Raw genomic sequence first — 142707 nt, forward strand, 5'->3', positions numbered from 1 at the left:
AGGAGACCTCACTCAGACCAAGCCCTCTCGCGGATCTCTCCCTTGGACTCTCGGCAGCAGCACTGGGGATGGCTGGGTGACTTGGGAGAAAATTTGTGTTCCCAATAAACTCACAGCTTGTGATTTATCAGACACATTTCCGTAGCATACATTTTATTTCTCCTTTCCTCTGGCTTCCAGACTTCCTGTCTTCTCCCCAAGCCTCATTCTCTCAGTCTCCCTGTTAAGCCCTCTCTTTCTCTCTGGATATCTGTCTCTCTCTATCTCTCTGTTTCTTATCTCTCTCAATAACCCCTGATGAAACAGATCTTCCTGTCTCCAACTTGTTCTTATGCCTAGGGCTGGAAAAGGAACTTGACCAGGTGACTGTGTCACACTCACAGTCCCCAGTGTCCTAAGGTTTCCAACTCCCTAGAACCTAGTGTATTCCAATCCCTCCTGACACTATGCGTCAGTGCCCCCTTAGCACTCCTAAGCCCTCCCAAGATCCCTCATAGGTTTCTTTCCAGGTCCTCAAGAGGCCTTTTTCAATCCACTTACTCTCACCTATTCCTTGGATTCTGTTTCCATTGGTCCTGCTGGGTGCCCTTGGCAAAAATGTTCTTGGAAGAGTCCAGCTGAGCTGCCGGCGATGCCCAGGGATTCCTCAAGAGGGCACTGCCAACCTTTTTGGTGGCAGCCTGCTGACTGCATTGGGTGCCTGGGGAAACAATGCAGGATTGTGTGAAACCAGTAAACAGTTTGCTTCATGCAGTTCTGATGGTATCTCAGAGAATCTGGGCCCCCTTCAGCATAGCTTGGTTTTGGCTGTGAAATTTCCTGCAAATAACTCTAAAACATGTGGATATTACCTCCACATTCTTCTCTGTGATCCCACAGTACCACATTTCTGAAGCCACCGAGCAAGTGGGTTCTCTGTATTCCATTGTGTGGACTAAATGCTTAAACTCAACAAAGTCCAGTGGCTTTCTCTCAGGAAACTAGATAAGGGATCAAGTGCCCAATCCAGTGGTCTACTTTTCAATGTCTATGTAGATGATGGTAAAGGAGAACAGCGAAAACATGGCGCCAGTGACAACCTGGTGTCACCTGCTAGTGTTTGGGCTTCTAGAACTGAGTTTTCAATTTTCCTCCCCAAGATAATGTCCTCCCTAACCAGTTTGGGAAGGCAAGTGGCTACTTCTTAGAGCTTTTCTAGCCCTGGCATAGAAGGCTGGCTTGGTAGCAGACAGATAATATATTATGTCCTATGGATTTGTAGCTACAACTCTACACACACAACTTCATGCTGATTGGCTTGTCTATTCCTTTCTGATCGAAAGAGTTGAGAGAAAAAGTCCAAAGATGTCACTTACTTTGAACTGACATTGGGTTGGCAGGGCAAGGAATGAAGGGTGATTTTCTGCCTCTCCTGAAAATACATGGAGTAGTTCAAGGATGGATATTGGCAAGTGGTGAGTTGGATGTGTATCTTGTAAGGGGGAGGTGCCCATGGCTCGTGGATAGAGCAAAGAGTATCCTGGAAGCCAAAATAAGTCAATGAATAAACTCATGAATAGAGTGTCTGAGTAGCACCAAATAGCTGCTATCAGTGCGAAGAATGTAGCTGCCCACATAACCTACAGCCACCCCCACGCACACTTGTCCAGCTTTGGCAGGGCAGCCCCGCAGAGAGGCTGCATCTTTGGTATGATCTCCAAGCACGGCAGAAAGACAACCACTATCCTTGGCTCTCAAATATCTAATTGGAGGGGACCAATGTTATTCATTCCATTGGATTGTGGGGTTAACAGAAGCAGTTCTCCCAATGTCGCCTAGCACCCAAAGGATGAAGCCACCTCTACAGAATGCCTTTTTCCAGACTCTTGATGCTTGGAAAAATGCTTGGAAGATTTTCTGCTCCAAAAGAATGTTTGAATAGAGGGCCTCTGCCCTGAGCCAGAAGGGAGGATGGACAGGTCTCAGGCTGTTGTGTCCTGAGTTTCCAACCCTCTGTAATTTTCAGGCAAAATAGGAGGCCCGTGTTTGAAAACCAGGCAGAGGCAAGTTTCATGTGGTTTGTAGGCTCAGTGGGATTCTAAACCAATCAGTGGAAATTAGATAATATTAAGGATGATTTTTTAATCGTGCTAATTACATGGTGATTATGTCTTTTTAAAATTTGTATTTATTTTATTTGTAAGTCAGAGTTACAGACATTAAGAGAGGGAGAGACAGAGAGATCTTCCATCTGCTGGTTCACTTCCCAAATGGCCACAATGGCCAGGGCTGAGCTGATCCAAAGCCAGAAACCAAGAGCCTTATCCGGGTTTCCCACATGGGTTCAGGGGCCCAAGCACTTGGGCCATCTTGCACTGCTTTTCCAGGTGTGTTATCAGGGAGCAAGATTGGAAGTAGAGCAGCCAGGACTCAAACCAGCATCCAATGGGATGTTGGCGCTACAGACGGTAGCTTAACCTGCTGCGCCACAGCGCTGGCCCCTGGTGATTATGTTTTAAATGGTCTTTATCAGTTAGATATGCAAAGAGAAACAGTTATAGGTGAAATGCCATGATACCCAAGATTTCCCCCTCCAGAAAAGTTCAGTAGCAAGGTTAGATCAAATAACATTGACCAAATATTGATAATCATTGTTGCTGAGTGACAGATACATGGGGGCTTATTACAGTTTTCTGCATTTTGTAAATGGGGAGTGTGAGGTCAGAAAAGTGGAGCCATTAAAGTTAAGATTAAGAATAACCCAGGAGGGATAAAAGAAGAAATCTAAGATATTTCTGGGAGGATGCATGCAGCCTGGTGAGAGTGGCTGCTTCTGGAGCTGGGAGTTTGCAGTGGGAGGGACACTTTCCTCTCCATGCCCTTTATGTGGCTGATATTCGAACTTCCATGCATTTCTTACTTAACTCTATTGAAAATCTCACTTGAGAAGTCTTTCAGGCTGGGTTGAGAGCCAGCACTGCACCTGTGGGCGGCTGGTGAGAGTAAAGGCCTTGCAGCGGCAGGTTGGCCAGGCCTCCGATCCCCGCACACACCACCCACGCTGCCCACGCCCTTCTGCCTGTGTCTTTCCCTGGTCTGTGCGGAAACATAGGCTGCCCCTCACTCCAGGAGAGGACTCTCAGGGACAGCTCCTGAGGCCCCCTGGAATGGAGATAAGGAATTGTTGCTCTTGCCCTGCCCTCTGTGGGAGAACACAAGAGCCCCGGGGAGCCAGCAAAGTCCTCAGCCCAAGCCGCAGCTTTCCAGGGCAACAAGGCCCCTCCTCGTCGCTTTCCTGGCCACGCAAACCCTGGGGACCGCATTGGACCCTGAAGGACTGGCTCCCGCGGCTACCCACCCCTCCTCCTTTCAAAGCCACTGCCCAGGGCAGCATTTTCAGAAATGCAATTCCATCCCCTCCTAAGTAACAATAATAAAATTTGCTGTCACTTTCACAGAAGCAAGGTCCCGCCTTTAGCACTGCCTGCTTGGCTGGTTGAAAACAATGTCACTCTGAGCTCTGGGGGACACCTCAACGGAGAGCTGGGCTCCCGTGCAGCACCCTGAGGCTGAGCTGCCTTCCTTGGAAACTGCCAGCAGCCAGGATGGACAGGAAGGGGAGCCTCAGATCTCCCTGCTGAGAGCTGCACAGCCCAGGCCAGCCAGAGCTCGGAGCAAATACTGTGCACAGGGAGAAAAACCGCCACACCCCTTAGCTGAGCCTTGCTCCCCAGTCTCCCTCCTCCCCCACCATGGCCAAGCCCAGGAGCAAGTGTAAGCAGCTGTTCTTGTCATCATAGGCCCACGTGAGAGCCCATGTCCTGGCACACGGAGGGAATAGAATTGCCGCTTCCTCCTGCCCCCAAGGAGGATGGGTGGCCTCTAGGCGGTGCGGAACCTCCACCCTCCAATTCTTCCTGCCCGAGGAACTCTGTTGCTCTGGGATTTTCTCTGTGATGATAGCAGGAGGTGATGAGGGGGGTCGGGACCTGGAGCTGAAGCTGTGTGCCTGCCCCTTCCTAGGCCATGGGCACCCAGGCCTTGGAGCAGAATGGTTTCTTTCTTTAAGCACAATTAGTCCAGAACCATGAAGTCTAAGAAGCAATTTCCCCCGGAGGACCCTCGAAAAAGCGTTTTATATGCTCCTTGGTTTATCTTTGAAAATCTTTCAAAATCTCTAAAGCACTGCAATTATTTCCACAGGCTGCATCCAGCAGTTCTTGGAAGGCATTCAAAGGGTAGTGGCAGCAGCAGCAGCTCCCTGTAGTCTCTCTCTCTCTCTCTCTCTCTCTCTCTCTCTCTCTCTCTTCCTCCCCAGCAGGAGCCTTCAGAAAGAAAAGCAAAGCTTCACCGAGACGTCTGTGCTGCCCTGCCTCCACCACTGCTGCCCAGCCAGAGGGTCTATTGGGTTCTTTACCCAGGAGCCCCCTCCAAGAAGCTGGCCTTGGGGAGAGCTATTGAACCTAAGCTGCACACCTAATGAGCCAATCGGCCTCTTCATGCTGGGACAGGAATTGGTCAGCTCTCTTCGAAATTCCCTTAGAAGAAGTGACGTGGCTGTGGGCAGTGATGTTGCGTTGGTGCTGGATTTACAGAGAGTTGGTGTCCCTGGGTTTCCAGGGAGGAAACATCTTTTCTCCACTAATAACTAGGGAAGAGGGGGCTTATCAGAATTGCGGCATGAAGAATTTTTAGCTAGACACCAATGGGGTCTTCTAGATGGTCAGGGCTCTCGGTAAGCAGTGGAATAGACTCTGTGGCATAGCAGGTTAAGCTGCCACCTGTGATGCCTGCATCCCATATAAGCATCAGTTCAAATCCCGGCTGCACCACTTCTGATCCAGCTTCCTGCTAATGGCCTGGAAATGTAGTGGAAGATGGCCCAAGTGCTTGGTTCCCTGCCACCCACATGGGAGACCCCGAAGAAGCTCCTGGCTCTTGGCTTCGGCTTAGGTTAGGCCATCTGGGGAGTGAACCAGCAGATGGAATATATAAATACATCTCTCTCTCTCTCTCTCTCTCTCTCTCTCTCTCTCTCTCTCTCTCTTTTTCTCTCTGTAACTACATCTTTTCTTTTTTTAAGATTTATTTATTTATTTGAAAGACAGAGAGAGGGAGAGAGAGAGAGAGAGTTACAGAGAGAGAGGTCTTCTGGGACTGAACCAGTGGGTGGGAGCTCTCTATCTCACTCTCTCTCTCAAATATTTAAATAAAATAAAAGCAAAAGGCCAGGCCATTTTTTTTAAAGTCCATAGACTCTGAATTCAGACACCTGGACTTGGATATCAGTTCTATCAAATACCAGCTTTGTGACTTTGGACAATGATTTAACCTCTCTGAGCCTCCTTTTTTTTAAATCTCTAAAAATATATAATAATGGTGGTGACTTCACAAGGTTGTTGTATAGTCCACTCTCTGCAATATTGTGCCCAGACGAGTAGGGTTGCCACATAAAGTGCATGATGTCTAAACATCAGCTAAACAATGAATAATTTGCTTAGAATAAGTATGTTCCAAATAGTGGATGGAGCACACTTATACTACAAAAGTGTTTGTCTTCAAGCCAAATTTAACTGGGTGCCTTGTACTTTTGTTAATCTGGCAACCCTACAGATGGGGGCAGTGGGCCGTGGCAAGCCAAGCTGGCTTTTGGGGAGGTAGCCAAGAGAGTTGCTAGGAAAGCCTCAAACAAACAAACACATTCCCTAGAGCCACGCCTTCTCCTCTGCCTTTCAGCCCCCAATTCCTTCATCCTATGGGCCTTCCCTGGGCTCCCCAGGCGTGTTTTACCCTAAGCAAGATTGACTGGGGCAACATGAGAGAAGATAGGCCCCGCAACAGGCTACATAATGTAAAATGGTCAGCAATTCAGGCTTTGCCGCCAGCAAAATTGAGTTCATATTCTGCCTTAGCACAATAATTGTTAGTAACTAGGACCTGAACTTTCTCCTGTTTCCCCTTTAAAAAAAAAGATTTCTTTATTTTAAAGGCAGAGGAACAGAGGCACAGAGGCAGAGAGAGAGAGAGACTCTTCCTGTCTTCCTGCCGGTGGGTCACTCCCCAAATGGCCGCAACGGCCGGAGATGTGCTGATCTGAAGCCAGGAGCCAGGAGCTTCTTCTGCATCTCCCATGCGGGTGCAGAGGCCCAAGCACTGGGCCACCTTCTACTGCTTTCCCAGACCATAGCAGGGAGCTGGATCGGAAGTGGAGCAGCCAGAACTGGAACCAGCGTCCAAATGGGATGCCAACACTGCAGGTGATGGCTTTACCTGCTATGCCACAGTACTTCTTTCTCTATGCTTGTTAGCATTTTGCCAGATAGTAAAGGGAATGAATACAGAGAAGTGGGATGGTGTGTGGACACAGCCCTTGCCCTGGGAGAACCTATAGCCACATCTGCAAAGCAGTTAGAAACAATAACCAAATGGAGATGCAGGCACAACAGATCCTGAGCACCTAGTCAAAGTGCACAGGTAAGCCACTTGTCAGCACAGGGACAGTCTGTTCTTTCAAATCAAGTCAAAGCGACTCAAGCCCCGTCACCCTCCTTATCAGCAAAACCTATTGCTTTCCTCAGGTTTGATGAGAATCATGAGGAGGCTCAGAATCCCATGTGGTTCTGAACGTGAGCTCCTAATGAACTTCTGGTTTCACAGTTCAACTTCCATGGTCACTCCCTTCTTTCCAGTTTTTATTTTGTATTTTTTTTTGGTCATATCATATTGGGAACACTACTCTTCTTCCCTAATTTCTATGAAAAACAAAATAAAACTCGCATGAAGGATTTGTGCAAATAACCGAGTTTATTGAGGTTTGGGTGGCTGGAGGGGACATACATTGCAGTAACATAAACAATTAAAAACTGATTGCTAGGCACCCCAGTGTTTAAAAGTTCTTGACTATATTGTCACTCGGGATTTCTCTGTAAACTCCCACACCCTGCCATGGAGCCACTCTTGCTCCTTTGTCCCCTCTCCCATTTCTTCTTTTCTTCTCTGTCCCACGCGAAATTCATTTTCGTGCCTTAGGAAGAGCAGCTCTGCTACCTGCGTGTTAGAGTCCAGTCCTTTCCTTCAGAGCTCTGCCTTCTTTCCCCCAGTTGGCTTATCAGAGTATTTTCCTTTAGAAATGCTATTCCTTTCTGTTTTCTTTTCTTTAAAGATGTATTTACTTATTTATTTGAGAGAGAGAGAAAGAAAGGAGAAAGAGAAATAGAAAGATATCTTTCATCTGCTGACTCACTCCTCCAAATGGCCACAGTGACCAGGGCTGGGCCAGGTTGAAGCCGGGAGCCAGGAACTTCATCTGGGTCTCCCACGTGGATGGCAGGGTCCAAGCACTTGGGCCATCTTCTGCTGCTTTCTCACGTCCATCAGCAGGAAGCTGGATCGGAAGTGGAGCAGCCAGGACTCAAACTGGCACACATATGAGATGCTGGCAGTGCCAGCTGGGGCCTTAACCTGCTGCACCACAGCACCGGTCCCTGTTCCTTTCTTAAGAGAAATTTTGATGTCAACTAGCGAAATCATCATTTTATCACCCTATTCCTCTATACAACCATAACCACTATTATTAGTCTCACAACACATGTGGTTGGTTGGCTATAACCATTTCACACGTGAGTACACTGGGGCTTCAGGAGGACCTAGAGAGCTGCAACTTAAACCCTGTTCTTCGAAGTCCAGTTCTAGTGTTCTTCCTGCTACCCAAGGATGTTGTTGCAGAGAAACACATCAGAAACTGCTAAATCGTGTATTATAGACAAGTAGACAACAAAAACACCAGGAAAGAGAGCTGGAGAAATTGTTCTCAAGTGAAACCTTCCCTGGCCACGGAAAGGACCTAACTACTGCAATTATAGAACTGTGTCAGGCCGGCCCCACAGCCAACTGAGCAGAACTATCTGTGCAGCAAAATCACACACACACACACACACACACACACAGATTTGCTACATCACTGGATTTCTGCTAGCCCTCTAACACATGCTCCTGTGGTCTTTCTGTTTGGCTAATGTCTTTATGTTTGTTTATAATAAGAAAAACCTAGGGGCCAGCACTGTGGTGCAGCGGGTTAACACCCTGCCCTGAAGCGCTGGCATCCCGTATGGGCGCTGGTTCAAGTCCTGGCTGCTCCTCTTCTGATCCAGCTCTCAACTATGGCCTGGGAAAGCAGTAGAAGATGGCCCAAGTCCTTGAGCCGCTGCACCCATGTGGGAGACCCGGAAGAAGCTCCTGGCTCCTGGCTTCAGATCGGCACAGCTCTGGTTGTTGCGACCATTTGGAGAGTAAACCATCAGATGGAAGACCTCTCTCTCTCTCTCTCTCTCTTTCTCTCCCCACCCCCCCAACCCCCCGCCCGGTTCTCTGTAACTCTGCCTTTCAAATAAATAAATAATCATTCAAAAAAAGAACCATGTTTTCCAGCCTAAGCATCTGCTTCGTTCATGTTTCTCACCTCCTTACTAACTTGTACACTTATCCTCTGGCATGATTTCACCAGGGACAATTGAAAATCGCAGTGGTCACCTTGGGCAGGTTTCGACATCAACTAAAGAGGTACTTTGAAATAAAACTTAAAAGAAATTTCACGAGGAGACTCTTATTTGTCTAAGAGAAATCATTCTGTTTAATCTCAAAGATATAATCTCCTTAGTTTCCATATCTGGGGGATTAATAAATGCTGACTAGCTATTTAATCATGCAACTTGATAAAATTGACAAGGACCCATGTTATGTCAAAACCAGTCCCTTTTGCATGTATATATGTCAAAATCTCTATTCCTACACATTAACATACTTTCCTCTTACAAAGGAAGCATAACATGCCCCTTTTACAGTGATAATTGCGTATTTGACTCTAGTTGGCTCCGTTAAATTTTTTGTGTTTTTTTCCTTCTGTTCCACTTCCTTTCTTTTTTCCTGTCTTGTGAAATTTTAAAAATCTACATATGAAAAATTCATTTAGTTGTCATGCATATACTCTAGGAATATAGTCCAGATGAAGCCAAATTTATCTAAAACAAAAATTTTTAAGTTATTCATATTGAGTGCCTACTATATCCAAGGCATTATTGTAGCCAAAGAAATGAAGCTGGCAGGCCCTTGGCAAAGTGGTTAAGATGCTCCCTGGGATGCCCAGATCCCTCATCAGAATGCCTGGATTTGAGTCCAGCCTCTGTACCAATTCCAACTTCTTGCTAATGCAGACCCTGAGAGGCAACGAGTGAGGGCTCATGTATTTATTTGGGTCCCTGCCACCTGGATTGAATTTCCAGCCCCTGACTTCAGCTTAGCTTAGCCCTGGCTCTTGTGGGAATTTGAGAAGTGAACCAGTGGATGATCCCTTTCTGTCTCTGCCTCTGTGTCTCTGGGTATGTGTGTGTGTGTGTGTGTGTGTGCCTTTCAAATAAAGAAAATCAACACATAAAAATTAGAAACATAAAATTAAAAGTATATGTATAAAATTATATTCAACTTAATGGAATGGTAATAACACAGGTCTTTCAAAGGGTATAATGTCATGAAATACACTGCTAAAAATCATAAGAACTCAGTGACAACTCCTTTGAAATTTCCAAATTCTCAGATAATTTTAGGACCTTAGTGCTGAGTTAATTGCAAATAATCTTTGGGTGCTTCTACAATTCCAAAAGAGAAAAGAAAACAAATACATTGATTTATAATCATTTTCAAATGCCAGTAAGCAAAAAAAGCATGCAAAAGCTTTTGGAAAATATTATATACAGATATATAGATATAAAATGTACATACTTCATAAATACTTGTTTTATCTCATATGTATACACATTTTCAATAGTTTTAGGAAGATATGTATGTTAAAATGATGTTATATAACTGTTCATGGAAAAAAGATAGCTAAATAATTATCTCTTACTTCTTAGTTATTTCCCATGTCTGAAGAAAGCAAAGCTAGTTATTTTGGTTAAAAATAAGAATTAATGAAGTTGGTTAGTTACACTAGGTATAATAATCACAAATAAATTGTATTATTATATTATAATACATATATTATAAAAATATATATGTTATGTATGTAAGATAATAGGTATTATTTTTAATTTCATTATTAAGTTGTCATAGTTCATTTGTAAGATTAATATGACATACATTGCTTATTTAATATACTGATAAGTTAATTGTATTTATAGTTAAAAACTTGATATTATAACCTATTTTTATATTTATATCTATATCTGTGTATGAATACATATAAAGGTATATTAATAAATCCTTTCCTACAAATTATCACAGGAATAATGCATCAAAAGAATAAAATTCTAATTTGAGTCCTTTTATGTAGAATAAGTTATATGATACACTGATTAATAGATGTTCTTTCTGTCACCAAATTATTGTTAACTCTTGGAGTATTTTTATATATTCTGAGATCATCTTTTAAAAGAGTCCTTACTTTTAAACAAAAAACTAATTTCCTTATAGCCATTGCTTATTGCTGAGTGATTTTGCAGTGTTAACTATAAATGTTTCTTTCTTCAAATAATTATGACTTACACCTTGTCCCTTGTAGCAGTTATTCTTAATTTTGCCTTCCCTAAATGTAGCATACTAAAACGACCAAGATGTCTTTTATGCCTAAATTATCTTTGCATTTCCTAAAACGGCCATCAGGTAACAAAAACATTTGCTTTTTCACCCTATAAAGGAAAGGGCAATTGAATATATATTTATCTAAATTTCTCCAACATTTTTTTAAGATTTGTTTTATTTATTTGAAGGACAGAATTACAGACAGAGAGAGAGGGAGACGGGGAGGAGGAGAGAAAGAGAGGGAGAATCTTCCATCTGCTGGTTCACTCCCTGAATGGCCAGAACAAGGCAGGGCTTTGCCAGGCAGAATCCAGGATCCAGGAGCTTCCTCCATGTCTCCCATGTGAATGCAGGGGCCCAAGGACTTGGGCCATCTTCTACTGCTTTCCAAGGCACATTAGCAGGGAGCACAGTTGGGAAATGGAGCAGCTGGGACTCCTACTGGCGCCCATATGGGATGGTGGCACTGCAGGTGGCGGCTTAACCCATTACACCACTGCCCTCTAAATTTCTCCAACTTTTAATTAACTCAAACTGTTATGAGAAATTTGTCTACCAAGCAGTATTAAAACAACCTAATAAGTTAAAAACAGAATGTTTTCTGTATATAAACAAAATATAAAAATATGTATTTCAATGATTGTATATTTTTCAAGTTTTCTTTTAAGAAACACACTCATATTCAAACACAAAGATTGATACAATACTTGCCTATCAAAGCATTTTTCCTGGCTTTTAGATTTGCAATTATTTTAAATTAAGCTTTTTTAAAAGGATCTATTTGAAAATCAGAATACAGAGAGAGAAGGAGAGACATAGACAGGGAGAGAGACTTTCCATCCTCTAAATGGAAGTTATTCAGATGTTATCAGCTCCCCCAGATGGCCGTAACAACCAGCACTAGGCCAGGGCAAAGCCAGGAACCAGGAGTTTCATCCGGGTCTACCACGTGGGTTACAGAAGCCCAAGCACTTGGGCCATCTTCTGCTGCTTTCCCACACAATTAGCAGGGAGCTGCATTGGAGTGGAGAAGCCGGAACTCAAACCAGCACCGATATGGGATGCCGGTGTCACTTTTGGCAGCCTTACCTGCTGTGCCATAGCACTGGCCCCACAATATTTTTTTTCTATTTTTCTTCATAAAGTTTCAGGATAGGCTCGAAGGATACTAACTAAATTTCATGAGAATAGTTAGAGATATATTGTTTATTTCAAGCTTTGAATTAGATTGGGTAGCTAATGAATACCTATTTTATATAAGAGCTATAACAGCAATAACATGTAAAATCTTCAATTAGCTTAGTTCTAGATCTCCACTAACCTTAATGACTCCACATGCTGTAAAGACTCTTTTATTGACAAAACTTGCTCACCACTTTTCAGTTAGTTGCTTTACTTCCTAGGACATATTATTGCTTCCCTCTTCACAGCATCTGTTGCTTGCCCCTCTAAACCCAGTCCTGCTTCCTCACTTCTTCACAGAAGGGAAACCTGCAATTGCTTCCTTCTTTTAGGGACTTCTTCATACCCTGCCCAAACCTTCAGAGACACTTCAGCCCATTTTGCAGGACTGTTTACTAAAAGTAATAAAAAAAAATTGTTAATTCCCAAGGGCTCACTTCTTTTGTCATAAATGTCACTTTTGTAACACTCTGACCTCAGAATCAGCCCTTAAGACATTTGGATGTGGCTGAAAAGCCTATAAGAGCATTTCAGGCATGGAAAGCCAAGACACTGCGGCAAAAATTATCTTACATGAAGAATCTCTATGAATGAGATCCCAGCGGAAAGAAGGGGCCATCACAGAAGGATGTACTTTTCTCTAAAGGGAGGAGAGAACTTCCACTTTGCTTATGGCCTTGTATAAATACTGACGGAGTTTGTGGACACAAAAGGCTTCCATAGCCTTGGCAGCTTATGACAAGAGTTTTGGGTGGTCACTGATGTCATAAATAAGAGTGTTAATTGTTAAATTAACAACAGAATTCACTGTGCACTTACTCCCCATGTAAGACCTCTGTCCTTAATGAGTTGTACTATGAGAATTAACTGCAACACTTGTTCTCAAACAGTATTTTATACGTGCTGTGTGTGTGTGTGTGTGTGTGCAAACTGTTGAACTCTTTACTTAGTGTAGAGTTGGTCTTCTGTATATAAAGTTAATTAAAAATGAATCTTAATGAAAAATGGGATGAGAGAGAGAGTAGGAGGTGGGATGGAAGTGGGGATGGGAGGGCGGGTATGGGGAGAAGAATCACTATATTCCTAAAGTCGTACCTATGAAATTTGCATTCATTAAATAAAAGCTTTAAAAATTAAAAAAAAAAAAATAGATGTCACTTTTGCTCCCAATGCAGTTTGTGTCCTACTGGTGTACTACTTCATATGCGAACATCAAACATCAGCACCACAAAGGAATTTATCCTGTGTGTTAAGGATAGGTTTTTTTAGAGAACTTTCAAGTACTCAAAGTCACCACTCCTCCAGAGGATCAGGTTTCTCTAAAATTAATTTTTAAAGTTATCCCCGAATTACGCAATTACCCCCAAAATGGGATACAGACAGGCTACTTTGGAGAACTCCCAAAAGAGATACCTGAATGCCTCTCCATGCCTGTTGTGTGAGCTTTGATTCCCATGTGAGGACTACTAAGCTAGCAAAAATGGTCCAAAACTTGCATCTGACTCTAAAAAAATCAGAAATAATATAACCTTTGCTTTGAAAGTCCAAGAAATAATTTTAGATATAGTATCTATGGTTGCTACGAACAATCACATTCTCCTTGATTCCCTCTAGCCAAGGGGAATTCTATACTGTAGCAAACATGCTTCTTATGCCTATGTACTACAAGGTAGGCAAAATAGCTGGGGAAAATCCATTTGTTTCCTAAAGTAATAATTCCATTTTTGATCAGTGTTTTACATTTCACCATTGTGTCCTTTCAGAGTGCCAAATGCTCCTACAAGCCATTGTTGTTAGAGGAGTCAACCACTCATCCTGCGACATAAGTGGGTCAGACTCACCCTAGTCCTATCATAGACTACATTCTCTCCCTCCAAAATTCTGGCAATGGTGAAAATCTCGATATCATTGATTAATGTTCTGCTGCCTGATTTTGTCTGCCTTGTCTTTCCAGGAGGTGCTAAGAAAGAAATTAGCCTCTGACAGCTAGGGCCTGACCTGGTAGTGCAAGTTGGACCTTGCTATGCTACTACTAAACAGTATCAGAAGACATCAACAACAGACAAGGCCACTCTGTGACCATGATGGAGTGAGACAAAATAAGACCACCGTGTGATCAGATCTGAACACAGACAAAACCCAAGCAGTGTCTAAAGCATAGACATGGCCAAATGTCCCCCTACTGTGGCTGCTGTGACTGACTGCTGTTCGTTAATTACTTCTCCATCTTTGCTTTCAGATTCCCTCCTGACGGGCAAGATTATTTGAGATACTCAATTATAGAATTCCTCTGCTTCCTGATAGCATCCAATCCAAAGCAAAGCCTCATTTCCTTAGGCGCTCCTGAAAGTCACTTAAGACAGGTGCAAATCTTGTAATAAGTCCTGCCTGGCACCATCTTACTGAGGCCCCCCCGTGATTTCTCATGGTGTGCGTCCTCTGTTATTGCATACATTTCCTCACTTTTACCTCAGACCATAGAAATGGTTACCATCCCCATTTTACAGACAATAAAAGTGAGACCCAGAATTCAAATAGAGTCCCCAAGACTCTGCAGCTAGTAAGCCCAGAAGCCTGCGCAAGTGCCTAGGATATGTGCTTCACAGCGTACCGCACTGCCTTTAAAGGGAGATTCCATTAGGTTCCTGGCAATTCCTTTCAAGGAAACGCCACCTTCCAGTGGGCTGCATCTCATTCCCAGCTGCCGTATAGGCATATCATCTGCCCCGTGATTATTCTCGACTGCTTTGAGTGCTTCATTAACCTTGCACGCAGTAGTTTCTTGTTAAATTGTGTGTCTGTGTGTGTTGTAGGTGGATGGGTTGTCATGTGTCTTAAGGTGTCATGTGACTGGGAACTATGCCTGGTTACAAGAATCACCCCCAATCATAGGCACACAGAACAAAAATCAAGGCAACCTCTTTCTTCAGGCCTCTTTCAGGCTGGCCCTAACAGAGCTGAGAAGTCCACAAGGCATAGTGAGACTGCTGCAAGCTCAGCGCTGGAGTTTCCAGAAAGCAGGAAGGGAGGGCCCGGAGCTGCCAGTGCGGAGCCTCGGACTGTTTAGTGCTGACAGAAGAGAACCGGCCGTCAGTCACCCAGCAAGGATGGGATGAGTTCTTTCTGCTCTCAGCCTCCTGCCAACTTTGCGCCAGGCACAAGGGCTAGCGCAGGGGCCTCAGAAGAGGTATAAGCTATGGCTTCTGCTCTGGGTTGCTTACTTCCTACTCCCCTAGTGGGACTGCCTCCTGCCTTCTCTCCCCCACATCTGGGACCAAGTGGTGGGATGCTAAAGGCTACACGCTTGTGGAGAGGGCGGCAGATATAGTGCCTGATATTGGCATAAAACCCATCAATTGAGAGGTCCCTTGGTTGAAGTATGAACATTTATTCGCCTATTCCAGGATAATTACCAAGTAAGAAAGTCCCTAGAGGGGCTGGAATTGGGGCACAGTGGGTTAAGCCACCATGTGCAATGCTAGCATCCTACAACAGAGTGCCAGTTCAAGTCCTGGCTGTTCCACTTCCCATCCAGCTCTCTACTAATGTGCCTGGGAAAGCATCTGCGTGTGGTCCAAATTTCTTGGGCCCCTGCTCCCAAGTGGAAAACTCGGAAAAAGCTCCTGGCTTCTGGCTTCAGCAGCAGATGGAAGATCTCTCTCTTTCTCCTCTCTGTATAACTCTGCCTTTCAAATAAATAAGTAAATCTTGAAAGAGGAAAGAAAAGGAAAGGAAGGAAGGGAGGAGGGAGGGAGGGAGGAAGGAAAGAAGGAAGTCTCCAGGGTTAAGGAGGAAGAAGAGAGGGGGAAAACAAACAAAATTCTTAGGGAAAGAATGTGTGTTAGGGGAACAGAGGAGTTAACCTTGACATTGTTTTTGTTAAGATTCCTTTTGGGTTCAGGGTTGTGGAACAGTGGTTTAAGCTACTATCATCCCATATCAGGGCGCTGTTCCAAGTCCCAGCAGCTCTTCTTCTGATCCAGCTCCCTGCTAGTGTACCTGGGAAAGCAGCAGAAGATGCCTTGCCACCCACGTGGGAGACCCAGATAGAGTCCCAGGCCCAGTCCTGGCTGTTGTAGCCATTTGGGGGATGAACCAGCAGATAGAGGATCTCTCTCTCTCTCTCTCTCTCTCTCTCAGATAAATACATAAATCTTTTTTAAGGTTGCTTTTGATTATACTTTCATTTGGGATGTCTTGGCGAGCCAGTGACAGCTCACAGTAATAGGAGTGGAACTAAAGCTGCTTCCAATGGCCCCTACTTTCAGATGGCATGACAGGGGCTCCTTCCCTGGGCCAGGCAGGCAGTAGAGGAAGCCAGAGAGAAGAAAGCAAGGAGAAGGGTCTGGAGTCTGGAGAAGGGGTCAACGACGGGTGCCACAGCATCTCAGCTACAGCTGCTCCTTCCTGAGAATCAGCTGTGCCGGTGGCTGCTATGGCCTGCCCAACATTCAATTCAGGATCTTCCCACAAGAGCACCGTGGCTGGGAGGAGCACAAGTGGGCTAGACAGAGCCCACGTGTAGGAGCCTGTATGGCCCAGGCACCTAATATGGTGCTTTCTTCCTGCCCTTTATTAAATAATCCGAGAACATCTTCCCACCTTCCCTCATAGACATGGAGCATGGGCTCATTGCAATGACCTGTGGTACTCTGGAGATTTGATTCTCCAAACTTCATTCTAGAAGGTTATAATGGAGGACTGACTTGAGGATTGCCTTGGGCCCTCTAGACTTCCATCCTGTGCTTTATCCGCCAGTTACCCTAGCCACACGCCCAGTTTCTGCATCTCCTCCTGGAAAGCCCAACCCCAACAAAGGCACACTGTCTCTGTCCTTCCCCCCCAACCCCGCCCAAGGCTTCGCTGATACAGTCTGTATTTTTCAAAAGAACCTCCCTCCACCACCCCTCCCCTGCAAATAGAAGATAATGAATAGAAAGAAAGTGTCGACGAACATCCAAACATCAGAAATATTTCCAAAGTGCTGACTGAGTTTATTGCAGTCCTTGACGGCAAGGAGAACGGAGCTTCCCAAAGTATGTTTCAGATAATGCCAGGTCCACTAGAAGTTGAAAGATGTGACACACACAAAAAAATACTGTTATGCAAAGATGTTTGGGAACATCTTTGGGAAAGTTTGGCTTAACCAATGTGTTTTTTTTTTTTTAAGATTTATTTATTTATTTGAAAGACAGAGTTACAGAGAGAGGCAGAGACAGAGAGAGAGAGAGGTCTTCCATCTGCTGGTTCACTCCCCAGATGGCCACAAAGGCCGGAGCTGTGCCGATCCGAAGCCAGGAGCCAGGAGCTTCCTCCAGGTCTTCCCATGTGGGTGCAGGGGCCCAAGGACTTGGGTCATCTCCTGCTGCTATCCCAGGCCATAGCAGAGAGCTGGATCGGAAGTGGAGCAGCCTGGACTTGAAACAGTACCCATATGGGATGCCTGCACTGCAGGCGGCAGCTTTACCCACTATGCCACAGCACTGGCCCCGGGCCAATGTGTTTTTAAAAGTCTCTCTCCTTTGAGACTTCTAGGAACCTCTACTATGCTAATGATGCAGACGACCCAGTAAAGGGCTTCAAGAATGTAAAACATAGACAAGCTACACCATGAAATGAACTTGGGCCTCTGAGTGATTATGCAAACACAGCCCACTCCACCCCCACTCTTTCCAAGGAGCACTTGGCTGTGACATGGATAAGAGATAATTACTGGGGCCAGCATTGTGGTAAAGCTGCTGCCCACAAAAGCAGCGACCCATATGGGTGCCAGCTTGAGTCCTGGCTGCTCCACTTCTGATCCAGCTAATGGCCTGGGAAAGCAGTAGAAGATGGCCCAAGTCCTTGGGCCCCTGCACCCGAGTGGGAGACCTGGATGAAGCTCCTGGGTCCTGGCTTCAGCCTAACTCAGCCCTTGCCATTGCAGCCACTTGGGGAGTGAACCAGTGGATAAAAGATCTCTGTGTCTCTCCCTCTAACTTTGACTTTGAAATAAAGAAAAAAGAATTTTTTTTTAAAGAAAGGCTACGGATTGCCTTAAACCCCCGAGATTTGGGCATTACTTGTTACAGACTTTATTCTGTGCTATCACTACTAACACAGGACACTTTTTTTTCCCTGGGGCATCTCTTGTGGCCAAGATTTGGAGGGGTTTTTCGTTGACACTGAGGAATGACTGCATAGTATGGTGAGCATCAGCTTCCAAGCTAGTCAGAACTAGATTCAGATCCCAGGTCTGCACCAGCTGTGTAACTTCAGTAACAAGTCCCTGCACTTGTCTGCATTTCTGTTGCTTACTTTAATAGTGGTGATATTAATGCCACACTCACAGAGTAATCGTTCTGAAGATTAAGTGGGCTCATGGGCAGAAAGTACCTGACACACAGTAGGTGTTCAAAAACAAGTAGCTAATATCATTAAAGGGAAGCCTTGGCATCTACCTGGCCTGTAATAATAAGGACCTATCATAGTAACTCCCTTGCGTGAATTCCTTCCCCCATTCTAATTCCGGCAGGCTGGCTTGGTTTGGCAGGCAGGCACCTTGCCCGGACTACTACTCGTCCAGCTCCCTCCTGGCCAGTGTCTTCTTGGCAGCGCCTTCTTTTAACTCACTCTTAAGTACTGGTTCATGCTTCATCCTCACCTACCCCAGACAAATGCCAAAGCCCCAAGGGAAGCCACTCTCCTGAGGACCTTTTCCTCAAGAAGGTCTTATGGAGTGAACACTGTCCCTTCTCTGTAGATGGTTGTATTCCCATGATTAGCACAGCATTATTCACAATAGCTAAGACAGACAATTTTCCTAGGTTTACGTTGACACATGAATGCATGAATATTATACACAATGGAATACTATTCCATTGTAAAAAGAATAAAATCCCAGGGCTGGTGTTGTGGCGCAGCAGGTTAAGCCTAAGCGGCCACCTGTGATACCATCACATATGAGCATTGCTTTGAGACTAGACTGTTCTACTTCCGATCCAGCTCCCTGCTAATGAGCCTGGAAAAGCAGCAGAGGATGGCCCAAATCTTTGGGCCCCTGATACCCACTTGGGAGATGCTGATGGAGTTCCAGGCTCCTGGCTTTGGCCAGTCCTGGTCACTGCCACCATTTGAGGAGTGAATCACTAGATGGAAGATCTCCCTATGGCCAGCATCGTGGCATAGCACCTAAAGCCACACCTGTGACACCGGCATCCCATGTGAGTGCTGGGACATGTTTCAGCTGCTCCACTTCCCATCCAGCTCCCTGCTAATGGCCTAGGGAAAGCAGCTGAAGATGGACCAACTACTTGGGCCCCTGCCACTCACATGGGAGACCTGGAAGAAGCTCCTGGATCCTGGCTTCTGCCTGGCACAGCCCCAGCCATATGGTCATCTGGGGAGTGAACCAATGGATGGAAGATCTCTCCGTCTCTCTGTCTCTCCCTCTCTCCCTGTAACTCTTTCAAATAAATAAATCTTTTTTAAAACAAAATCTCTCTCTTGCTCTTGCTCTGTGTGTATGTCCCTCTTTGCCTGTAACTCTGCCTTTCAAATTAATAAAATAAACCTTAAAAAATAAAAGAAATTCTGTCATTTTCAGCAACATGGCTGGAACTGGAGAACATTATGTTAAATGAAATAAACCAGGCTCAGAAAGACAAACGTCACATGTTCTGTCTCATATGTGAAAGCCAAAAAAGTTGATTTCATAGAGACAGAAAGTACAATGGTAGTTACCAGAGCCTGGAAAGGGGGAGGGATAGAGAAGTGCTGCTTGATGGGTACAAAAGTACAGTTATATAGGAGGATCAGTTTCTAGTGTTTCACAGCACAATAGTGTAACTGTAGCAAACAGTAATTTATTGTATATTTCAAAATAGCTAGAAGAAAGAATTTTGAATGTTCCCAGCACAAAAGAAATTGACAAATGTCTGAGGTGACGGATATGCTAATTACTCTGACCTGATCATTACGTAATGGGTTCATGCACTGATATGTCACATTGTACCTGATAAATAGAGACAATGATTATGTATCAATTAAAAATGATGTCCTTCTTCTATAGGTGGTCTCTCAGCTCCAGTCCCCCTCTGGGGTCCTCTCAGCTGACTCCTCTGACCAGGATGGGCCAGGGCTCTACTGTTCTCTCCATTCCCAGTGTCCAGTCGAATGCTACCTTCACTGCCTGGGGGCCAAATGTGAATTCTTCAAGTGTCAGCCAGCATAGCACCACTGAAGCCTGCAAAAAGTTATACCCAGGCCCTGCAAAGACCAGAAATTGCAACAACAGGAGGCAGAGATCGGTAGAGTGGAGGGTGTTCCTGCTGCATAGAAAATTCTCCTTGGGGCCAGCACTGTGGTATAGTGGGTAAAGCTGCCACCTGCAGTGCCAGCATCCCATATGGGCGCCGGTTCATGTCCCAGCTGCTCCTCTTCCAATCCAGCTCTCTGCTGTGGCCCGGGAGGGCAGTAGAACATGGCCCAAGTCCTTGGGCCCCTGCACCTACGTAGGAAGACCCGGAGGAAGCTCCTGGCTCCTGGCTTCGGATCGGCATAGCTCCAGCCGTTGCGGCCATTTGGGGAATGAACCAGAGGATGGAAGACCTTTCTTTCTCTGCCTCTCCTTCTATGTGTGACTCTGACTTTCAAATAAATAAATAAATCTTTTTTTGAAAAATAAGAAAGAAAATTCTCGTGACAAGGGAATCCTTGATCTCTGGCAATGAGGGACCACTCTGGGCAGTGATATAAAAAACATAATTCACACACATCACTTCTTCCTGGAGCAAGCAAAACAAATGTTGCTTGTGTCCTACCCGGCTCTAGCCCTCCTCAATCTTTACCACCTCCATCCCAAAAGAAAAAAAAAAATCTGATGCGAAGCTCAGTTAATTTTAATTCTCTGCTTCTCCAAATTTGGCCTGGATATCTCCAGTGTGGTTCCTCTTCCCTCTAGACTGGAGTTTTCATTGATTTGAGTCTCTCTGATTCCCCAAGGCCTCAGGCTGATGAACCTCCTGAGGGAACCTCTTAGTTGGGGTGCATTGCTGGGTGTTGGTGGGGAGCGTGCTCTTACTATTCTTGACTATGAGGTCGGGGACACCTATCACCCCCTCCCAAATCTACAGCATTCAGTTCTCAGTGTGGAGAAGACCACTGGGGCTTAAGCCTTCAAGAAATCACAGCCTCAGAGGCTGAGCCAATGATCCATGGAGAGAAAACTTCAGAAGGCTCCATGGTCTCTTTAAAAAATATATTTGTTTACTTATTTGAAGGGCAGAGTTATAGAGAGGCAGAGAGAGAGAGAGAGAGAGAGAGAGAGAGAGAGAGGTCTTCCATCTGCTGGTTCACTCCCCAAATGGCCACAATGGCCAGAGCTGGGCCAAACTGAAGCCAGGAGCCAGGATCCAGGAGCTTCTTCTGGATCTCCCATGCGGGTGCAGGGGCCCAAGCACTTGGGCCATGCTTTCCCAGGCCATAGCAGAGAGCTGGATTGGAAGAGGAGCAGCCGAGACTTGAACCAGCGCCCATATGGGATGCCGGCACTTCAGGCAGCGGCTTTACCTGCTATGTCACAGTGCCAGCCCCTCCATGGCCTCTTCTCAGGAAAGGCATCTAATAGAGATCCCCAGAAGCTTGGGAGTTGAGAACAACTTCTCCTGAGTCCAACACCTAGAAGCCACACTAAAACCAGTTATGGCTAATAGTTATTGCATGCCTGCTATGTGTCCAGCTCTGCTTTAATCACTTCGCGGATAATCATGTTTCAAATCGGTAGAATATCCCATTTTATAGGCAAAGCAACTGAGGCATACAGATGACACACTGCTGTTAAGATATGGTACATAGTTGTGAGCCTGGATAATCTGCCTCCAGACTATACTCACATGCCTATGCGCAGGTGATCCCCTATTCTGCCCTCCACCTCTTGATGTAGTCCTTCTTCACTTAGGGCCTGACTCCCAATCGCTGGAGGCTTCATCTATCTGCCTCACAGAAAATCCTAGTGTTTTGCCTTGCTAGGATCCTGGGAGAGTGTGCCTCAGGGCACAGAGCAGGAAGCCCCTTCCAGGAATCTGAAGAGGGCCAGGACAGGAACGGAGCAAGGGTAGAAAAGGCAGATATCTGGAGGCAAACATAGCTAGAAGGGTAACTGGGAAGTGGGAAAGAACTCCCCCTCCAGGCAATAAAACCCACCACCCCAACATCCCCTACACATATGCGCATGTGCGCACTCACTTCTGTGCTTGATGATTCCAGCAGAAGTGCAGGGCTGCCAGAGAAGAGATTGCTTGTTAGTGAAAGAGCTTGGCAAAGGTGCCCTGCAGCTTTGCTTTTGAAAGAAGCCAGAACACTGGGGGCTGGGCGAGCTTCAAAACCCCTGGGGCTCAGAGAGTTCCTCCAGCGAGGACAGATGCTGGGAAGACACTCAGCTGCTCGGCAGGGCTGACTCGTTCAGGACACTGGGAGCAAAGCTTTGTGGACAGTCTCCTGGACTCCTGATCAAGTCCTGGTGCTTCATTCTGCAACCTTCCTAAGTCAGCTTCAACAGGACTACTTGGAACAAATTCCATTCTCTTCAGCGTCCTTATCCTGCAGAAAGCCTCCATCTTCTCAGAGCTGGTCTGCATCAGCTCCTCAGGCTTCCACTCTATACATACAAATCGTCCTGTGACTCCCCAGTTCCCAAGAATAAGCTGAACATAAGAACAATGCCGGCCCATGATGCCTCTCTCCCAGTGGCTCACCATCCTGTGTAGTTAGAACCTGTCCACTGCATGCCACCAGACTCTCTGCTGTTGTCACCCCCTCTCTTCTGACTCTTCTCTTGCTTTCACAGTCATATGGTCTCACATGTACTTATGTGACTCAGTTTACCCATCTGCAAATGAAGATGGCACTGCCCTGCCTATCTCCTGGAAGTTTTGACAATCTGCAGAGATCAAGTTCTGAATGCCCTTTTCAAGGGCACAAGACACTGTGTGTGCTGGGAACACATCCCTCTCACTCCTTCTCTTTGGCCTGACAGTTTCCTTCCTAGCGTCCAGTGCAGTACTTTGCAGATGGTCGTTTCCCAATACAGTGGTGCTTCATGAATTCAAGATGTTACTGGGAGTGTAGCACTTTAGGACCGCGGAAGACTATCAAGCCTCCATTACCATGAGCAGCTTCACAGCCCCAACCTTGGAGCAGGCCTTGCCCATGGTTCCCAGAGCAGCAATAGATGACACCAAGTAAAGCCAATGTCACTCATTGTGCTTTGCAAGGGAGAAATTGGAGTAGGGCTGTGTGCTGACTTATACAGACTGTGAGTCAAAGCACATTCTCTCCCCCATTATGCCAGGAGGGTGGGAGTGAGGGCGATACCCGGGACCAACACTGTGAGGGTAGAAGGTAATAGGGGGCTAGACAAAGACACAGAGACTCTTGGCCTCTGGCTTCTTGTTCATTCCACAACACTTAAGACTCGGGCAATGTGAGCACAGTGAAGGAAGAAGGCTGAGCAGGACCGGTTCACTCCAGCAGCAGGCACGTGGCCTTGGACACTAGACATGGCAAATGATCGGAGACCCACAGAGCTGGAGGGCCCCCTTGGAGGCCACCTTCTCCATTGCACAGTTGAGGTCAAGAAACTTGAATTAATGCATCCAAGGTCACAGAGGCAGGGAAGGATATAGCTACGACTGGAACCCAGGCAGCCCAACTCACAGAGCAGTTAGTCCCTACCCTACAACCAGGGATAGGGGCTCCATATTGTTCCATTTCTCCCAACCAATTTAATCTTCACAGAAATCCCAGAAGTAGGGCAGGACAGGGTCCATCATCCCCACGGTATGCCAGAGGAAACTGAGACCCAGGGAGATTTTTGCATTAATAGCTATACATATTGGTGACACGGCCAGGAGCAAAACCTATTGATCCTGCCAGAGAAGCTCAGCGGTTAAGGACATTTCAGCTGAGGTCCAAAAAACTGAAGTTTGAGTCTCAGTGCCACAGATTACTGTGTGTGAGACTTTTGGAGGAAGTTACCGAACTTTGTGGGGCTCAGCTCTCTCAACTATAAGCTGGGGAACGGTAGTAGTACTGACCTCAAGAGGCTGCTCTGAGCATTAAGTGAAGCAAAACAAGGCATGGTTAGAGGCACGCAGTTTGTGCTCCATCACTCAGTAATACTTTCTTTCTCTCTGCACCCTCCCCAACTTCAGTGCCTCCCACTTCAGAAGGAATCCGGTGGGAGGAGAAGGAAGGGAAGTGGATAAAAGCTGAGAAGTCAACTTTGAAACACATAACCAGCAGTGTTCCCCTATCACCTGGCCCTCGCCCCGCCTCCCTCCCGCCCTCATCCAGCCAAGGACATCGGACAAAAGAGTATCTAGAGCAGACCAGCACTCCCCAGGCCAGTTGTATTCCTGGGCAGGCAGCCTGCAAATTCTTAAAATACAGATACAAATAAATACATCAGCAAATCCCAACTGCCTGACCTTGCAGGCAAAGAGACAGACAGATAGACAGCAGATGTAGAGGAATGAGCAAGAAATGAGAGACCCACAATTTTTTGGGGGGTAGGGGAGTGGAGGCAAAGACAAAATAAAAGCAAGGAGATAAGTGGGCATAAACACAGGTGCTCTTTCCCCCTCTCCCTAACAGTCAAGTTGAATTGTGGCCCAGTAGGACCAGGCCTCCATCTGTTTTATTTTTTTATTTTTTATTTTTTAATTTTTATTTATTTATTTTTTTTGACAGGCAGTGTGGACAGTGAGAGAGAGAGACAGAGAGAAAGGTCTTCCTTTGCCGTTGGTTCACCCTCCAATGGCTGCCGCGGCCGACGCCCCACGCTGATCCGATGGCAGGAGCCAGGTACTTATCCTGGTCTCCCATGGAGTGCAGGGCCCAAGCACTTGGGCCATCCTCCACTGCACTCCCTGGCCACAGCAGAGAGCTGGCCTGGAAGAGGGGCAACCGGGACAGAATCCGGCGCCCCAACCGGGACTAGAACCTGGTGTGCGGTGCCACAAGGTGGAGGATTAGCCTAGTGAGCCGCGGCGCCGGCCCCTCCATTTGTTTTAGTACCAGTAAAACCAGTACCAATGCCAAGTCCTGATACCGACCCAGAGAGAATCCTAGCCAGCAGGAGCTTGCCTTAGAAGAAAGGAAAAGGAAATGACAAGCAGTTGCTCTTTCCAGAAGCCCTTCTTCTGTATGCCCACCATGTATACTTGTCTGTTCCTTTCCCATCCATAGCATTTTCCTAGTTTTTAGACTACTAGCCTGGTGCTTTCCTAAGACCATGACTACATGGGATATTATTCCCTAGCTATAAAATAGGTCAGAGCCAGAGTAGAGACTTGCATCCCTGTCTGACTGCCTTCATTGTCATGACTCAGATTCTACGGATTGGTCTTCCTTAAACCATGCACTTGGGAGGAAGGCTTTTCCCATTGCTTCTCTTCTCTTGATTGGCAGCATGTCACTGAGGGCTACTTTCTCCAGAATGTGCCCTATTCAGGCTGAGCCAGGGCTAAACTGATCAGCCTCCACAGAAAATAAGGTTGAAGCTGGGGGAAAGCTGGCTTTCTAAGCACTTCCCTGTTAGGGACCCTTCAGGTTAGAGTTTGGGTTATCTTCACTGAAATAGTATTGCTGCCTTTGTATGCATTTACTGTGTCCCTACACAAAGAGGACTGTCACCTTAAGCCAGCTGTCAGGTGACTTGACCCTTGGGTTCCTGAGCTATGGAGCTCAGAGTAGCTGGGAGAATCTTCAGGGAGATATAATGCTGATTTTGTCAGAATAGGTCAACCTTCGCACTAATCTTGAGTGAATGGGGAGACCGGTTTCACTGGATGTAGGATGACCAGGCTGACAATCCTTGGGGCAAGTTCTCAGCACAGCGATGGTGGGATTAGGAACATGAGTGTAAAAGGATCTCACATCCTAGTGAGAAACATCCCGTCTCTAACCAGGTGCCTTTGTGTCACTTGCAGCCAGCCTGGAGGAGGGGGCACCTCCTCCAGGTAAGCCAATTGACATCAGGGACGGATGCAAATGCCCAGGTGCTATTGTTTCAATACGCACCCCCAAATTCATGTGTTGGAAGACAAGCCCCTTTGGGAGGTGTATAGGTCAAGAGAGCGCCCCTCCCGTGAGTGTTGCAGCTATAAAAAGGGCTTGTGGGAGTGGGTTTCCTCTCTCTTGATCTTCTGCCTTCGCCACAGGACAACACAGTATCCATCTCTCCAGAGGAGGCAGAAACAGGGCACCGCCTTGGAAACAGGCTAAACCTGCTGGCACCTTATTCTTAGACTTCCAACCTTCAGAGCTGCGAGAATAAATGTATGTTCTTTGTAAATAACCCTTTTTGGCATTCTGTTATAATGGCACAAAATGGACTAAAACACCAGGTGTTTGGTTTCTGGGCTGTTGATACTCCCTGCTTGCTACTACTTGCTTCTCGAATAAGAAAAAGAATAAAACAAGAAAAAAGGAAATTTAGATTTGCTAAGCAAATATTGGTTGCCAGACACTGGCGTGGGAAATTTCCTATACCTTATCCATTTCTGTCTATTTTTTTCCGTTTTTTAAATATATATGTGTGTGTGTATATATATATATATACACACACACAGAGTAGGCGTGCACCTCTGCTGCAAAGAACTGCATCAACTGGCATTCTGCTAGTCACAGTATCATCATGAGTTCATTCGCAACTCCCTTCACTTCGTTTTATTTCTATTTTTCATTCATTTTACTTCACTTCTTTCCCTCCTTGACAATCTTCTCATCTTCTTTCTTGATAGACACCACTCTTGTGCCCATGATTTATATAAATAACATTCTGTATGTCGTTTTCTGTTTCTCTGTTCCTTGTAATACCACAACTACTGAGAGCTAATTCTGTTGCTATCTAGGTGTCCAATGGATTCATTGTAACAGTTCCATGGTATTCTACTATCTGCGTACCTTGCATCTTAGTTATCCATTCCCCTGGTGCTAAATCATTCTAGTTGCTTTCTATTGCAATATTGAAACAAGCATTTTCATGCAAGGCACTTTATCTGTGAGAGTAGTTCTTGGGGGATATATATCCAAGAGAAAAATTGCTTTGCCATGAGGGATATACAAATTCAAATTCTTTCTTTATCTCCAAATTCTTCGCCAAAATGACTGAATCCACTTACATAATCCTTAGCCATATGTGAAGATCCCCGTCTTCTTCTATTGCTACTAACTCTTTTTTTTTTTTGACTCTTGATATCAGCATGTATTTTTTTTCAATATTTTGCCAGTTGGATGTGTACAAAATAATATCTTGCTACTGTTTTGACTTATCCTATTCTAATCAGCTTGAACACTTCTTCGGATTATTATTGTGTGCTTATTTGAGCTTCTCCTTCTGTAAATTGCCTATTTGTCCACTTGCTGTTTTCTTCATCATGGTTCCTGTCTCCTCCTTGTCCTATATATTCTGGATAGTCATCTTTTGTCCTCATATACATCACAAATATTTTCATCCAAACTGGCCCTTCTCTCTTCAAGGTTCCATTGTGTCCTCTGTATAACAGAAATCTTTACTTTGAATGAACTGGAATCAAGTCAATGCAGTTTTGTCCTTCTGTGGTTTGTGTTCTCCACTTCTTGCTTAAGAAAACCTTCCTGTGCCAAGGCTATATTATCCTGCATGCTCTACTAATAGTTGTATAGATTTAGCATTCATATGTAAGTCTTCAGTACCTCTAGAGTTGATTCTGTATATGGCATGCGATAAGCACTTAATCTGATTTTTGTGTAATAAGTCATTTCCCCCAATAGCTCTATATTATACCTGTTATGCACAGCATGAACCTTTCCTGGGGCTCTCAGGTTGTGAGCAGTAAGTTAAGCCACACCACTGAGCTCCTATTGTTTTCAGAGCTCTGAAATGGAACTCTAGTGGAGTTCTTGATAATGAACTTGCCTTCAAGAACCACTATCTAGCTGGGAAAATAAAACATGGATAGTGGGAAAGGATTAGACAGTGTACACAAAGCAACACATAGGCAAGGATAAATAGAGACCTTGGAAGCCGACAAGCTAGAAGGTTCACAGGGCACAGGATGCTTATTTCCAGGCTGCGATGAATAAAGGGATTGTTCTAGGGATACAGGGATACCATTTGATATCTTCAGCCTCATTAGTGGTTTGAGACCCTGGAGGGAAGAAAGAGAGGCAGAGGGGTGAGGGGACACAGAAAAAGAGGGGTGGGGGAAGAAAAGCAACCAGAAATCATCAAAATCAACAAACAAAAAAAGCTTATGCTCAGGGCTCCTTACTCCTCACCATGGCAAACAGTAAGGCCCCCAGGCTCCTCTGTTCTCAAATCAATTGCTAGTGAAGATGGGCAGCTGGCTGTGATTTCAATACTGGGCAAGTTGAAGGGGTCATGACCGTGACTGGGAGAGTAACAAAACACTGAGGGGAGGACTGTCACATTGCCCCGGGCAGTATCACTCAGGCACTCTGATGAGGGGTAAAGGCCAAACCCGCCCATTCTCCGTCTCCCTCAAGCAAGGTGCAGCAGTGTGAGGGAAGCTTCAGTGTGTGAGGCACCAGGCAGCTCTTGGCAACCAAAGTGATCCAATCCCTCTTTTCCCAAAAGCAGGAAGAGGAGTCAAAAGGAACAAGCTAATGGGCTACCCACTTCAACCTCACCCAGAAGGTAGCGGGTCACTGATGAATATGCAACTCTTCAAAAACACAGGAGGCACACTCCTCAGAAAATAGTCCTGGCTGGGGCAAGAGTTGTAGCACACTGGCTTAGGCCACCCTGTGGGATGCCCCCATCCCATATCAGTGCCTACTGTCGAGTTCTGCCTCCACTTCCAATCCAGCTTCCTGCTAAAGCACCTGACACGCAGCAGATGATGGCTCAAGTACTTGGGTTCCTACCACCCACGTCGGAGACCAGGATGGAGTTCCAGGCTCCTGGCCTCAGCCTGGCCCAGCCCCAGCTGTTGCAGACATTGTGGGAGTGAACCAGCAGATGGAAATCTCTCCCCCCCACCCCCCTAACTGTGCGTGTGTGTGTGTATGTGTGTGTGTCACTGCCTCTGTCAATCTCTGTCTCTCATTCTGCCTTTCAGATAAAAATATATAAATGAATAAACCTTTAAGAAAGGAAAACATTCCTGGCAACTCATCTTCTCTGACCTCAAACTCTGCCTCAGCAAGCCTCCCAAAGTCCCCATTCCCAAAGCTCTCATTTGCTTCTGTCTAACCACTGTAGGGCACTGAGCAACATGGATGGACCACCACCTGCCAAGGTGTACAGTCCCTCCCTCAAAGCCATGTCAGAGGCTTGTAAACTCCCACGGCTGCTGCTTTGGCAATCCCTTCCCTAAGAAACTGAGGCCGGAGCTGGAGATGGAACTGTATCCAGACTCCCTGGCCCACACAATAACCCGGGCCTTATGAAACTTCCCAGACAGTTCCCATTGGACCCACATCACAGAATCCGGGGTGAATTCTTAGGTCCTTTCCGAAATGTGTGCTTTGACAAGAAAAATGGGAGGCAGGAAATTGAGGAAGAAGGTTTCTGGGAAGACCCCTGAAAGTTTTACGCCTGTCCACAGCTAGTGAAGGGTGACTTGCTCATTTTGTTTTCTCAGTGGGCTTGGTTTCCCCTACTGCTAATGGAAATGGACACACCTCCCTCCTTAAAAACACTACCTGCCTTCCTCTGTCTGTCCTCTTGGGCCTGATATCATCTGCGCACCCTTCTCCATTCCTTTACTAAGTAGCTGGGTCCCAGAGGCTACCTTCCGTCTCCACCTTCAAAGTCTTACTAACATAAAGATATTAATTGGCCGGCGCTGCGGCTCACTAGGCTAATCCTCCGCCTTGCGGCTCCAGCACACCGGGTTCTAGTCCCAGTCGGGGCGCCAGATTCTGTCCCGGTTGCCCCTCTTCCAGGCCAGCTCTCTGCTGTGGCCAGGGAGTGCAGTGGAGGATGGCCCAGGTCCTTGGGCCCTGCACCCCATGGGAGACCAGGAGAAGTACCTGGCTCCTGTCATCGGATCAGCGCAGTGCGTCGGCCGCGGCGGCCATTGGAGGGTGAACCAAAGGCAAAGGAAGACCTTTCTCTCTGTCTCTGTCTCTCTCACTGTCCACTCTGCCTGTCAAAAAAAAAAAGATATTAATTGCATAGCCAAAGTGGAGTCTTGTTTCCATTCACTCATTTGCCAGACTTACTGAAAGTCATTAGACCAAACTCCAGGAGGCAGGTGATGTCACACCATTGTCACCAGTGCTTCATGGCAAAGTGTAGGTATTCAATGAAGCCTAGTGTGTGCATCATCTCAGACTTTGGTGATTACTTAAAATAACAGTAGCATCTAAGGCTATTATTGAACAACTGCTATGTGCCAGAGTCTATGTGAAGTATTTCATATACACACTCTTATTTAAAACTAATGACTGGGGCCACGCGCTGTGGTGCAGCAGGTAAAGCTGCTGCCTACAGTGCCAGCATCCCATATGGGCGCCAGTTCAAGTCCTGGCTGCTCCACTTCCCATCCAGCTCTCTGCTATGGCCTGGGAAAGCAGTAAAAGATGGCCCAAGTCCTTGGGCCCCTGCACCCATGTAGGAGACTCGGAAGAAACTCCTGGATCTTGGCTTTGGATCGGCACAGCTTCGGCCATTGCGGCCAATTGGGGAGTGAACCAGTGGACGGAAGACATTCTCTCTCTCTCTCTCTCTCTCTCTCTCTGCCTCTCCTTCTCTCTTTGTATAACTCTGACTTTCAAAAAACAAATAAATCCTTAAAAAAATAAAACTAGTTACAAGGACCAATGCTGTGGCGTAGCAGGTAAAGCTACCTGCAAAGCCAGCATCCCGTACAGGCACTGATTCAAGTCCCAGCTGCTCCACTTCCAATCCAGCTCCCTGCTAATGCACCTGGGAAAACAGTGGAAAATGGCTCAAGTGCTTGGGCCCCTGCACCCATGTGGGAGACCTGAAAGAAGCTCCTGGCTTCGTCTGGCTGTTGCAGCCATTTGGGAAGTGAATCAGCTGATAGAAGATATCTCCCCACCTCCTCAGTGACTTTCAAATAAATAAAAATAAATCTTTAAAAAAAGGAAAAGATTCCCCCCCTCACCTATTCCCTATAAAAATAAAAATTAACCTCAAGGTTGTCATTATTAGTCCCATTCCACAGATGAGAATAATGGAGCTCAAGAATGTCAATTAATTGTCCCAGACTTAACATGGTTAAGAACTAGCAGAGGGGCCGGCGCTGTGGTGCAGCAGGTTAATGCCCCAGCCTGCAGCGCCAGCATCCCATATGGGTGCCAGTTCGAGTCTTGGCTCCTCCTCTTCCTATCCAACTCTCTGCTATAACCTGGGAAATCAATAGAAAATGGCACAAGTCTTGGGCTCCTGCACCCATGTGGGAGACCCGGAAGAAGCTCCTGGCTCCTGGCTCCAGATTGGCTCAGCTCTGGCCATTGCGGTCATTTGGGAAGTGAATCAGTGGAATGGAAGACCTCTCTCTCTTGGCTCTACCTCTCTCTGTAACTCTGTCTTTCAAATAAATAAAATAAATCTTACCCAGATCCCTTGGACTCCAAAGCCTGCCTCCCCTACACCTCTGATGATAGGGAAGTGCTATGGAGACTCGGCTCACTGTGTGGCTCCCCGCAAAGCCAGTTGTCCTTGCCCAGACAGTCCCTTGGCCACATGTTTAGTTTCCAACCCTAGCAAATCAATTGGTCCAAAGGGACCCTGGCGAGAGCCAATGAGTTGCTGAGTATACCTTTCTACTTGTAAATATCCCTTACACAAGTACAAAATGTTACAGTTGGCAAACCACTTTTTTTTTTTTTTTAAATCCGCAATACGCTTCACAGCAACCATATGTGAGGGAATTCTGTTCCTGTTCCTCACCTTACAGATCAGGACACTGGGGCTCAGGGAGGCTATACAAATTGCCTAAGGTCACACAGCCAAGAAGTAGTAGAGCTAGGACTCAAATTCACTCGTTTTTGGTTCGGGAACACCACAACATAAGCCACTGGGTGCTCGTGGCATGGAACACACACTGGCCATCGTGCTTTGCGCTCCGAGCCAAGTCCCGGGAAAGGACTGCTGCTTCCTATACAAACAATGGGGAGCCGGGGCCCTAGCGCTGTGTCCGCGCTGCCGCTGCCGAGACCGCAGAAGCACTGCACCGCACTGGCTCCGTCAGAAATAGAAAAGGCACTGCAGCTGGCAGGAAACACGTTGTAAGTCGGCTCCCCAAAGGTGCTAAGAATTCGGCTCCACACTCTGCCGCCTGGAGACAGGGGAGGGGCGTGTGCTCCGATGCAGCACAAGCTGGCACAAGTTGCTGCTGCGGGTTTGTTTCCCCCCCGCCCCACCCCAGCACTTCCGGGAGGACTTAGAAGGCAAGCAACTCGCTCCCCCTGCCCCCAGTCTGTCCTCTCTCCCTCCGAGCACTCTTAATCATCTTAAAGTCCGATGAGGAAAGAAAACAGGCCGGCCGGTGCTGCGGCTCACTAGGCTAATCCTCCGCATGCGGCGCCGGTACCCAGGTTCTAGTCCCGGTCGGGGCGCCCGATTCTGTCTTGGTTGCTCCAGCTCTCTGCTGTGGCCCGGGAGTGCAGTGGAGGATGGCCCAAGTGTTTGGGCCCTGCACCCCATGGGAGACCAGGAAGAAGCACCTGGCTCCTGGCTTCAGACCACTGCAGCACGCTGGCTGTAGTGGCCATTTGGGGGGTGAACCAACGGAAGGAAGACCTTTCTCTCTGTCTCTCTCTCACTGTCTAACTCTGCCTATCCAAAAAAAAAAAAAAGAAAAGAAAAGAAAAAAGAAAACAGACCATCACCTCCAGAGATGACAGCAAGGCTCTTTGGAGGGAGGCGCGGGTCATAAAGAGATCACTGCTTCCCAGGGCCTAGGGGACCAGCTTGCTGGGGATTTCCCACCAGCCTAAGTAGCCTTAAGTCCTGAGGGGCAAAGAGGCTTTATGAAGGATCACTTGGAATCCTGCTAGTGATCGCTGTGTGGTTTTTCTCCTCTACTGCTGCTGTCCCGGACACCCTCCCTTCCGCATTCCTCCCATCATAAGATGCATTGGTTCTCTGCCACTCCCAGCGCTGCCAGGGACCCTTCTCTGAAATGATAACGTTTCCTGGGCTTCCTCGGCTGCATTATTCATCTTTGCCGCCTGGGCAGGACACAAGTCCTCATTTAAAGCCCTGGTGGAGCGGCCTACTCAGCCCAGCTTCCCACTCAGGCCCGAGAGAAAGCCACAGGGAGGAGGAGAAGCAGAGCAAGGGGTGCGACTGCGGCAGAGGGGCTAGGAGAGGGCGTCCCTGGGACCCAGGCCCGGAGGGTGAAGGGGACACCGGCAGCCCAAGGCCCCAGGGGGAGCTCAAGGCCGGTGTGGCTGGCATCCTGCAATGCTTCCTTGCAACCCAGAAGGCCTGTTCCCACCGCGGTTCCCAGGCTCACGGTCTCTGAAGGCCGAGCAGTGACAGCCACGGAGGAAAGAGACCTCGGCGTGTCCGCGCCTCAGCTGTCTCCTTGGCTGGGGGAAACAGGGCAGGATGCCGGCGCTGTACCGCCTGGGATGGCCCCAGCAGGAGGACAGCCTGAGACCAGGAGGAGACCTACCCGGGAGCTGCGGTGCTGGCATTCATGGTATGTGCAGACCCCCGGCCCCAGCCCCCTTCTTGCGCCCTGAGGCTCCCCTTGCATGCCGGAGGCAGCACACTTGGCGCCGCCATGGAGAGCGTGGGCTCCAGAGCCAGGCTGCGGGCTGCACACCCAGGTCTGCTCGCCCCAGGTGTTGCACAGGGAAAGCCACGTAACCTGACCAAGCCTCAGTCTTCTCTTCTGGAAAATGGGGGCAACAACAGTGTCTGCCCCAGGAGGCTGCTGCAAGCGCCCGCAGAGCTGTCAGCACATGGCCTTCAGACCCCTCGACAACACCGGCTGCCTGCGTCTCATCACAGATCGCCATCTCCCAGGGAGAAGCCGCTCACTGGCCTGATTCCAGAGGGAGCCGTGAGAGCACATGGTTGCCGGGGCCACTCCTTCAGGGCACGTGTGCAGACATCTGTGGCACACAGGCAACCCCCCCCCGTAGATGCCAGTCGCGTCACAGGTGACGTCACACAACCACGCGTGTGCCCCCTGGGTTTCTCGGCCCCCGGGAAAGCACTGCGGGGAAGACTGAGCCTGATGGGGCTCCAGGTCACCTGCCTGGGACTCTGCCCCAGCAACACTAAGGCAAAGCCTGGGGGACCCCTGGGGTTGGCAGGAAGGCTGGGAGGCCACAGGCCAGGTGAGCCAGGGTCAGGGCCAGAGGGCAGCTAGGACCAGGGCCTCCCCTTACCCTAGGGCGCTTACCGTACGGCTCTCCCCCAAGCCCTGGCAGCCCAAGTGTGGAGTGACTGGGGTTCTGCCTGGGCACCAGAAGCCCTAAGGAAGGCGCCCAGGCACTCGTCTGGTCCCCTTTCCAGCCGTCCATGAGGCCACCAGAGCCCTTGCCCCAGAGCTGCCACTGGCCCCTCACAGCCACTGCCACTCAGTACCATTGTCCAAGCTGCCCCGGCCGCTCTCCTGTCTACTTGCTCCTGGGCTCATCCACTCCTCTTTAGTGTCCCGTGCTGGCCTGGCCCCGGCTTAGATGCTCGGGGGTCCACAGCAGCGGGCAAAGCCGGCCCAGGCCTCAGTGTCGTGGAGCTACGGTCTAGTGAGTCGGGAAGGACCCCACACGTGCACGTGGGCTTCCACTCTGTGGGAGACGCAGCAAAATGCGCTCAGGCAGGATGCTGCCAACACCTGTGAGGTGGAGTAGGGCCAGGGAACAACTCAGCAGGTGATGCTGAAGCCTGCACCCCCTGAAAGAAAAGTCTCCAGCCGGGCGAGAGGGGGCACTGCCGGGGGCACTACTGCGGGCGGGGGGGCCGGTGTGGTCCCGCCCCTGGCCAGGGCATTTCCAAACCCGTTACTCTTGTGGAGTCACGCTCTGCTGGCTGCATGCTGTGGCTTTCACCTGTCTCACAATGTGTCCGATTGCTGCGGCTTGGGCTTTTTCTTTTCTGTTTGGATTTTATTTTATTTATTTGAAAGGCGGAGTTAGTGACAGATTGAGAGAGAGAGAGAGAGAGAGACTCTTCCATCTGCTGGTTGACTTCCCAAATGGCCAAAATGGCCAGGGCTGGGCCAGGCTGAAGTCAGGAACCTAGAATTCCATCCAGGTCTCCCACGTGGGTGCAAGGGCCAAAGCACTTGGGCCATCTTCCACTGCTTTCCCAGGCGCATTAGCAGAGAGCTGGATTGGAAGCGGAGCATCTGGGACTCGAACAGGTGTTCATTTGGAATGCTGGCACTGCAGCTGGCAGTTTCGCCAGCCCACAGCTTTGGGTGTTTCCATTGCCTGGTCCTCATACTACATCGGAGTGGCAGAAAACAACAACAACAACAACAACAACAACACTTGTTAGTGTGGATTCCTGGGCTGCACCTTCCCCAGTAACTATGATTAAGCAGGTCAGGGTGGGGCCACGAATTTACATTCTAACAAGACCCCAAGTGATTCTAATGCTGCTGAAACCCAGAGGATCTGTTTTCATACTATAGAGAGCGTGAGGACAATAGGTTGGTAGCTGGTAAATCTTTGCCATGTTTCGGAGCCTGCGTTAAGTAGTGACCATCTCTTAAGAGACCGTTCCATTCTCTGCATGCCATTTATCACACTCTGGCTCCTTTCATTGTGAGATCTAAGTGGGTGTTTCCTAAGGGAGATCAACCATCGCAATTTGCCCAGTACTCTCCTAGTTTTTAGCTTTGGAAGTTCTGTACCAGAGAACTGCTCAAGTCCTAGGCAAAACAGAATAATTGGTCATCCTAGTTTCCAAGAGATGCGCCCACCTGGGTTCACCTGGAAAACGGAGGACTTACTAAGTTTGCCCCATCTCCCTAGGGCCAAGGTAATCCCTTCCTGCTACACTTGCTTTCTCATCCATCTGGAAAGAGCTGCCCAGGAGGCTTCTCCTTCCAGCTTTCCAGCATAGAACTCTCTCTCTCCTTTCTGGACAGCTATCATATCACAAAGGAGCCATGCCAGCAAGCCAGTATCACACAGCATAACCAGAGGGCTGGAATTGGAAACACCAAAGCTTCAGGGGGACTAAGTCCTGGTCTTTGAAGGGAAAGCAGAAACTATCAGCTGACAGATTCAGAGTAATAGAAATGGAGACACATAGTGTTGTCATGGCAACCAGCCTCCAAAGCCACCCCCCCCCGCACCTGCTCCTTTTTCACACAAGATTTCCCCAAACAAGGATAGTTCTTACTTCCTTGTTTTTCTTTCCAATAAAAATGTTAATTATATTTCCCCTCATTTGTGCTTAATGTTCCAGTGGCAATTTAGCTTCTGCTCAGCTCTCCTAGCCCCTCGCTCTCTCTCTTTCCAACCTTGTCTTCCCCTGCCTCCCCATTCTCCCTTTCCCTTCTGTTTGTCCTACCTGTGCCTACAAGTTCCTGTCCAGCCCCTTCCCCTGAACAGTATTTCCAACAATCTCTCTTCTTCCAGAGCTACGCCTTCATCCAGGACGTTTCAGCTACAGCCCTAACGGCCTGGTAAGTGTCCAGCTTTGCTCTGGGTGAGCTCTAGATGGTCCCCCCTCTGAAGCCCACACCCTCGTTTCCAGGGTCCTCCACCTCCGAGCTGGGGGTGCACATGAAGTAGAGCCACTTCAGCCCACAGCGCCAATGATGGAAGAAGAGGAAAGCCTCTAGGATTCGGAATAATAGTTATTGATTATGGAGCGCCAACTCTGAGCCTGAGCTTCCTCTAGAGCTTGGTGTCTACTGCCACATTGAATCTTCTTGACAACCCTGATGATGTCCTACTTAACAAAGGAGGACACCAGGGCATAGGCTGAGGGAGACGCTTGTGAAAGGTCATATAGCTAGTAAGGAACAGAGCAAGCATTTACATCCAGGTACTCTTTCACCAAAGCCTGCCCCTTTCACAGCTACTTTCTTTTTTTTTTAAGATTTTTTTTAAATTTGAAAGTCAGAGTTAGAGAGACAGAGATCTTCCATCTGCTGGTTCACTCTGCAGATGGCCTCCAATAGCCAGGACCAAGACAGGCTAAAGCCAGGAGCCTGGAACTCCATCCAGGTCTCCCACATAGGTGGCAGGGGTCCAAGATTTGGACCATCCTCTGCTGCCTTCCCAGGCATGTTAGCAGAGAGCTGGATCAGAAGTGGAGCAGCTGGAAGGCTGGCCTCACAGGTGGCTTAACCCACTGCAGCACAGCGCCAGCCCCTCACAGCTACTTTCACAAGAGGTTTCAGGATGAAGATCCTGACCTAGGTCATTGAACAGGAATGGAGATTTGGGAAGCCCTTTTATCAGCATTATTTGAAGGTGTCTGGTCAGTAAGAAGGTTCTGGACAATCAATCTGCCTTTCTGCTTAGGAGCAGAAGGGGGAAAGGCAGGCATGGAGGAGCCCTCGTGTGAGCCTTTCTTTCTTCAGACAGTGAGATCATTCATTCACTCATCTGACACACACGTAGCCAGTATGCCCAATTAATCAGACTCTGCTCAGCCTATCCCGAGGCAGCTGTCGTGGGGGAAAGACAGTCACGTGGTACAAGCCCTGTCTGTGAGGCCTGCCTCTCCACCTGCCCTCTCTGAGCTGCTTTCTGGGGATACCAGCACTTCTGAATTGACAAGAAGTGTGGCTGTGGAAGTAGCTAACATGGTGTCTAATGCAGAAGGGTCAGCTTCACAGAGGCAGCCTCACTTCTACGTAGGAACATTACTGATAAAACAATGGGAGTGCGGGGCGGGCGCCATGGCACAGGGGTTAATCCTCCGCCTGCAGCACCGCCATCCCATATGGGCGCCGGTTCTAGTCCCAGCTGCCCCTCTTCCAGTCCAGCTCTCTGCTGTGGCCTGGGAGAGCAATAGAAGATAGCCCAGGCCGGTGCCGTGGCTCACTGGGCTAATCCTCCGCCTTGCGGCGCCGGCACACTGGGTTCTAGTCCCGGTCAGGGCACCGGATTCTGTCCCGGTGGCCCCTCTTCCAGGCCAGCTCTCTGCTGTGGCCAGGGAGTGCAGTGGAGGATGGCCCAAGTACTTGGCCCTGCACCCCATGGGAGACCAGGAGAAGCACCTGGCTCCTGCCATCGGATCAGCGTGGTGCGCCGGCTGCGGCAGCCATTGGAGGGTGAACCAACGGCAAAGGAAGACCTTTCTCTGTCTCTCTCACTGTCCACTCTGCCTGTCAAAAAACAAAAACAAAAACAGAAGATGCTGCTCCCGCGTGGGAGACCCGGAAGAAGCACCTGACTCCTGGCTTTGGATCAGTGCAGCTCTGTCTGTTTCGGCCAATTGGGGAGTGAATCAGCCAGTGGAAGACCTTTCTCTCTCTATCTCTCTCTGCCTCTCTTTCTCTCTCTGTGTAACTCTTTCAAATAAATAAATAAATCTTTAAAAAAATTATATGGGGACAAGGTAGAGCCAGGTTTTCCAGGGAAGGTGGTCTCATAGAACAGAGATTAAAGAAAGGGCTTGTGTGAGGAAGCCATTTCTGTTTCACACTCTTGCTCTCTGCCCCCTTATTCTCTTGTCTTTTTGTCTCTCCTCAGCTCTGATTTTTAGAAGGATAAATTACTGAGTAAACAGTGAGGGAAGCAGCTGTGTGTGCATAATTCAGCTGACTTGTGGCTTAATAAGAAAGGAGTTCTCTTGGCCCGTACTGCTACATCTTTACTGCAAAGTAGGAACTCGGGAAGGCCAAATTTCCTGGGTCTATCCGTGTTCTGCCCAGAAGAGTTCCTGACTACAAAATGCAGGTGTGCGCATGTGTGTCTTGTGCAGCGGGGCATAGGGAAATGTCACAGAGCACAAAACAAAGGACCACTTTGGGCTTTGGATGGAAGGCAGCGATGTGAGGGGGAGCAGCTGAGTTGCAGCCAAAGTTCCCGAAACCTAATCCAAGTTCTGCAGCAAATCGCTAGACCATCTTGAGCCTGTTAGGGTCTCTTCTAGTCCTTTCCAAAGCCTTCAAAAAGAGTCATTTTGATTTCATCTCTAATTTCCAGCCACTTCAAACTTGGCAGGTTTGTCTGAAATTTTCCCGGGGCAGGGGGAATTCTAGCCCTTCTTTCTTTGCCCCACGCAAGGCCATGCTCTTGAATTTCAGTCTTATCGCCCATTGGTCATCAGATCAATATGTTTTGGGCATCAAATGTAAATCCCAAGGAATTTCTGAATCATGTAAGAGAACAGTCAAAGCTGCTGCCACCTCTGCTCATGGCAGAGGTCAGCCAAGCTACAGAGCAGGAGTGAAATGGGTTGGCAACAGAGGCAGGAGGCCGTGGAGCAAGGAAGAAGCAAGCCGTTTAGAAAACAAATATCCACCGTGAGCAGTTCATCCATTCAGTCTGGTGGCTGAGAGGATGAAGTTTGATTTGGAAGGAGGTATTGATGATGTCTATTCACTGTCCCTTAACATTTTAACGATCCAGTTTCTTTTCCACTGACTAGAGCAGCCACTTGGGGGATAAGCCCCAGCTGGCTTTGTCTCCTGACTTGATAGCCAACTTATCTGACCTTTGTTTAAAAAAAAAAAAAAAGGCCTATTCTGTGACCATGCTCTGCGGAATGCAGGCTGGAGAAAGAGTAGTTTCTTATTGCAAAATGTCTCCAGGGTGCTTTGAATTCCTAGGAAAGCGGAATGCTTGTTCTTTCCACACTCTCTGCTCACCTGCTGAAACCAGGAAGAACTGTATGGCAGAATCAAGTTCCATAATGAATCAATCAGCCTGGACTTCCTGTTGTCCCACTGGACAGTATTCATTGTGAAGGAAGATGGCAACCTTTACCCTTGCTGGGTCTCAGGGGGCCTCAGGTCATCTTTGGAAGATGACACTCTGAATGTGCTGGTGAGTAGAGGTCTAAGTAAGTGCAAAGTGAGTGTGGAATTGCACAAGACACAGACACCTAAATATTTCCTGGGCATTAACTGAAAAATGGAGCCTGGTATCATTTTTTATTTAGCCTATCTTATTGGTTGGCTTGATTCTTACCAACATGTAAACATGATATAATTATATGTGAGCAAGTAGAGGTGTGATGAGAACGGAGGTACAAAATGTGGGGTGCAGGAGATAGAAAAGCATAGTGTTGTGGGTCTTCATGTTCCCATCTATAAAATGAATCTAATAAGGAACAAATAAAAGCAAATCAGATTAACATGAATGGTTAAAGATACTGAAATGTGTCTAATAATTGTTATGTATCCCACAACTTGGAACAAAGAATCTTCCCCACCTCCAACAATTTGGACTCACCTGAATGCCAGAAACTGTTCATTAGCAGTAAGTAGATCTGGGCTGGTGCTGTGGCGTAGTGGGTAAAAGCTGCTTCTTGTGGCATCGTCATCCCATATGGGCGCCAGTTCAAAACCCAGTTGCTCCTCTTCTGATCCAGCTCTCTGCTGTGGCCTGGGAAAGCCATAGAAGATGGTCCAAGACCTTGGGCCTCTGCACCCATGTGGGAGACTCAGAAAAAGCTCTTGGCTCCTGGCTTAGGATCAGCCCAGCTCCAACCATCATGGCAATTTGGGGATTGAACCAGTGGATGGAAGATTCTCTCTGTGTGTCTCCCTCTCTCACTGACTCTGCCTTTCAAATAAATAAATAAATCTTTATAAAAAATAGTAACTGAATCTTGAGAATTCTCTTAATGTAAAGGGATGAGAGAGTGGGTTTGGGGGTCATCATAGTCTGTGATGGACTCGGTTCTACACCAGATTCGGTTAACACAATTAACACGAGCTACAACTCCCCAGGCACTTGCCTTCTTAGCACTGAATATCAGCTTATCCAGGATTTGGTCTCTGGTCTGAGGTTTATCTCTAATAATATTCCCTGGAAATCTTCTGACTCTTGCCGGTTGCTACTTGATATTGAATCTCAACAAACTTTCTACCAGAATCCGAGCCATCAAAAAAAAAAAAAAAAAAGGAGCCACTTCAAATCCTCCCCCGCCAGCAGCTCAGGATGAGCTGCACTCCCCTGTCCTCACTTCCAGTTTCTTCCTGGGCACTTGTCTGAGGTGCTAAAACGCTCATCCCCACTCAGTGAGCCTTGTAAGTGGTCCTCTTCTACTCTGTTCTACTGTTATAGACCAGGTTGTCTACATGAAGAATGATTTGACATCCTGCGTGCTTTTCCTTAAGGTGCTGCAACTGAGCAGACTTCCTGGCTGCTACTACTGCTTGCCTGAAAATGTCAAGACCTCAGCATCCTATTTGTCTCCCTTGAAACCGGACCATAATTGAGGCTAGTTGCACCGGGTCTGCAGTTGTGAAGCGGCACGTGCCTTTGACTCAGCAGTGGGCACACGGCTGTGGAAAGTGAGGGGATTAGAGAACACGTGGGATGTAACGCATGGAAGAAAGGCAGTGTGAAGGTTACAGAAAGAAGCTGGGAATGGGCAGAAAAGAGAAGTCAGAATCCTCAAAGCGCCAGCCGGCGTCTGACGACACTGCTGCTGACAGTGCAGGAGCGGGTGGCAGAAAAAGCTGGTGTGTCTGACATGCTGAGGTCTGGAGTGGCCTGTTGTCTGATTAGCGTCTCTGCTGGCTCTTTCGGAGTGCCTGTCATTATTAGAATCTGTCGCTTTGGGCTATATGCAGCATAATTTAGCAAAAACGAATAACTCTCCTTCTCCCCCTGCCCATGCCCCGGTCCAAAAAGAAGCAGTTCAATTTGGTACCTGAGCTAGGGATTCCAATTATTCTGACTAAGTGACTGTGGCTAGAGGGGCTTCATTAGTACAGTAAAGGTAGAAGCCACAGCCACAAGTCAAAGAACAAGGTCCACTTGCAATCAGAAAGAAAAGGATTACTCATCATACCCTAACTTTTTGGCCACAGTCACACTCTTGGATAATAATTGCTAGCCGCAGGGACACCGCCTTCAGATTATCAAACAGAACTCTGTGTGTTTGCATGCACACACGTGCATAGGCAATGAACCATACAAGTATCCAAGGTTAAGCTAGTGCATCGGGGTTGGAGCTGTGACACAACATGTTAAGCCTCCGCCTACAGTGCTGGCATCCCATACGGGTGCTGGTCCGAGTCCTGGCTGCTCCACTTCTTTTTCAGCTTTTTGCTAATGTGCCTGAGAAAGCAGTGGAAGATGATCCAAGTCTCTGGGCCCCTGCCACTTACGTGGGAGACCCAGAGGAAGCTCTTGGCTCCTGGCTTCGGCCTGGCCCAGCTCCAATCGTTGTGGTCATTTGGGGAGTGAACAAGCAGATGGAAGATCTCTCTCTCTCTCTCTCTCTCTCTCTCTCTCTTTCTGTCTCCTTCTCTCACTGTAACTGATTTTCAAATAAATAAATAAATCTTTTAAAAAGCTAATGCATCATTTATAATGGTAAATAATGGTATGTAGAATGTGCTAACTTAACTATATGTATATGATTGATTTTATTAATACAAATTCAGCTTGCTGTGCTGTTATTTTCCTTAATAATTTTATTTATTTGAGATGACAAGAAACAGAGACAGAGAGAGATTGTTCCTATGCAGTGATTCTTTCCTGGAATGGTTATAATGGCCAGAGCTTAGCCAGGCCAAAGGCAGGAACCAGGAACTCAGTGCAGATACTGTATGGGTGGCAGGAACCCAAGTACTTGAGCCATTACCATTGCTTCACAGGGGCACATTAGCAGGAAGCTGGAATCAGAAGCCAGAACCAGGACTCAAACCCAGCCACTCTGGTGTGGAACACAGGCATCTTAACCAGCATCTTAGCTGCTAAGACAAACACTCACTCCTCTGCATAATTCTACATAGTCACCAACCAAACTTTTCCTTAGGTAAGTGTCCCGTGTCCTAGTGCAGCTGACTTTAATCTACTCATGGCAAAATCAAAAAGAAGAAGACAAGACAGGAGAACAGACAAAAATACAGACTGGAAAAAAAGAGACTGGTGTCTGGTACAGTGGGTTAAGCCACTGCTGTGATGCCAGCATCCCATATGAGTGCCAGTGGAAGTCTCGACTGTTCCACTTCTGATCAACATCCCTGCTAATGCACCTAGGAAAGCAGCAGAAGATGGCCTGAGTGCTTGGGTCCTGCAATCCAGGTGGAAGACCCTGGTGGAGTTCCTGGCTTCTGGCTGCAGCCTGGCCCTGCCCCAGCAATTGTGTCCATTTGGGGAGTGAACCAGCAGATGAAAGATTTTTCTCTCTTTCTCACTCACTCACTCACTCTCTCGCTCTATCTATCTATCTATCTATCATCTATCTATGTGTGTCTGTATGTTTCAAATAAGTTTTTTCAAAAAAAGAAAGGGAAGGAAAAAAATACAAAAGGGAGGGAGGGAAGGAGAATGAGAGAGAGAGAGAGAGAGAGAGAGAGAGAGAGAGAGGAAAAAAATCCCAAATAATTGGAAACCATCACAGCTAGGAGTGCCGTTAATGCCACCTAACTCTCCTAGTGAGGAATGCACATATTAACACTGCTGACAAAGGACTAATAGGACTCTGACTCATGGATAATGTAGGGTTGGATTATTGGAAGAAAACCGTTGTGGGAGGGTGTGATGACCTCTGAGTGGTGACTAGCAGCCAGATTCTGGGAAGGATGGAAATGACGCCTATTACCACCTGCTGAAAAGTGGTCTGTTTGTTAGGCTCTGTAATAAATGCCCTGCTCAAATGCTGTGAGAGGCTCTTGGGCCCTGGGGTGCTGTTGATGACCCATGCAGAAGCCTTCTTTGGGAAGGAATTCTATTACTAACTGAGGAGAGTGTAAGCTACCTGAGGGCCTGGACTTTATCTGCTTTATTCACAAAATGTATCTGCAGCACCTAGAACATTTGGTGTATAATTTTCACTCAATAAACATTTGTTGAATGCATGCGTGAATTGGTGGGAATGACATCCATTCCACACAGCAAATATTTATTCATTTTTCTGAATCCTTTTGCTTTTACGTTATGCAAGAATTTCACGCCTTACACAGCATGGATTATCGCAATCCCCAAATGAGTGAAATAAAATATTCATGAGCATGATCACAAGCAAAAACCAATTTACCTTTGAGAAGAGGCGTGACATGGTGCTGTCATCTCCGAACAGGAATATTGCAGTTATGAGAGCCAAGAGACAAGTCCATGCAAACGTTGTGGAAACCTTAATGAAACTCTTCTGCATGACTAGTGAATTGCTGTGAAGTGGTTGATGAGATGGGTAATAATTCTAAGGGTCCAGTCAATGCACATGCCCTAGCCAGAGCCCCACGCTCCCATTTGCTCCTGGACATAGAACAGACAGCCCAGTCACAGAGGCAAGGCCCATGGTTCACAGGTGCTAACATACTGCTGACACTTGGTTTGCCTTGAGGGACTAGGAGAAGCTCAGGTAACATCTTGTGCCTCTTCCAAGTTCAGATGCCTCAGGATTTGTTGGCAAAATTCAGGCCTGAAACATTCTATAAAGAAGAAGGAAGCCTGGTACTTGAACCAGGAAAGTGAGGAAAACACAGAACGTGCCTCACACATCTGCCTTTTTGTCCTTCTTCCTTACTCCGGCTGAGTGTAGGGCTGAGCAACTCCCACACCTTTACTGGCCCCATCACACAGCCGCCTCATCTCCTTAACCTTGGAGACTGAAAAACCTTTCTGCCTCTGTCACCCATGCTCCTGAACACCAGAAGGGGAGCCCCTGCTTGCAAGTAAACGACCACATCCTTGAAAGCTGAAAATGACCCTGAAAAGAAAAATCCACATGCAGCAAAAAGATGCAGCTTTGCTCCTTAGAGATCCAACTGAAACACCCGGGTCATCGTCAGCAGATTTTTTAAAAAGGCATCTGTCCTTTATTTCAAATCCCTTCCAACTTCTCATCACAACGTCTCTAAAAAGGAGCTAAAGCTCTGAGAGCTTCCTCAGATTGGAGACACAGCCTACCTTTCAAACCCGTCAGCAATAGGTGAGATTGGCTGGAAGGGAGCCATGCTGCCAGGCCATTGGAACTGGGTCCAGGAAGGTGTGCCAAATGCTTCTCCAACTTTGCCTCCCGCCCCAGTGCAGCCCTAGGGCTCTAGACATCAGGGCATTTACCAAACGATGCCTATCCCAGCACACACAAGCTGCTCCTCGGACAGGGTTTAGGAAGACTGCTTGTCAGCAGGGTGCAGTTGCCATTTTCCCTGCATAGGGCTGAAATGTGACAGACTCTTCCCTGGAATGAAACATTTATGAAAATAGGCTTAATCCATTTTTAGCAACTCAGTAGTGTTTTTTTTTTTTTTCATGATGCAATAAAATCTTGGATCCTGAAAACCATGTTGCCTGTTGTAGTTCTGACACCACCTCCAACACTGCAATCAAGCCAGTTCTGGGGGCCAGTGTGGCAGCCAATTGCGAAGCAGGAAGTAGAACACGGAGATTTTGGAACAAGGAGATTCCCAGAGGCTGTAGTTTGGTAATGAGACAAGAAAAAGTTACGGTGGCAAAGACTGGGCCAATTCTGTACCCTTCCCACAGCAGAAAATGCTGAGGTCATCTTTTTTTATTATTATTATTTGAAAGACAGAGTTACAGAGAGGCAGAGCCAGAGAGAGAGAGAGAGAGAGAGAGAGGTCTTCATCCGCTGGTTCACTTCCCAAATGACTGCGACTGCCGGAGCTGAGCCGATCTGAAGCCAGGAGCCAGGAGCTTCTTCCAGGTCTCCCACATGGGTGCAGGGGCCCAAGCACTTGGACCATCTTCTACTGCTTTCCCAGGCCATAGCAGAGAGCTGGATTGGAAGTGGAGCAGCCAGGACTCGAACCAGCACCCATATGGGATGCCGGTTCTGCAAACCGGGGCTTTAACCCACTACGCCACAGCACAGGCCACTGATGCCGAGGTCATCTTTAGAGACTGTAGCTTCCTTTCGGTACAGGGAAACCTAGAGAACTCGCTGGGGGGAACTCTGAATAGGGACATCCCCTGCTGCTTGTCAACTCGCTCTTGGTCTCCCTTGTGCTTCCAGTACCTGAGAAAAGCTGCTTCTCTTGTTCATGGCAGCCAGACATTTGTTCATTGCTGCAGCCTCTCACAAGAAGGGACTCTTTCCTGCCAGAAAGCTGTCCCTGCTATGCTGTCAGCACTTAGGGATCCCATGGGGGCACTCAGGAGGTGAGACCCGAGACAATGAAGCAGTGCTCAGGGGCCTATACCTTCCATTAGCCAAGAATTCCGGATGACTGAGTGTGAGGCCACAAGCCTAAGGGGCAAAGCAATGAAAACTGCTTCCTTCCTTCGTTCTCCTCATTACCAATCCCTCATGCTGGCTTTCTCTGTGTGTGTGTGTGTGTGTGTGTGTGTGTGTGTGAGAGAGAGAGAGAGAGAGAGAGAGAGAGAGAGAGAGAGAGAGACTCACCATTCAGCTTTGACAGAGAAACACGCAGAGGCACTCAACTCAAGGAAGTATCCCTGGGTGCCCAGGACGCATCTTTGACCAGACGCTCCCTAACTTCTTGATTCCATGCTGGGGCTTTGCTGGGAGACTGTGCCTGTGCTCTGGGGAGCTCATGTTATAGTAGGGGTGAGAGGCAAGAAGCAGGCGACCATGGTAGACGGAGCACACTGTGCGGAGGATGGTGAGGGTCTCTAATTCACACCTCCCGACGGTAGCTCAGCTCAAGAAGCCTTCCTCGAGCACATGACAACAGAACTCATTCCAGAAAGGTAAGAGTGGAGGCAAGCGTGCTCTGAGCAAAGCAAATACATGCAAATGTGAAAATACCGGGAAATGGCAAGGCAGGACAAGAACGTCTGGGTGCATCAGGGGGGTGCGAAGAGTGGCCAGATCACACAGGGTCTTGGACTGCAGCCTGAGAGCGATGGGGAACTGTTGAGGCTGTGGGATGATGTGATCATGTTTGTCAGAGGTAAAGGCAAGTGTTGTGGCACCTGCATCCCATATCGGAGTGCTGGTTTGAGTCTCCGCTCCTCCATTTCCCCAACCAACTTCTTGCTAACTTATGTGGGAAGGCAGTGGGTGATGGCCCAGGTCCTCGGGTCCGTGCCACCCACAGTGGACACCCGGATGGAGCTCCTATCTCCTATCATCAGCCTGGCCCAGCCCTGGCTGTGGAGGCCATTTGGAAAGTGAACCAGGGTATGGAAGATCTCTTTCTCTCTGCATCTCACTCTCTGCGTGTCACTCTGCCTTTCAAATAAATAGCAGATAAAACCACAGCCTACAGTGCCTGCATCCCATATGGGCACCAGTTTGTGTCCTGGCTGCTTTTCTTCCAATCCAGCTCTCTGCTATGGCCCTGAAAAGTACTGGAGGATGGCCCAAGTGCCTGGGCCCCTGCACCCACATGGGAGATCCGGAAGAAGCTCCAGGCTCCTGGCTTCAGATCAGTCCAGCTCCAGCCATTAGGGGAGTGAGCCGGCAGATGGAAGACCTCTCTCTCTCTCTCCCTCTCTCTCTCTGATTTATTTGAAAGGCAGATTTACAGAGAGGCAGAAGCAGAGAGAGGGAGGGAGGGAGGGAGGGAGAGAGAGAGAACTACACAAAGGAGGAGAATGTTCCCTCCAGCTCCGGGGCCTGGGCAGTCCCTGCCCACAGAGTGGGGATGGGTATGCTTAAGGGAGACAAAGCAGAAAGGGGAGCAGGTGAAAGGGCAGCTGCAGATGTGTTTGGGATAATCCGCACTTTGCATTTACAGGCCATCTAGGCCTCATTTGAGGCTTGTAATGGTCTCAGTTCCCATTCCAAAAGCTCTGCTTACTCATCAATATCTTAGTGTGTATTGTTCAAAATCCTGTTCTTTCCCTTCCATTTGTGGTTTGAAGATTTCTCCTCCTTAACAACACAGTCAAAAAGGAGATGCTACACAAGATGCATCCACGGCTGCCTTGTTATTAAGTCCTCTGTGTTACCAATGGATCCTCAAAGAAGAGCTTCCAATCCCCTCAAACCACTCACTGGCAAGGCTGGGGAGGCTGCAGTCAGCTCTGACATTGGCCCCGTAAGGTGGCACAGAACCCTGGCCCAAGACGCATTCACACTCAGCAGAGCTGGTCAGAGAGATTTTCACTGAAAAAGAAATGAAACCTCCCTGCTGTCACTTAGGAGGAGAGAGTGACTGTGAAGGGAGAGGGGAGAGATTGAGAGAGAAAACGTGAATGGCGAGAAAATGAGGGAGAAGAGAAGAGGGTGACAGACCCAGAAGAGGGTAAGATTCCTAGAAGACACCTCGAGGGAGATTGAGATGGAGAGGGGATAGGTGAGGGAAAACTTCAGGGAGAGAGGCAGGAGCAGAGGAATGGAGTGGGGGGGGTGGGAGGAAGAGGCACTCCTGGGAACTCTGGGAATGGGCTAGGCAGAAGAAAACGAGGCTGTGGGAGCACCTGGACGCTGGAAGCTGATGGCAAAGGCAGGGGAGGAGGGCAACCCTCCGCTTGGCTTCTCTCCTCCTTCTAGGGCTGAGGGCTGCTACTCACTATCCCTGGCCCCCTTGCCATTCCCCTGACACGTGCCAAGCCTGCTGTGTCCCAGCCCACCCCCTGCCTGTGACAGTTCTGCCTCCCCACAAGCAGGGCTGAGGAAGGGGTGTCAGAGAGGGATTCTGAGAGCTAGACAGGGTCCCAAGCTCTGCAGGCACGACCTGAGGGAGGGAGGGAGGGAGGGATCAAGGAGGGAGCAAGAGATCGAGGCGGGCAGGGGAAAGAACGCACAAGCACCCAGCTGAAGGGGCTGGGGGCAGGCACATAGGGCCACATCTGAGGAGGGCTCCAGAGTCCCTCATAGTCTGTGCCTCCACCTACATAGAGGATGGGGGGAAAGCCACCCCCGCCCTCAGCCTCCTTCTTGCCTCCTCTGGGACCTGAAGCTGTGAGCTTGAGAACACCCAGTGGCTCCACCTAAACCCTCTCAGATCCTTCCCACCCCTCTTAAAACATCAGCCCCGGCTTGACTCCAGGCTGAAAGAAAAGCTGTTGGGGGAGTGGGGGTGGTGGTGGGGAGCAGGCTGCCTGCTTGCACTCTTCCAGCTGGAGAGTTAGAGGCTGGCCAGGGCACCTCTGCCTCTCCGGGGGATCAGCGGCGGCGGCAGCCCAGGCTCCTCCCCGGCACACGGCACACGGCCATTGCTCTGAACCCCCCTCCAGCTGCTGGCGACTGTGCCTTTAAATTGCTGCTTTAGGAGGGTGCATGCAGGGGGGAGGTGGGAGGGAGGGAAACATCTTCTACCGGTCTCCCTCCTCCCTCCCCTCCAAGACTCTCCAGGCAGGGTTTGGAGAGTGATTGCTGCCCAAAGAGAACCTTTGCTGGCACGCTGGCCGGCAGGCTGAGGCCCCTTCCAGAGCCCAGGGTGAGCCCAGGCAGGAGCCAGTAGGGTTGTCTGTGTCAAGATCATTTTCAGGGGACTAGTTCTGGCCTGTGACCGATAAAGACAGGGCAGAGGAAAGAGGCCGAAGAGGAAAAAGAGCACAACTCCTAGCCCAGCCCCACGGGCTCCTTGCAAGCAGCCCAAGTTGGAGGAAGGCGCCGTTCTCTGGGCATTCCCACAGGGATATCCCCTCTCACCTTGGCAGCCAGGCTGAGAAAGGGCGCCAAGGTGCCCCCACGGAAATGACAACTCTTGTTCCTGCAAACCTCTCCTTCCTTCTCCTCTGGATCCTGCCAGGGCAGATCCTCCTCAGGTGAGCTGAGTGCGGGGGAGAAGGAGGTGCATGCAAACTCTGCTGGGGGCAGCCAGGGCAGCTGGCAGTTTCCTCTAACTTTGCCAAAAGTCCACAGTCCGGAGGGTTCCAGGGGAGGACACATCCAGCCCCAGTCAGGATGCAGCAGCTTTTCTGAGACGTCAAGGCCCCGGTGCTGGTGGGAAGGCTTCTGCATGAGGGGCGTTTCCTGGTCCTGGGCAGAGATTAGGTCGCTGAGCCCCAGGATGGAGACCAGCTGTCCTGTCATCCAAGCCTGACTCCTGACATGGTGGACCACGCACGGCCCAGATCCCTAAAAATGACAGCAACTTCTGTCAGCTGCCTGTTCAAGGGGCTTCAAGTAGCAGGGTCTCGCCCAAAGACCACAGCAGGGTGAGGCTGGGCTCCTCATGCCCTGGCCCTCTGCAGTTACCCTGCCCCCTGTGCACATGGCTGCTCACTGTCATTCCAGCAGCACCGAATAGCACTAATTTCCTGGGCTTGCAGGCAAGATATGTTTGGGAGTCCTTAGAAATGTCCTCTTCCCCGGCGACTGCCCTGTTTTCAGTAAACCAGAAGCCAGTCTAGGTTGGCAGAGTGCGCTGAGCAGGAAAGATAGTTGTGGTTTGTGCTGAACTGGTCATAAGAGGCGTGCCTCTCGAGGTGCAGGGGGTGAGTGCCCACTGCAGCATCCTCTTCTTCCTCTTCCTCCAAGGAGCACCCCAGAACTGCTTCCTCTGTGGAACCTCCTGCCCCACTGATAGCAGACACATTGGCCAGCAGGTAGACAAGGATGTGGGGCAGAGCAGTAAACGTCTTAAGAGGGCAAAGCAGCTCAGAATGCAAAGGCAGCTTAGCTGGAGTTGACAGGAGGGCTCTAGCAGAAAACAGTACCCTGCTGGCCCTTGCAGGCTCTCCTGGAGGGGAGGCTGCCCCACGGCTCCAGCTCCAGTGGCCGTGTCCCCACTTGTGCTTGGAGTCCATGAGCAATTAGAGCAAGATGGGCCCTCAGAGTCTTGGGTCCAAGTCCTTTGCTTTATTCATGGAAACTAATGCCTAGGGAAGGGGGGGGTGACTTGTCCAAGGTCACATAGGTGCCCATCGGCTGAATCAGCGTTCCCCCCACCCCACCCAGGCCATTACCTGAGAAGGACAGTCAGCAGTGTGTCCTCCTGGGTCTTGCCAGTGTATGGGACTTTCCAGGAATGAAAGGGAGGAAGGAGTGGCTGCACACAGTGACTCTGCTTTCAGAAGAGGGGGCTGCAACAGGGGTTGAGGCCGTAGACAGCTGGGCCTGAAGTCTGACCCAGGGTCCTAGGACTGGGGCTAGTGGAGGGGTGACCTGAAAGTGGGGCTAAGGATGGTGGGGAGGGTCCAGTTGCTCCATGTGCCGGGCCATGTGGCCTCCCAGCAGGCTGATGGCAGATGGCCAGCAGCAGCGGTGGTCTCAGCAGCACCTGGCCAGCGTGGACATCCTGGGGTAAAGCCACAGACTTTTGCTCGCTCCAGCACCACTCTAGCCTCTTTGGATTTGCAGAGCCTGCTTAGGCCACCTGCTTTGACTGGCCCTGCTGAAGGCAGGGGGCGACGGGGATGGGGGGTGGGGAGGGCAGAGTGGCCTCTGTCTCCAGGGTAAAGACTTCCTCCTGCTTGGGACATTCAAGAAGGCAGGACTCTGGGCAGTCAGAGCGGGGCTGCCACTGACCTTCCTGCATCCTGGTATTGTGGTCCACAGATTTAGTTTTGAAGTCAATAGCTCTGGTTCAAATCTTGGCTTTACCATTCACTCCACCTTACTGATCAGCCATCAGCCCTCTGGATCTGTGGGTTCCACATCCCAAGATTCTGCCAACCACAGAAGGGAAATATTTGAAAAAAACAATTTGCATCTGTACTGAAGCTGCCTAGAGTTGTTTTCCTTGTCATTATTCCCTAAGCAGTACAGTATAGTGTATTTGGAACGATTGGCAATCTAGAACTGATTTAAAGTGTACAAGAGGATGCGTTTAGGTTCTATGCAAATATTCAACCATTTTATATAAGGGACTTGAATACCCATGGATCTTAGTATCCTTAGGGGTCCTGGAACCAACCCCCTGTGGATGCTGAAGCATGACTGCAATGAGGATGGTCACAAAAGACTGATGTGAGAAATTATCTAGATGAGGTGTGTAACATCTTCCACAGGGCGCCTTAGCTATTTTTACTATGTTATCCGTCACTGGCTGGTACACGGATTTACTGAGAAAAAGGAGCTCACTGGCTCCAAGCAGACTAGCACCCAAAAGGACAGCAGTGAGCTTGCTGCCAATCGCACAGCACAGCAGCAGCCGTGGAGGAACTGGCTGTAGTGCCTGGCACCCTGATGACAGCATGATGGAGCAGGAAGCACCAGGCCCTGAGCTGTGTCCCTGCACCCAAGCCTCTGCTGAGATCCTGATCTCTAGTCTCTCTGTTGGCAGATAAGCTCATAAGCAGGCAAGTACAAGGTGCTTTGCTGCTGTTAGGGGAGTGGCTTGTAGAGGAGAAGAGGGCTGGCATTCAGGCTAGGCCAAAGCACCTTGATCCCTTCCTCAAAACCAAGCTGTTAGAGGGGACAATGGAATTTGACCTTCTCAACATTACCCTACCAGGAAACACGCCCACACTACTAGAATCCAGATTCCCACCACGGTTCTCAAAGCAAGTTCACCTGCTTGCAGCAGCCACCTCCCTGAACTAAAACATAGCTCCAACCATCACTTCCTGAAACCAAGCCCTCCCCCACAGAAATCTTCCTGGATTCTGAGCAGCCCGGCATGAAGCCCAAGCATCAGAAACCAAGTCGTCTCCTTGGGACCTTCCCGTCCCTGGCCAGGCCAGATGGGCAAAACTTTGTAGTGGCCACATGATCTCCAGGGAGACACTGTTCTTTGAGCACTTTCAAAAACCCTTCAGGAAGAGAACACTGGCTGAGGTAGACCAGGGTTTGAACTGTGACCTTGTCACTCACTAACACTAAGACTTTGGAAAAGTCACTCCTTTTGAAGCCTCACTTTTCTTAGCTGTAAAGCGGAAATAATAGTCCTCACTTCTTCCCCCTCCCCTCATATCACTGAGAGTGGTGAAAGGAAAAGTATATAATCTATGAAAGCTGCTTTCTAGGACTAGCTGGTGAGCTGCCATGTGGGCTTATGGCTGTTTTTGGTCTCTTCATTTGGCAAGAGGGCACCCGAGTCTCACCTCACCTATCCTGCCTGATGGAGAGAGCAGCCAGAGGCAGGGGTGGGGGAGGGAGGACAAGAATGGCTAGAGTCTGTGATAACTGAAGAATACAACTGGTCTCAGACTTCTTTATCTCTCCTCTCCAGGGTGGCCTTGGCAAAAGACGATGTCAAATCTGGGAGCAAGGGGCCCCAGCCCATGTCACCTTCTGATTTCTTGGACAAGCTTATGGGGCGCACATCTGGTTACGATGCCAGGATTCGGCCCAATTTTAAAGGTAGGAAACATAGATCCTATAAAACTCCCTCCCTCCCCATCACTTCTGATGGCACACTACCCAGCCAGTCCGTGTGCCCTGCCCCAAGGAAAGGAGGTTAAGAGCCCATGCTAGTTCTGCCAGCTGAGAAGGAGCATCCCCACACTGCTGCCCAGGGGCCTGTGTAGCTTGCACTGCCTCCTGCCAGGAGCGCCCTGGTACAAAGCTCCAGGAGGGAGTCCTGGACCCTGCTCCAAGTCTGGAATGCCCTGCCAATGGGCTGTGCTTTGCTACCCTCAGGCCCACCCGTGAACGTGACCTGCAACATCTTCATCAACAGTTTCGGCTCCGTCACTGAGACCACTATGGTAAGGGGGTCTCCCTGTTCCCTGCTCCCAATCTAGTGTGAATGGGAGAAGCCCACCCGAGAGCAGACATTTCCTGCCTCCTCCATCCTTTCTCTGTTATATGATCGTGCCTAAAGCCATGGGATATCCAAGGTTGGTCATTGGGAGGACAGTTTTCCCTATTGCTGCACTTCCATGACTAAAGACAGCCTCGCCTAAGCAGCAGGTGTTCAGTAGTTTGGTGCAGAGCACACACCTTGGAACCAGACAAACCTAGATTCCAATCCTGACTCTACCATCTAATAGCTGTACTAACTTAGGCAGATTACTAAAAATCTCTCTTCGTCTTGGTTTCTCATCTATAAAGTGGAGATCGTGACAGCACCCTCCTCACAAGGTTGGTGTGATATTTAGGTGACAGGATGCATACAGATAAAGCACTTACCAAAAAGCCTGGCACACAGTAAGTGTTTAAATAAATGCCTTTTCCCCACCTGGCTTTGCCATTATCAGCCTAAGGCAGGTTCCTTCTCCAGTGGAAACTGACCACTGGCCCTGAGATGTGGCCCCAGCGCTTCCTCCTGCGCTTCCTCCTGCTCTTCCTCCCACGTAGGCTTGTTGGGCCCCTGTGACTCACATGGCCTCTGATGGGCCCATCTCTGCACCCTTCCAGGACTACAGGGTGAATGTCTTCTTGCGGCAGCAGTGGAATGACCCACGTCTGGCCTACAGAGAATATCCTGATGACTCTCTGGACCTTGATCCTTCCATGCTGGACTCTATCTGGAAGCCAGATCTGTTCTTCGCCAATGAGAAAGGGGCCAACTTCCATGAGGTGACCACAGACAACAAGTTACTGCGCATCTTCAAGAATGGGAATGTACTCTACAGCATCAGGTGCACCTGATGGATGGCTGGGAGAATGTGTGTCAAGGGAAAGAAGCTAAATGGATAAGGGGCAGGAGGGGGATTCCCCTGTGCTGTGTTAGTGCCCAGGAAGCCGAAATCATGTCTTTCTTCCTGTCTCTAACAGGTTGACCCTCATTTTGTCCTGCCCAATGGACCTCAAGAACTTCCCGATGGACATCCAGACCTGCACGATGCAGCTGGAGAGCTGTAAGTGTTTCTAAGACAGTCACAGTTCAATGCCTGAAATAGCAGCCAGTTCACCCCATTCCACAATATTCCAGACTAGGCAGGGACTTATCCAAGCCCATGCAGTCCATTCTTGGCCCAGATGAAACAGAAGCCAGGGAGCCCTAACAGTCCAATGTGCTTTTCATCCCAGCACTATTTGCTGCTCTGGCTGTTCCACAGGGCCAGGGAGTGGGAAGGCCCCAGCATTATGTACAAAAGTGCCTCTGCTGGTTGCTGGGGAGATTTGAGGGGCACTTCCTTTGCCCAAAAGTATGCTCCTTCTCACAGGGCCTGAAGCAGTTCTACCTTGATGCCCATCCCAAGACCTTGAAGATGCCTATAAAAATTGCATTGTAGGCAGAGTGGGAGAGTACTCTCTGGACCATGCTTCTCCATCTCCATAGAGGGCCTTTGTGAGAGGTAGGGAAGAACAGTTCCAGGAAAAGACAGTGCTCATCCTTGGCAGGGACACCAGCCTGCACAGCTGCTCAAAGAAGCATGGCAAGGGTGACACATCACTCATTTCCGCTCCTTCCCCATCTCATAGATGAGGTGAGACTGTGGGATCAGGAGACACCCACCTGGTCCTCAGAGAAGAAGGCGCATAAGCCACTTTCACATCCAGGTTCTCATTACCCCTTCACAACAACTCTGAAAAATGGGTAGAGCAACTACAGCTATCCCCATTTAAAGGAAAACGAAGTTTCCCAAAGTCACACAGTTACTCTGGGTCAGAGTCCTACACTGGGTATCTCTCAGCTCAGTGCTCTGCTCCCATTTCTACCAGACCTGTGTGAATATGGCCTTATATGTGGCATGAACCTTCATTAACTGCTAGCTAACCGTGAACAACTTGGCATGCTCAGCTATTAGCTCTCTATTTGCCCCAATTTAAGGCTCTGGCTAGGAGTCTGTGGTATGTACATTGTCCCATGCATGACTGGCAGAATATAAATAGCTCTCTCCTCCCTGAGGTGAAGTGGCGGAAGTCCTGGCTCTGAGGCTGGCTCAGCTCAAGACATGTGTTCAGTACACATGCTTAATCCCCTGGGCATGAGATAAGGCAGGAGGTTCCCAGCTGGGGTCCTTGACATCTTTCCAATCCTATTGACCTGCATTCTAGATCTGCCAGAATCATTTTTCTTTGGACCTTTCTCAAGCTCGAGAATGGGTAGTAAAGGCGCCTGAAATTTTGCTGATTTTCCCAGTTAGGATGGGTGCGTAGGATAACTGCCCAAGTACCAGCTTCAGAAAAGCTTCCCTTTCAAATATGAGCACGAAGTTCCTAAACGCAGGCCTTACTCCTCATCTGTTCTCTCCTGCTAGTTCTAGCCCTACCTCTGCCTTCACCCATCATTCACACTCTGAGGCCCTCTGCCATATCTTCCACTTGTAGTTGGCTACACCATGAATGATCTCGTGTTTGAGTGGCTAGAAGATGCTCCTGCTGTCCAAGTGGCTGAGGGGCTGACCCTGCCCCAGTTCATCCTGCGAGATGAGAAGGATCTAGGCTATTGTACCAAGTACTACAACACAGGTAAGAAAGAGGCTCTTTACTGGCTTTGAGTCACAGAAGGCCTCCAGGGGACAAGGGGGCCATCCTTGCTTGAAGGCCCAATCTAGGCTAGATACGGTGTTAAGTGCGTTGTATACTTCAACTCTTTGTGGTAGCAATTATCAACATGGCTTTTCAGTAAAGGAAAACTGAAGTTCTAAGAGGTTAAATGAATTGTCCAAGCTATATGGATAGCAAATAGCATATTTTGAACTCAAATCCAGATAATCTAACTCCATCCCCATGATGTGCTGCAGAGCCAATGGGCCTATGACACTGAGTGGCAAGGGTGTTCCACTTTTTCCTGTGGCCAACTTTGTGTGAAAGCTGGGGAACTTCCATTTGGAAGCAGTTAATGGCCATCTTGAACTCAGAGTGAATAGGCCACAGCTGCCACTGCTGCCACCCCCCATCCAGCTATCCTAAATTGACTTGGTTTCTCAGGTATAAAACATGGGCGAGGGGCTGGTGCTGTGGCATAGTGGGTAAAGCCACTGCTTGCAGCGCCAGCATCCCATGTGGTGGCCAGCTCAAATCCCAGCTGCTCCACTTCCCATCAAGCTTCCTGTTAATGGTCTGGGAAAGCATCAGAAGATGGTCCAGGTACTTGGGCCCCTACACACACATGGGAGACCCAAATGAAGCTCTTGGCTCCTGGCTTTGGCCTGGCCCATCCCTGGATATTGTAGCCATTTGGGGAGTGAATCAGTAGATGGTGTGTGTGTGTGTGTGTGTGTGTGTGTGTGTATCTCCGTCTCTATAACTCTGTCTTTCAAATAAAAAAATGGGTAAACAAGTGGACAGGGGCTGCTTTTCCAGCCTGAGTATTTGCCTTTTGAATCTTCCTTGAGAGTTGCTGTTTTCTCATGACCCTGGAAACATGGCTCAAACCCTAAGATAGAGGCAACAGGCTGAAGAGGGTGACCCTGGACCCATCCTATAATATGCTGATATGCACTGAGTACATGAACATGTACATGTGCCCAGTGGACATGTATGTGCAAGTGTGTGGGGGAATGCTGGGGAGTAGAGAGAGGAACAGGTCACTGAGTTTTTAAAATGCAGTTGAGAATGGAAATTGGTATGCTCCTTATTGGTAAAAACTTGGCTATTTGTATATAGATCAATGGCTTTCAAACTTTGGTGTGCCATATAGCCCCCTGGACTCTACTTCTCAGAGGTTCTAACCACATATACTTGGAGAGAGGCCCAGAAATCTATATTTTAATAAACATCTTGAGGATCCTGATGCATGTGATCCAGGGGACACAGTTTGAGAAACTTTACTCAAGAAGCTTAAAACAAAAATTTCCCTATTTGTTTATCTAAGAATACCACACCTTGGAATGCATTAATAAGGAAACATTCCAAAATATGACATTAGCTTTAGAACCAAGAGGGCTCCCGAGTCACTGTTTTATACTAGCAAAAGCCTGGAACTATTTGAAGTATCCAGCCCTGGCCGTTGTGGCTGTTTGGGGGAGTGAACCAGTGGACAGAAGATCTGTGTGTGTGTGTGTGTCTGTGTCTGTCTGTCTCTCCATCCATCTCTCTCTCTCTCTCTCTCTCTTTCTCTCATTGTGCCTTAAAAATATACATAAATGAAACAAAGAAAAGAAAACATGGGTACCTAGTAAGGGCATGTCATGGCAAGAAACTGGGGGTGGGGTAAGGTGAGATAGACTCAAGAAACAGCGAGAAGTCACAGGGTCACAGGACTTTTCCAGGCCTGTGGGTCACTGATGAAACGACTGGCCATAAGGAAATAGGTAGGCCTCATTAGCGTAAGTGTACACCAGAATAAAATAACTATATGTACATCCTATTGTTCTCGCTTAGCTTACCCTAAGCCTCTGCTTCTGAACCAGTGTTTTCTTAGACTTGGGGCCATGCAAAGAGGATAAAACAAAGGTGGTTGGCAAGAGCGGCAGAGCACCAGTCCACACACCGGGGGCCAGCACACTTTATGTTAGTGGAATCAAATGCCACTGCCTGACACTCTTGGAGAACCCGCTGCCTGCTGTCCAGAGCTGCTCTCTGCCAGGCATTATTTCCAAATGTTTGTTATCTGGCTCTCCTCACTTGCTTAACACACAGGTAGCGTTCATCCCCAGTGAATTGTTGCTTTTTTAAAAAAAGATTTATTTATTTATTTTAAAGTCAGTGTTACACTGAGAGGAGAGGCAGAGAGAGAGAGAGAGGTCTTCCATCTGCTGGTTCACTTGGTGATGGTGTCAATTGGCCGCACGGATGGAGCTGCGCCGATCCGAAGCCAGGAGCCAGGAGCTTCTTCCGGGTCTCCCACATGGGTGCAGGGGCCCAAGGACTTGGGCCATCTTCTACTGCTTTCCCAGGCCATAGCAGAGAGCCGGATCGGAAGAGGAGCAGCCAGGACTAGAACCGGTGTCCATATGGGATACTGGCACTTTGCTACCAAGGCTTCTGGGGTACTAGCAAGCACAAGAAAGGCTGCTGAGAGCAGAATGAAGTCTAAGCTAAAGCTTTTTTCTTTTTTTCTTTCTTTTTTTTTTTTTTTGACAGGAAGAGTGGACAGTGAGAGAGACAGAGAGAAAGGTCTTCCTTTGCCATTGGTTCGCCCTCCAATGGCCGCCGCACCGCGCTGATCCGATGGCAGGAGCCAGGTACTTATCCTGGTCTCCCATGGGGTGCAGGGCCCAAGCACCTGGGCCATCCTCTACTGCACTCCCTGGCCACAGCAGAGAGCTGGCCTGGAAGAGGCACAACCGGGACAGAATCCGGTGCCCCGACTGGGACTAGAACCCGGTGTGCCAGCGCCGCAAGGCGGAGGATTAGCCTAGTGAGCCGCGGCGCTGGCCTCTTTTTTTTTTTTTTTTTTTTTTTTTATTTTTTATTTTTTGACAGGCAGAGTGGACAGTGAGAGAGAGAGACAGAGAGAAAGGTCTTCCTTTGCCGTTGGTTCACCCTCCAATGGCCGCCGTGGCCGGCGTGCTGCGGCCGGCGCACCACGCTGATCCGATGGCAGGAGCCAGGATCCAGGTGCTTTTCCTGGTCTCCCATGGGGTGCAGGGCCCAAGCACCTGGGCCATCCTCCACTGCACTCCCAGGCCACAGCAGAGAGCTGGCCTGGAAGAGGGGCAACCAGGACAGAATCCGGCGCCCCGACCGGGACTAGAACCCGGTGTGCCGGCGCTGCAAGGCGGAGGATTAGCCTAGTGAGCCGCGGCGCTGGCCTCTTTTTTTTTTTATTTTTTTTTATTTATTTATTTTTTTTTATTTTTTGACAGGCAGAGTGGACAGTGAGAGAGAGAGACAGAGAGAAAGGTCTTCCTTTGCCGTTGGTTCACCCTCCAATGGCCGCCGTGGCCGGCGTGCTGCGGCCGGCGCACCACACTGATCCGATGGCAGGAGCCAGGATCCAGGTGCTTTTCCTGGTCTCCCATGGGGTGCAGGGCCCAAGCACCTGGGCCATCCTCCACTGCACTCCCAGGCCACAGCAGAGAGCTGGCCTGGAAGAGGGGCAACCAGGACAGAATCCGGCGCCCCGACCGGGACTAGAACCCGGTGTGCCGGCGCCGCAAGGCGGAGGATTAGCCTAGTGAGCCGCAGCGCCGGCCTCTTTTTTTTTTTTTAAAGATTGATTGATGTGAAAGGCAGAGTTACAGAGAGTGGGGAGGTGGCAGGGGTAGGGGAGAAAAAGATCTTCCATCCCCACTGGTTCACTCCCTAAATGGCCACAACAGCCAGGGCTGGGCCAGGCTGAAGCCAGGAGCCTGGAACTCCATCAAGATCTCCCATGTGATAGGGGCCCAAGGACTCAGACCATCTTTTGCTGCTTTCCTAGGCACTTTAGCAGGGAGCTACATCAGATGTGGAACAGCTGGGACTGGCACCCATGGTCACATGGGATGCCGGTGTTGCAGGCAACGGCTGAACCCAGAGAGTCACAACACCCACCAGTCCCTAAACTAATGCTTTAGTAACTGCTACCTATGTGTGCAACCCCTGAAAAACATTATCCCTTTTAATTTTTCCAATAGCCCAGTGATGCTGTCAATATTGGTTTTGCTCTGTTTTTCAGACAAGTTAACTAAAGCTCAAAAGGCTTGAGTGTTTTGCCCAGGGTCACATAGCTAATAAGTGGAAAGTTTAGGATTCATATGCAGACAGTCTCTGACTCTGAAACTCTCCTGCTCTTTATCCTCTTGTGATGTCACTAACTACAAAGGCCTTCTGCTGGAAATGAAAGTGCTGGCAGGTACTTCAAAAAGTTCATGGAAAATGGAATTCAAAGATAAAGTTATTTTGGTACAAAAAAATTTAAAACCCATACACAGCTTTTAATAATACTTTTTTCTATGAACTTTTTGTTTTGCTTTTTTTTTTACAGGCAGAGTGGACAGTGAGAGAGAGAGACAGAGAGAAAGGTCTTCCTTTGCCGTTGGTTCACCCTCCAATGGCCGCCGCGGCCGGCGTACTGCGCCAATCCGAAGGCAGGAGCCAGGTGCTTATCCTGGTCTCCCATGGGGGGCAGGGCCCAAGCACTTGGGCCATCCTCCACTGCACCTCCAGGCCACAGCAGAGAGCTGGCCTGGAAGAGGGGCAACCGGGACAGAATCTGGCACCCCGACCGGGACTAGAACCTGGTGTGCCGGCGCCGCTAGGCAGAGGATTAACCTACTGAGCCACGGCACTGGCCCTCTATGAACTTTTTGAAGACTCCTTCATATGCATGGATTTCAAAAATTTTTGCACCCAAATATACTTGTCTGTTTTTTAATATTTATTTATTTATTCGAAAGGCAGAGTGATAGAGTGGAAGAGACAGAGAAAGAGATCTCTGTCCGTTGGTTTACTCCCTAAATGGCCACAACAGCCAGGGCTGAGCCAGGCTGAATCCAGGAGCCAGGAGCTTCTTCCAGGTCTCCCACATAGGTGGCAGGGGCCCAAGGACTTGAGCCATCTTCCACTGCTTTCCCAGGCACATTGTTAGAGAGCTGGATTGGGAGTGGAGCAGCCAGTACTTGAATCGGCACTCTGATATAGATGTTGGTGTCACAGGTGGTAGCTTAATCTGCTATGTCACAATTCTGGCCCCTAAACCTTTTTAAAATTTATTTTGGGGCTGGCACTGTGGCGTAGAAGGTTAAGCCTCCACCTGCAGTGTCGGTATCCCATATTGGCACTGGTTCAAGTCCCACCTTCTCCATTTCTGATCCAGCTCCCTGGAAATGCACCTGGTAAAGCAGCAGAAGATAGCCCAAGTCCTTGGGCCTCTGCACCCATGTGGGAGACCCAGAAAAAGCTCCTGGCTCCTGGATTTGGCCTGATCCAGCCCCAACCATTGGGGCCATTTGGGGAGTGAGCCAGCAGATGGAAGATCGATCTCTCTCTCTCTCTCCATTTCTCTCTGTATCATTGCCTTTCAAATAAAAAAAAATCTTTACAGAAACAAAACAAAATTCATTTATTTGAATGGCATAATTAGAGAGAGAAAGAGAGATCTTCCATCTACTGGTTCACTCCCCAAATGGCCACAACTGCCAGGGCTGGATCAGGCCAAACCCAGGAGCCAGGAGCTTTATCTGGGTCTCCTGCATGGGTAGCAGGGGTCCAAGGACTTGGGCCATCTTTCACTGTCTCCCCAGGCACATTACCAGAGAGCTATATTAGAAGTGGGGCCAGCGCTGTGGTGTAGTGGGTTAAAGCCCCGGTTTGCAGAACCAGCATCCCATATGGGTGCTGGTTCGAGTCCTGGCTGCTCCACTTCCAATCCAGCTCTCTGCTATGGCCTGGGAAAGCAGTAGAAGATGGTCCAAGTCCTTGGGCCCCTGCACCCACATAGGAGACCCGGAAGAAGCTCTTGGCTCCTGGCTTCAGATCGGCACAGCTCCAGCCATTGTGGTCATCTGTGGAGTGAACCAGCAGATGGAAGCTCACTTGCTCGCGCTCTCTCTCTCTCTCTCGCCCCCTCCCTCTCTCTGCCTCTGCCTCTGCCTCTCTGTGGATCTGCCTTTCAACTAAATAAATAAAAATCTTTTTTTTTAATAATACGGAGCAGCTGGGGCTCTAACCATTGCTCATATGGGATGCTAATTTCACAGATGATGGCTTAACCCACAGCACCACAGCACTGGCTCCTAAACTTACTTTTTAATTCAGTTTTCCACAAACATTCTAAAGTCCCCTCATACACCTAGGGCCATTTTGAAACCCTTATTGGCCTAGCTTAGGTGCGCAGCAGCAGGGCAACAGAGATAGGGCTGCCCTAGTCCTGACTCTCAGGCTCAGTTTACAGGCTGAGCACCTGCGGTCTGATACCTCACCTCTTTCCTTGCAGGGAAATTCACTTGCATCGAGGTGAAGTTTCACCTGGAACGGCAGATGGGCTACTATCTGATTCAGATGTATATCCCCAGCCTACTCATCGTCATCCTGTCCTGGGTCTCCTTCTGGATCAACATGGATGCTGCCCCTGCCCGTGTGGGGCTCGGCATCACCACCGTGCTCACCATGACCACCCAGAGCTCTGGCTCCCGGGCCTCTTTGCCTAAGGTGAAGAGACATGCAAGGAAACTTGCTTGACATCAGGCTCTCCTCATTCCCCATTCATCCCATGCGCTCTTCTGCTCACTCTTTATCTTGGATTTAAGGTTGAGCAGAGTCATTGAGCAGGTGTTCCACATTCTCTCCTCCCCAAAAACATATTGCCAATAACATTGCTAACAACACAAAGGCTGGGGTTAGGGATGATGTCTGACTAGGGAATGAGTAGAACATGCCTAATTCCTTCCCTAAATACTAGCATGTCCACAATCTTGCAATAGGTCAAGAGAATACAGCCCAGAGAGGCAAAGTGACCTTCTCAAGGTCATCACTCAGAAGAAACAACCAAGAAATACCAGGATTTTAAGCCAATTTCTGTCCTCTATGTCAGAAATCAGATACTATTAAAAGGAGCTCTAGAGACAGTGTCTGCTCTTTTGATATGAGAAAGTTTTGAGGTAGCAAATGACGAAAGTCAGTAGAGGCTGATCATCTGGGACCTGGTGATGTTTTGATTATGCAGAAAGATTTGTGCTGATGGGACTGGGCACGGTTCTCCCTGCCTCATAGCTTCAACTAGGGAATTCACAGGTCACTTCAAGGTCCTTATAGTCAGCAAAGCTCTAAGCAAACCATAGTGCAAGGTCATTAATTCATTCAATAAATACTTACTGAGCAGGTACTATGTACCAGGCACTGTATTTAGTGCTAGAGAAATGGGGGATGTGAAAGCAACAAAGTTCCTTGTGGATCTTATGGTGAACATACTCCCTCTTTCTCTGAGTTGTTGGAACCAAGCCTTGTGATCTCCCATCTCTCAGTGCTTGTCCCTACTACGATTTTTTACTAGGTATGTAAACAAGAGGTCATCTGGGGCATCTGTGGTGAGTTTATAAATTTGACGCATGGAGAAAGTAGTGGTTTAGAGTGGGAGATTAGAGTCAAACATTTTGGATTTAAGTCTCAGCCTTGCCATGTATTACTAGTGTGACCCTAGGTAAATTCCTCAATTTCTCAATTTCTTCATCCATAAAACAGGATAAGAATATTACCTCTTCCAGAAGGTTATTGTGAAAAATAAATAATGTATCACTACACAGGACAGTGTTTGGCACATAGTCACTCAGTAAATGTTAGCTACTCTTATCATTATTAGGTGTTAGGGTTGAAAAATGTGAGGGATGGATCTGGGACCAAAATGGCTAGGGTCCCCAATTACTTTTTAACTTTTTTTTTTTGAACAGGCAGAGTTAGACAGTGAGAGAGAGAGAGACAGAGAGAAAGGTCTTCCTTCCGTTGGTTCACCCCCAAAATGGCCACCACGGCTGGCACGCAGCACCGATCCAAAGCGAGGAGACAGGTGCTTCCTCCTAGTCTTCCATGTGGGTGCGGGGCCCAAGCACTTGGGCCATCCTCCACTGCATTCCTGGGCCACAGCAGAGAGCTGGACTGAAGAGGAGCAATTGGGACAGAATCCAGCGCCCCGACTGGGACTAGAAGCCGGGGTGTCAGTGCCACAGGCGGAGGATTAGCCTAGTGAGCCGTGGCGCTGGCCTTAATGTATTTTTTTAGAGGCAGAGAGAGACAGACAGATATAAAGAGACAGAGACCCAGCAAAAGAGAGGGCACTCCCATCTGCTTATTCTCTCCTCAAATGTCCACAACTGGGCTGGGCCAAAGCTGGAAGCTGGGACCTCAATCCAGGTCTCCCACAAGGGTGGCAAGAACCCAACCACTTAAGCCACCATGGCTGCCTCCCAAAGTGTGCATTAACAGAAGGCTGGAATCAGGAGCTAGGGCCAGGAATGAAATCCTGTACTGTGATGTGGGACACAGACGTCCTAACTGGGCCAGATAGCCATCCCTCCCAATTATGCTGGAGTTGCTGGGAAACCTTTGATCAAGCTCAGAGCTCTGCAGGATAAAAAGTGACAAAACTCAGATCAAAATCAAGTGTCTGAGGAGAAATAGTCAAGAGCCACTTCCCAAAAATACATTTCCTGGATGGACAGAGATATTGACAAGGTTCTGAGAGGCAGGCTGGACTTGGGCAAAGGTTATAGGGCCAGGCTGGGCTGTGATGGCTGTGTGTGGTAGTGACCGGGTATGGAGATAAGAGGCAGAAAAGTAGTTCAGACCTAAGAACCCTGCTCCAGTTTATTGCCTCTGCCATGCAAGGAGATTCTTCCCTAACTTATAAAGTTTCTGCAATTTAGTTCTTACTTTTGCCAAAAGAACTTTCTTTTCTGGTCCCCTCCTGTGAGTGAACAACAGTCCATCTGCTCTTAGTAACCACTTATCTTCCTCATTTGGAGAAAATGGACTTTGTTAGAGGGCTGTTTGTTCACAGCATTTAGTGCTTTCTCCTCCGAATTTGATGACTTTTTTATGGCCCCATTGGCCAGTAAGCAAAATCCTGAGGCATGCACCCTGAAACTAAATAGCCTCATTAGCCAACCCCACAGAGCAAGGATCTTGGTAAGCCAGGAAACTTGTGTACACTATTGAGTTTGTGCAACATTAGGTTTGGTGAGAACCCCAAGGAAAGACATGGCGCCAGGCCAGGGACTTCTGAACACCACACCCATGTCACCACCAGCCCCCCTCCAGTAGACTTCAGTGTCCAGGATGAGTAAGTGAACTCAGCTGGAGTGGCCATTCCCCCAGGGTCCCGTTGCGGTACCCTGAAGGCTCTGATTATCATTTCTTTTCCAGACCTTTGAGCTCTACAATTGCAAGTGATTCAGAGCAGCATGGAAGGGTGAAACAGAAGCTTCCATCTAAGACTGGCAGGTTAGACCTAAAGTTGCAACAGGGGAGGACTCAATTCTCTCTAGGTCTGTAATCTAAATTCCCCACAGGTCTTGGGCCAGTTAGTGGTGAGGAGGGCAAAGACAGCAAGCAGGAGCTAGCAGAGACAAATGCATCGCTCAACCATCGATATGTTCATTTAAAAACTTACTCCATGCCAGGCACTCAGCTATACACTGAGGACAGAATAGTGAATGAAATAGAAACAGTCCTTTCTGCCAAGGAGTCCACAGTCTAGAGAAGTGAATGGCCAGGTATGCCGAGGGTGTTATAAGGTATAGGTAACCTGGACACATATAGCAGGACAAGAAACAGACTGGGATGATCGGAGCAAGCTTCCCAGAAGATGTGGTATCTAAAATGCAGGCTGGAGGATAAAGAAAACTCGTCCAAGTAAAGACAAGCAGATAGTGACTCCTTAAGTAACTTCTGAAATAGTTCACCATGACAGTGTCATCGACCGCAAGGGGTACAATGAGGCTGAAGAGGTAGGCAGAGGTTAGATGTTATGGTGAGGGAAAACGAGTGTCATAAGGGTTGAGGAAGACCACTGAAGGATTATAAGCAGGGGAGTGATACAATCAGATGCATATTTTGAAAGAAAACTCTGGCTGCTGTTTGGAGAATAGATTGCAACTGGCAAGAGTAGATGTGCCCAAGCAGTTCCGCCATCTTCCACTGTTTTTCCCAGGCCATAAGCATGGAGGTGGATTGGAAGCAGAGCAGCCAGGACTTGAACCAGTGCCCATATGGGATGCCAGCATCACAGGTGGCAGCTTTACCCACTACGCCACAATGTCATCCCTAATTTCTGAGATTTTTAAAGATGTATTATTGACACATTCATCATTAGCAAGACTTTCCTAGTGTTTAAGCTGTCCTTTCCCTTGATAATCCAAAGCCCTTGTGGTCCTCCCTTGTGGTTAACTTATTATCAATATTCATAGAAGATATATTCCTAGGGGCACAGTGGAACTGGGAAATGGGGAATGAAACAGAATTCCCTTTTATTAGGTGGAAAAATGGAGACACTTGACTAAAGTATATCTAATCAGTAACCCAGTGCCACCACCTTGGTGGAATTTAAAGAATTAGAGCAGAATGTCTCAACCTTATTACTATTATCTTGGGGTCAGATAATTCTTTGTTGTGTGCCCTACAGGATGCTTAGCAGCATCTTTCGCATCTACCTATTTGATGCAAGTAGCCACCGTTGCTCCAAAACGGTGTGATCAAAACATTGCCAAGTGCCCCTGGGAGAGGGGTAAAGTTTTCCCAGTCAAGAACCACTGAGGTACAGGATGTATCCATTGAATCCATCTCCTGACCTGGCGTCTGCAGCACCCTCACTGCCCACCATGGCAGAAGCTGGTGAAAGAAGTTGCCTGTCATGAACCCTATCTCTGCTGGGGAGCTCTCTGGGGCCCAGAGCTCAAAACTATGTAGGGAGTCAATTAATTTGGTTGAAGAGGTGAAAACAGCTCGAATATGAGCTATGTCCTCCTCCCTCCTGGCCCTACCGAGCTGCCACCTTGTTCCAGGAGAAGGCGATGTTCAACCTCCACAAGAAGGGAGAGAAAGGTACTTAGAGGCAGGTAATGAAAGGAGAGCACTAGGCACTAACCAGGTGGATTCCAATAGTGCCTTGCAATTAGCAAAGTATCATGACTGCAGCTATGTAGCGCTCTTCAGCATCTCCGCCCTATTCTCCTCTCCAGGGTGAGATAAGGTCCCAATGGATGACTGTACTCAATTCCTCAGCAGGGCCTCTCACAAAGAGCAGCAGGAAAAAACATACAAGGTCAAGGGAAGAACAGAGGTGGAGTCCCTAGTCTGCCAGCGAGACAGCAGCCTAGTTAACTTGTAAGGTCATTGAGTTGAAATCCCAGAACTGCCAAGTACTAACACCATCTTCTCACTGGGTGATCTTGGGTAAGACCTTTATTCTCTGAGCCTTAAGCATCTCAACATGTCTTATATGGGAATCATGATGCCTGCCAGATTATCTACCCAATTAGATTGTGAGGACCCAAGGAGATAACAGAGGGCAAATGAACACAGTGTTCATGTTCGTTGCTGTTTATTGAAGGAAAGGAATCAGAAAAGACAAGCATGAAAAGAATAGTAAGAGGAAGAAGCAGAAATGCAAGAAGAATAAAGGAAAGAAAAGAAATGTAGAGAGGAAAGGCAGGTGGAAATAGAGGGTGGAGAGTGCAGAGAGTGAAGGATCATGCATAGCCTGACTTCTTTGACATGGTTCCTTCAGACAACAGGACATACTGTGGTAAGCATCTTTAACAACTAGAAGAAATTCAGGACCACGCTGGAGAGCAGCAGGCAATCAATGTGGGCTAGAAATCCACTGGATGGGCCATGGAAGGAATCCAAGAAGGCTGACTACTCTGTCGATGGATGTTGTAGGTGTCCTATGTGAAGGCCATCGACATCTGGATGGCCGTGTGCCTGCTCTTCGTGTTTGCTGCCCTGCTGGAGTATGCTGCTGTCAATTTTGTCTCTCGTCAGCATAAGGAATTCATGAGACTTCGAAGAAGGCAGAGGCGCCAACGCATGGTGAGTACAACTAGGGTCAGGCCCAGTTTCTTTCTCCTTTGGACTCCTTCCTCCCTACTCCTCCTCCCATAAGCCAGGACCCAACCCAGGGCTGCAAGGACTAGACAGGCAATCAGGAACCCTAAATTCTTGTCCCAGGCTGGTCACAGTTGAGCTAAGTGCTTTAACCTTTTTGAATCTTGTTCCTTCTCTGTCCTTTGGGACATTAATCACTGTAAGGCAGAAGATTGCTTAAGAGCATGGACACAGTGACTGGCATAAAGTAAGCACTGAAAATGTATTAGCAGGTATTAGAACCTTATCAAATTAGTTAATATGAGAATCCTTTAAGCAGTTGTAATGGTTGCTCCTGGCTCTCTCCCTACCCTGGAGGAAGGTGCTCTAGGTTGTCAGACACTAATTAGTAATTAAGAATTCAACAGTCAGGCAATGGTACTTTTCTAGGGAGGCATCATGGTTGGGGGGAGGGGGTCCCAGTAACTAAGCTGGAATTGAAAAACAGCTGCTTGCCTCTTCTGGCTGTTGGATTGTTGGGTTTCTTCTCCTTTATCTTCATCGGGTGCATCAGAGTTGTTGGGCATGAGCTCTTGGTCTCCCTCACCCTTGTTTGTTAACCCCATTTCTTCTACAGTAGAGTGATCACCTGGGGAAATATAAGAGGAATCTTGTCGTCATGACAACAGAGGCAGTTTACCCTCAATTGCCCAGACAATAGGTGCTAGGTAAGTTGTCATGACAACAGAGGTGCCTGGGCTGCCCCTACAGTAGCAAGTATCCAATTATGTGCGAAGCTGAAAGACTTTGCCGTGCTGCATACTGGCTTAATCATCAGAGTCTTGAGCTCTGGCTCCATGTTTTCTGCCCAATCCAGAGGCTCTAAAACCAGAGGAGCAAGTGAATTAAACAGCCTCTGGAGGATAGGAAGCAATGATCTGAACCCCCTATTACTACCCTGGCCCTAGCCTGCCTGGGCCACAGTAACACAAGGACTCTTCATTCTGCCCAACATCCCACTTCCCACCTCTGCTGCTCCAGGGGCACCTCTACCATATGCCCACACTAAAAATATCTCACAAACTATCTCCATGGTTTCATGTTCCTGGCTAAGGCCCGTTTCTGCTGAAGGCAGGGCTTCTGGCTCATCTAGGGGGTTCTCTAAAGTTATCAAATCTTGCCTCACTTTACTCCTTTAGCTAGGCACTAGACAACACACCCTCTAGTGGATTGATCTACAACTGCATCTCCTTGAGAAGGACTCATTCTTCAAAGGACCTTAAAGCTTTTCCTATCTCATTCTCAGATTTAGAGAAATATAGACTTGGCAGAAGGGGAAAAAAAATAAAAAAGGATGCTCCCTTTTTCTAAGCTAACTGTCCCCTACCTCTTCTTTAGTTGTGTCAAAACTGCCTGTAGGTACCAAAATTCTTTTTTAAAAGATTTATTTATTTATTTGAAATGCAGAGATACAGAGAGAGAAGGAGAGAGATCTTCCATCTGCTCCACTGGTTCACTCCCCAAATGGCCCGCGACAGCTGAGGCTAGGCCAGGCAGAAGCCAGGAGCCACGAGTTTCATCTGGGTCTCCCACACGGGTTCAGGGGCCCAAACACTTGGGCCATCTTCAGCTGCTTTCCTAGGCGCATTAGCAGAGAGCTGGATGGGAAGTGGGACAGCCAGGACTCCAAACAGCAACAGTATGGGATGCCGGCACTGCAGGCTGAGGCTTAGTCTTCTATGCCATAGTGCAGGCTCCCAAAAATTCTGCCCTTATAAGACTTTTGATCATGATGACTTCTCAATGCCTACTTTGAAAAAGAAGAACAGGGTGCCAGCGCTGCACCTATGTGGGAGACCCAGTAGAAGCTCTTGGCTCCTGGCTTTGGATCAGCCCAGCTCCATCTGTTGTAGCCATCTGGGGAGTGAACCAACAGATGGAAGATCTGTGTCTGTCTCTTTGTAACTCTGCCTTTCAAATAAATAAATTTTAAAAGAAGAAAGAAGGAAGGAAGGAAAAAGGACGAATCCTTCCTTACACCCACCCAACCTCCAACTGTCCATAGCCTATCCTCTCCTGCTCATATATAAGTTGATCCTGAGCTCATAGTGGGATGTGTCATAACTAGTGCTTGATTATTGCTTCAGACCCTAAGGACTGGCTAAAAGTGGGCTGAGGTTTATTGTTGATGTGAGTAAAACCTGAAATTCACACCTGTTCCAGTAATTATGTCCCTTTTCAAGTCTCCTAAAGCCATTGCCATCCCAATGGAACAGTAGCCAGAATCTTGGAGGCACCAAGCAGGCTGAAAATAGTTGATGGAAAGTAATACATTTCTAAACCTCTCTCTTGGTCAATAAAATTCTAGAAACCTCTCTAGTGTTCCAGCTGGAGAAGCAGAAGTTTTCAGCCTGAGAGAAGCACTGTCAGGGAAGGAGGGACAATCTATATGGTTTTAGAGGGCAGGTTAGGCGTCTTCCAGGAGCCAGCCAGCTCTCCACGGAGCTCTAAGCTTAATCTCTCTTCTCTCCTCAACCACTCTTCTTTCCACTCCACTGTCAAAAGTGGTTGAATGTTTTCCATAACAGTTCTGCTTTGCATTTCCAGCTAATCTACAGGCATCACAGGCAAGGGCAAAGGTCCCCCCCCACCCCCCCCACCCCTGTCATCTCAGCAGGCACTAGCCCCAGGACATGGACACAGTAGCCATGTAACCCAGCCCACCAACTTTTGCAGGCTGATTGGTAAAGGCTCGCATTTCTCTCTCTCTCTCTGAAGTTGCACAGAGAAAGTCTTGCCTTTATGAACAGAATAACCTGAGAACTGGAATAAATGTCAAAATACTGCCAGGTGCTCTCAGGGGCTTGGTCTCAGAACTCTGCTCGTGTCTTCTCCTTCTTCTTGCACCCTCCCCTATTCTCCAATCTCCTGTCTTCTAGCCTCTCTCACTTCAATACATGTGACTTTGCCCCATCTCTAGGCCTCACTTCCTACCCTATGCCTTCCCTCCCCAGCTTAGTTTTGGACTACTTTCTCTGTCTACCTTTTCACTGCCTCCCCCATCCCAGATAGCTGGAAAATGAGTTCTATTTAAACAGCCTCAGAAATCACAATGTGGTATTTAAGGCTCCATTGTCCCTCCCCAAGACAAACAGGTGCCTATGCAGACATGCACACACACACCCCTCAGAATTTGGTTTAAATAGATAATAACCAAATCCAGGACACCCTCTCACCTCTGGATTTCACGCTACTTGTCTTTGTTCCCCCAACTACAAGAGCTAAAATATATTAAAATCAAAAATAACTAAGAGCGGCTCACTCTGCTGGCCATATTTTCCCTCCTGTGCGAAATGGCTTTTTCCAGCTGGGGAAAGATTTCCAAATAATTCCCTTTAGATTTACTAGAGCCTGCTGATTGGAGAAAAGGGGAAATAATTGGATCTATAGAAACAGAAATAGCAGTTGGATCCAACTTTTTCCTTCAGAGTTTTTTTTTTTTTTTTTCAAACATCTACATTCCATGCTTTTATTCTCTAAGGGGGGGGGGGGCAGAGGACATCAGAGCAAGCAGTGGGGAACAGTGTGATCTGAAAGACCTTGAAGTGGAAAGCAAGAAAGTCATTTTCTAGCCCACTTCATTTCTAAATTCCCTGGGAGACTTTTTTTTTTTTTTGACAGGTAGAGTTAGACAGAAACAGAGAGAGAGAGAAAGGTCTTCCTTTACCGTTGGTTCACCCTCCAATGGCCACTGCGGCCGGTGCACCGCGCTGATCCAAAGCCAGGAGCCAGGTGCTTCCTCCTGGTCTCCCATGTGGGTGCAGGGGCCCAAGCACTTGGGCTATCCTCCTGGGAGACTTTTTTTTTTTTGGCCTCTGTTTCTGCATCTCATAAATGGGCCTGGCAAAGCCTGCGCTGTAGAGGAACAGTGTGCAAGTGAATTAGGATCACGTGAGGTAAGCCAGGGCCTTTGGTGAAAGAGGCTATGGAAATAAGCAACTTTGGGCAGAGAGCTCGGATCACCGCCACTACAACTCCGGTGTAGTGCAACTACAATAGTGAATTGTCTTCGGCCTGCGTGGGTACCATGTCTCCACAAAACCTCTGGAAAAATCAAGGATTGACAGCAAAGCCGTCAGGTGGTCAGACTTAGAGAGTCTTTCCTGTGCCTAAAGTGCAATTCCCTTTCTGGAAGCTGAAGGCCATGGAACCAGTGTGCAGGGCGGGGCCAGAAGTTACCCATTTTCCTGCCAAGCACTTTATCACTGAGTAAGATTCTCTTCTGAGCAGGGTTTGCAGTCCGAGACTCTGAGAGGATGCTGGCTTCTCAAAAACTAAAATCATTCATTTATTCATTGATTCAGCAGCTACCTACCGTGAGCCGATTAGGTTCCAGGCACTGGACACATCTCAGTGAGCACGACCACTGCCATTTCCCAAGCTTACACTTTGAGCCCACAGGTAGCAGAGAAATGGATGGGATCTGCCAGTCAATCTCTGACCTGAGCGTTTTTGCCCTGGATGCCCGGTAACAGGCCTGCCTGCAAGATGCTAGGTCAGCTTCTCATGATGTAGTAATAAAGGGTTACTGTACCTTCCTCACCCAATATCTTGCCTACAAAGATGCTTTCTGACATGTTGCCAAATCTGTGGAGGTCCCTCTAACTACTCAGGGGTGTACAAATCTACTTTTTCTACATGCTATATTCCATAGCCATACAATATACATGTACCTTGGTCTTATAATGAATAGTAAAGGCCTCAGAGAGCTATAGGGTAACTAACTCTTGCTGGTTAGACTTCCCCCACTTTGAACACTGAAAGATCTGAGTTTCAGTACCCCCTGAAACCTGGGCAAGTGTCAGGTTGGTAGTTCAGTATTAACCTACAAATGGGCATTTCACTATAGGTGAAATCACTTTAGGTGTTTCCTTAGATAACCGAAGATTTCATTCCAAGGCCACCTATATTGAAAAAAAAATTCTAACCACCCTTGAAGGAAATATTTCTCAACTCTTGCCTTTAGAAGTAGGTAAAATAAGACTTATTTGTATTTTATAAAAAGAATAAATGGGCTCTGAGTGGGGGCCTTGGAGCCTCTTAGTTAATGTTCTATTTTTTTGGCTCACTCTCTGGCTCTCTCTCTCTCTCTCTCTCTCTCCCCTCTGTCTCTATCTTTATTATCTCTATCTTTCTGTCCCTACGTCTTTGTTCCCAGCTATCTACCAGCTAGTTAAAGTTGTCAACCAACTACTGGATAAATGGACCGTTTGCGCAGTAATTATATAAAATATACCTCTTTGGTGTTAGTGTTTATTATAATGTACATATTGTACATGAATGAAAGGTGCATTTCTCTGGATATGCTGACCCTTGTGTCAAATCTGCTGGTTTGCTGAGAAGCACATATGTTTGCAATGGAGGGATCATCTTATTCTAATTTGGATCACACACTAGGTTATTTTAAACTTTGAGGATTTTCAGCTTTGAGTCAAGATAACTGAAAAGATACTATATTCAAAGAAAACTCATTCTATCTAAAGCTTTTGAAAGTCATTAAAATCCAAATTAATCAAATCTAAATATCTTAGCTTCACTGTGTTATGGTTTCCTTGTTCTGTTTATTACCAGTCAGAGATAATTTGACATTCAGATGTCCCTCTCACAGTGGATAGCACTTCACTGGGTTTTGGAGAGCTCTAAATTATCGTACACATTTCAAAAAGGCAGCTCATGGAATAGGCATTATGGTTCAGTGGAGTAAGCCAACGCTTGAAACACCTGGATTCCGTATAGGAGTGCCCCGTTGAGGCCCTGCGTCTCTGAGCTTCCAATCAAGCTTCTGGCCAATGTGCTTGTGAAGCAGCTGATGGTGACCCAAGCACTTGGGCCTCTGCTATGCATGTGGCAGACCAGGACCAGTTCCCGGCTCCTGGCTTCAGCCTGGCCCAGACATGGGCATTGCTGCTGCCATTTGCGATATGAACCAACAGATGAAAGATTCTCTCTCTCTCTCTCTCTCCCTCCCTCCCTCCCTCCCTCCCTCTCTGTCCCCTTTCTCTGTCACTCTGCACTTCAAATACATAAATAAATTTCATCAAAATAAACAAATAATAAATCATTTAAAAAATAAAACAAAACCAAAAAGGCAGCTCAGTGGGCTGGCGTTGTGACACAGCAGGTTAGCTGCCACTTGGGATGTCCATATTCCATATCAGAATGCTGGTCTTAGTCCCAGCCGCTCCACTTCCGATCCAGCTTTCTGCTATGTGCCTGGTAAGGCAAAGAAGGATAACCTAAATCCTTGGGTTCCTGCCACCCACTCAGGGGACCTGGATGGAGTTCCTGACTTCTGACTTTGGCCTGGCTCAGCTCTGACTGCTGGAGGCATTTGAGAAGAGAACCAGTGAATGGAAGTGCCCTATTACTCTCACTCTCACTCTCTCATCCTCCCCCTTTCAAATAATCTTTTTTAAAAAATTCAGCTCAGGGGGCCAGCACTGTGGCGCAGCAGGTTAACACCTTGGCCTGAAGCACCAGCATCCCATATGGGCACCAGTTCAAGTTGTGCCTGCTCCACTTCCCATTCAGCTCTCTGCTATGGCCTGGGAGAGCAGTGGAAGATGGTCCAAGTCCTTGGGCCCCTGCACCCATATGGGAGACCGGGAGGAAGCGCCTGGCTCCTAGCTTTGGATTGGCACAGCTCCATTGCGGCCAATTGGGGAGTGAACCATCGGATGGAAGACCTTTCTCTCTCTGCCTCTCCTCTCTCTGCGTAACTCTGACTTTCAAGTAAATAATAAAAAAGAAAAACTGCAGCACAGGGTCTATCTGCAAATGGAATCATAACATATACTATACACACCACAAATAACTGCTTGGTATCTATCTATCTCATGAGTAATTTTGTGAACATAACTAAGAGCACAGGAGGTCTGTGTACCAAGCCAACTTGCCCGCACAGCTCCACCTATGAGATGTTTTGTTTGGTCTGTTCTTTGTCTCACTTCCTTAGAACTTTGACCTCAAATTCTGCCTTGTCTTCTTTGTTATTCCAGGAGGAAGATATCATCCGAGAAAGTCGCTTCTATTTCCGTGGCTATGGCCTGGGCCACTGCCTGCAGGCAAGGGATGGAGGTCCGATGGAAGGTTCTGGCATGTATAGCCCCCAACCTCCAGCCCCTCTTCTTAGGGGGAGAGAAACCATGCGGAAACTCTATGTGGACCGAGCCAAAAGAATTGACACCATATCCCGGGCTGTCTTCCCTTTCACTTTCCTCATCTTCAATGTCTTCTACTGGGTTGTATATAAAGTGCTACGGTCCGAAGATATCCACCAGGCACTGTGAATAGGGTGGGGGCTATCACATCCAGCTGCTGGCTTCCTGCTTCCTCCTGGGTGGGCTTTCCTCTTCCCCTAGACTCCCTCAGGGGCTTGGACAGTTCCTTCCCAATCTCCCACTCAAAATGTAAACTACCAGTCCCAGAGCTATGTGGGCCTATACTGCATGGTGCCATGATGGCTGTCCTTAAAGATGGCTCATTTACCCTAATCCGGATTTTCTCCGTACTTTGCCATAGCTCATGAGACTAAGCTTTGACCATGTCCCTGGGACCAGGATAACTTTTGATGCCTGTTTTCCAATACTCCAGAGAATAGTCAGACCAACTGCTACTAGATTCTGACATTTGTCATTCTTAATCTGCACTGCTTCTCACCCTGCCACCTCTGACTCAGGGTCTGCATTTTGCCCTGTCTTCGGTCCCTCCTACAGCAGGATCAAATAGGGCATCTTTCCCATCCACAAGGGCAGCCCAGTGTGACCCTGTCAGGCTTCTTTGGGGTGACAGGAGGGCAAAGTCACAGGTTCCGCACCTTCCACTGGAAGAGTAATGGGCTAGGACTTTGCTGTATGTGCCAACAGAGCGGTGTTTGAGTCTTCTTGGGAAGCCCCAAAGTGTCAGAATTGGGGCAGGAATCTTGAATTCTCAGGAAGAGCTTCAGATTCTACCGAACTCTCTGATTTCAGAATTTCTTTTTCTGTCCCCTAACTAGCATGGCGGTAGGGTTTGCTGGGGACTATAAAAAGAGAAGAAATGCTTATTATTTAATAAACTTACTTGATGATGCTAGAAAACTCTCAGGAAAAGTAAGAGCCAAGGTAGGAGGATCCAGGAGTACTAGACTACAGAACCTATCCTCAGAGAATCTGCTGTTGGCTGGGCTGTCATTTACTTCTTCCTTTTCTCCAAAGTCTGTTTTCTAGGGCCCCTCATTTACAACCTGCCCTTCCATCTCCTTTTGGCAAGCAAATAATGGTGCCACGCAACCCTGTTCAGGATAGCATGGGCTTTGAGGCACCTGGGAAGGAGGTAGACACACAGAGAACACTTACGCTGGGCCACTGCCAGGGTGGTAGCTAAAGCAGTTAGAGAGCCACGAGTCTGAGTTGTTTCTTCACCCTTCTCTTGCTTCTCTTCTGCTTCCATGATGAGGAGCAGGGAGGAAGTAGAGTAGTTGGTTGAAGCTATAGTAAATGTCAGAATACAGACTTGGTGTGGAAGAGCCCAATTTCAGGCTTGACATACTATCGGGTCATGGGGAATCGTGGGCCTGGTACACTGGGTCCTTCGAAGTGACCTCACTGTGGGGAACAGAAATAGGAGAGAACAAAGTGGGGGGCTAACAGCAGAAAGACAGAGGTGACCAAATGATCTCTTAGACATCTTATTTTTCTTTCCAGTCCTGGAATAATTAACTATGTATGCCCAATCTCTCTCTCTCTCTCTCTCTCTCTCTCCCTCTCCCTCTCCCTCTCCCTCTCCCTCTCCCTCTCCCTTTCCTCCTCCCTGCCTCCCTCCACACAGTGTTCCAAATTGAAAGTCAATAAATCCAATAGTCAAAGCAATGTCTATAGTCAAACCCAGAGTATGGCTCTCTTTCCCCTTGTTCCCCTTGAGCTTGGCTGCTATTTCCTGCTCTCTACACACGCCTCTTGCCTGTCCTTTCGTTTCAAGGAGAGCATTCTGGGCTGACCAGGGTCGCTGAACCAGAAATTCCTTTTACTGGTATATTATCAGTCTCACAACACAAAGATTCAAAACTAAAGAACTGGCTGAAGTGAGGACATTGAATTGAGAAGGGCAGAAAGTCTGTTTTCCTATTTCTGCCCAGGTAGTGCCAATCAATGAGATGCCACAGCAATACCCCTTTGAAAGGAGCAGAGAGTATCTCTTTGATACTCTCCATGGTGGGGCTGGGGTGTCAGGCTGCTGCAGCCCGAGGGCGGGGGGTGCGGGGGGTGGACTATGGAGATGAGCTTATTGCACAGAGCTCTACTTGTTAGAGATCTTGTCCAGATGGGCCAACTGCACAAATCTGCCCTGTTGGAAGTCTCAAGAACAATGCCCTGGAGACAGCTACAGTACTGAGCAATAGAGCCTGCCCAACTGGGACTCAGATCAGGGCATCAGCTGGTGCTGGGAGTCAAGGAAGCCAAAGTACCAACCAACATAATAGCCCAAAGGAGCTCACAAAGCTACTCAGAGGCAATGCCAGGTGGAAGGTACGATCCCTCCCCATCCCAGCTCCCATGTAGAGAAGGGAGACGCATGCTGCCAGAAGCAGGTGCAAATAGCTTTCATTTTCCTCACCCATATCACATATGCACAGGGGTTGAGGGAATGCTGGGGCTCACTGGGAGCATCTGATACCTAGCAATCCATTCCATCACAGAATTTGTAAATGCGGGCCCTTCTTACCACAGTGAATTAGCAGGGGTGATGTAAGAGGCTCGTTCAGAGGTCACGTCACCCCTCCACAGACTCGCACTACTTTCTGCCCTGATCTCATCTGAAGTGATTTGGGGATTTAAAAGGTCTTTTTTAAGAAGGGGAAAAACTTCCTACATAAATAAAATGGTTTCGTGTTTTCATTAATTCATTGTTAATATTTAATGTCAGTTAAATATTTTATACATATATTTTTCCAGAGAAAAACTCTCTATTTATTCCCTTATTGGGGCTATCAGGACCTCCATCTTCCTTTCAGTTTGCTTTGCTTTTTGAAAAACCAGTGGTCTGTCTTCCTTTTTCCCTTCAATCCACTAGCAGGGTCTCTTGCTATCTACAAAACCACAAAGCCAAAAGAGCTTTCTATATGGAAGAAATATAGTGATTAGAATACATTCTTCTCACTCTCTCCATACACATTTTTCTCCAGCTATTAGCACAAAACAGTCTTCTAGCTGAAATGTGAGGTTGACTCTTGAAGATATTTTCTCTTACTGAGCCATGCAAACAGCTCAGCTTTGTCCAGAATGTGTCACCTGCTGGGATTATATATATGTTCCCACTTGCATCTCCCAATTTACTATTATAGTTATTATTCTCTCATCATTTCTGGTTATCAAAATCTTAAAGTTGATTTCACTACATTGGGATTGAAGATCTTCTAGGTTGCTCTGTTGACGGAAGACAAATCAACCAAGCAAGGGTGCCACCAAGGGATTGGAAAGCCAGGAAGTATTATCATTTGTTCAGTGGAAGAAATGGCAAATAAGCTCTTTGAGGGCAGGGACTGCTACTTAGCGATACTACATATGGGCACGTATTGTGAAAGTGACTTTTCACTTGCTTTAACATATACCAAATTTCTGTTCATTCTTTCTCCATGAATTTAATTAATCACAAAACAATAGATCTGGAAGACATCTTACACAATTAGATGGGGTTCACACACACACACACACACACACACAGAGGTTGATCTTTAGATGTAACTGATTCAAAGTTAAGAAAGGTTGCGGGCCGGCGCCGTGGCTCAATAGGCTAATCCTCCACCTTGCGGCGCCGGCACACCGGGTTCTAGTCCCGGTTGGGGCGCCGGATTCTGTCCCGGTCGCCCCTCTTCCAGGCCAGCTCTCTGCTATGGCCAGGGAGTGCAGTGGAGGATGGCCCAGGTGCTTGGGCCCTGCACCCCATGGGAGACCAGGAAAAGCACCTGGCTCCTGGCTCCTGCCAGGATCAGCGCGGTGCGCCGGCTGCAGCGGCGGCCATTGGAGGGTGAACCAACGGCAAAAGGAAGACCTTTCTCTCTGTCTCTCTCTCTCACTGTCCACTCTGCCTGTCAAAAAAAAAAAAAAAAAAAAAAAAAAAAAAAAAAAGTTGCAAAACTTTGTAAATCGCATTATTGATTTAAGAATGATAATATTCTGATTAAACTCTGTAACACTCCATATATGAAGACAAGTACTGAGCTATATTTAGAAATCAATCAGCAGGCTGGCACCGCGGCTCACTAGGCTAATCCTCCGCCTTGCGGCGCCGGCACACCGGGTTCTAGTCCCGGTCGGGGCGCCGCATTCTGTCCCGGTTGCCCCTCTTCCAGCCCAGCTCTCTGCTGTGGCCAGGGAGTGCAGTGGAGGATGGCCCAAGTGCTTGGGCCCTGCACCCCATGGGAGACCAGGATAAGTACCTGGCTCCTGCCATCGGATCAGCGCAGTGCGCCAGCCTCGGCGGCCACTGGAGGGTGAACCAATGGCAAAGGAAGACTTTTCTCCCTGTCTCTCTCTCTCACTGTCCACTCTGCCTGTCAAAATAAAAAAAAGAAAAAAGAAAAGAAAAAGAAATCAATCAGCAGATGAAAAGCCTGGCAGGGGCAAGTCAGTGGCGGGGATTTTTGTGATACAACCATCCGAACCACCCGCTCTGTGTATTGTCCCCGCTGCAAAGTCAGGCATCTCTGAAGGATTCGCAGTTAAGCTGTTCTTCCTAGCCTCACATCCTTTGCTGCATCACACTTCACGTCGATTATAACGTTTCCAAACTTGGCTGCTAGAGTCAGTTAGCGATGCTGGTTAGGCCAAGAGGACAAGAGCATCTGTGCCAAGGCACACTCGCAGGGCATTCTCTTCACGGAAGGATGACGGAGTAAGTGTGCCATCATGGAGCCACCTAAAGAGGTCCCCTGAGAACTCGGCCATTGCCACCCCACCTGACCCGCTCTGACCTCCTGCCTCTGCTTTCACCACGAGGCTTTCCTCAAGTGCCCTGGCCGCATGATACTGGGTGGTGCGTTACCAAGGAAGCAAATGCTTCCTATCTCAATTCCCCACAGTAAGGGCAAGTTTTTACCATAACCTAAATTCAAGGAACATGTTGTCTTACAGAGCTGGAGCTAGAAAAATATACAGATAGTGGGTATTTTCCTGGTGTGCATTCATGACAGCATAATGTCTAAGACAGCGTGGTGGCTTTGGTACCAGACACAGCCTGGGTTGGAATTACAATTCCAGCACTTAGCATACCAGGGTTCTTACACAAATGATGTCACCTCTCTTAGATTCAATTTCCTCCTCTACTGGGTCATTTGAAGGCTCTGAAAGACCCAGCACACAGTAACTATGCGATCTTAAGAAAATCATTGATCCTTTCTATGCTTCAGTTTCCACATCTGTAAAATGAAGGTGATGGGGCCAGTGCTATGGTACAGCGAGTTAAGCTTCTGCCTGCAATGCCAGCATCCCATATGGGCACCAGTTCTAGTCCCGGCTGCTCCACTACCCAACCAACTCACTTCTGACAATGTGCCTGGGAAAGCCACAGAAACCCTGCCACCCATGTGGGAGACCAAGATGGAGTTCCAGGCTCCTGGTTTCAGCCTGGCCCAACCCTGTACATCACAGCCATTTGGGAGTGAACCAGTAGTTGGAAGGTCTTCTATCTGTCAGCAGGCTTTTGAAATAAATAAAAATAAATCGTTTAAAACTTTTTAAAAAATAAAGTAAAATGAAGGTGATAACAATACCTATCTCATGGGGATTTTTGTGAGTATTAAGCAAGATAATGCAGGTAATGTTTACCTCAGTGCTTGGCACATAGTAAATGCGCAATAAAACTAGCCGTTACTTGACCACATCCATTATCATCATAGCATCTTCTACACCTCTCAAATTTCTGGCCTGGTTACTATTTCAAATTTCCATTTATGTGACTCACCTTCCTGAGTATACACTCAAAAAAATGGTCAAGCAAAAATCACTTATCTTTTATGTTTTCAGTCTATCTACAGGTACTGGGTTCTTCCTGATGGTATAGAACATGCTGACAAACTATGTAACAGAAAATTGCTAAATCTCTGAATCTCACCTTTTTTAGCAGGGGTGGAGAAAAGTATCTCCCATTCAAAATGAAAAAAAAAAAACTAGAAACTACCATTCAAGCTTTGCATTTGGAGCAGCAGTTAATATACCACTTAGAAGGATGCCTGCGCACTATATTGGAATGCCTGGGGTCGAGTCCTAGCTTTGCTCTCAATTCTAGTTTCCTGCTAATACATACCCTGGGAGGCAGCAGGTGTTCAAGTACTTGGGTCCCTGCTACACTCATGGGAAATTTTAATTGAGTTCTTGGCTCCTGACTTCAACCTGGCCCATCCCTGGCTATTGCAGGCATTTGAGGAGTGAACCAGAAGCTCTCTGTCTCTCTGTCTCTCTATCTCTCTCTGTCTGTCTCTCTCTCTCTTTGTGTGTGTGTGTGTGTGTGTGTGTGTGTGCTTTTCAAATAAATAAATTTTGGGACCGGTGTTGTGGCTCGGCCAGCATCCCAAGTTCCAGCAGCTGCAATTATGATCCAGCTCCCTGCTAATACACCTCTCTCTAACTCTGCCTTTCAAATAAATATTTTTTTAAAAAATGAAACAGGAATACTATATAAACTTACAAATATAGTTCTGTACAAGGCATTATTGCAGAACCTAAATCTGTCTGTATGCTGAAGTAACAGATTTCAAAACTACTTAAAAAAAAAAAGGTGGTATCTGGTTAGAATCTTGAAAGGTGAGTAGAAATACTTCACGTGGTAGAAGTCAAGGAGAGGCATTTAACGTCTAGGGAACAGCATGTGCAAAGGCACAGAGAATGAGACAGAATGAGTTGCTAGGGTCAGAGTGGATCAGCGTGGGAGGCACTGTAAGGGGCCTGATCAGATTTCCTACAGGTCAATTTAAGGAGGAACCTGGGATTTTTGCTGAGGCAATAGGGAGCTATCAAAAGATTAAAAGCCAGGAACGGTCATAAAAAGACTTTTAGAAAGGTTACATTGGCATCACCTCTCAGCCTTTTAGCTAAGATCAAGTGTAGAAAGGTTATATTGGCAATAGTGTAGAGGTAGGAAACCATACTGGACTCAAAGGTTGAATCAAGATGAAGTCAGGGAGGACAGAGAAGGAGGGAGAGACTTCAGAAATACTTTAAAGGTATACTCAACAAGACTTGGTCATTGATTTTATCTGAGGGCCATGGAAAAGTTGTTGTCAAAGATGACTCCTAGGTTTGTGGCTTAGGTGACTGGGCAAAAAGTACCACTCTTCACCTTTGGTAAGACTGGGTGGCCAGGGTTGCAGCACAGTGGGTTAAGGCACTGCCTGCAACACTGGCATCCCGTATGTGCACTGGTTTGAGTCCTGGCTGCTTCATTTCCATCCAGCTCCCTGCTAATGCACCCGGAAAGGCAGCAGAAGATGGCTCAAGTGTTTGGGCCCCTGCCACCTATGTGGGAGACCCAGATGGAGTTCCAGGGTCCTGGATTCAGCCTGGTCCAGGTCTGGTCATGGCAGTCATTTTGGGAGTGAACCAGCAGATGGAAGATCGTTCCCTCGCTCTCTCCCTCTCTCTGTAACTCTGCCTTTCAAAGAAATAAACAAATCTTTTTAAAAAGATTGTGAAGATTGGAAGATGGGTGGAAGAGAATATTTTAAGATTTATTTTATTTGAAAGGCAGAGAGAGAGAGAGAGAGAGAGAGAAGAGAAGAGAAGAGAAGGAGGAAGAGGAAGAGGAAGAGACCTTCCATCTGCTGGTTCACTCCCCAAATGGCGGCAACAGCCAGGGCTGGGCAAAGCAGAAGCCAACAGCCAGGAGCTTTATCCTGGTCTCCCATGTGGGTGCAGGGGCCCAAGCACTTGGGCCATCTTTCACTGCTTTCCCAGGCCACTAGCAGAGAGCTGGATCAGAAGTGGAGCAGCTGGGACTTGAACCAGTGCCCGTATGGGATGCTGGTGTTGCAGGCAGCAGCTTAACCTGTTATACCACAACACTGACTGGGAAGAGAATGTTTTAAGGAGATTGTGACTTTTCTGACTCTAAATATGTTGAGTTTGTGAGGTACTCATGGTACAGGGGTAGAAATTTGAGAATCATCAGCTTGCAGATGGAACTAGTCCAGAATAGCCAAGCAGTACGTGTACAGCAGGAGAGGTGAAAGCTGGAGAATAAGAACAAGAAGGAGCCAGCGCCACAGCTCAATAGGCTAATCCTCCGCCTTGCAGCGCTGGCACACCGGGTTCTAGTCCCAGTCGGGGCACCAGATTCTGTCCCGGTTTGCCCCTCTTCCAGCCCAGCTCTCTGCTGTGGCCAGGGAGTGCAGTGGAGGATGGCCCAAGTGCTTGGGCCCTGCACCCCATGGGAGACCAGGAGAAGCACCTGGCTCCTGCCTTCAGATCAGCGCGATGCGCCGGCCGCAGCGCACCGGCCTCGACGGCCATTGGAGGGTGAGCCAACGGCAAAGGAAGACCTTTCTCTCTGCCTCTCTCTCTCACTGTCCACTCTGCCTGTCAAAAAAAAAAAAAAAAAAGACGGAATAGTCAGAGGGGCAAGAGAAGAACGTAGAAAATGAAAGCCATGGGAGAAGAGAATTTCAAAAAGGTGTGACAGTACTGACAAATGTTACAGAGAGATCAGGAAAGATTAGGACAGTGTTGATTTCATAGAGCAAGAAGAAGGCAGCATGAGAAACACAGGAAACACATTAGGGGGGAAGTAGGGGGAAGAAAGCAGAGGATAGATTACAGTGGCTTAAGGAGTAAGTAAGGGCAAAGACGAGGGTGTGAAAATGACTAATAATGATATTCCTTTTAAGGGATATGGCAGTGAATGGAAAGAGGGCAACAGATCAATAGCTAGAGAAGAATTCAAAGTCACATAGAGGATAGCTTTTTTTAAAAAGGACTTTAAAATATTTTTTAAATTTTCTAAAGATTTACACTAAAGGTAGTTACAGAGAGAGAAGGAGAGACCGAAAGAGAGGTCTTCCATCTACTGGTTCATTCCCCAAATGGCCACAATAGCTGGAGCTGGGCCAAGCTGAAGCCAGGAGCCTGGAACTCCATCTGGGTCTCCCACATTGGTGGCAGGGGCCAAGCATGTGGGTCATGTTCCACTGTTTTCTCAGAAGCAAGCAGGGAGCTGGATGGGAAGTGGAGTTACCAGGACTCAAACCAGTGCTCAAATGGGATGCCGGCATCACAGGTGGCAGCTTAACCTGCCCTGCCACAACCATGTAGTGTTCTGCCACACCAGCCCCATACAGTGTTCTTTTAACTGTTTCTCTCACACATAAATATGAGTTTGAGGTCAGGAATTATAATGCATTTATTTTTATGTTCTCTGTACCAGGGTGAGAACGTGAAATGGATTAGTATTTGCTAACACTGTAGTTCTTAAAAAAGTTTTTTTCAACCACCCAGTTTCCGTACTAGTTCTTACCAACTCTATTTTCTTTGTAAGGGCTGTGTCATAAAGGACAGTACTTTCAAGGCAACAAGCATCCTTATTTATATTTTTCTTTTTCAAAGCCTTGAAGTGGTGTATCATCCTCAGAGCAAAGCTTTCAGGTAAGAAAACCGTGTATCCATGCAAGGGGTGAGGAAATGAGGCTGGGAGAGGTTAATGGACTCATCCAAGTCTCACAACAAAAGCAAAACCCAGGTTTCCTATTTCTCAGTACAATGACTTATCTATTAGGCAAAGAATCTCAAAAATCATCTTCAAGGAGTCCTAGGCTTTTAAGGGAAGAAAAAAACAGGTAGCAACACACACACACACACACACACACACTCATTTCAGTAAGAGTAACTCCACTTTCACCTTATATATTCACATCACCATAATATTTTATTTGGGGTAGGGAGGGGGAGCAAGGGAAGAGCTTATTGCTGCTTTAAAAAAATTTGAGAAATGAAACTACCATCAGGGCTGGCATTATGGTGCAGCAGGTAAAGCCACCATCTACAGTGCTGGCATCTCATATGAGTACTGGTTCAAGTCCTGGCTGCTCCACTTCCAATCCAGCTCCCTGCTAATGCACACAGGAGGGCAACAGAGGATGTCCCAAGACTTTGGGCCCCTGTACCCATGTGGGAGGCCTGAAGGAAGCTCCTGGCTCCTGGCTTCAGCCTGGCTCAGCACTGACAGTGGCAGCCATCTAGGGAGTGAACCAGCAGATGCAAGATCTCTCTCTGCCTCTCCCTCTCTGTCTGTAAGCCCTTCTGCCTTTCAAATAAATAAATAAATCTTTAACAACAACAACAACAACAACAAAACTCTATACCATCTGTAACTGTCACAGGTAAGCCATTTAACCAGTCAAGGGATGTTACAAGTGTATTATTCGGCTAGTATTCTAAGAGGACCTTGCTGTTTGAGAACAGACTAAACTGAAGGACAGCCATGACAAAGGAATATAATAATTGGATATCATGTCTAGGTCTAAGACCCTCTTCAAATTATCAACCTACAGAAACACGAAATACTTGTCACCCTACCTCTCCTTACACTTACTATCAATGCCTGGCTGAGGCCTCTAGGCTTATCAGTTCTCAGTTTAATGCTAAAGACAGTCCTGACCATCAAAGGACAAGAATGCTTGGGACCACTGGTCACAGCAACACATTTGGTATCTTGACTGCATTTAACTTTCAACACTAATTCTTCTATATAGAAATAAAGAGGTGGCCCTTTGGCTGGTGCCGTGGCTCAACAGGCTAATTCTCCGCCTAGCGGCACCGGCACACCAGGTTCTAGTCCCGGTCGGGGCGCTGGATTCTGTCCCGGTTGCCCCTCTTCCAGGTCAGCTCTCTGCTATTGCCCGGGAGCGCAGTGGAGGATGGCCCAAGTGCTTGGGCCCTGCACCCCATGGGAGACCAGGAGAAGCACCTGGCTCCTGCCTTCGGATCAGTGTGCTGCGCCAGCCGCAGCACGCTGGCCGTGGCAGCCACTGGAGGGTCAACCAACAGCAAAGGAAGACCTTTCTCTCTGTCTCTCTCTCTCTCCACTCTGCTTGTCAAAAAAAAAAAAAAAAAAAAGGTGGTCCTTTTAGAAACCTAATGAATCATGGGATTTCCCATAAGGTAAGTGGGTCAGCAGGTCACAATGTCCCAGAATTCCAGAACCTGGCATAACAGAGCTGGGAGGGCCTTCCCAGATCATTTCAGTCTTGTCGCTTCATCAGACAACATGGGGTATTGAGGGTCCGAATGGGCAAAGCCCAGACCCTACTTGTAACCTCCTTTTTCCATTAACTCATTTGTAGCTGTGAAAGGAAAAATAGAATAGAAAGGGCAAGACTAGAGAGACTAGAGTATTATCACTTATTAGCTCCAGAGGCTCACTTCTTCGACTTCCTGAACTGAGACTCAAGGCTAAAGGTAATCTTCATCAGAGGAAACTGTTCCTATAATGACTATTCAGTCCTGAACCTCTTCCTTGTCTGTCTTTTGACTGATACCCAGGTTCAATTATCATAGTCCCCATAGGAAGGGGATAGCCAAATCTTGGCAGCAGGATCATATTACAAAAATAAAATGGTCATGCCAAGCTCCACATCCTATAAATTTAGGGTTTCCTCCACTAGAGTTTCTTTGTGAATTCCTTAGACTTATACTTCCTTTAGCCCTAGCTGGTATCATCATTTCATTGACCTAAGCTGCAGGTTGGTTCTTTCAGAAAGAAGAAAATGCGGTTTCTCATTAATTATCATTTTTTCTATATTTATAATTAATTATATCTTATAATTATAATCCACTATTCTAATGAAATGTACTACACTGATTTTGGAGTTCAACCTTTCCTATCCTATTTCATTAAGATTTCAAATTCCAGGTATATAACCCTCTTCATCCAGGGCCCTCAAGAGACAAGAACAACAGATTATGGAAATGAATCCATTATCTTCTTTCTGCTACTTATGTAACCTCTCTAATATCTTAGTGGTGGATTCATGTTTAGGGTAAATGATTAAAGAGAGAGAGGAAAGGTAAAAACAAATTGCTATAGCTTTAAGATGTCACTGATTCCATCCGGATGGTATTCCTCAAGCAAGAAATATCCAGTGAGGACTGCAGCTACAAAATTGTCTCCATTTCCTCCCTTTGTCTTTCTGTGGGGTACGGGTGGGTGCACACTGCCTCTATGACATCTTCCAACCAAATGAACAATTTTACATGTGGACATAAGCACATTTGGCCATAATGTCAAAATTCTGGTTTGAAGAACCAATAAGCAAATTTCTTCTGTTTTTAGAGGAGGGGTTGGGGAGGGGAAGAATCAGGAAGGGAGAGTACATGAGTCCACAAGATAATGAGAAGGCTAGGGTTTGGGGAAAGCTAAGGTTAGAACTATCTGGGTTTTGCTTGATTATTCATTTTGCTTTGTGTTTTCAGAAGTCAGTGTTCTCTCATGAGTTCTTCCTCTCAAAATTGAAAACTTTTAATGTTTTCCCTTCGCATATAGGTGGAGGACCAGTCCTTGAGACCAGCTTTCACCTGCAGGTGCGTCATCTCCCTTGGATTCATTCACAAATTATGGTGGAGTAGCTACCACAATAGGAACTGTGCTAAACACACAGTATACACAGTTAAGAAGAAACTTAGCACTTAGCCTCATAGATCTTGTATTCTAGCAGGGAAGACAGACTTGGACTAAGTTCCTGGATGATAGTGAGATGGAGAAAACGGGGTGGGGGGGTGTTGTGGAAATACGTAAGAGGGACACTGACCTACTCGTGGCCCAAGTTGGGGAGGGAATGTCTAGAAAGGCTTCCCTGAGGCAGACACATTTCAGATGTGACCTGAAAGAAAAGGAAGAAGCAAAGCAGCAGGAAGGACCAAGGAGACAAAGGAGAAGGAAAGTGCGAAGTGTAACAGAGCTTTGAAGAGGGAAGTGGTATAAAAGATTCTCATCTGAAAAAAAAAATCTGACCGCAGTGTGGAGAACAGATTGTAGGGAAACCACAGTAGGTCAGCAGGTGAAAACAGTGGTGTCTTGCAAGGAGGCGTGTCACAGGTGCTGAGGGAACAGAAAGCAAAAGCACTTAACTAGAGGCTGGGCATCAGGGAAGGGCTCCGTAAGGAAGTAACATTCCAAGTGAGACTTGCAGGCTGGGTTCGCCATGGTGAGGGAAGTGAGGGAGTGAGGAGTGAAGAGAGGCCCGGACACTAACCTTCTCCTTTAACCAAAGCAGGTCTCATTTTCACTAAGGACCTCGTCCTGGTCTGGAATGCCTGGTACCTTTTCTTCCTAGCCAAACAGTGCCTATGTTTCTACAGCCCTCCCCAGTGCCAGGTCCACTGATGACACCCCAATACGACTTACTGTTCCTGCTTATAAATTTCTATTCCATACGTATTGCTAAGCATTAAAGATCTACTATTCAGGGTAGTTACTTAACTTCACACAGATTCACATGTAAGCTACTTGGATTTGCAAACTCTTTTCTATTACTTTAGCATCATCCAGGGTATCTAGCACAATGAGGGACTGTGTGACACAGTCATTGAATGAATGAATGAATGAATGAGGCACTAGAGTCTCTGCAGACCTCCTTTAGATATTCACTATTATCCGTGAAGCTAATAGGAAAGGGATGTACTTTGTGTAAAAGATTCCTACAACTTGCATGCGAAGACCTGAGATCTGAAATTGACTATTCCTTCCCACTGGTCACTGCTTCTCACCCCCTTGCAATCCTGGTCCCCACCCCGCCCCCCCAACCTTCTATTGTTTCTTCTGTCTTCTGGTTGTCAGCCAGGATGAGAAAATGGTCAAGCTGTCCTCAGAGACTTACGCCAGCCTGGGCTGCTCTGCAGTGCCATGAAGGGCCAGGACTTTTGTTTACAGCTGGGAGCATGGCGAGGCGGTGAGCACAGCTGACAGCCCCACTCTGGGGCAAACATCAATCTTCCTCTGTCCTCTCAGCCAAGTCTCACAGACCAGCTTTATTGAAAGCTGGCTGCACCCGCCTGGGCTCACTGATGTCCCACCCACAACTCGAGCCTGGGAGTAGCTGGGTGAATCTCAGCTTTGTACCTTTTAGGAACTGCCCTTGCTCTCCTCTCTGTCCCTGTTTGCAAATCGGCTTATCTCAACCTCTGGGCCTCGAAAGAGCATGTTCTGAGGACCTCTTGCCCTAAACAGTGCCCCTCCTCTCCAACCATATCTGCTATCTCCCAACAATGTACCAAAGCTCTCATTTGCTCAATTACACAGTAAAAACACAACCGCCACCAAACCCAGAACTAAACCACACAGCTTTCAATGTATACTCTTTGGAATCTGTCTTTCCAAGCTGAGCGGCCATATTGCAGGTTTTTGAAAGTGTGTGCATATGTGTGTGTGTGTTTTCTTCGCCTTCAGATGGATTTCCCACTTTTTTCAAAACTACAAATCAGTTGGGGCCTGGAGCTTCCACCATACTACTCATGAGGCCCTAAGTGACAAAGAGGTCCTCTTTGTCACATACGCTGCTCCCGGGCATCTCCTCCTTAGCAGCTTTTCCCTCTTCAGTGTTCCTACGCGCTGAGAATGAAGCCCTGGTTCTCCCAGTTCTCTCTCTTGCCCCCACATTCCCTTTGCCTGCTGGCTAACACGGCTCCCGCCAATTAGCTGAGGCCTCTTCCCCTGGGTGTCAGCCTCCCCCACTCCCAAACGCCTGAGGGATATGATACACGTCTTTGACCCCCACTTGCTCTTGCAGCAATGCTTCTTTTGAGGCCTGGTGGAGCGCCACCGCAGGTAGGAGAGTCTCCTTCTTCGAGACTTCATCAGTTCTTCTGGCCAAGTCTTTTTCCATCTAAACCCCCCCCCCCCGAGATTTTTTACATGGTGCCTCCCTACCAAAGAGTGTGCATTCTACCTAATCCCTTGGTCAATGCGTACTCTTCCAAACAGAAACCCATGCATGTTCTCTTCCCCCGGACTGATGGAGCAGCTTTTAACACCTTTTTTTGTCTTTTTAAAACGTTTCACTGTGAAAATTTCAAAAATACATACAAGAGGAGGAAAACTAGTATAATGAACCCCCATGTGCCCATCACTAAGCTTCAGCAACTCAGATGCAACATTTTAAGTATTACTACCTCATCACTTCTCAGCATTTTGGCTAACATCAAGTGTAGTATTACTACCTCATCCTCTTTTTAAAACTTTTTATTTAAGTTATACAAGTTTCGTGTATTTCATATGTACAGATTTAGGCCTCATCCTCTTTTAATATGATACCTGATATTTACAAAAGGCATAGCTTTTATCATACCCATTGAAAGGTGGCCTATAGGCAGAGATTGTAATCATAAGCAAACTTAAACTTGAGAATAATGGCTCAAGGTAGAACTTCACATGATTATTCCCAGTGAAATCTGTGGTTCACAAGACCACAAACCTTTGCAAACTACATGATCAACTATTAACTTAGGGAGGGGAAAACAAGAGATTACGTGCAACTCTGATATCCCAAGGTCACTCAAGGACTGCACAGATTAGCTTCAGGCTTTCAGCTATTTGCAAGGTCCTCTTTCTGTCAAATGGACGAGTCAGTTGGGTTGTGAATTAAATATGAGAGAGGAGCTAGAAGAGAAGAGATTACTCACAAAGGATAAATTTTCCCATGATATTTTCCATTTTTTTTTCTTATTTGTCATAGGCTAAGCAACCAGATTGAACCAGACTGATCTGGTCTGGTTTAATGAAATCCCTATTGAATGAGGCAGGGACAAATGCACAGTAAAACATCCTCATGTAAGAAATACCATTTTTGCTAAATACTTGGTTTTGTTTTTCAACTTTTACAGTAACCAAATATTCCTTTACAAGACATCCAAAAAGCTAGTCAGAACAAAATTTTTAATGCCAAAATTAACCCTAGAATACAGCCATTTCATCTGCTACCCAGAGGCCATAGGACACCCTCCCGAACAGACTGATCACTACCTTCCAGAACTAGGAAGGCTCTCTTAGCCACAGGGTGAGACAAGCAAGGCCAGAAGACCACCCTGGGCAATTTGCGTAAGGGTGCCCAACTAAGGGAACACAAATCTGGGCTGAAATTCATTCTTCAACTACCCTGGTGAAACTGTAGCAGCCTAGAGAAAGAAAAGAATTTTTCTCATTGTTCCACTGATGTGGACACTTCTGTGCAATGTGTCTGCCCCCAGGTGGCACAGGTTTCTAATCTGCACAAAGGCATTTATGAGCTAATGGTGCCCTTGCAAATTAACACAGGGTTGTCGGAGCTATTCTATGTCCTGTGAAGGCTAGGACCATAAATAGTCGCTGTCTGGCCTTGGGCCTTGGAGCCAAACAAACCTAAGCTATCTTTCCCTTCCAGTTGAAACAGATTGTGAAGACAGCAATTCATCTGTGAATCTGCAAGAAGAGTAACTCGCATTTTCCAGGGACCCACTACCCATCAGAAATCTTCTGAAGCCTAATCTCACCAGTAAGTGAAGGCAGCAGAGGGGCTTTCATACTTTGGGGGGTAGTATGACATAACTGGGGGAAAGGTTGGGCTTCAGAGTAAGAGAAAAGTCTCAATCCTCGCTCTACCATTTACTTGCTGAGTAAATTGGGGAGAGAGTTTGACTTCTCTGGGCCTCAGTGAGGATTTACTAAGATAACAGATGTGAAAGAGCTGGGCATTGTGCTGCCTGGCACATCAGAGGTATTCACTTCCTATGCCTTTTTCTGCTACCACCCAGACTGCAAAGCTAATTCACATTCTTCACACGCTTGTCATTGAAGCCTCATTCAATCAAGTGTATCCACAGGTCCATAAGACAGAATATTGAAGCAAGAGTCAGGAGACGTAGATCCCAATGACTCTTGTTACAATAGTACCTTAGTTGTTTCCTGCCCTGACCCCATCAATAAAATGGGAGAACCTGAGCCCTGATGCTGAAAGAGCACAAGAAATGACTTTTCTTGGGCATCTGCCATGAGACATGGGCTATACTAGGTCCTTTTTCATACCTTACATCCTCTCAATCAGCACAGTCCAGAAGAACTTTCAGAGGTCAGGGGACTGTTGTGTATCTGTGCTAATATGAGAGTTGCTAGCCATAAGCACCTACTGAGTCCTAGAAATATGGCTAGTGCAACTGAGGAACTGAATTTCTAATTTTTGTTCATCTTAATTCAATTTAAATAGCCACACGTTAGGCTGGACACTATATTAGGAAGTGTGGCTGTAAGGTTATGAAGCAGAAATATTTGCTCTCATTTAATATATGGTGACACTGATGCTTAAACAAGTTAAGGGGCCAGTGCCGTGGCTCACTTGGTTAATCCTCTGCCTGCGGCACTGGCATCCCATGTGGGCACTGGTTCTAGTCCCGGTTGCTCTTTTTCCAGTCCAGTTCTCTGCTGTGGCCCGGGAGGGCAGTGGAGGATGGCCCAAGTGCTTGGGCCCCTGCACCCGCATGGAGAACCAGGAAGAAGTACCTGGCTCCTGGCTTCGGATTGGCACAGTGCCGGCCATAGCGGCCATTTGGGGAGTGAGCCGGCGGAGGGAAGACCTTTCTCTCTGTCTCTCTCTCACTGCCTATAACTCTACTTGTCAAATAAAAAAAAGAACTTGATTGAAATCACTTAAATAGGAAGTAAATCAGATTCAAATCTGAGAGTAGGAGGCTTAGGAGAGTAATAGGATCAGATATTCCAGGGATTATCTGGGCTTCACGATTTACAAGTTATATGACCAAAGAAAAAGAATTACAGACTGTGCAACTCACTTCCAAAATCTATGCAATCATGATAATTATCACCTAATCTATAGGCCTTATTGTTGGAATACATGGGTATACAGTCTTACAGTGTGGCCCATAATAGGTCTTCAGCAACTGTGTTTCTTCACCACCCTAATTATTTCATCACACACAGAAGACAAGTGCAGAGTACAGAGAACACTAGAGAAAGAAAAAAAAAAAAAAAGAAAGGAAGCTCATGGGCTTTTATGTGACCTCCTATTGCAGAATGGAACTGGGGAAGGGTATGAAAATCATCAAAATATTTCCATTTAATTGTTTTTGCTTTACTGCCCTCTCCCTCATGTTCCAGTCAACATTATCCAAATCAGAGGAAAAAAGATACTATTTTTTTGAGACAAGTTGATGTGGTTGCACAACAGAGCACTGTTAAGAAGTTGGACTGAGGAGGCAAGTAAAGTTCAAATCCTGGTTCCATACTAATTGAGTGCACAAGGAAAATAATTCCATACCTCTTCATATTTGATTTTAATGTGTAAAATGTGTCTGATAATACAGCTCGTTTCAAAACATACTCATCATTTACTGATTGGCTTTCTATTCTGTAGCACCCTCTAGTGGTGTCTGCAAAAGCAAGCACTGTATTTCAGCCCTTCAAAGCCCTGGTCCTCAAACTTCAGGGTGCACTGAATCACAGATCAGTTTGCAATAACAGATTGCTAAACCACACACAGAGAATTTCTAACTCATTAGGCTGGAGGTGAAACCTGAGAATGCGAATTGCTGACAACTCCCCAGAGGATGCTGAGACTTGTGGGAAACACATTTTGAGAGCCACTGCCCTAAAAATCCCTCCCATGTATGTACAGATATATATGATGGATAACTATAGGTTAGTTAGATTTTGCTTGATTTTGTTTTGGCAGTAGCCATCTAATAAGGATTTAGGGTACAATAAGATATATATGTGAAACATTTAACACAGCATCTAAAACATAAGAAAGCATGCAACAAACTGAGGATCACAGGACAGAAATCATTTGTCCAGGGTCACAGGGCTACTGAGTGGTGAAACAGGGTTTAAAATAGGGTCTCTGACGTCAAAGGCACAACAAAGTTAAGCGGAATCAGTGCAGAAGGGGGTGGGGAGGAATATACATAACATTAAAAAATTCAAAGGGGAAAGATTGGTTTTCAATACCAATGTCCAAGTTTTATCTCTGAGTTCTTATCTTTCTTCACTGACTAAGTAGTCAACTGCATTATCCATTTAGGGGAATAGGGAGCATTGGTAAGAGGGGTAAGGGTTTGCATCAGCTTCAGCACCTAGGGTTACAAGAGTGGAGAAGGTGACTTTTTTCCCATGGAGAAAATACAAAATCAGCAAAAAACATCTGGCTCATGGGTCATAGTGTCATAACAGGGCTATTTATTAAAGTTGATTTTATTTCTCCCTAAAGATTAAAGATATACTGCCTATATGATCCCTATAGCTTGTTTGGAGAGTTCAGCAAACAAGAAAAGGGGGAATAATACCCCATAATCCCAGGGACCGATCCTTTACTGGGATTTGGCGGCATCTAGCGGCAGGCTCCAGAGGTAGCAACCTCAGCCAGAGAACTTTCTGGAAAATTAATTGAATGCGCATTTGCCTTAAGAAGGGCACTGTACTTGGAGATCGTGACAAACAGGTAAGAGGGCTTCATCCTTCACAGAAATTCAGAGTCGCTAGCGGAAGGGAAGGCTGTCCTATGCAGATATTTTTATGAGAAAATTTAATTTGTGCCAGAACTGCGAAAAGGGGCGCGGGGCAGGGGAGGGGGAAGAAGGGAGGAGGATAATTAGGGAAGTTAACAGAAGCTGCCCCTTGGAGTTGCTAATACGGGAGTGGGAGGATTTGGCTCTTAACCACTAAAGGACCGTTCATGGATTAGAAGAACGGAAGTAAATGTGGGAAGAAAGTGTTTGGGGGGGTCTAAAATGAAATCGGTAAGGAAAACAAATATTTCTTAACGGACACCTTTGGTTGCAGCGTGTATTCTTGGTTATTATTTTCTTTTTCAGTAAAACGGCTCTTCAAGCCATACACAGAAGAACCTGTATAGAGCGCCTCAGCTCCACACCCTCTGCCCCCTCCCCTCCAGGCCAAGGGTGCGCGCCTGCGCACACCCACCACTGCCGGCGCCACGAGGGCTTGCGCGCGCTCACGCCCCAAGGCCAACTAGCTAGCACGCGCAAGCGCGCGCGCGCGCAAGCGCACACACACACACACACACACACACACTCACACACTCACACTCTCACACGCTACCCTTAACGCCCTGCGCTGGCGCCACTCACCACGCCAACTTGCGCGCACATCCAAACCCTCTCACTGCGCCTTTTTTTTCCCCTGCTCCGAGAGTTGCGCAACAGGCTCGGGGGCGTGGCCCTGGATTTGACCTCGCGCTTCCCCACTCGCGGGAACCTTAGCTCATTTCCGCCTATCCTATTTCCGCAGGCCACGTAGACACTTCCTTTCCCAGTGGAAAAAAAAAACCACAAACCCATAATGCCTCCCTGCAGAAAGGAAAAAAATTCTCTGGTCAGAGGAACTCTGGGTCGTGAAAATAGGCCACGTGAGCACTCTGCCCTATAGACTTATGACCCAACGGCTGTCGCGCTTTTGGAGGGCGGGTTCAGAATCTAAGAGCGCGAGCGTCATTGGCCAGAACCCGCGCGAAAGGAGGAAGCCGATTGGTTCCTTTTAGGCTCTAACCATGAAGAAGCAGGTTGCTACGCCCGCCTTTACTGCGGCGGAGTGTCATTACTGACGTCGGAGTCGTTGTCCAATCATTTGGTTATGGAACATTCTAAAACTTAGACAAGACGATCGTGATTGGTTGAACGGCTTAAGCCCGCCTCCCGGGTGACGTGTCTGCGTATGGATATCAGTTGCCAGAGAAACCTGGCTTTACTATGGCGGTTGGAGGAACGGCAGTGATCACACGTCGGCTGCTGGGAAGAACTGGATTCTCGTTTCAGGTTTCGGGGTGGGGGGTGGGGAAAAAGGGTCGATGATTTCCCCTTTTCGGCGTTTTTATAGATAGGATTAGCTAATTGCTTCACAGTCGGGCAGAGCCGGATTCTGATTCCTGCTCGCCAACGCCCCGCTTGGGCAAGGCTCCTGTTCTTTCTGTGTCTCGGTTTCCATGTTTGTAAAATGGTGATAATAATAGTATCTACCTCAGAGACGTGTGCTCAGAGGTGTGTGCTCTAATAATGCGTAGAAGGCACTGAAGATGAAACCCGCTTTCTCGAGAGGCTCACTATTGTTACGGAGATAAATATCCACGTAGCAGAATGAGAGAAAAATACAAATTACGTAAATTCGCTCGTCACAGTGGCTTTTCTGCGCCCCAGCCTCCTCCCTGGGAGAAATTAAGGATAAAACCAGATAACTTGAATTTTTACCGATTAAATAATTTTACTTTCTGGGAATTGCCTCAAAATAGCGGGGATTGGAATTTTCCCATATTAAAAAGTTAAAGAGGAGGGGGATGGAGAACGATGAGCCACATGCGATGCGTAGGCCTTGTTTGGATCCTGATTCAAAAGCACGCCAACTGTAAAAATCTATTTAAGATGCGTCAGAAAAATTTGGTCACAGATTTCGATATTTGAAGGTTTTCAAGGAATTGATAGCGATTTTTTAGCCGTTGTAGTCCTATTGTGGTTATGTTCTCAGATTGTCTTTATTTGATACGATTTTTACAAAAATATTTGTGGGTTAAATAATTTAATGTTCGGGATTGTCTTCAAAACACGTTGATGACTAGCATTTCCTTCAGAATAATCTCAGCGGTAGGGGAGAGGGGGAGGGGAACAGAGGGGAGAAAATTAACCGTAAATTATTAATTGTTTAAGCTGAATTATAGGCATGTGGGTTTCTTCTATTAATCTCATTCTCTTGATATATACTTGAAATTTTCCATAATAAAATACACAAGTCAGCTATTCGGTGAGCTTTAAAAAGTCGGGGGAGGGGGGAGGGAGCAGTGGGTGGGGTTATAGATGAAACAAGATGGCCTTCAGTTAGTAATTGTTGAAGCTGCATGATGGATTCCTTCTACATTTTTATCTATTTGCTACTATCCTTAATAAAAAGTGGGGGGGGGGACAAATTAATTTGTCAAAGGTTGGATAAACATACAATAAAGTAAATTTGAAAATATAACCACAAGAAAGGAAAATGAAGCACTTGTACATTATTTATCAGCTTTGGTGTCCTTTGTGTGTAGTAAAATTGCTTATTCTGGTGGAGAAGAAAATCATCCTCTCATGCTTTTTTTTTAATGTCCTTTCTTGTCCCTTTGTTTGACCTTCTAGGTCACCGTCTGAAAAGCTTAAGTTTACTGTACAGTAAAAGGGTCAGGAGGTCTGATCCTGATAGCAGAACCATCCCTGTTTACAGAATCTTGGGTAAGTGCCTCCCTTCTCCTGACCTTAGTTCTCACACAACATACTACTACCTAACCTTACAGGAATGTTTGCAGAATTACTAAGCTCCTATCTGAGAAAGTACTCTTCAATGCTGAGTCCATTCATGCTTCCAGTATAGAAAAAGGATAGACGACAGAGGGTTTTACAATCTTCTGTGCGTTAGTAAAGTATACTGCTAAGATTGATTCTCTATGTTAGATCCACAAATCCAGATTTTATTGGGGGGGGGATGGCATCCCACATGCAGTATAATTCAATGTTGAGGAGCAAATAGCAACTTTCTGAATTTAAATCCTAACTCTGCCACTGTGTGATCTTGGATAAGATACTTAATTCACTTTGTGCCCAAGTGTCCTTATCTGTAAAAATGGAGATTCTAATATAGCATATAGCAGTTCTTGCTTCAGGACAATGCCTAGCACAAATAAGTGTTTGCTTAAATAATAATTGTTGCTCTGCTAGTCTTGATACAACTTGTTTTACACATGTACATCTAGCACACACGTCTGAAAGCAGTGGATCCCATTTTTGCAGTTATAAGGGGAAAAAATTAATGGTATTGATTTCTCTCCTCATTTTCCAGAAGCAGCAGTTACCACTAGGACTGAAATTAGGATTTCTGGCTAATTCTAACCATCTCAAAAGGTTTTAAGTACATTGATCATATTTTCTATGGGGAAATTTCCGGGTTCTGTAATTTTAACATCTTACCACATTCAGTCTGCTAACAAATTTTATATCATTCCTCCTTTGTTCAGACTAACACACACACAAAAAAACCCTGTTAAGCATAAAGGAAATATTCCAAGATCCAAAGAGGAAATTGATATAAATGTAACTGACATGATATATGTGCACTTTAAGATTTATTCTAAACAAACTGGAGGAGATGTTTTCACCCTTGTTTGTGACACATACATACACAAAAAATGTTAGCATTTGGAGTCTTGCTTCCCAGATGGCCTATTGCTTGCATAAAGAGATGAAAGAAGGTTTTTCAGTCTCTTGAAAACTGTATTTCTCATGGAGTCCTAATCTTCTCCCTGCTGAAATCCAGACTTCAGAAGAGGGCACTGGTATGATGAAAGAGATACGTTAGATGGATAGGCACAAAACACCGTTACATGAGACCATTTAGAAAATAATTAAGAACAAAAGTAGGGAGGTAGAGTATCGGGCCCGTACATGTTCAGAGAAAGCAAGGGTCAGGGTGACCTGGAAAAGGGAAAGGACCTTGACCTCTCCTTTCAAGGATGGGTAGACCCTAGGAGGGAGGGGATCTAGTCTGAATGGTATGGCTGCAAAGTATAAAATATGTGGTGAGGTGAACTTAAAAATCAGGTTATATAAGATTTCCATGGACAAGAATGGATCAGAAAGTCAGTGTGTATTTTTAAATACATGTGTTTTTTAAATAAATTTTTAATCACATAATTGAAATAAGAATAATGTCCTTGTAAAATTTTTAAACATTAGAATAGGTTCTGGTTCCCTTTTCTCACCACTCCCAATTCTCTTTCCCTCCCTGGAGTTAATCACTTTTACCAGTTTGCCCTATTTCCTTCTAGATCACTAAGTTATGAACCTGCCTAAAATGTATATGGATATATATATATAATAGTTTTGTGTTTTTCTTTATGCAAATATGGTGTTATACTGTTGATATTGTTTTGCAACTGACTATTTTTAATTTTATTCAACAAATTGTCTTGGCTTCCTTAATGTCTAAAAGTTCTATCTTAGCCTTTGCAAAGTTGCAGTCCTTTAATTAGCAACGTACTCCTTGTTAGGTTATGCACCACAGTTTATTTTGCCAAATCGCCATTGACAGACTTTTAGGTTGACTCCAGTGTTGTGCTGTTTCAGATAGTACTGCATCAAACATCCTTAATGCCTGCTTACAAATGTTAGTCAAGGGCGTTTTTTAAGCTGTTAAACTAATAATTAGACCAGTGTGGAGGTGGTAGGACAGACATACCACTCTGACAAAACAGATGGCCTAGGGACAGTGATAACTGTAAAAATGAAATAATCCTAAATAATTGAGGGTACAGTACCTTAAGGGACCCATATACCTGGGAATTTAGAATGTTATAAAGTAGCATTTCAAATCAGTGGGGAAAGGGTATATCCTTCATTATTATTAATAAATATTCATCAATGACTATTTGGAAAAGTTAGTTATGGTGGAAAAATTAAAAACACCAAGAAATGATGCATTAAATCATTTTTATCATAATGGTCTGGGGGCATGACATAAAGACCAAAAGTCACAAAGGTGAAGATGGACATATTTGTGATACTGAGATCTACACAAATACATGTTATCTTATAGTGACGTACCATTAGATACACTTTAGTAAAGGTGACATTTTGGAAAAAATTTCACTAGAAATCGATAAAAAGCAGCAAACCTAGTAGAAAAGCAAACGAAAATATCCTTGTAAGAAACAGATACCTGACCAATGAATGTACAAAAATATGCTTGATATCACACAAATTCAAATGGAACTACATGTTAAATTGGCACAAAAAATCTACTTTTTCAAAAAAGTGTTTATCTAGTGTTGCTGAAGGTATAGAAGAATGAACTTGGGCATTTTTGCTGAGTACAAATTAAAACCGGTTCTTGATGAGGTTAATTTGGCTCTTAGCAGGGTTGTAAATAGACAGATCCTTCCACTGAGTAGTTTCCCTTGGAATGTGCCCTTCAGAAATTCTTATGTTCTAATATATCTGTGAATCAATGTCTATATAACCGTGTTTTTGTGATGATAAAATACTAGAACAAACCTAAATATTCATTAATATGAAGCTGGGTAAATTCTGGTACATAACAGATTACAGAATGTGGTGTGGATATTAAAGAGGTAGGTATGTACTGACATGGAAGGATACCCATGATAAGGGGGGTGGGGGGAGCAAGGGGCAGAGCAGTATGCAGCTCAGCTTTTTCAGAACTGAGTAAATGCATGCTATGTATAGTGTACACATTGAGTTTTTAAATTATGCTTTATTTGAATGTATACATAAAAATATTCGAAGGCATACATAGTGCTTCAGCGGTTATTCTTGGGGGTGGGGGGATAAGGTGGCACCTTCACATTTTTATATAGTATAGTATATATAGGTTTACAGAGGAACTGTAAGTGGTACTAAAAAATTTAGCTTCTTGGAAAATATATATATAGATTTTCAGTTCATAATTTACAAGTAAATTCTAGGTGGGTTAAGGCATTAAATGTATAGAAAGATGTCATCGTTTGTTCTTAGTTTTTAAACTTAAAAATGGAAGGGAAAATTATACATTTGATCACAATACTTGAAAAATATAGGAGAAATATTTGTGGGAAATGACAGTATAAAGAGCTCATTGGATATTAAAAGCACTAAAGACCAATTCAAAATGAGTGGGCAGTGGGCACATTTTTTCAGTGTTAAACCGCCACTAACAAATACAAACTGGAAACTAAAACAACCTATCTCCTTAACAAATTCACAAATATTTTTAAATAAAGATTCCCAGTGCTGACCAGAGTATGAGTGATCAGCATTTTTCCACACTACTTCTGGGATTGGTAAAACTTGGGGAGTGGGGGTAACTTGGCTATAGAAGTGTTAAAAGCCTCTTTGCCACTAAATCTACTTCTTGGAGTTACCAAAGTAGGAGGAAATGAGGGCAAAAAAAATTTAGACAGAATGTTTAATAATTGGTTATTAGAGAAGACACGCAGTGAGGGAATGTACCAGATATTTCTAGAGGGAGTGGTTAAGTCCAAGGTAGGCCACTTGATGGAACATACTTAGAGCTCTCAAATAACATAGTCATAAGTTGTAGTTTTCAAGATTTGATAGCCAGTGTGAGCTTCTCTCTGTTTAAATGTATATTTAGAGATTTTAAATAAACTTGGCAACATTAAAGGTAGAAAACTAAGACATATAAGTGTGTTTCCTTAATTTCTGCCTTGCCTTAAAGCTGACTTGTAGAAAATCAGTAGGAAAATAGAAGCTGCTGTCCCTAATGGTGCTTTCATTTTTCCCATGTGCTGAAAACACCCCCTCCCCACCACCACCACTTGTTAAGCAGCTCTGGGGTACTAGTATCAGAAACATGGCCTAGAATAGTTAGGAAAGGCTTAAAGATCAAAGAGGGTTTAGGGACCTTTGACTGTGAGATTGGAGAAAGGCCATCTGAAGCAGTGGGTATATGTTAGTAGAAAGTAGCAGATTAAAACAGCTCAGCAATATGTAAGAGCTTTGTTTTTGGCAAAGAATGTGCAAAGCACATTAGTCGCTACATCCTTACAGCGCTGTTAAGCTGCTGGGAAAGGGGCTATGTGGTAGAGACCATACCATAAATGAGGAACTCAAGGTTGAGTGGATGATGTCTGGTTCCTGACTCCCAAGTAGTGGTTACTTGATTGTTGTGTAGGGCACCCAGATGAAAATAAAAGGTTTCGTCCTGGCTGTACCCACACTGGGTACATAAGCCTTGACTAATGATGCAGGTATTCTATAGCAATGTCAGATAGTCCATTGTAAGGCAGAGTTACAGGGAGGCAGAGAGGTCTTCCATCTGCTGGTTCATTCCCACAAATGGCTGCAATGGCCAGAGCTGCAACGATCTGGAGCCAGGAGCTTCTTCTGGGTCTCCCACGCAGGTGCAAGGGCCCAAGGACTTGGGCCATCTTCCACTGTTTTCCCAGGCCATAGCAGAGAGCTGGATTGGAAGTGGAGCAGCCAGGACTGGAACCAGTGCCCATATGGGATGCTGGCACTGCAGGTGGCGGCTTTACCCGCTACACCACAGCACTGGCTTCCCCAAATGTGTCTTTCAGAATAGCTCTTGCCCAGGCTGGCTCTATATGTTTTGTGGTCTGGTTGGCACTAAGCCATCTTGCATTCTTTAGGTTTTTTTACTAGCATTGCCTTGTTTTTTGGCATTTGTGCACTATATGAGGAAGCCTTAAGGTAGGCTTTCTGGATTTTACTTAATTCCTTCTGTCCCAGACACAATGAATTCCTTTTTTTTTTTTTTAAAGAGATTTTGTAAGCCACTGTTTTCACAGGATGTATCTGTAACCCTCTGAGCCAGAAGCCTTCTGGTTCCCTTAGGATCAGTCATCTTAGTCATAGCTTTTGATGTTCCAAAGACTGGCTTTGCTCTTCAATTCTTGCTCAGAGCTTCGGACCTTTAAGTTAGAGGATATTGTCTGCTTGGTAACCTCTGGATTCTGCCTTGGGGCTTCCTTGGCATCTGTCCACATATACTTAAGGGTTAGGAATTGACTGGTTGAACATCGCTGTATATGAAAGTTATAGTTATCATGGAAACCTGCTGTGAAACTGATCCACCCTTGCCCCTTTCTCAGAGCTTAACACTGACTTCACCAGGCTGGTGTTTGTATTTCCCTATGCATTGATAGGTACCTGTTCGAAATACACAGAAACAAGATCACACTCAGGAGAACTGAGATTGATGCTTATTTCTCTGCCTGGGCTGTCTGTTCCTTTGGGATTGTGTTGTACCTAGTATTTTGCAACCTGCTTATTTATCTAACCATATTGAAAACTTCCCGTGTCAGTACCTGGGATTCTGTTTAGTTCATTTGAATGTTCTTCTATTCTGTGCTTCTATAATTTATGTTTGAGATGTATACATTTCCCTGGTGAAGAATATGCAGTTTCCAGTTCCTCAGTATTACAAACACTACAGAAACTACAGTGAACATCTCTGCATTCACATGTACAGATGTTTGCAAGGTACTGAGCCACATCACATTTCAGAAATTGTTTAAGGAGCTTATGAAGGCTGGGAATAACTTGCCACATTATATAGACAAGAAAAAGAGAGGCCCAGGGACGCACAGCTCATAAATGCTAGGTCCTGTTCAGAGTAAAGATCTTTATAATGTGAGACCCCAAGTATTTTCTCACAGCAATTGTGAAATACATGTTTATAAATTATTTTTTCCTAGATGACTACCGAAGTTTGCTTTGATTGTAGATACCTGCTTTATTTTCTAGGCTGTGTCTCCTACTCCATTCTTACAGACCAACTCAGAAGATCTGTAAAATCTGGGAACTCACTAGGCATTCTTGGAAAGGAAAGAAGGAAGATTGTGTAAGTGAAAAGAATTGTTTGACCTCTCATACCATAGGATTATTTTTGCATCCTTTCTAGCCCTCCCTTACTGTCGATTATTCCTGTCACTTCTTGAAATTCTCAACTTGGGCTTCCAAATTAAGTCTCCTAATTTTCCTATGACTGCTCTGGCCATTTGTTTCATTTGGCCTTTCTCTCTGCTCACCCCTTATATATCGCTTCCTCAGGTTTCCCAGATTTTATTCTGGTCTCCCTCATAGTGTCCATTGCCAGCTATATGATGATTACTCTCAGATTTCACTTCTAGTTCTGACTTCTCTCACCTAAGCTTTAAAATGCTATGTTGAAATGCACACCGCACATGCAAGAAGGCTGATACTGAACAACAATTTCTTCTCCTGCAGATGCAGTATTATTTTGTGATAATACTAATGACCTAATCACTTCTCAAAACCTGGGAGTCCTCACTGACTCCTCCCTCACCAACTTTCTACGCTCCCCCTCCCAACTAGTGATAACTGGAGATTTTGTTACATGCCATGTCTTGTCTGCTACCAAAGTATTCTGTGCCTATAAACCATCATGTACTAACCTTGTTTTATAATTGTCACTTTAGATGTTTGAATCCCTAACACCTACCATAGTGCCTATTTGGAAGCAAAAATACAGCAATAGAAGATGACAAACCAAATAGATGGATGGTTTACCTCCATTCTTTCATTTTTATTGCTGATTCCAAAGTAACACTTAAGTCTACTTTTGTTAACTCATTAGCTCCCCACATTTGACATTTCAGAGCCCCTTTGACTCCTGGTCTCCTTCAGCGTGTTGCTCAGTTTCTCTTTACTGTCATTGCCCTATTTCCGACCTACCTGGACCAAGACAAGAACCTTTCCAGTTGCTTGTTTTACTGTTGTTCATTTTGCCTCTCTTTGGCTAAATTGATGTTCCTGATTTCTTTTACATTGTCATTCCTTCTGTTCTTCTGTTCCAAAGTCTTGCATTTCAACTCCACTGCCTTTTATCATTTCTTTGTCATTTTAGTTCCTTCTTTAAAATTGCACACCTATACTTTTAGTGACATAAAAAAAAACTAGAGCAGTCTGAGGAATGCCTGGGTGGGATGACAGTAGTGGGTAGTAGGAGTTAGCATATGTTGTGGCCTAATGGGCCTTTATGAACCATAGTTAAAGATCACTGTAGAAAACAAACATGTAAAATACTTTATGTATTACAGTGGTTGGAATAAAAACAGGGTTGAATGAGTTCCAGAAAGCAGGGTTCTCAAACTCGTGGACAACAATCTGCGGAAGAAGACAACTTCAAAAAGCCAACTAGAGGCAACATGCAGAGAAGTAAGATGAGAGGCGCCTCCTCAGGAAAGAAGACAGCTGGCCAACAGCCGAAGAATGTTGAACAAGCTCTCCCAGGAAGATGGGGGGGTCGCTCGGCTGAGAACCCCCCTTCAGGATCTGTGAGGAAGACAAGGAAGAACAAGCAGAAGACTCCTGGGAATGGAGATGGCGGCAGTACCAGCGAAGCACCCCAGCCCCCTCGGAAGAAGAGGGCCCGGGCCGATCCCACTGTCGAAAGTGAGGATGCATTCAAGAATAGGATGGAAGTGAAGGTCAAGATCCCTGAAGAATTAAAACCATGGCTTGTTGAGGACTGGGACTTAGTAACCAGGCAGAAACAGCTCTTTCAACTCCCTGCCAAGAAGAATGTAGATGCTATTCTGGAAGAGTATGCCAATTGCAAGAAGTCACAGGGAAACATCGACAACAAAGAATATGCCGTCAATGAAGTTGTGGGAGGTATAAAAGAGTATTTCAATGTGATGTTGGGCACTCAGCTGCTCTATAAGTTTGAGAGGCCCCAGTATGCTGAAATCCTGTTGGCTCACCCTGATGCGCCGATGTCCCAGGTTTATGGAGCACCACACCTACTGAGATTATTTGTGAGAATTGGAGCAATGTTGGCTTATACGCCCCTTGATGAAAAGAGCCTTGCTCTATTGTTGGGCTATTTGCATGATTTCCTAAAATATCTGGCAAAGAATTCTGCTTCTCTGTTTACTGCCAGTGATTATAAAGTGGCTTCTGCTGAGTACCACCGCAAAGCCCTGTGAGGGTCTACTGACCACTCACCATTAATGTCTGGTATCTGTAAAACACTTTTTTTTTGTTCTTAGTCTTTTTCTTGTATAATTGATGTTCTTTAAAATTGTTAATGTATAACAGGGCTTATGTTTCAATTTGTTTTCTGTTCTATATTAAACAGAAAATAAAAGGAGTGCAAACTCCTTTTCTCATTTCAGAGTTGCTACCAGTGTATGCAGTAATTAGAAAAAGAAGAAAAATTCAGTAGAACATTTTATTGCATAGTTGACAACATTGCTTGAACGCTGGTGGTTCCATCCCTTTGACACTACACAATTTTCTAATCTGTGTTAATGCTATGTGATAAAAAAAAAAATGCCCTGATTCCTAGTGCCAAAGGTTCAACTTAATGTATATACCCGAAAACCCATGCATTTGTGCTCTTTTTTTTTTTTTATGGTGCTTGAAGTAAAAACCGCCCATCCTCTGCAAATCCATCTATGTTGTTCCTTAGGCATCCTATCTTTGCTCAAATTGTTGAAGGATGGTGATTTGTTTCATGGTTTTTGTATTTGAGTCTAATGCACGTTCTAACATGATAGAGGCAATGCATTATTGTGTAGCCACGGTTTTCTGGAGAAGTTGATATTTTAGGAATTGTATTTCAGATCTCAAATAAAAATTGTTTCTAAGTTTCAAAGCAAGAAATATGTGCTGTGCCTTTAATGTCACCAAAGCTGACAGACTCACCTTGCTCAGGAAAGATCTTGGTGGTATCACAGATCTGTGACTCCTAGATCGTTGACCAAGACTTCCCTGATTCCCCAACAGATGTCAAGTTCCTTCTCTTTAATCCTAGCATAGGGAATCCATGGAGATGTTCCATGGTATTGGATAGCTGTACTTGTAGGTTCATCTAAACATGAGAATTTCCTAGTCAAACCACATATTTTTCATGACTTTTTCAGATCAACTAGAAAAGTAACCATAACTATTGTAAAAATTTTAGAAAATACATTAAGAACAAATATGGAAATAAGAATCACATAAAATCCTATCAATTCAAGTCCCAGCCCCCTCCAAAAAAAAAAAAGACTCAGAATGGGTGGTTTGAAGAGTTTATTAATAAAGGATTTTTCCCCAAATTACCAATATAAGGACACAAATCATTAGGTACAGGCCCACCCCAGTGAGCTCGTTTTTAACTTAGCTGTTATCTCTGTAAAGACCCTATTTCCAGATACAGCCACATTCTGAGGTACTGGGGGTTAGGCATTCTACTCAGGGCCTTGTGAGAGGAACAGAATCAGGCTTTAACGGTATCATTACCCTTAGGCATGGCAGAGGAAGCAAAAGGGTGGAAGAGGGGGGGTGTGGGGGAAGAGGAGGGGTGGGGGAGGGGGAGAGCTGGGGAGGGGAGGGGAAAGGCGCTGTCCTGCAAAGGTCTATGGCTGTGTGGAAAGGGTTACTTCACAGCAGCTGTGATCTTCAAGATGGAGTCGCCTCACAAAGGCCTGAAAAAGAAGCCAGGATGAGGGGGAGGAAGTACCTGAGTCTTCTATCTCCTGCTGGGCATTTCCCTTTGACCAAACTGGAAGGCAGAGAACAAGGAAGACCTTCAAGGTAGTCTATTCAGGTAAATGGGGGGGGGGGGGCAGAGCAGGGAGTAAAGTGCCTGGGAGGTATCTAGCATACACATAAGTGAAATAACCAGTTAATAGTTGGCCATGTATTTTAGGGTTAAGTATATGTTTACACATTTGTAGTGAAGATCACAGTTTATTTTATTTATTTGAAAGAGAGAGGTAGAGACAGGTCTTCCATCCGCTGGTTCACTCCCCAGATGGCCACAATGGCTGGACCTGGCCCGATCCCAAAGCCAGGAGCTTCCTCCAGGTCTCGCATGTGAGTGCAGGGGCCCAACAACTTGGGCCATCCTCTACTGCTTTCCCAGGCCATAGCAGAGAGCTGGACTGGAAGAGGAGGTGCCCATATGGGATGCCGGCGCTTCAGGCCAGGGCTTTAACCCGCTACACCACAGTGGCAGCCCCTATCACACTTTATTTTTTACAAATTGAGATCAGATTACATATACAGTTCTCTAGTTCTCTCTCCAGACTGTCAAAGGAAGTTCAAAACTAATAAATAAAAACAAGTTTACATTTCAGTGACAATAGGAAAATTTTGAAAAAGAGAATTAAGGAGTTGCCACATAATAAAATTTGTTATTTAGATGGTACCCTTTCAGGGCCAGCATTGTGGCACAGTGAGGTTAGTTACCACTTACAACCCTGGTATTCCATACTAGAGTCCAGTCAAGTCCCAGCTGCACGGCTTCCAATCCAGCTTCTTTCTGGTCCATCTGGGTAGGCAGTGGATGATGCCCATGTGGGAGACCCAGATGGAGTTCCTGGCTCCTGGCTTTGCCCTGGTCCAGCCCTGGCTCTTGTTGGCATTTGAGGAGTGAACCAGCAAATGAAAAAGATCTCTTTCCCTCTCTGTGTCACTCTGCCTTTCAAATAAACAATAAATCTTAAAAAATAATACTCTTGGCTGGTGCCGCAGCTCACTAGGCTAATCCTCTGCCTGCAGCGCCAGTATCCTGGGTTCCAGTCCCGGTTGCCCCTCTTCCAGGCCAGCTCTCTGCTATGGCCCGGGAGCGCAGTGGAGGATGGCCCAAGTGCTTGGGCCCTGCAGGAGGAAGCACCTGGCTCCTGGCTTCGGATCGGCACAGTGCACCGGCCGTAGCGCCCATTTCGGGGGTGAACCAATGGAGGGAAGACCTTTCTCTCTGTCTCTCACTGTCTAACTCTGCCTGTCAACAAATAATAATACCCATGGGGCTGGCACCGTGGCGCAACAGGTTAAGCCTCCATCTATAGTGCTGGCATCCCATATGGGTGCTGGTTCGAGTCCTAGCTGTTCTGCTTCCCCTCCAGCTCTCTGCTAACGTGTCTGGCAAAGCAGCAGAAGATGGCTGGAACTCAATCCGTGTCTCCCTATGTGGATAGCAGGAACTCAATTACTTAAACCTTCACCTGTTGCCCCCCAGAGTGTGCATTAGCAGGAAGCTGAAATTGGGAGTGGTGCCAGAACTTGAATCTAAGCACTCTGATATGGGTTGTGAGCATCCTAAGTACCATCTTACCACTACAGCAAATGTCCACCTCATTTGTTTGCAAGTCATATAAAACTAAAGAAATGGGCCACAGATACAAATGGGCTAATTTTTTAAAGTACACATTAGGGCCCTCGTGGCATAGCGGGTAAAACCACCACATGCAACAACAGCATCCCATATGGGCTCTGATTCAAGTACCTCAAGTACTGGCTGCTCCACTTCCAATCCAGCTCCCTGCTAATGGCCTAGGAAAACCAGTGGAAGACCAGGATGAAGCTCCTGGCTCCTGGCTTTGGCCTGGCCCAGTGCTGGTCCATTGCAGCCATCTGGGAGAGTGAACCAGCAGATTGAAGATCTCTCTCTCTCTCTGTCTCTCCATCTCTGTAATTCTGACTTTGAAAATAAACATCTTTTTAAGTGTACATTGCAAATAAACAAAGTTGGCTCATTTACCCTAGGCATAAATACTGAAGAACTAAAATACTGAAGTATTTCCTGCCGCTAATATCATTCCCCTTGGAATGGGTGCTAGTAAGTTATTTACCCGAACCTGCTTCCAGATGTCTAGTCAGTATATTTGTCAGAGATTTTAGTAGAAACTCGCCTAGATTACAGGCTGGCTGCATTGTGACTATCACACCATCACACAATGACCAGACTCATTCTGTGTGAATTTTTACTCTTCAAATCCTGGTTAAGGAATACACAAGTCATGTGACAGGAGAAGACGGGGTTTTGTTGATAATTCCATGAATCCCTATTAATTTTTAAAATTTTTATTTACTTAATTTTATTTGAAAGGCAGAGACAGAGAGCTCTTCCATCCACAGGTTCACTCCCCAAATGCCCACAACAGTCAGGGCTTGGCCAGGCCAAAGCAAGGAGCTAGAACTTCATCCAGGTCTCCCATGTGGGTGGCAAGAACCTAAGAACTTGAGCTACCTCCCAGAGTGTGCATTAGCAGGAAGCTGGATCAGAAGTGTAGTAGTCTGGGGGCCGACGCTGTGTGGCATAGCGGGTAAAGCCACCACCTGCAAGTGCCTGCATCCCATATAGGCGGCAGTTTGAGTTCTGGCTACTACACTTCCGATCCAGCTCTCTGCTATGGCCTGGGAAAGCAGTGGAAGATGGCCCAAGTCCTTGGGCCCCTGCACCAGCGGGAGACCTGGAGGAAGCTCCTGGCTCCTGGCTTCGGATAGGCGCAGCTCCAGCCATTGTGGCCATCTGGGGAGTGAACCAGAGGATGGAAGACCTCCCTGTCTGTCTCTACCTCTCTCTGTAACTCTGTCTTTCAAATAAATAAAATAAATCTTTAAAAAAATACCATTAAAAACTGAAAAGCTCTCTTTTCTTCTCCCTTCTTCATTTTTTAATTTCTAAATTATAAAGGTAACACTTAGCTGAACATTTTCTGTAAACAAATGACACAATATATTTAAAAGTACATCATTAACTGTGAACTATAATATTAATAGTTAATAGTTTGTCCACTTATAGAAATGTCAATTATCAGAAGACATATATACATATATAGATAGATAGATAGATAGATAGATTCCAAAATATAAAAGTCTATATAAGGAGTAGGATAGAAGTTGGAGGTATTCTAGACTTTGTGTTGTTTTTTTTTTTTTTTTTTTTTTGATAGGCAGAGTGGACAGTGAGAGAGAGAGAGACAGAGAGAAAGGTCTTCCTTTGCCGTTGGTTCACCCTCCAATGGCCGCCACGCACTGTGCTGATCTGATGGCAGGAGCCAGGTGCTTCTCCTGGTCTCCCATGGGGTGCAGGGCCCAAGCACTTGGGCCATCCTCCACTGCACTCCCAGGCCACAGCAGAGAGCTGGCCTGGAAGAGGGGCAACCGGGACAGAATCCGGCGCCGTGACCGGGACTAGAACCCGGTGTGCCAGCGCCGCAAGGCGGAGGATTAGCCTAGTGAGCCGCGGCGCCGGCTTAGACTTTGTTTTTAAAATATAGTTCTATTTTAAAAGTTTATAAAAAAAAAACTCTTAAGCGCTAAAGATTAAAAAACAATGCGTAAAATTAAAAATATCAAAGAAAATTCCAATGGTCCAACAGAAGGCTAAAAAAAGAGGGAAAGGGAGAATGTAAAGAAAATACATGATTAATAAACATTCACAGTAAAAAAATGAAGTATGTCTACAGCATGTCAATGATATTAAATGCACATGGATTAAGCTCTCATATTAAAAAGAAAACCTCAGTTTGGATATTATACAAGGCACAGAATCCAATTTCTTGCTTTTCTCAGAGATGAGCTTAACATTATCTAGAAGAGTTCCAAATAAAAGGATAGAATGAAACATACTAAGGGAATGCTAAGCAAAAAAAAAAAAAAAAAAAAAAAAAAGCTGTCATAGCAAAATTAATCAAAAGGAGTATCGCACATCACAAACACCACACCAAACAAATGTAGTCAATATTACTGAAAAAGAACTACTGGTGAGATACAACCAAAATGCAACTTCAGGGTTGCATTGTGGCGCAGCGGGTTAAGCCGCCTCTTACAACATCAGAGCCCGTATCAGAGTGCTGGTTCACATCCTGGCTGCTCCACCCCCCATCCAGCTCCCTGCTAATGTGCCTGGAAAAGCAGCAGAAGATGGCCCAAGTGCTTGGGCTCCTGTCACCCACAGGGGAGACCCCGATGAAGTTCCTGGCTTCTGGCTTCAGCCTATCGCAGCCCTGGGCATTGTGGCTATTTGGGGGAGTGAATAGTGGATGGTAAAATCAATCTCTCTCATTGTCTGTCACTCTACCTTTCAAATAAACAAATACATCTTTTTTTTTTTAAAAAAATGCAACTTTATTTTTGTCTAATACTATATCTTTAAATTGTTTTTCCAAGGCTCTGTAGCTTTGCTGCTCAATCTAAAGAGCTCTACCGTTACTTTAAATCACAAATTGGGCCTTAATTCAGTGATTAGAAGGCCCAGTCTCAAATAGCAAAGCACTTCCGAATTTGGTTTAGAGGTAAGCCTTCTCTGCCCAGCCAGGACCAACTTCAGCTGACCTCTTACCCTTGAGAAGAGGGCAGTGCTAAATTCTCTTGACTCATCCTCCTTCCCAGCTTACTGACTTAGGTCTGCCTGGGGTTGGAGTGAAAAGAGGCAGTACGGAAGAAAAGAACAAAATGTTCTTGAGTGTCCCCACACTAAGTTGATTTCATGTGCTCTGGATGTACCTGTTGTTGAAAGCTAACTCTCTCATCACAGGCTACCATACTGAAACTTGTTATCAAGAGCAAAACATTCCTTTTGCTGTTTCCCCTTCTGCTCTGGGTTTCCCAGCTGTCCATTCCATGTGTGTCTCTGCCTGGATCCCCAAACAGTTTTCTTTGGCCAGCCTCACCATCAAGCAGCTTGCTCTCCTTCGTGTCCCACTTCGGCTACATGCGAGCACCCGTGTGTCTTTTGCCCCAACAACTTGCGAGCACCCGTGTGTCTTTTGCCCCAACAACTTGGCAATGCAAATCAATCAAGTCACCTCTCTTTACTCCCACCATCACCCCCAGTGACATTCTCTAGCCAGGAAGATTTTTCATACTGGCATGAACTCTCATCCCACTGGGCCTCCAAATTTCAGGAGATGCATATCAAGCTTCAATGGGTCCAGTGGAACATAGAGTCAAAGAGGGAAGCACCCTGACTCTCCCACCTTGGAAGCCCATTCCAAAGAAATCCTCTTCTCAAACACTCCCTCACAACATCTCTCTTGAACCCTTTGACCTCCTTGTGGGTTTTAGACACTCTTGGTTATTTCCTTGGAAAACCTGACTTAAATTTCATATCCATTTATCTTGATGCCTAAGAGGCAACTTTCAATTTAGCATCCAGCCATGCAAATTTAAAGCAACCTGTCCAAGGCCAACATTGTGGTGCAGCAAAATTAGGCCACCACCTGAAATGTTGGCATCCAAGGTAGGAGTGCCAGTTTGGGGGCCAGTGCTGTGGCCAATCAGGTTAAGCCTCTGTCTGCAGCACCAGCAGCCCATATGGGCACCGGTTAGATTCTTGCCTGCTCCATTTCTGATTCAGCTCTCCGCTAATGCACCTGGGAAAACAGCCCAGGTGTTTGGGGCCCTGCCACCCATGTGGGAGACCCAGATGCAGCTCCAGGCTCCTGGCTTCAACCTGGCCCAGATATGGCTGTTGCAGCCATTTGGGGAGTGAACCAGTGGATGGAAGATCTCTGCCTCGCCCTCTCTCTGCCTTTCAAATAATAAATATAAATAAATCTTTTAAAAAAAGAGTGCCAGTTTGCCCACTCTGCTTCTGATCCTTTTTCCTGCTAATGCACCTAAGAAGGCAGAGGAGGATGGCCCTAACCCCCATGTGGGAGACCAGGAAGGACTTCCTGGCTGCTGGCTGCTGGCTGCTGGCTGCTGGCTGCTGGCTGCTGGCTCCTGGCTTCAGCCTGGCTCAGACTTGGCTATTGCAGCTATTTGGGGAAGTAAAGCAGCCAATGGAAGATTGACCTCTCTCTCTCTCTCTGTCTCTCTCTCTCTCTCTCTCCTCTCTTAAATAAATAAATCTAAAAAAAAAGTAGCAGTCAGTACCCCAGTCCTGGAAGGTCACCATCTAATAACACAAATTTTAAAAAGTAGAGTAGGGAAGAATTATGGACTTTGGAGTGTGACAAACAAGTGTTAGAATTCAAATTCTAACTTAGTAGATTCAGGCACTTGGAGTATATACTCAACCTCCCTGAATTCTGTTTCTTCTTCATTTAAGGGCAATGCTATCTAATTCTAAGACTGTTATGGGAATCAAAGAGGAAATCAACATAGAACACCAAACACTGCATCTCACCCTTGGTAGGCATTCACAAGCAAATGTTCCTTGTCTACTCTGCTTCTTTCCTTCCATGAATGTCATGTCTTTGACAAACCGTACCACCCAAAGCATTTACAGATGTTAACAAGAAGGAGGGAGCACAGGTACAATCTTCAGTGCCATTTCTGTGTTCCAGAATGGGTTGTCTGACAGACACATATAGGAAAATGTAAAATATTATTCCACGATTTGGGGAGGGAGCTGGGAGTTACCCACCCAATGGAGTTGAAATAGGGGACAATAATCATCATGCTATTGTTTCATGTATTTTCCTGAAGTTTATTTTGTTTTAAGATTTAGTTTATTTATTTGAAAGACAGAGTTACAGAGAGAGGTAGAGCCAGAGAGAGGGGTCTTCCATTCTGCTGGTTCACTCCCCAAATAACTGCAATAGCCAGAGCTGAGCTGATCCAAAGCCAGGAGCCAGGAGCTTCTTCCGGGTCTCCCATGTGGGTGCAGGCACCCAAGGACTTGGGCCATCTTCTGCTGCCTTCCCAGGCCACAGCAGAGAGCTGGATCGGAAGTGGAGCAGCCGGGACTTGAACCTGTGCCTATATGGGACGCTGGCGCAGCAGGTTAGGACTTCAACCCTCTGCGCCACAGCGCCAGCTCCCTGAAGTTTAATTTTTAGCTTCTAGGCTAAATATCAGTAAAACATATGTGCGTAGAGTTCCAGAGCTTTAGAAGGAAAGCTCCAGTGCCAAACTCATCCATAGCTACTGAGCCTGTCCGGATCTATCAAAGTTAGTAAAAATAGTCGATATTTATTACTCTGTGTTGATATTAAGTGACCTATCTAATAATTCATGTTAACCTCACAGCAACTCTAAAAGGAAGTTACGTGTTTATTCGCATTCTATGAAAGGGACACAAAGAACAAGTAGACATAGCTAACGTGTCAGACCTGGGATTTGAACCTAGATGGTAGCTACTCTTCACTACTGTACTATCCTGCCTTTCTGTAAAATAGTACAGCTGGGGAGAGGTGGGAAACTTGAGAGCTCTTCTATTAAAGCACTCTTATCCCTGTATCAGTTCGGGCCCTCCTAAAAGCTGATTCCAAGACAAGATTAGACACACAAGAGATTTGCAGAGAAAACACACATAATAGGTGAAGGAAGAGGGAGCAAGAGAAGATGCAAAAAGCCTTTAGACTGGAACGCACAGCTCGCATCTACGGAAGGGGAGGGAAGGAAGGAGCATGAGGCAGGAAGAACCTCTGCATTCATGAGTCTGGACCAATGAGGGCTCCATGCAAAGATGAGCGGAGTCACCCATCAGGCAGAAAGGGCCCAGCTCTAGCAGCCACCTTCCTCAGTCATGGAATCAGAGCATTCTAGGGAAAGTGTGATATTAAAATGAATGATGAGGGGCCAGCGTTGTAGCATAGTGGGTGAAGCTGCCACCTGCAGTGCCGGCATCCTGTATGGGTGCTGGTTTGTGTCTTGGCTCCTCCACTTCTGATCCAGCTCCCTGCTAACAGATTGGAAAAAGCAGCAAAAGATGGCCCAAGTGTTTGGCTTCAGCCTGGCCCAGCCCTAGCTGTTGCAGCCATTTGGAGAGTTGGGGAGTGAACCAACAGATGGAAGATCTCTCTCTCTCTCTCTCCCTCTCTATAAATCTGACTTTCAAATAAATAAATAATTTTTTTTGTAGAAAAAAAAAAGACAATCCTGAATGTGAGAATATATCCAAATGTCTTGTTTCCTTGCAGTCATGCATGTACCTTCTGCTGACTGGGGCCCAAAGTTTTTGCAACGACTTTGAGGCTGATCTGTTCTACAATGCCTTACCAAAGAGGCTCCCACACTTGTGCAATGTCTCTCAAGAGCAGGGGGATCCTGATTAGCAGAAGGCTCTCTCTCTAGGCTCCTAGAATGTCCATGCTTCCTGCTCTGCAGTTGGCCAAGCAAGTCACTGTTTGGTCATGTGATTGAGATACCAACATTTTGTGGGGGCAGGAAGGTGATGAGAATGAACAAAAAAAAAAAAAAAAAAAAGAAGGAAAACCCATAAATTCTGGATACTGCTGACCCTCCATCATCAAGGCCTTAAACAAATCTTCACACCAGTTCACAGCTTGACTCTCCTGGACCTGAGCGGTGGACGGGACCCGCAGTGCGTGTGGGTGTTCCGACAGGAGATAACACGCCTTTTCTCCTGAGCCATGGGACCACATGCCTTTGCAAGCTCCCTCTACCTGGCGTCTCCTGTAGTGCTGGGCCTGGGCTGACTCAGACATCAGCTGCACTGCACTGCACTGCACCAGGCAGCCCTAGGGCTAGGGAACCCCCCTAACGGGCCACAGCACCCCTGAGGCCCTTCTGGGAGTCTGAACACGGTGAGCAGGCGAAGGAAGGGGCAGTCTTGTCTGCTGCCCAGCCCCATTCGTGCCCCAGCTGTTTGGGCAGCCACTCCACTGGACCCAGAGAAGAGTCCACCCCTTGTGCTTCAACCCTGAGCTACCTGGGCTGACCCGGTCAGCCCTTCGCTTGCTCAGACTTCCCCCACCAGTGTGTCCACTTGGGAAGCTGTGGGGCTTTAGCATCCCCTTCCCTACAGAACGTTCTCCGAAAGAGAAAAGGAAAGGGAGGAGCAGGTAAAGTGCTGTGTCCTGCCACGGACTGTCGTCCTCCAGGTGTGTGTCCAGGACAGCCCAGCGGGCAGCCTAGGAGGGCTGGGTGCCTGCTGCAGGCTGGGGCAGAGAAGCTGAAGGCAGACCCACCCTGCAGAGCAGTGTGGCTGGGTGAGCTCACCCACAGCCCGCCTGAGCGCCGGGGGATGGGGTTATCCTGTCTTGTGAAACCAGCACTCCCTCCTGGACCTTGTCTCACTGCAGCTGGAAGTTCAGGCTGCCAGAACCTTGAGGCATGGTCTGGGGACATGAAGAGCTCCCCAAAGGCTGACACAGAGAAAACAAAAAACAAAGGGCACATTCACTCTTATGTTGCTTTATAGAAGATTAGCTTTCTATATTATAGTTGTCACTTTGTTAGGATTTTAAATTTCTCTTTTGTTTGGTGCTTTGAATTCTTGTATTTTCTTCGTTGCTTTTTCTCACTTTATAGTTTTTACTCCATCTACACTGAAAAAACTATACTTTCCAGTCCCCTTCCCTAGCCCCTTGCCATTAGGTGAGGCAGCATGATTAGCTTTAGCTAAGCGGCTGTGAACAGCAGTGACGCTATTTCTAGACTAATGTATAGTCGGTGAAAGATTTCCACGTGTCTCTTGCCCCTTTTACTGTGACCAGTGATGTTCCAGGTTGCAGAGTCTCTGGCAGCCTGGGTGGCTAAGAGGCTCCTGGAAGCAGAATCCCTTCACCCCTGACCTTCACTAACACAGGAGACCCTTTACTGTGAGCTGGGTTGAGCCACTGAGGCTTGGTCTGCTTTCCAAAAGGCATGCGGAGGCAGAGCAGGAGTTTAAGAGAATGCAATCTCGGATCTCCGCGCCCTGGCGCCTGAGGGCTATACGCATCATCCACTCTCACATCCACCTCCGGGGATCCAGAGCGCTTGCTTTTCTTTATCTTTCTCTCCACATTCCTACAGGCAGCAATGGGAAGCTGGCACCCACGCAGAGTTCCGCTGTCCTTGCCACCCGCCCCCACCCCCAACCGCGCACCCACGCCCGAGTTCTCCACTGCCCACCATTTTCGGAATCAAAATGGACAAAGGGCGTGGCCGTGCTGTGGGAACTGCAGGAAGAGACGCGCTGCGGCGTCCGTTCACGCATTCTTTATCGTTCCAGGAGTTGGCAGGTGGTTCCTACCCTCAACCGGACAGCGGGCAAGGGCGTTCTTCGGCCCCTCCTCTCTACCTGGGCCTGAAGCCAAGTCTGCTTTCAACGCGATAGGGAGCTTGTATCCAAACCCGACCGCCGGCCCCTTCCCAGATCCCTCCCCGCAAGCAAGCCCACCATTTTTTTTTTTTTTTTTTTGGAACCTAAAATGGATCTGAGTAGGGAAGCGAAGGGGACTAGGCAGTGCAGCCCTGGACCCTTTGTGCTCCTCGCCTCACCTTCGGGTATCTTCTGCTCATTCAAACCTCCTCGCATCCCAAGCAGGCAAATAGTCACCTCCTTTTCTGTCTCCTGGCCAGAAACAAGCCCGCCTGCTTCCAAGGCAATAGGGGTGGGGTGGGGGCGGGGAGGACTCAGACTACTGTTGAGTTAACATCAGTTCTTTGTCTAGGGAGACCAGGGTTAATTCCAAGCTCAGACCCCCCCTATTAACGCTGGGGCAGGAGTACAGTCGCCCCTTCCCCGACCTCAGTTAACGTTGTTAATCTTTTCCATCTTTTCTAGCTGCACAAAGAGGGTCTCACCTCCGTGAACTTTTAATTCCCGTGTCTCAAGGAAGGCTCAGCCTCCTGGAGTTCATAGATCAAGCCTCCTTTCTGGCCTCTTACTCCCTATGCTCACCACCTCCCCTCCCCCAAGACTCTCAGGTCTAGTACTTTGCAGCCCTGTCCAGACACAGGAATGGGGCTCAGGAAAGGAGGCGGTGATGAGGGTGAGAGATTTGTACTAGCTCTTTTCAGTCTTCTTCTTCTTCTAGTTACAGTTATTACTATCATCAGCCTGTTGGGTAGGAAGTCAGATTTAGCCTAAGTATGTGGGAAACAAGCCTGAAGACCAGTACCTACTGCGGAAATTCCAGAAGCCCAGCGTCTTGCACTTCAAAGTCCTGCCCGGACCCTGATAACCTCCTAGGTAGTCCCAGCCCTTCCCCCAAGGAAAGCTCCCCGGAGAATTCTCTCTCCTCAGGACCAAAGCGGGCAATAAAACCTTCACAGAGGCCCTAAGGGAAGCGGCTCTACTGTGCCTGGCGCCAGCAAATCTGGGAAAGAATTTGCTAATTTTTACCCAACAAATCCTTTGTCCTGGAGGAGAGGGGGATGTGGGTAAACAGACTCCCTTAAAAACTTAGAGAGTCCAAACAGACTTCAAACTCAGCCCTCTGCCTCTCAGCTGAGCCGCCTGCCCAGGTGTATTCTCTCCGTTCAACCTTGTAATCTCACTCTCCCCTAGACTGGGCACTCTGTCACTTCTATTCTGACGGATGCCCTGGTAGCTTTGGGATCCACAAGGAGGAAGGCCTATACTTCAGGGAATGGAGAGTCCCCACCCGCACTTCTGGGGACGAAAAGTCCTTGTCAAGGTCCCTGCGGGTGCCTAAAGGTCAACCAATGAGGATCAGACCCACCTCAACCTTTAACCCCCATGCCCTGTATCTATAAAAGGAGCCCTCCCAACCTCTGACGCGTGACTTCCCTGGCCCCTTGCTCTGTTGGGACCCGGGAACCTCGCCCAGGAGCAGAACCCCAATAAAAGCCTGTGAATTAATTGACTCGTCTGCCTGGGAAGATTTGTTACGTGCCGGACACCTTGCAGATGGTGCCGAAACCCGGGAGCTGAGGGTACGTGCCTCCCCTTTCTGGGTTCGAGGTCCCCTCGCTCCTTGAACCTGTCTGGTGACCCAGGCTGACTACGGACAGGGAAGACCTCCCTTTCAGACCAAAGGGAAAGAAAGTTTTAAAGCGAGGACATAGCTTTCCTCATGGGCATTGTCTACTTCAGAAAAACCACTATCCAAACATGCCTGTGACTACAGACTTCTAGTTTAGGTCACAAAGATTAGAGATGGGACTTGAACACCCCCTTGACTTGCATCCTCTGGTCTGCTTTAACAAAAACCAGGAGGAAAAAAAAGCTAGGCATCATAAGAAAGGTAAAGATAGATGGCAGGCCTATTAAAGGCTGCTCTGTACAGTGATCTGCCATCAAGGAGACCCAACAGGCCAATCCACTGCAGTGGCTTTCAATGTGGTAAGCCTGGGCTTCAGCAGAAGTCAGCTTGTGATGGGCCCTGGCAGCTCTGCCAGCCAAGAGTTGGATCACTGGAAATGGACCTGCCCTGGAGTCGAAGGACTTCAGGTCAGAACCCACAGATCTTATTGGCTCTAAGCTGAAAAGCCCTTCACTCGGCTCAGCTTCCAAAGTGACCACTGCAGCTGAGGGGACAGCCAAATAGGGTCAGCAACATTGGAGGCAGAACTGTAAATTTCCTGTTAGAGATGCCACCTGCCTTTACCTGGCCAGCTCTCCTCCCAGGCCAGCTAGGTAATGGAAGTCAACAGGGTGCCTTCCCCAAGGAGGTTCACACCTCCCTTAGGATGTACCCTATGTGAAGAGATAGGTCTGGGCCTCTTAATTTATAAGGCCTAAAGCCCTCCAGATTATTATCAAGACCCTTCTGTCAGTTTCTATTCGTCTCTCAATCAGAGAACTTATTCGTGGCTTAGACAGCACCTTTCTTGGGTCCTCTAATAGTGACTCTGTCCTTTGTTCTAGACCCTGTCTAGCCTACTTGGGCCTCATTCCTTTGTAATCATAGCCTCTACTCTAACATCAATGGCTCTACTCCTAACCTGTGTGTACTGATGGTCCTCTCCTCCACTTAATGTTGTATGATTATTCAGAATTCCTCTACAGACAAACCCCTCCACCTGCAAAAGTTGAGTGGCCTTTCTCCTGGTCTTGGCTGGGATCAGATTTAAACCACGTCCATCAAACAATCCTCACAAGGGTCCAGAGACCCTCCCTCACTTCCTCTCCTCTATGAAATCCTTTCATTACCTGGTTAATGCCACTCTTAGGATCATTGGTTGCTATTCTCACCCTGACTTGTATACTACAGTGTCTGTTTAAGTGTTTACAGCAGGTGATAGTGGAACGAACCAAGGCCTTCAGCAACCAGGTGGTCAACAAATGCTGCTACAGGGATATATTTGGCTCCCCACCCAGGAGACAGCAGCTTGAGACATCGCCCCATGCCAGCGAAGAGTACCTCATCGTCCCCAATCAGCAGGAAGTAGCCAGAGAGACTCATCGTCGCCCCCTTTCCTATCATCAAAAGGTTGGGATGGTAGCTTTGGGGTCTGCAAGGAGAGAAGGCCTACACTTCCGGGAATGGAGAGTCCCTACCCGCACTTCTGGGGAAGAAAAGTCCTTGTCAAGGTCCCTGCGGGTGCCTGAAGGTCAACCAGTGAGGATCAGACCCGCCTCAACCTTTAACCCCCATGCCCTGTATCTATAAAAGGAGCCCTCCCAACCTCTGATGCACGCCTGCCCGCTCTGTTTGGACCGGGAACCTCGCCCGGGAGTGGAATCCCAATAAAAGCTTGTGAATTAATTGATTCGTCTGCCTGGGAAGATTTCTTACGTGCGTGCGGGACACCTTGCATACCCTATCCCCAATAAAGCCTTATCACTCCGCTCTCTGTCTCATCCCTGAATTCTTTCTTGCCTAAAGACAAGAACCCCACAGCTTCCACGGCCTTTCCTCCGGTGACAAGCCTACATCCTGTTTGTCATTAGAAAATAGAAAAGTCTATTTTCATTTGGGAAGCAGGAGGTAGCTTCAAGTGTGTGTGTGCGTAAACAAATAACTCACCAGCTGTTTTCCCTGCTCTGAGATAACACAAATATAGATCCTTGAGGCAGCCACTATTTTGGAAGTTTGAAATGTACAGGACAGCTGGAGGCTCCCCTTGTGAGGGGCCCCTGTGTGCCTGCCAAGCTATTCCATGAAGTCTGACACTGGGTTCTGAGTACACCTTGTATTTTCAGATTTGAAAAGCTTGACACAATGTTCTTGTCTTCGAAAATTGTGTTAATTCCCAGTCCTCTATCACATCCGCATCCCTATTAACCATTTCCAATTGAAATCAAAAACTTCCTGTCTGTGGGGGCCAGCGTTGTGGCACAACAGGTAAAACCACGGCCTGTGATGCAGGCATCCCAGGTGGGCGCTGGTTCCAGTCCTGGCTGCGCCATTTCTAATCCAGCTCCCTGCTAAAGCACCCAGGAAATCAGCAGAGGATGGTCTGAATGTTTGGGCCCCTGCACCCAGGTTGGAGACCTGGAAGAATCTCCTGGCTCCTGGCTTCTTCGTCTGGCCCAGCCCTGGTCACTGCAGCCATTTGGGGAGTGAACCAGTGGATGGAAGACCTCTATCTCTGTCTCTGTCTCTCCCTCAATTTCTCTCTCTCTCTGTAACTCTCCCTTTCAAATAAATGAAATACCTAAGGGGCAGATCTGAGGGGGCTGAAATTTACATTTTGGGGTCCTAGGAAAAAAGGATATTAAAGGTATGGACAGTGCAAGCAACTAGATTAAAATGTTTATATTTGTATACAAAAGCATCTCATTTTCCATAAAAAATGACATTTTCTTAATTAACTGTCTGGCACACCTTTATTTATTATTTTTTAAAGATTTTGGCACATTTTTATAATGATTATTTTCCTTACAGTTTTAGCTACAAATGCTTCGATCTTTTCTTTATATGACATTTTAAAATATTGTTTTCTCCAAAGAAAATAAACAGAAATTTCACTCTTTCCTTTGCCATCATTTATTTTTTATTATTGATTTTCATATTTTCAGCTTAACTCATTACTGGTGATGGGTAAATTTCTAATATTGTCAAATTTGAGGAAATTGCTAACTCTATTGAGTGTATTTCTTATGTAGGCTTAAGATTTCAGAATATTTCAACTTTTCTTGTGCGTATCCCAATCATAAATATTTATTTTTTTAAGATTCATTTTTATTTATTTGAAAGACAGAGTTACTGAGAGAGGTAGAGACAGAGAGAGAGAAGTCTTCTATCTGCTGGTTTGCTCTCCAATGGCCGCTATGCCTAGAGCTGTGCCAATATGAAGCCAGGAGCTAGGAGCTTTTTCCGGGTCTCCCACATGGGTGCAGGGGCCAAAGGACTTGGGCCATCTTCCATTGCTTTCCCAATTAGCATTTTCAGGGAGCTGGATAGGAAGTAGAACAGCCAGGACTCAAACAGCTTCCCATATGGATGCCGGCACTACAGGCCAGGGCTTTAACCCACTGTGCCACAATGCTGGCCCCTTAAATATTCTTAATGACACATAAAAACCAGTTTGATGTCACTGTCCTCTTTGTGACAACATATCTTGAATTTTGCGGTATCTATGGTATCCATGTCAGTATTTCATTTCAAACCACCAAGAAATAAATATGAATATTTATGCAGATGTAACTGAGCAAAGCCACAGACATGATAGATTAAAAAAAAAAGTCCAGTATTCCATGTTTAATAAATCATGTAGTACTTGTTGGGCAGCAGTGGGAGCTAAGACTGAACACAGTGTCCTGGAATCAAGTAGGGAAATGGGAAATTGTATCAAATGCTGACAAGAAGCTGATGATAGATCAATTTTTTTAATTGAGGTATAAGATTTGTTGATGACTTACTATGCCCATGAGAGGCAACAGAGTTGCCAGCATTGTGGTATAGCAGATAAAGCCACAGTCTACAATGCCGGCATTCCATATAGGCTCCAGTTCATGTCTCCAGTGCTCCACTTCCAATTCAGCTCCCTGCTAACGCACCTGGTAAAGCAGCAGAAAAAGGCCCCATTGCTTGAGCCCCAGCCACCCATGTGGGAGACCTGGAAGAAGCTCCTGACTCTAGGGGCCGGTGCTGTGGCGTATTGGGTAATGCTGCTGCCGCCTGCAGCACCAGCATCCCATACGGGTGCCGGTTCGAGACCTGGCTGCTTCACCTCCCATACAGCTCTCTGCCTTGGCCTGGCAAAGCAGTAGAAGATAGTTCAAGCCCTTGGGCCCCTGCACCCGTGTGAGAGACCTGGAAGAAGATCCTGGCTCCTGGCTTTGGATCAGCGTAGCTCCGGCCGTTGTGGCCATCTGGGGCGTGAACCAGTGGATGGAAGACCCCTCTGTCTCTCTGCATCTCCTTCTCTATATAACTCTGACTTTCAAGTAAAATAAATAAATGTTAAAAAAGAAGAAGAAGAAGCTCCTGATTCTGGCCTGGCCCAGCCCTGGCTGCTGAGGGCATCTCAGGGGAGTGAACCAGCGGATGGATGATCTCTGTCTCTCCCTCTCTTTCTGTAACTCTGACTGTCATATTTTCAAATAACTATAGATTAATCTTTTTTTTTAAAGAAAGGCAATAGAATATAGCTTAGACTGAGTACTATTAGAGTTGAACAGCTCTGACTTGAATCTTAGATCTTCCATCTAGTCCCCTGTGAAATCTAACTAGTAATTACTTAATTATACATAGAAGGGACTGAGAAACACATAAATAAATTATCCAACGAAAACTGAGCGAAATGTAATCTCAAATCAATGTCCAATTCCTTCAACATGTCCATATCCATCTCACCACCCAGGGGTAGTTAGATTAAAAAAAGAAACAGTAGTCTTGAATTGTGCCCCAAATTCTTTTTTCAGATTTATTTATTTATTTGAAAGGTAGGGTTACAGAGAGACAGAGGCAGAGAGAGGGGGGTCATCCTTCCGCTGGTTCACTCCCCAGATGGCTGCAACACCCAGAGCTGAAACCAGGAGCCAGGAGCTTCCTATGGGTCTCCCCATGTGGGTGCAGGGGCCCAAGTCCTCCACTGCTTTCCCAGGCCATAGCAGAGAGCTGGATCGGAAGAGGAGCAGCTGGGACTCTAACCGGCATCCATAGGGGATGGCAGCACTGCAGGCGGCAGCTTTACCCACTACGCCACAGCATCAGCCCCGCAAATTCTTGTTTTTGCTAACTTTACAAAAATATATGAAACATAGTTACAGTTCCTGTATTAGTTTTCTATTGCCATGTAACCAAATATGATAATATTCATGGTTTAAAATAATACATTTATCTGGCTCGCTCACAGGTGGGTTAACTCAGTTCTCTCTCAGATGCGTTCTCATCTGCAGCTTGGGATCCTTTTCCAAGCTAACACAATTGGGGCAAAGTTCAGTTCCAAGTGAATGGAGAACTGAGATCCTGCTTTCCTTCCAGCCATCTGCCAGGGTCGCTCTGAGCTCCTACACATCACTGACATTCCTTGCCACTTGGCCCCCTCCACCTTCAAAGCCAGCGGTGGAAAATTTTCCTCACGTTGAATCTCTTTCACGCTTTAGATCTCTCTGACTTAAAGAAGGACGGTCCCGGCCGGCGCCGCGGCTCAATAGGCTAATCCTCCGCCTAGCGGCGCCGGCACACCGGGTTCTAGTCCCGGTCGGGGCGCCGGATTCTGTCCCGGTTGCCCCTCTTCCAGGCCAGCCCTCTGCTGTGGCCAGGGAGTGCAGTGGAGGATGGCCCAGGTGCTTGGGCCCTGCACCCCATGGGAGACCAGGAGAAGCACCTGGCTCCTGGCTCCTGCCATCGGATCAGCGCGGTGCGCCGGCTGCAGCGCGCCGGCCACGGCGGCCATTGGAGGGTGAACCAACGGCAAAGGAAGACCTTTCTCTCTGTCTCTCTCTCTCTCACTGTCCACTCTGCCTGTCAAAAAAAAAAATTAAAAAAAAAAAAGAAGGACGGGTCCCTTTTAGGGCTAACCTAACTAAGTTAGGCCCACGGAGTCTTTGCCCTTTTAATGAACTCAATGATCTGAGGGTCTTGACTGTGTCTTCAGAATACCTCTTAGTAAATGACAACGCAACAATTGGAACGCTATCTCGTTATATTCATATGTTCCATCCAGAGTCAAAGATAGGGGATTACATAAGTGTGAAAGTCATTGGTGATCATCTTAGAATTTTGCCTAGACAACCTCCCCAAAGGCCTTCAACACTGGGAAAAGTTTTTTCTTGCCAAGGGCCATTCGAATATTTATAACATCATTTTCGGGCCATACAAAATTAACAACTTACAAAGTAACCTGTTACAGATGTATTGAATTCTGAATTCTGCCTGCAGTTGCCTTGGCAGGGCCAGACCAAAGGATTTCGCAGCCCCATGGGCTGAATGTTCTCCACCCCTGCTAGATGGTGCCCATATCAATCAGGGGCCCTGAAGCTGAAGCATCATCAGCTTCAAAGAAAATTCACCTTTGCATTACCTCTACCCATTCAGTTTTTCACTTCTCCTATTCTGTTAATGAGTCTCAAACTTTACCCATTCATAAGCATGGATTAGTTATTGCATACAATGCCTTTTTTCTTAAATTTTATGTTTGTTTACAAGCTTACTTTTTTTTAAAAAGATGTATTTATTTATTTGAAGGGCAAAGTCACAGAGAGGCAGAGGCAGAGGCAGAGAGAGAGAGAAAGAGAGAGAGGTCCTCCATCTGCTGGTTCACTCCCCAAATGACCACAACAGTCAGAGCTGAGCTGATCTGAAGCCAGGGAGCCAGGACATTCTTCAGGTTTTTCCTGCAGGTGCAGGAGCCCAAGGATCTGGGCCATCTTCTACTGATTTCCCAGGCCATAACAGAGAGCTGGATCGGAAGTGGAGCAGCCAGGTCTCAAACCGGCACCCATATGGGATGCCGGCAGCTTTACCCGCTACACCACAGCACCAGCCCCTACATATTTACTTTTTTTTTTTTTTTTTGACAGGCAGAGTGGACAGTGAGAGAGAGAGACAGAGAGAGAAAGGTCTTCCTTTTGCCGTTGGTTCACCCTCCAATGGCCGCCGCTGCAGCCGGCGCACCGCGCTGATCCTGGCAGGAGCCAGGAGCCAGGTGCTTTTCCTGGTCTCCCATGGGGTGCAGGGCCCAAGCACCTGGGCCATCCTCCACTGCACTCCCTGGCCATAGCAGAGAGCTGGCCTGGAAGAGGGGCGACCGGGACAGAATCCGGCGCCCCAACCGGGACTAGAACCCGGTGTGCCGGCGCCGCAAGGTGGAGGATTAGCCTATTGAGCCACGGCGCCGGCTTACATATTTACTTTTATTAGAAGGGCAGAAGGACAGAGATGGAGAACTTCCATCTGCTGGTTCTCTCCCAAAATGCCTGCCACAGCCAGGCCAAAGCCAGGAGCCTGGAATTCAACCCCGGTTCTCCCATGCAAGTCACTGGGACCCAAGCACTGGAGCCATCACATGCTACCTCCCAGGCTGTGCACCAGCAAGAAGCTGGCATTAGGGGCAAAACTGGGACTCAAACTCAAGCACTTTGATATGGAGTGGGGGCATCTCAAGCAGTGTCTTAATCACTGGCCAAATGCTCACCCCTACTGCTTATAATTCTTTTTTTAAAGATTTATTTCATTTACTTGAAAAGCAGAGCTACAGAGAGTGGAGGAGGGAGAGACGGGGTGGAGGGGGAGAGAGAGAATCTTCTATCTGCTGGTTCACTCCCCAAATGGCCACAACAGCTGGAGCTGGGTCAGGCTGAATGCAAGAGCCAGGAACTCCTGTGTGGGTGCAGGAGCCCAAATACTTGGGCTCTTCTCTGCTTTCCCAGGCACAATAGCAGGAAGTTGGATTGGAAGCTGAGCCATCAGGGACCTGAAGCAGCATTCATATGGGATTCACGCAACTCAGGTGGCACCCCAGCACTCCGCACCATGACGCCGGCCCCAATCGCCTTTATTTCTTGATTTAATTGTGCCATTCTTTTGCTCTCAAAGGCTCTGACTTTCAGGACGCTTCAGAAGCCAGGCTGAGTCACAGATTCCTAAGCTTTGGCATGTATTTTTCCTCTGCTCCAGCCTGAAGAGACCCATTCTCTATCAGCATGACCCAAACATACTTTCCCCTTGTCCCCTCCAGGTCCTTGCTGTGTCATTCTCCTAAGATGCGTAATTCCCCCGGGCCTAGTACTGTACCAGCATGCATGGCCTGAAGGATTTGTTCCTCGGGATGTTTCAGAAACATACAAATAAATCACAGGTGCTGAGAGCCATAGCAGCCAACCCTATGAAAGTACAGGAGAGAAATAGAGACTTTACCCCAGGTTAGTGAAAAAGGGATTCTTGCAGAATTGTGGATTCACTGTTTGGTTTGTAGGCTGGGTGTGGTTTCACCACTTGCCATGGGACATACAGATCTCATCCACTTCGAGCACCTCTGACCTCTTCTCTCCTCCATCTGCATTCCATCTTGCATGCCTTCTCTAATGCTGTAGGTTTCTGAATTCCTTTCCGTTCACTCTTCAGATAAATGCCCTAGGACTTGTTTTCTGCCAGACTGAACCTAGGCAGAAAGAGTTCCCTCCTACTTAAGTAGATCATGGTCAACCTTTTCACAAAAAGCCCCTAAATTGGCATGTGTTGAGAACTTCCCTGTTGAACAGAGAGAGAGACACCAGATCTGGAACAAAAGGAAGGTCAAGGTCCAGGGCTTGACCATTACACCCTGGAGAAGTGGCTCACAAAGCAGCAGATATATTCGCTTGTAAACTAAATTTCTTTCAAATACCTGACAGAAGTGAAACTTTTAAAAAAATATTTTTGTTTATTTATTTGAAAGGCAGTTACAGAGAAGCAGAGGAAGAGGCAGAAAGAGAGAGAGAGAGAGAAGTCTTCCATCCACTGGTTCACTCCCCAATTCGCTGCAATAGCAGGAGCTGAGCCGATTCAAAGCCAGGAGCTTCTTCCAGGTCTCCCATGTGGGTGCAGGGGCCCAAGAACTTGAATCATCTTCTATTGCTTTCCTAGGCCAGAGCAGAGAGCTGGATCAGAAGAGGAGCAGCTGGGACACAAACTGGCGCCCATATAGGACAGGCGGAAGCTTCGCCCACTACGCCACAGCACCAGGCCCAGAAGTGAATTTTTTCAAAAAAATTTATTTATTTATTTATTTATTTGAAAGTCAGAGTTACACACAGAGAGGAGAAGCAGAGAGCAAGAGCGAGAGTGAGAGAGAGAGAGAGAGAGAGAGAGGTCTTGCATCCACTGATTCACTCCCCAATTGGCCGCAATGGCCGGAGCTGCACCGATCTGAAGCCAGGAGCCAGGAGCTTTTTCCGAGTCTCCCACACAGGTGCAGGGGCCCAAGGACTCGGGCTATATTCTACTGTTTTCCCAGGCCATAGCAGAGAGCTGGATTGGAAGTAGAGCAGCCAGGACTTGAACCTGAGCCCATATGGGATGCCAGCACTACAGGTGGCGGCTTTACCCACTATACCACAGCGCCAGGCCCCATGAAATTTAAAAAGCAGTAACCCTGGGGTGGGCACTGTAGCACAGCAGGATAAACTGCTACTTAGACATTGAAGTCTCAGCTACTCTGTGCTTCAAATCTGCGAATGTACCTGGGAGACAGCAAATAGTTCAAGTACTTGGGTTCCTGCCACCCATATGGGAGACCTGGATGGAGTTCCTACCTACTGGCTTTGGCCTGGCTCAGCCCTGGCTGTTGTGGGCATTTGGAGAGTGAACCAGCCAAACTCCGCCTTGATTTCTCTCTCCCTCCTCTCTCCCTCCCTGCCACTCTACCTTTCAAATGGATAAATATTTTTGAAAAAGTGAAAAGAAAAAGCAGTAAGCTCACATTTTTCCACTCTTCTGAGCTACTGAGCATCTCATCTTACCTGGGCTGCGAAGACCACTGAGCTCTGGCCACCGCAGAGTGACACACAAGACACACACTGGTTGCCGCTCTTAATCACTTGCACCACCATTTCTTCTATATCCTTGGTATGTAATGAACCTAATGCCACTTTGAACCAAGTCCAAATTGTCATTCTTACACATCCCTGAACTCGGACTGGACCCTGAGATGTTATAAATCTATATTTCTAACTGCTATAAGGACACAATTCTACAAACATTCTTTGGCCCCAGCTATAGAGGAGGGGAAAAAGAGAGATTTAATTAACTTCCAAATGCCTCTAACAAACCAGGAAAGATGTTGTCCCTGGCACCCTTGTGTGTGAACTCACAGCCTTTCCGGCCGGACTCCATGGCTAGATCGCATAATACAGGGGGCCTTACTCCTTGTGTTTCACCTTCTTGAGTTCTTCAGAACATATTCGGAGGTCTTTTCTTGGTGAAAGCTGCTCCTAGGGAAGTGGGGGCCCAACCACATGTACGCACAGCCACAGTGGGCAGCACAGACCTGTTCAGGAAGCAGGAGGTAAAGATATCAGAAGGCAGCCATGCGGGGAAGGGGGAAGGCAGGCAGCCCAGGGCAGCTGCTGCCATGGCAACAGTCTCTAGGAGTGTGGCCTTTCTCTGGGGATCCCAAGAAGCCCCGGGTGGGTTTCTGGTCCAGGGATTCCTGTTCCTGGTGAGGCTGCCTTTCCCATGGCAGGAACTGAACCTGCGCTTCCCCCGAGGCCCCTTGGTTTCACTCTGCAGGGCCTGGCAGCCTGGAGTTGAGGAGTTCTGCCCTCCCAGCCCCCAGCTGTCCCTGCTGCTGCTGCATTCTTTCCTAAGGGCACTAAAGGCAGCACTTGGTCTCAGACTTGCAGCTGTTGCTGGCAGCAGGCCCTGCCCACCTGTGGCTCTCCTGCTCTCACTTCCAACCCTTGCCTCCGGGGAAATATCCAAGTGGGAAATGTGACAACAAGAGCCTTTTCTTTCCCTTCTGGCCTCATCCTGACTGGGGCCTAGACACACACACACACACACACACACACACTTATATTTGCTCAGAAAAACAAGGAAGGGGCTCTGAGAAAAGATGGGGTAGCAACACAGGCTCCTGGAAACACACAGGGACAGCAAAGACAGGTGCAGATCTGGGCTGAGGGGAGACAGTACAGTACTGTGCGGGGGGCTGGGGAGGACTCACTCGCCGGGGACTCTGGAGGCTTGGGTGCCTTCTACCCCTCTCTGCACCTCTGTTTAATGCGCTTCTTCTTAAAAGGTGGGTGGCTGGGGCACTGTTAGTGAAACCGGATGCGTTCCCTTCCAGCTCTAGGGTGCTGTAACAAGCCCACCATGCTGAGGAAGGGCTTGTCCTTGGGACACCAGGTGGCCTGAGTGGGGACCTCCTGCAGGCTGTGGCTGCTGCTGCCTTTCCTGAAAGCACAGAGCACAGAACTTGCCCCAGGCTGCCTTTCCCCACTGGGCTCCACCACCTGCACACTCTTCACCTCAGGGACCCTCAAAAGAGCCTAGAACAACCCACTCTAAGATATGGGTGACAGTGTTTGGAGTGGAGGAGATAGAATCGGAATCTTGGCTGTTTGATTCAACCAGCTTATTATTGAATGAGTGTTTGTTCTGCCCTCTGTCCTGTATATGCTGATGAATAAAACACAAATGTCCTTGAGGAGTTCATTGATGTAGGAGTGAGATAGATGTTTACACATAAGTTTAGCAGAGAATACTAATACAACCTAAGTCATTGGCACTCTACAAACAGCAGGAAAAGGTATCCTAACTCAGCTTGCTCTGGCGACTGTCAGCAGCATCTTCTGGGAATAGGTGACACTTCGAGTATCAATGGTTGAATGGCATTTTCCTGAGCAGAGAAATGGAGGACAGCTGAACAGAAATAGCAGCATGAGAAAAGGCAGGGAGCTTAGCTTCAAAGGCTTGAACAGACCAGACCAGTCTGAATCTAGAAAGAATTAGGATGTCAGAAGTCTATCAGCAGCTTAGGACATGTGCATCTCATATCTGATTGCCTAGGATATAGTCCCAACTCTGTTCCCAGTTCCAGACTCCGGTTAATGTGCACCCTGGGAGGCAGCAGGGTCTCTACCACTCAGGTAGGAGGCCTAGAAAAAGTTCTGGATTCCTGGCTTCTTCAGCCTGGCCTAGCCCCAGCTGTTGTGGGCATTTGGGCAGTGAAGCAGCAGATCTCTCTCTCTCTCTCTCTCTCTCTCTCTCTCTCTCTCTCTCGGTGTGTGTGTATGTGTGTGTGTGTGTGTGTCCCTGGTCTATCTGCCTTTCCAATAAAAAAATTTTTAAAGAAATCTATAACAGAGGCAAATTGGCAGAGTAACCTATGAGCACCTTACGATGCAACAATCTCAATTCTAGTCTTCAACGTTAGAGTAATGCGTACATGCACAAGGAAGCCTGCATGAGAAAAATCATTACAGCATATTTTCCTACACACCTCCCCCCATACACACACAAAATTGATGTTTCTTCTCATGCGAATTACTTATTTTTTTTGACAGGCAGAGTGGACAGTGAGAGAGAGAGACAGAGAGGAAGGTCTTCCTTTTGCCGTTGGTTCACCCTCCAATGGCCGCCGCGGCCAGTGCGCTGCAGCCGGCACATCGCGCTGATCCGGAGCCAGGAGCCAGGTGCTTCTCCTGGTCTCCCATGGGCTGCAGGGCCCAAGCACCTGGGCCATCCTCCACTGCACTCCCTGGCCACAGCAGAGAGCTGGCCTGGAAGAGGGGCAACCGGGACAGAATCCGGTGCCCTGACTGGGACTAGAACCCAGTGTGCCGGCGCTGCAAGGCAGAGGATTAGCCTAGTGAGCCACGGCGCCAGCTTGCGAATTACTTTTCTATGTACTTTGTTCATTTTTATTCTGTAAGTAGAGTTTTTTATTTTTCTTTTTTAAAAATATTTATTTATTTGAAAGAGTTACACAGAGTTTCACGCACACACACACACACACACACAGGGAGAGAGAGATATCTTCTATCTGCTGGTTCACTCCCCAAATGGCTGTAATGGCTGGAGCTGGGCCCATCCAAAGCCAGGAGCCAGGAGCTTCTTCCAGGTCTCACGTGGGTACAGGGGCCCAAAGACTTGGGGCCATATTTCACTGCTTTCCCAGGCCATAGCAGAGAGCTGGATCAGAAGTGAGTTGTTTTTTTTTATTATTTTAAAATACATCATCTGGGGGCCGGCACTGTGGCATAGCGGATAAAGCCGCCGCCTACAGTGCTGGCATCCCATATGGACACCGATTCCAGTCACGGTTGCTCCACTTCCAATCCAGCTCTCTCCTATGGCCTGGGAAAGCAGTAGAAGATGCTCCAAATCCTTGGGCCCCTGCACCCGTGTGGGAAGACCCAGAGGAAGCTCCTGGCTCCTGGCTTCAGATCAGCACAGCTCTGGCTGTTATGGCCATTTGGGGAGGGAACCAGTGGATTGAAGACTTCTCTCTCTCTGCCTCTCCTTCTCTCTCTGTGTAACTCTGACTTTCAAATAAATAAATCTTTAAAACATACATAAATCACACATAGACCTCTAAGATCTAAGAGAACAATTTTATTTTTGTCACTGACTTCACCACAAAGAGTAGTGATTTGTGGAATACAGATGAATGTTATAGCATATACCTAAGTAAAAATAAAGGAATAAAGGCCAGCAGTGTGGCATAGTGGGTTAAACAGCCACCTGCAATGCCAACATCCATATGAGTACCAGTTTGAATCCTGGCTGCTCCACTTTCTATCCAACTTCCTACTAATGCACTTCAGAAAGCAACAGAAGATGATCCAAGTGTTTGGGCCCCTGCAATCCATGTTGGAGACCACGATGGATTCCCAGGTTCCTAGCTTTGGTCTGGCCCAACCCCAGCCAATGTGGCCATTTGGGGAGTGGGCCTGTGGAAGAAAGATCTCTCTCTTTCTCTCTCTCTCTCTCCCCACCCCTGTAAATTTGCCTTTCAGATAAATAAATTATCTATATTTTAAAGGTTTATTTATTTATTTGAAAGGCAGAGTTAAAGAGAGGCAGAGGCAGAGAGAGAGAGAGAGAGAGAGAGAGAGAGGTCTTCCATCTGCTGATTCACACCCCAGATGTCAGCAATGGCTGGAGCTGCACCAATCCAAAGCCAGGATCCAGGAGCTTCTTCCAGGTCTCCCACGTGAGCACGGGGCCCAAGGACCTGGGCCATCTTCCACTGCTTTCCCAGGCCATAGCAGAGAGCTGGATCAGAAGTGGAGCAGCTGGGACTTGAACTGGTGCCCATATGGGATGCTGGCACTGCAGGCAGCCGCTTTACCCGCTATGCCACAACACTGGCCCCCTAAATAAATATTTTTAAAAATAAAGGAATAAATAAAATGCATGCTCTAGAAGATAAATCTACAAATATATAAATGAATACACAAAGGCATTTCAATGTATAATATAAAAAAGAAAAAATGTAAACATACATATATTATGTAACAAAGTAAATTGATAGAGTGCATAAAAGGAGATATATATGCATATTGTGACTATATTCATCTCAATAATAACAATATTGTCTAGGGGTAGAGGAAGTATAGGTGATTTCTATCTTCTTTGTATGCTTTCTGCATTTCCCGATAGTTTCTAGTAGAAATATACAGCTTCCACAACTAGAGAAAAAGTGAAAATACTTGTAGTATAAGACTTTAAGGCATTAAGACAGTAAGGCATTCCCCTGGAGAATATCAAAGTCTTTCCTGTCCCCTTCACCACACTTTCTCTCCTTCCCCGTCTCCTTTGTTGTGTTCAACCTGCAATTCTGGCTCTGGTCACCAGATGGCACTTATCTACGTGAGGGTATTTCAAAAAGGTCATGGAATATGGAATAAAAAGATGTTTATTTTGGTGTAAAAAAGTTTAAAATCCATGCAAATGAGAAGTAGTCAAATAATTCATGGAAATATATATTATTAAAAACTATGCATGTTTTTCAAAATATTCTAAATATCTTTTATAAGTATTGTAAGTATTCCAAATATTTCAAACAAGTATTGTCTCAGTGAAGAGAAGGTTTAAAGAAAAAGCTCAGTTTTTAAAACAATGTATTTATTTATTTGAAAGAGTTACAGAGAAGATATATATATATATATATGGAGAGAGAGAGAGAGAGAGAGAGAGAGAAAGAGAATCTTTTCACCCCCAGGTTAATTCCCCCAAACAACCACAACAGCCAGGGATAGGCCAGGCCAAAGGCCAAAGCCTGAAGCCTGAAGTTTCATCTGAGTCTTGCATGTGGGTACAATTGGGCAGACCCACCCTGAGAGGAGTATGGCTTGGGTGAGCTCTTCCACATCCTGCCTGAGCATCACCCCCTCTGAGCGCCAGGGGGACGGATTTATTCTGCCTTGTGAAATGGGCACAGTGATTCCTGGAATCTTATCTCATGCCAACTGGAATTCCAGCACAGCCAGCACTCACCAGTCTTCCATAACCTTGAAGAATGGTCTGGAGGCATGAAGATATTCTCAAATGGCATCATCCAGTGAAAAAATAGCAACAAAGCCAAGGGCACAGGGCTTGCCCAACTGCCTTGTAAGATAATTACAAAAGGAAAACTTTGCATTTATTTTTGATGCCACATTGGAACTCACATTGAAAGAAAGAAATGCAAGGCATTGAGTAATATCAGTCATGGAAAAGACATCTTGCTTCTAAGTCATCTCAGCTTTTCACTTTGTGTATAATTTTGCTTTGATGCAAGAAATCTGTCACATTTTATGTTATAAATTTCATGAGACTGTCTTTAGTTTGTTACATAAAAATACGCTTGAAGAAGCCTTTCAACTTTTAAGTCTGATGCAGTTATCTGTATTTTCTTCTATTTACGTTATATTTATTATTAAGAAAATCAGGAGTGTATAGCAGTGGCTCTCCAACTTTGATTTGCTAATTTACAGAAAAGTAAAATTTAGGGGCCAGCACTGTGGCATAGTGGGTTAAGCCTCTGCCTGCAGTGCCGGCATCCCATTGGACGCTGGTTCTAGTTGCTGCTGCTTGTCTTCTGATCCAACTCCCCACTGATGGCCTGGGAAAGCAGTGGAAGATGGGGGCCCCTGAACCCACGTGGGGGACCTGGAAGAAGCTCCTGGCTCCTGGCTTAGGTCTGGTCCAGCCCTGGCCATTACGGCCACTCTCTCTGTGTCTCTCCCTCTCTCTGTAGCTCTGCCTCTTAAATAAATAAATAAATAAAATCTAAAAAAAAAATAGGGGAAGCATTTTAAGATATTGGTGTAGGCAATGATCTTTAAAAAAAGGAAAGTAGATTTAGAGGGTCTGGGGTGGGGCCCAGGTTTCCATATTTTTGATAAGAGAAACACTGACATATCAAAAATTTAAATAATTTTAATATTGAATTTGGAGAATGAATCCCTCCCTGTGCTCCCTCTGGAATTGCAAATCATAGTTCAACAGAAGTAAATATTTACTAAGGCTTACATAGTCAATGAAACAGAAACTCAAGAGTTCATGACAGCTCACAATTTAAAAAAAAAATTAAGTACTATCTATGTTTCCAGCACTAGCAGGATCAGTAAAACATAATCTTAGAATTTTAAAAGACAGTTTGAGGCTGGCATTGTGGTAAAGCTGCTGCCTGCAATGCCGGCATCCCAGATGGGTGCCCGTTCGAGTTCCAGCTACTCCACTTTTGATCCAGCTCCCTGCTAATGGCCTGGGAAAGCAGTGGAAGATGGCCCAAGTACTTGGAGCCCTGCCACCCACGTGGGAGATTGGAAGAAGCTCCAGATTCCTGGCTTCAGCCTGGCCCAGTCTTGGCCATTGTAGCCATCTAGGGAGTGAACCAGTAGATGGAAGACCTCTCTCTCTCTCTCTGTCTCTCCCTCTCTCTGTAAATCTGACTTTCAAAAATGAATAAATATTTTGAAAAAAGTTTAATAGAGAAATCATGTATGGTATACTTATATATGTATATACTTATATATGGTATACTTATATATATACTTATATATGTCTCCCTCTGTATATAATATTTTAATAACTTACTTTTGCATGTTTCTGGTTGGTATCAAGTAGTGTAAATGAGGAATGTCCTAGTTTGGACCTCAGCTTTATTCACCTCCTTAATTTATACAAGTCACCTGAATTGTAAGGCAAGCCTGCAGAAGCTCCCAACAGAGAAGTTACCTAGGCAAGTCAGGCAATTAAAATAGTTATCTTTGGGTTTGGAAGAAGGTTTTTTTTTAATATTTATTTATTTATTTATTTGAAAGTCAGAGTTACACAGAGAGAGGAGAGGAGATGAGAGGGAGGGAGGGAGGGAGAGAGAGAGAGAGAAAAATCATTCATTCGATGGCTTACTCCCCAATTGGCTGCAATGGCCAGAGTTACGCCAATTCAAAGCCAGGAGCCAGGAGCTTCTTCCAGGTCTCCCACACGGTTGCAGGGACCCAAGGACTTGGGCCATCTTCTATTGCTTTCCCAGGCCATAGCAGAGAGCTGGATGGGAAGTGGAGCAGCCGGGACTCAAACCAGCGCCCATATGGGATGCTGGCGCTTCAGGCCAGGGCATTAACCCGCTGCGCCACAGCGCCAGCCAGAAGAAGGGCTTTTTTAAACAAAATTTTATTTGCCAGGCAGAGTTGGGGGGGAGGCAGAGAGAGAGAGAGAGAGAGATCTTCCACCTGATGGTTCACTCCCCAGATGGCTGCTATGTCCCAGGATGGGTTGAGAGCCAGGAGCTTCTTTGGGGTTTCCCACGTGGGTGCAGGGGCCCAAGCACTTTGGCCATCTTCTGCTGCTTTCCAAGGCCGTTAGCAGGGTGCTGGATTGGAAGTGGAGCAGCCAGGACTCAACTGGGTGTCCATAAGGCAAGCCGGCATCACAGGCAGCGGCTCTACCCGTTACGTTGCAATGCTACCCCCGAGAAGGAGCTTTCGATTCTGAGTACATAACAAGGTGTCTAGTCACAAAACTGTCTCCTGGCCCAGGTCTCACTGAACTCCTAAGTTCAGTGGAGAAAAGGGAGGACTTAAGGGAAAGAAACGGAAAGGACTATGTTTCTAAGTGTTGTTTAGAGACATAGAGGTCTAAGCAGCAATGGCACGGTCGGTGCCTGGCTGGATAACTATAGTATTAAAGCTGTAAGGGGGACATTTACTGTATATCTGTAGAGACCCAGTTCAACGGTGGCCCATCACACAGTGCAGAACAGTGAGGCTTCACACCTCGAGGACTGCAGCACGTCCCCAGTGACCAGGGCCAGTGAGAGGAGCAGCTGGGTCTAGCAGGTGTGGCTAGATCTGAGTACAGCAGGGCAGGACCAGAATGTGGCTCTGGTCTGGAATGTCACCACGGGAACGGTTGCTAAACACAAGTGAGATCTCCTTGGGTATGATCCCCTAAGTTTGTACAGAATGTATAGGGGTTGGGGTCCTGCATGTGTAGATGGCAGAATAAAAGACAGTTCACACATTTTTTTCAAATCTCATTTGTTTCTGCAGCAGCACTATAAGGAAGGTATTAGATGGAAGAAATATATTAATGTTTTGGTTTATATTTTTGACTAAGAGAGTCAGAGAAAACATAGCATTCACTTTTGCTCTTTTAAAATTCCAACAAGTATTTATTAAGTGCCACATTGTCATTATGAGCTGATTAGGTAATTTTCAAAATAGCTTCACTTTTCATTATACTGGTTTTTCTTTTTCTGTGACACAAGCAGAATGTGTTCATTTGGAAAAAAAATGAGATTCAGATAGATCAACACATTTAAAAATTAAAATCACTTATCTCACCACACAGATGGCCATGGTAAGCTTTTGAAGTCCATACTTTTCATTTTCTCTTTGCATATTAATATATAAATATACAGGACTTTTTTACAAAAATGGATATTATATATAACTCTTGAAAATTGCTTTTTTCACTTCACAATATGTCATGTACATCTTTCCATGCAAATAGATGGAGCTCAGATCTCAGGGAGGAAAAAAAAAAGCAACAACAATTTTATGCCAGTTAGGAGCCAAGCACCTAAATTAAAGCTGCGTCAAAAAAGAAAAAAAAGTTAAAATTAGGAAGATGGGGAAAAAGACATGTAAGAAAATGCAGACAGAAAGTTCCGGTGGCAACACTGTTTCCAGGCAAAACAGAATTAAAGACAGAATACATTAAATTGGATAAGGACGGCTGCGTTTCGCCTTCCAATGCATTATCATCAGTTTGTTTCTCACTCTTTTCATCTCTTCCATCTCATCGGCTGCTTGTATCATCTCCTCATTGCTTAAGTTTCTGCCATGAATGTCCCCTCTAAACTGCGGGCGAGAGCGGGCCAGCCTTTCTTTGAAACTTCCCTCTTCGAGCTTATGTTTGCCTACTCCACAAGGAGGCTGCTCCATGGGAGGGCGCTCCTCAAACAGGTCCTTGCTGGAAAGGCGTTCCTGCCGGGGGCGCTCCGCACACAACAGCATCTCGGGCAGGAGCTCGGGCAGCAGCTCCTCGGGGAAGAACTCCTCCTCCGAGGATTGCTCCTCCGAAGAGGGCTCCTCCTCAGGCCCCTGCTTCTCGGGAGCTTGCTCCACTGGAGGCTCCTCCTCGTCGGGCCTCGGCGCGCTCCGCGGCTGTTCTTCATTTTCTTGGCATGGATTTTCCATGCTGAGAATATTCTGATCCGAGCGGTTATTCTTAGGAGACAAGCAAAGCAGGGCAGTGTCAGGATCCTTGGGGCAGCAGCAACACCCCAGCCAGGGCTGCAATACCGGCCTCGCCCTGACTGGGGGCCAGGTCCTCACACGCGCGCTTCTCGGCCGCCCTTCCTTCCCGCAAGCCCACCATTTTCCCAGCAGGCCTTGCCACAGGCCGCTCCCGCAGTGAGAGGGGCGGGACAGCGGGGACCTCAGAGGCCGTTGCGTTTGGCGATCGCCCTGGCGCCCTGGCGCCCTGGCACCGCGGCCCCGGCCCGCTGCCCAGCCCTTCACGGACATGGACCTTTCAGGGACGTATGCTCCTAGACGCACCCTCCTCGAGGTGCCCCCTCAGTGCCCCGCAAACAGACGCCACACAGGGTTGGGGGCGGGGAGGAGGGACAGCCTGAGCGACACACACCCCCAGTTCTGGGCGCCAGCCGCCGCCCCCATGCCAGCCCCCTTCAGGCTCTCCTCCCCTCCCAGACACCCTCTATCCCGCTTCGTTCTCCGCGCCCCCACCTCACAAAGCTTGTCATTTTTTCTCGGGCGGGAAATGGAAGCAAGCGGTTACTTAGAAAACGATTTCCAAGGGTCTATACCTTCCTCCCAGGCGGGCTCTCCGTCACCTTCCTACCCCACCCCCTCAAGACCACCATTTTCTGCACCAAAATGTGGGCGCGGGGGCGGGGCTGGAGCAGAGGGAAGAGGCCTGGGCGCTGCCATCCCTAACTGATTCCGGGGATCCAAGGCAGCACCGACCGCCGATTGGAGAGGATCGAGAGAACTTACTTCCTTCTGCTTTCCCTCTCGACCAAAGGGTACTAAGACGGTGTCTGGACAGGCAGAAAGGACCAGGACGAGAGGGACTTGGCAGACACAGGCTCCTGGTCACGTGAGGGCCGCGCGTCACTGCCGAGCTCAGATCCCCCGTTACCACTTTGACCGGCGGCCGTGCACAGCAACCTGCTTGAATCTGACCCCAAACACACCCAGCATTGTCTCTCACCTCTCCGTGTGCGCCTTTTTCTGCTTGCCGGAGATGTCAGCACCTAGTATGGAAACTGCCTGCCTCTTCCTCTCTGCTGCTTCCCCGGATACCAGCTCTCTCCCCCACCCTCCCTTCCCCATCACGGCAGCCCCTGATTGCCCCTGCAGTTCAAATCCTGCACTGACATTTGACTTCCTGGCCGTCGCGAATCAATATCATCCCCTCCTATCCCAGCACTCCCGGTTTTCATCGACGTCTTTAACTCCATCGTTTCCATTTCGGATCTCTCGACACCTTTTCCGCTTTTGTCATTTTCATGGGAGAAACTCATTCACTTTTCTTTGACGTCAGTATTTTGTTTTTGTTTTTCAGCCCCCAGACCTATGTCACGAATAGAAACTCAAGGCTAAATTAATAGTCATTTAGTTGTAGACGCGTAGAAAAAGTTCAGTTTGTAAAGTATATAAATCTGAAAAAAATGATATTCATAAACCACAAATACATTTGTCCATGTATAAATAGTCCAGAAATCTTAGGTGTTATCCAAAATGAGAGACTCCTTGAGGAAAGCAAAGCATGGCATTTCTCTCTCTGGCTCTGTCATTCTCACTCTCGCTCTATCGATATAGACAGACATATGTATATATGTATGTATGTGTATGTATACAAATAAGTGTATATATATATAATGAATACTTTATATATACATTTATATACCATTATTCAATAGTTGCTATTCATAATAGAAGAAATAGATTTTATTAGGTCTCCAAAATCCTTATCCGGTCACTTCTTGGTACTTGTGGTTACGAAAGTTTATATTAATTCATTAAATCAACAAATATTTAGGTCCTAGAACTCCTGGCCTTCAAAAGATAGCTGCATGGGGCCAGCACTGTGGTGTAGTGGGTAAAGCCACCATCTGCACACTGGCATCCCATATGGGTGTCGGCTGAGTCCCAGCTGTTCCACTTCCCATCCAGCTCCCTGCTAATGTGCCTGGGAGGGCCAGGCCATAGCAGAGAGCTGGATGGGAAATGGAGCAGGTGCGATTAGAACTGGTACCCATATGAGATACCAGCAGCACAGGCAGTAACTTTTACCCACTATGCCACAGCCCTGGCCCCTATATTTTATATTTTGTAGCTTATACACAAGTATGTATTTATTTTTTACTAGGATGGTAGAAACACTGCACAAAATCAATTAACTATTTTTATTTCCACTTCTTTTTAAAAAATATTTATTTAATTATTTGACAGGCAGAGAGTTACAGAGAAAGAGAGCGAGAGACAGAGACAGAGAGAGGTCTTCCATTTGCTGGTTCACTTCCCAGATGGCTGCCATGGCTTGGGTTGGGCCAGTTCAAAGCCAGGAGCTTCTTCCAAGTCTCCCAAGTACATGCAGGGGCTCAAGAACTTGGGCCGTCTTCCACTGCTTTCCCAGGCACATTAGCAGGCAGCTGGATCAGATGTGGAGCAGCTGGGACTTGATCCGGCACCCATATGGGATGCTGGTTCTGCAGGCAATGCCCTTAATCTGCCACAACACTGGTCCCTTTATCTCGCTTCTTGATAATGTGCACACATGCACACTCTACAAACTCTCTACCTTTGTCTTGCTCGAGAGTAAAGAAGGACTGAAAAGAAAAGGAACTATGGGGTTTCTCTATCTTTCCTTTTCTTTGTCATCACTGTCAATGTAAGTAATTGGCAAATACAGGGCAGTCACAAATGGAGAAAGGATGTAATTCGACTTCATGGATCTTTGTTTCTTAGAACTCTGTGTCAGAAGTAAATTGTGAATGGAACCAAAAGGGTAGCCTTCCAGCTATCACCACCCAAACCCTGCCCCTTATTCATTGATAGAGGTAGCATGCTTACTTTCACTTTATTCAAAACTTGCTAAACTCTTAAACATCACAGGACCACTGTAATTCTATGATATATATGCAAATAGGGCAGCAAGAATGGTAGACACATGTATAGTCTAACTTCTCATCCTTTTCTGACACTATGCTGTCTTGAGCACTGAAGCTTTCTAGGAAGTCTCAAAATTAGGTATGAATATTATCAGTCTTCTGATACTGTTCTTTTACAAGATTGTTTTAAGGAGTTGGCATTGTGGAGCAGCAGGTTAGGTGGCCACCCACAATGCCAGCTTCCTATATCAGTGCTGGTTTGAGTCCTGGGTGCTCTACTTCCAACTGTAGGTCATACACACACACACACACACACACACACACACACACACTGTGGGATCCTTTTGTTTTTTTAAAGGTGTATTCATTTATTCGAAAGACAGAGTTACAGAGAGAGGGAAATCCAGAGAAAAAGGGAGATCTTCCATTACTGGTTCATTCCCCAGATGGCCACAACAGGTGGGCCAGGCCAGGCCAAAGCCAAGAGCCAGGAGCTTCATCTATGTCTCCTGTGGATGTCAGGGACCTAAGTACTTGGGCCATCTTCTACCATCTTCCTAGGCACATTAGCAGGAAGCTGGATCAGAAGCAGAGCAGCTGGGACACTAACTGGTGTTCATATGGGATGCCAGTGTTGCAGGCAGTAGCTTAACTCACTGTACCACAACACCAGCCCCAGTCAGCCAGGATCTTAATTGGAATTACTCAATCTACAGATGAACATAGGGAGAACTGCCACTTTGACAATAGTGAGTTCTCTGACATGTGAACATGGTACACTTCATTTCTAGGTCTCACATAATTACTGTCAGTGATGTGTTCAGTTTGCAAGTCTTCACATATTTCTTAAAATTTATCTCACATTATTTCACACTTTTTAAATTTTTTAAAAGATTTATTTGAAAGTCAGAGTTACAGAGAAGGAGAGACATAGGCAAGGAGAGAGAGAAAGAGAGAAAGAAAGAGAGAGAGAGAGAGAGAGAGAGAGAGAGAATCTTCCATCCACTGGAAGATCCCCAAATGGCTGCAGTGGCTGAAGCCAGGAGCTTCTTCCAGGTCTCTCACATAATGCAGGGGCCCAAGGACTTGGGCCATCTTCTACTGTTTTCCCAGGCCACAGCAGAGAGCTGGATCGGAAGTGGCACAACTGGGACTCGAATTGGTGCCCATATGGGCTGCCAGTGCTGCAGACTTTACCTGTCATACCACAGCGCCAGTCCCTATATTTAATTATTTTTAAATGATCTTTTGTCTTGGAATCATGTTAAATTTATTTAATAGTTGTAAAACTTTTTGTAGATTTTTAGTGTAGTCTATGTACATATTCATGGTTTTCTAGCAAAAAGGACAGTTTTATTTGTTTCTTTCCCATTTACATTACTTTTTTATACTAACTAGGATTTCTAACACAGTGTTGCATAGCACTGCTGAGAG

General features: G+C 46.8%; 3 protein-coding genes and 1 long non-coding RNA gene across 7 annotated transcripts; 2 read left to right on the forward strand and 2 right to left on the reverse strand.

Annotated features, from left to right (window-relative positions):
* Positions 1-49039: 49039 nt before the first annotated feature.
* On the forward strand, positions 49040-75204 carry LOC100349444 (glycine receptor subunit alpha-4). The gene is made up of 9 exons (XM_070067158.1): positions 49040-49455; positions 52806-52936; positions 53216-53283; positions 53936-54159; positions 54296-54378; positions 55796-55936; positions 62274-62488; positions 67712-67861; positions 74914-75204. Exons 1-9 carry the CDS (start codon positions 49385-49387, stop codon positions 75202-75204), a joined length of 1374 nt encoding a protein of 457 aa, XP_069923259.1. The 5' UTR covers positions 49040-49384.
* LOC138847691 (uncharacterized) lies at positions 74951-95096 on the reverse strand. Its single transcript, XR_011385627.1, has 2 exons — positions 95008-95096; positions 74951-76500 (listed from the first exon to the last, which is right to left on the reverse strand). It is a non-coding gene; the product is annotated as an uncharacterized lncRNA (long non-coding RNA).
* MORF4L2 (mortality factor 4 like 2) lies at positions 86225-106062 on the forward strand. Of its 2 annotated transcripts, XM_051827421.2 has the most exons (6): positions 86225-86337; positions 87422-87459; positions 91293-91403; positions 97036-97128; positions 103177-103273; positions 104493-106062. In XM_051827421.2, the coding sequence occupies exon 6, from the start codon at positions 104517-104519 to the stop codon at positions 105381-105383; it is 867 nt and encodes a 288-aa protein (XP_051683381.1). In that variant the 5' UTR covers positions 86225-86337; positions 87422-87459; positions 91293-91403; positions 97036-97128; positions 103177-103273; positions 104493-104516; the 3' UTR covers positions 105384-106062. The 2 variants fall into 2 exon arrangements, with proteins under 2 accessions (XP_051683381.1, XP_002720419.1); XM_002720373.5 differs by lacking the exons at positions 86225-86337; positions 87422-87459; positions 91293-91403 and adding an exon at positions 95390-95691.
* Positions 106063-137272: 31210 nt separating this feature from the next.
* TCEAL1 (transcription elongation factor A like 1) lies at positions 137273-139636 on the reverse strand. Of its 3 annotated transcripts, none has more exons than XM_008273055.4 (2): positions 139371-139636; positions 137273-138361 (listed from the first exon to the last, which is right to left on the reverse strand). In XM_008273055.4, exon 2 carries the CDS (start codon positions 138329-138331, stop codon positions 137849-137851), a length of 483 nt encoding a protein of 160 aa, XP_008271277.1. In that variant the 5' UTR covers positions 138332-138361; positions 139371-139636; the 3' UTR covers positions 137273-137848. The 3 variants fall into 3 exon arrangements, with proteins under 3 accessions (XP_008271277.1, XP_008271276.1, XP_002720443.2); XM_008273054.4 differs by having other exon boundaries at positions 139154-139440; XM_002720397.5 differs by lacking the exon at positions 139371-139636 and adding an exon at positions 138964-139222.
* Between the last annotated feature and the right edge of the window lie 3071 nt (positions 139637-142707).

The sequence above is a fragment of the Oryctolagus cuniculus genome, chromosome X (assembly GCF_964237555.1).
Source record: "Oryctolagus cuniculus chromosome X, mOryCun1.1, whole genome shotgun sequence".
NCBI classification, from domain to species: Eukaryota; Metazoa; Chordata; class Mammalia; order Lagomorpha; family Leporidae; genus Oryctolagus; species Oryctolagus cuniculus.

Excerpts from the sequence above, each read along its gene's own strand:
- LOC100349444 (XM_070067158.1), top strand. The coding sequence starts at position 49,385 with ATGACAACTCTTGTTCCTGCAAACCTCTCCTTCCTTCTCCTCTGGATC. Across the intron at positions 54,160-54,295 it reads AATGTACTCTACAGCATCAG|GTTGACCCTCATTTTGTCCT; the intron begins GTGCACCTGATG and ends TGTCTCTAACAG. Across the intron at positions 67,862-74,913 it reads GGCAGAGGCGCCAACGCATG|GAGGAAGATATCATCCGAGA; the intron begins GTGAGTACAACT and ends TTGTTATTCCAG.
- MORF4L2 (XM_051827421.2), top strand. The coding sequence starts at position 104,517 with ATGAGTTCCAGAAAGCAGGGTTCTCAAACTCGTGGACAACAATCTGCG.
- TCEAL1 (XM_002720397.5), bottom strand. The coding sequence starts at position 139,020 with ATGGTGGTCTTGAGGGGGTGGGGTAGGAAGGTGACGGAGAGCCCGCCT. Across the intron at positions 138,362-138,963 it reads AGAGCCCGCCTGGGAGGAAG|AATAACCGCTCGGATCAGAA; the intron begins GTATAGACCCTT and ends TTGTCTCCTAAG.